Raw genomic sequence first — 116527 nt, 5'->3', positions numbered from 1 at the left:
TCATTGATGGAAGTGTGCTGAAGTAGCTTAGCTGAGTTTTTAGATGCCATCTAAGTGACTTTATACAGTTGTAGAACATAGTAGAAGTTTTTTCTTGTTATTAAATATTGTGCATCTCATAAAATTAGAAAAGACAAAAAATATTTTATTGGCACACCCCGATAAGGGTTTAGTTAAGGGCACTGAAGGGGTCTATCAATTTCATTTACTGTTGATGTTTGCCTGTCATTGATTGGTGATATTGATTGATTGATTGATTGATCGTGGATTTTTTTTATTGTTTCTGGAATTTTGAATAAACCTGCTTTATTGTTCTGTCACCATGTGCATGTCGATTTACTCTAGGTTTCTGAAATAGACCTGATTAATTGAGGATTTTTTTGCATCTGGTTAATTAGTCTGTCGGGGGCCCGAGTGGCTGGTATAAAAGAACCTAACCTGAGACCCAACTATAGGTACTGAGTGCATTGGTAGGAGTTGTAAGGAGGGGTGTCTCTGGGCTAAAGCCAACCCAGAGGAGGGCGACCTGCTCATAGTGTGCTGAAGCGGAGGCTCTGGCCAGGACGATCCTGAGAAGGTGCCGAGTATATAGGTTCAGGGTGAGGGAGCGTAGGCACTCGACTCCGGAGATAGGCAACTTTACTGTAAGGCCCTTACTGTTGAGTATGAAGAACTGTCCCTAGCTGTATGCTAGCTCAGTGGTAAGGCAGAGCGGTATCTATCAGATCTGTAGGTATTAATGAGGATTGATAACTGACCTGCTATTGAGTAGGCAGGGGCGAGTTTAATTGTTCATCCTGCAGAGGTGGTATTTCAGCTTCGACAATACCCATAAAACCTAGCGATCAAACAGGGAAATAATTTTTCTACCATCCACTTTTCACATATTTTTTTTATAGAAACACTTAAAATAAGGGTTGTGTTTCATGTAGGCTTACCCTGGCGTGATGTTTTGATATCAATGTAAATCTCTTGGAAAATGTGATTTATCAACATATTCGGCTATATTTACTTTCAGATTCGAAAATGCTAATTAGCATCAAAGTAGATATCATATCAAAGTAGATATCATGCAAGATTACAAATCCTTGCAAGCTCCTGCACGTTCTCTCCGGCTGACACCTTTGTTAACAGGTATCAATGTCAATTTAAACCTTGCACAAGACATTTCACAGAATTGTCCATTTAAATTTAAATGTAGCTAACTTATTCATTACTAAAATTAGCTAACATTAGATAGTTAATGCAGAGATTCTTACCGTTGCCTCGATTCGTCAATCTTGCCCAGATTATTATGGTATTTGGGGGCTCCCGAGTGGTGCAGCAGTCTAAGGCACTGCATCTCAGTGCTAGAGGCGTCACTACAGACCCTGGTTTGATTCTAGGCTGTATCACAACCGGCTGTGATTGGGAGTCCCATAAGGCGGCGCACAATTGTCCCAGTGTCGTTAGGGTTTGGCCTGGGTAGGCAGTCAATGTAAATAATCATTTGTTTTTAACTGACTTGCCTAGTTAAATAAAGGTTAAATACAAATTGGTAGTTCTTTATGATAGCCACATTAGCAGCTAATTAGCATTTCATTTTTCGGGGGTCAATACAGGTGAATATATTGACCAGGGTAAGCTTACACAAAACACAGCCCTTATTTTAAGTGTTTCTAAAATCCGCTACTGGAAAAATGAATGGTGGAAAACCATTTTCTTGTTTGACTGCTAGGTTTTATGGGTATTATTACTCATAACGTGGTACTTTATAATAGCATTTCCCAAAAAAGAAAAGAGGAATATATGTGGTAAAAACTACAAACGTGTAACTTTTTGCTGCTTACGTCCTAAAGCCACACGCATTATGGGCAATAGTGGTCAGTTGCTATTTAATTTGCCACAAGACAACAAGTCCCACAATGCATTGCTTTTGTGCCTTCATAAATTCAGGTGGCCACCGTGTTTACTAAAAATGAGACTAGAAAAAATACGATACCGCTGTCAAAGTAAATATAGCATGATGTCATGTTGTTGAGATTGTTAGCGTGCCCTTGATCTCCTTTTGCGATTTGTGAGTTGCTGAAATTGTCCGCTAGCAAATATCTGTTTATACTCGTCAGCGGCATTAACGAGATATACAGCTATAAAAGTTAGCATTAGCAAGCTACTGTAGTTAGCCAAGTATTTATGCCTTGATTGGCGCATTAGTTATATTTTACTTTAGTGTTTCTAGCTAGTATCGATTACGAACTAGTAACGTTAGCTAACGTGCTTGCTTCAAACCACAGGTAACGTTAGCTAGCTGAACAGCTAGTCAGGTAACAGTTAGCTAATTCGACTTGCTAACTCTGGCTAGCCTCACAGCTGGATCTTTCCACGATGTGAGTTGGTGCTCGCCTTGCGCATCAGCTAGTGTTTGTTTACAATCCTAAGATGTACACCTTATTATCTGGTCTGTACAAATACGTGTTCCAGAAGGACGAATACTGCATCTTGATCCTAGGACTGGACAATGCAGGAAAAACGGTTCGTCTATTAGTTAGAAGAGCAGGTTGATATTACTGTTTATTGTTTGTCTCTTTGTTGGAGAAAGTGCTGCTGCTTGTTTGATTAGGCATGTCTTTCCTACACACACAGACCTTTCTGGAACAGACTAAGACCAAGTTCAGTAAGAACTACAAGGGAATGAATTTGTCCAAAATCACCACTACAGTTGGGCTTAACAGTAAGTAGCCAACCAGCAAGTCCGACATTGTTGTGTTGCATTCAATTGTAGTACATTGCTTTCCATGAGTTCATGCCATTGTAATATGTTCTGCTACTCTCTCCTCACAAGTTGGCACAATTGATGTGGGCAAGGCTCGTCTAATGTTCTGGGACCTTGGTGGTCAAGAGGAGCTTCAGTCGCTGTGGGACAAAGTGAACACCAATATCAAATTACAACACACTCAAAATAAATTATATCTAGCATGATGTAATATGGCTCATTATCTGTCAACTGATTACATTGATTTGAGGTTGATTGCTGAAACATGGCTTTGAACTTTGAATTCACAGTACTATGCTGAGTCCCATGGGGTGATCTATGTGATAGACTCCACCGATGAGGAGCGCCTATCAGAATCAAAAGAGGCCTTTGGTGAGTTTCTCACTAAGTTGTCCAAGGCATTTGGTGAAGAATGTCAACAAGGCTTATGGACTTATCTTTGTCATGGGCGACAGTCCGATTCACTTGTGTACACTTGTTCACTCCATATCATAGCTGTCAAAGGAATGGACTGGTGTGAGAATATGGTAGAAACTCCTTAGGCACTGCTTACACCAATCAAATGACTTTAAAGGGATAGTTCACTCAAACTGTCTATTAGTATTTTGTTCATTAGTTTACTCTTGTGGTCCTTCTGTAGCTCAGTTGGTAGAGCATGGCGCTTATAACGCCAGGGTAGTGGGTTCGATCCCCGGGACCACCCATACGTAGAATGTATGCACACATGACTGTAAGTCGCTTTGGATAAAAGCGTCTGCTAAATGGCATATATTATTATATTACTCTTAATACAATCCCAATGCAATGACCTTTTCAAGATGGAGCACTTTCAGTACAGAGCAGAAACTGTTGAGAGGCTGTCAGCAGATCCACTCATAAGAGAAGGGTAGAGAATTTAACCTTAGCTGGGACTGACAGTTCTGTTTTCTTTTTCCAGAGAAAATGATCAGCAGTGAGGTTTTGGAAGGTGTGCCTCTCCTGGTGCTCGCCAACAAGCAGGATGTGGAGGTATTAGTCCCGTCTGGTTGTTTTGAATTCACGAGTAGCCCTGTCTAAACTGACCACGTCTTGTATAAACAAAATATGACGAGGCCTGTTAAAGAAATTGTTTTGGCCCTATGATCCATCCCTCATACACACCTTGGTAGATGACAAAAACAGTGTTTAACATACTATATGTTGCCAAGCTCAGCATAATGCATCATTTTTTTAACTCTTTGAAATTCAGCCTGGCAGTTAGACGCAAGCCAGCAAAAGGAGAGTTTACAGTTTGAAACCCGGGTCTGACAGGAAAAATCTGTGGGGAAGTGAGCCGGCAACCAGAGGGTTGCTGGTTTCAAATCCTAGATGCCATTTGCCTGCTGTTGTACCCTAGAGCATGGCACTTAACCCCCCACTACAACAGCTCCCCGGGCGCCCAGTATGGCAGCCCCCTGCACCTCTCCAATAACCTATATGTGTATGTATGCTTGTCTTTCAGAGGGTTTGGATTAGAAGTGGAAGTCATATTTCAGCTGGACTGTGTGTGTCTTTGACCAATAAAGTGATCTTAATCTAAATCCATGTGATTAGGGTACAGATGGGTGAATTCTCTCTTAGAAGATCCTCTAGGATTGTATTCATTTAGGCTTATGTTTTTGTTTCTCCCCTAGAACTGCATGTCTGTGCCAGACATCAAAACTGCTTTTAGTGACTGTGCTCCAAAGATTGGGAAAAGAGATTGCCTGGTGCAGCCTTGCACAGCCCTAACAGGGTAAGAACTGAGTCTGCATTACTCTGTTGTATATTGGGTCTGATTTCAGAACTCCATTAGGTGTGTGTGTGTCCGGCCATAGGAGTGGTTAAGTTACTTTCTGAATGTAATCCGTTAGTTACAAGTTACCTGTCCAAGATTGTAATCAGTAATGTAATTTTGGATAACCCAAACTCCGTATCATTGTATTACTTTGAGTTATTTCTGGATTACTTTCCCCTGAAGACAGAAAGCATCCCCACAAACATCCTTTCAGTTTAAAAGTACTCCAAGAAGTCATCTAGTTTTTCATATCTGTAATCTGATTACAATATTTTAGCTGGTAACGTAACTGATTCATTGGTTAAAAAAAATAATCAGATTACATGTAATCGGTTTCTGTCTCTCTCGGTCTCTGTGCACAAATTAACTGTATATCGTCATTGCTCAAAGAACAGCTGTACTCTTTGCTGATAATGAATTATTTCTCAGACGGGGTTAATGAAGGCATTATTTCTCTCTTAGGCAGGGTGTTAACGAAGGCATTGAGTGGATGGTGAAGTGCGTCATCAGAAACATTCACCGGACACCGAGACAGAAGGACATCACATAGAACAAGCCATGACCTTCCCAACTCCAGAGTTCCCACAACCAGGAGGTATTCATTTGGCCCCAAATGGTAGAAAACAGACTGAAACAGGGAGGGACTATATGGACTTACTGTCTAATATGAACCGTTTGATTGAAATGCAACCTTAATGAATACGAATGACCCAGGTGTCCCTTTTACTACAATGTGACTTCCAGAAACCGTGATGAACTCTACCCAAGCCCCGGCTCCATGTCCTCTTATTTGGGTGCTCTGAACTAATTTATTTTTCAGATGCAGCTTAGCGTCAAGGGGATACAATTTGGGAAACAATTGATTATTGTGTATTATTTGGATATGTACCTTGAGGTGTAAAGCTTTTGAAGGCTTTTTCCTTTTGGCCTCAGCTAATGTGTGTCTTTCTGATCAAACTATTATAGTGTCATCGTGTAGTTAGTTTCTCCCTGGCTCTAAGTACCTCCCTTCGGTAATATAATTCCAGGACCTCTATTCATAAAGCATCTCTGAATAGGAGTACTGATCTAAGATAAGTTTAGCCTTTTAGATTATAAAGAATCAGATTTTATATGGATTATCTTACTCTCAACCCAATTAGGCTTAGTAGTCTCATTTAACGGTCAAGAGGATGAAACATGACGACTTTATGATTCATATTATGCAAAGACACTACATGTAATGGAATTGTACATTGTAGCAGAGGGTCAACGATATATTCATAGACGGGAAATACTAGTTTTCGAGTTTGCAATGCCGTGTGTGGTGTTTGTATGGTTGAGTACCAAATGGCACCCCATAGTGCTCTGGTCAATGGTAGTGCACTGTATAGGGAATAGGATGCCATTTGGGACACGCCCTCTCTTTTTACTCGGTCAGTCTAACCTGGTGACATATGTAAAGTAATGCCGATGATTAGGCGGAAAATGTATTTTAATTACAGTATGAAGAAGATTATGTAATAAACATTTCAGAACAGTTAACTGTAGTTTGATTTGACCTTTGGTTCTTAGATTTCCGTTGGTGTGATGAATCATATATAGAATGTCAGCAGTTTAAAAAAACATTTTTTTAAGGAGATTGGAAATTCCGGTTCCTTTTATTATATTCTTTCTGAGACAGACCACAAGGAAGGTAGAGTGGGATACACATGAAGAGGGGAAAACTGACATGATGGGATTCAAAGCCTAGTCACCAGGGTAATGGTAATACTTTATCAGTTGAAGTTAGTTGATTTTTCATCAGAATGTTCTTAGTCACCTGCATGTAACACCCACTGGAAAATCTATTAAGTTATTACGTTCTGTTCAAGTTCAACATGTTTATTATGCTATCTGGTGATTTATTACATTAAATAAGAAAACGTATTCCATCACGGCAAGTTATGCAGTGTTACTGCGATATCCGTTGTTCCAGGGTGTAAACTTGTTTCAATACATTTGACCACCAATCTCTTATTATAGACCTTACTTATACAAATGCTTGTGGTGGTCTCCCATCGCTTTATTCAAACATATTGCTTCCACTTCACAAGTTCCCTGGATCTATCTATTTGACTTAGTTCCTTCAGAGAATATTCATACCCCTTGATTTATACCACATTTTGTTCAACATGGATTAAATGTGTTTTTTTTCTCATCCATATCTTATAAATTTAACTAAGCAAGTCAGTTAAGAACAAATTCTTATTGACAATGACGGATCACCATGATGACGAAGTGAAAACATGTTTTTAGAAATGTTGGCAAATTTATTGAAAATTACAATACAGAAATATCTCTTAATGTAAACAAATATTCATACCCAAGTCAAAAATTTTAATCACATTTGGCAGGGATTACAGCTGTCAAATTGGTTGTTTATCATGACTAGAAAACCATTTTCTGGCCGTGCCATAGATTTTCAAGCAGGTGTAAGTCAAAACTATCATTTGGCCTCCCCGGAACATTGACAGTCTTCTTGGCAAGCAACTCCAGTGTAGATTTGGCCTTGTGTTTTAGGTTATTGTCCTGCTGAAAGGTGAATTCATCTCCTCTAGGATTTTGCCTGTGTTCAGCTCCATTCTCCATTCTGACGATGGGTTTCCTGGATGAGCTGTTGAGATGCTGCAGTGTCCACCACAGCTGGAGGATGGCTTTGCAAGGAAATCTGGTTTTGTTTATCAGGAAGGGATTCACACACCAAAGTCATTATGCTTACATGCAAAACTGGCACAATAATAAAACCATAAAATATAAGAAATCGTGCCAATTTAACCAGTCTTTGTAATTAATGTATCCTCTGAAAAATGTATCCTCTGAAAAATGTAATTCCTTTTAACCCCCTAGAGTCGATGTCCTCACCCCCCGTGATAATCTAATTATCATCATAATAAAATAAAATCCTTAAATCTGTCAGTTCAAGCCAGAGATATGTTTTGTGCATTGGATGCGTCTCATTCCACCACATCTGTGATGAAAGGTGACAGCTAGAGCAGTGTTTGTCAGACCAAGAGACATTCTGAAAATCGTCTTTAGCGTCTGAATGGTTTGGCCTACAAACTATATATTATGACACCTCTATGGAAAGGTGAGACTCTCTCAAACTTTTGTGTTCTACGTTTTGCCCTGCGAGCCAGTATGTTATTTTACTGGGTTTATACTTTGATGCAGGCTGGACTGAATCAAAACGCAGGTATTTCAGATGTATTTGCAGTATACCTTCATTCACCTTCATATAGGTTAAATAGTCATATTTACTTAAGATTTTACAGCAAGATAATAATCCCAAAATCAACATTTTGAATTGTCATCTCAGTCTCTGAACTTGAATCCAATTGAAAACCTGTGGTTTGAATTGAAGAAGGCAGTCCATAAGTACAGACTAAGGATATCAAGGATCTGGAAAGATTCTGTATGGAGGAATGGTCTAAGAACTCTCCCAATGTGTTCTCCAACCTCGTAAAAGATTTGAGAAAAAGGCTCAGTGGGCCTCCTGAGTGGTGCAGCGGTTTCAGGCACTGCATCACAGTTCTAGCTGCGTCACTACAGACCCTGGTTTGTTCCCAGGCTGTGTCGCAGCTGTCCCGACTGGGAGACCCATGAGGCGGCGCACAATTGACCCAGCGTCGTCTGAGTTAGGGGAGGTTTTGGCCGGCCAGGTTGTCATTGTCCCATAGTGCCCTAGCGACTCCTGTGGCGGGCCGGGCGCAATGCACGCTGACACGGTTGCCAGGTGTATGGTGTTTCCTCCGACACATTGGTGTGGCTGGCTTCGGGGTTAAGCGAGCATTGTAGAAGCAGTGTAGCTTGGCGGGGTTGTGTTTTGGAGGACACACGGCTGTGGACCTTCTCTTCCGACTCCGTACGGGAGTTGCAGCGATGGGACAAGACTGTATACCAATTTGGGAGAAAAAGGATTTTAAGAAATAAGGCTCAGTGACACCTATCCTTTTGAGATTTGGTTTTATTACTTATTAAACAAAATATCTTTCTCTGAGTAATTGTATTAGTTTAAAATAATATAATTTCCCAATTTTTTCTTGCATACAATAAATAGTTTTTATGCTCATCTTTATCAATGGTGCCAATAATTCTGAACCTGACTATGTCAGAGGGGATAGAATGTGTTTTGACAGGAAATGCCATGTCAATTGTGTAGCTGTAAAATCAGATGATCTGACCAAATGACTTCCAGAGAAATTAAACTAGGACAGGAAAGAGTTGAAATGAAAAACCTGAGCAGTGGGCAATATTATTTATCACATATGATTTTATAAATACCTCCCGTGACTCGTAATAATACGAAGCAATTAGCCTACTAAAATGTTTATCTGACTACATAAAGATCATTAAAATATACATGCAAGCATTCGGCAATGAGTTGATGTTGACTAGCAAGAATTGGTCTGATAATTGTCTATATTAAAGACAGATATTGAATTAACATTACAAAGCATACATCTAGGCATATAGATCCTAAGGTTAACTGAGAAGACAAAGCATGAACAAAGACATTTTTAAAAGGCCAGAGGCCTAAAAGCCTAGGAAATGAGAATAGATTGTACAACCTTCCTCCATGGACTGGATAGAGGATAAGAGAGAGAACAAAGGCAATTTAATTCCATTTATACCATCTGAATGTGTACCCTTCCTACCCAAAACCAACCACCATTAACCAATCAAAACAATACCAAGTTTACAGTAACCTAAACACACCCAGGCCTAATCTCCACAGGGTGTCACGGCATTTGAAGGCTTGTGTGGGGGATGAAACCAATGTAAATAAGACAGAATTCCTGAGAGGACCATAAAACCTTTTTGCATATAGTAATTGAGTTCACCCTATACAGATACAAGTAACCACAGAGATCATAAATACATATAGATAGCATCAGAGTTTCAGATAGAAACCCTACATGGATACAATAGTATTATTCTATCACAGTCAATATTCAGTGGTCTGGATACTGTAACAGAGATATACATTTTGGCCCCTCAGAGGGCGAAGTGCTGACTAGTCCTATGTTCCTTGACCATTTGCCATGCAGCTCCAGGTGTCAGAGAGCACATCAATTAGGGCCGAGTATACACCTGTAACAGCCAGCTGTTTTACAATATGCTAAAGCATGTACACACATTAAAGGTTACTTGTTGTATTGGACCTTAAAATAAGTTCAGATGCCAGAAGGAATTTGACCAGAAGAGGCTGGTGGGAGGAGCCATAGGAGAACATGCTCATTGTTATGGCTGGAATGAAATAAATGAAACGGTATCTAACACACCAAACATATGGAAACCACGTTTGACTCCGTTCCACCAATTCCATTCCAGACATTACAATGAGCCTGTCCTCCTATACCTCCTCCCACCAACCTCCTCTGGTATATACGTATTCATGTTATTGTATGCTTATGTTCCGACTGGGTTGATGAAGTTGTACTGAATTGAAGGCACAACCTATTTTAGTTCCCATAGGAATAGTCATCAGAATCCCGCATTTCGGGGCCTCCCGGGTGGTGCAGTTGTTAAGGGTGCTGTACTGCAGCGCCAGCTGTGCCACCAGAGACTCTGAGTTCGCGCCCAGGCTCTGTCGTAACCGGCCGTGACCGGGAGGTCCATGGGGCGACGCACAATTGGCCTAGCATCGTCTGGGTTAGGGAGGGTTTGGCCGGTAGGGATATCCTGGTCTCATCGCGCACCAGTGACTCCCTCTGGTCCAATTGGATTCCATTTCATCCATCCAGTTATGAGTGATGCCAGAACATGATCACCTTGACTCACTGTAGTCATTATTAATCAGTAGTGCTGGCCAAGGTCCAATCAGACTAATACCATGCCCCCTAGTCTACAATGCATACAATCACAATCTTCCCTCTAGCATACTATTTGTATATGACTGGTTAGATTTGCATAAATGTGGGGATTACTCAGATGACTATATATTAGTCTGTCAGTCAGTGATTCTTTGATATGGATATAATAAATGTATATAAGGTTAGTTTTAGACATGGCAAACAATATTCAGGTAAAGTCCTGTGAACAGAAAAAAAACTGCTTTATCACAAAAAGAACAAAGCCATTTTTATGATCAGCTATTACTTTATTAAATGATTTAGATCAAAAAGAATCCAATCTTTACCATACTACATCTAATATAATCTATATCTAGTCTACACACTGGAATACACCTACAGCAGTCAGACTAGGATTAACTAATGCATAGTTCTTTTACTATGAAACCTATTTTATAGCTTAACATTTCATTCAGATTTAAGCTTCATTTGGGAAAATACGATAATTTATAAATGGAATGTGATACCTTGAAAAATTTGACCGAAAAGGTCTGCAGTAAAAAACAGTGTAGAAGAACACAGTTGAAATTAAATTGTAAAATACAAATAGTAAAAGAGAATACAGCCATACGAATGTACAGTTGATTTAAAAATGTACACTATCGAGTACAGTTGATTTTAAAGATCACATTATTTGATTCAACAAAAATATAAAACATTTCTCAAAAAATATAATCTGAACTTCAATGTAAATAATTGCAGAATAACATCTCACAGTTTAAACACCAAAACCAGACATTAAGAGCATAGGTAGTAATTAAAAAAGGAGACCATTGAATGACATTGAAAGGTCACATTTAAAATGACAGTGAGTGCAGTATTTAACTCATTTGACTCAACATTGAAACTCAAGCAACATCATAAATGTATCCTGAAAAAGTGATTTTTACTGTTCATTGTGCACCGAACTGGTGCCGAGACCACGTCGCTCAATGTAGACAGTGCTTACAGGCTATTTTGCTACTTTGCGCACAGAGATCTTTTTAGCTTCTGTGACAAAGTTCCTTGCCGTATAATGTTTGAGGAGTTGTCTCCAAGCGCCACTGCGGCTCAACAACTCCTGGTTACCTTTGAGAAGGGAAGAAAATAAATGAGTACAAAGACACTGTAATGTCAGTGTTTTCCAACCCTGGTCCTCCAGTACCCCCAATAGTACTCATCTTTATTGTAAGCACACCTGATTCAACTTGTCAACTAATCATCAAGCCCTCAATGAGTTGAATGAGGTGTGTTTGTCCAGGGCTACAATGAAAAGGTGTTCTGTTGGGGGTACTGGAGGACCAGGGTTGGGAAACATTGGTTTAGATCATACTCGTTCCAGTGATCTTTAACATTTATCCCTTGAGGAAACATCTCTCTCACCGATAATGCACAGTCCCTCTTTGGCCCTGGTAATGCCCACGTTTATCTGGTTGGGGTCACGAACAAAGCCCACATGTTTGGACAGCCAGGCCCAGTCCGGCTCTGTCTCGATCTCCTTGCTGGGTAAGGAGCGCACAGTGGACAGGATAACATAGCGCCATTCACTTCCTGCATGGGAGACGAAGCAGCGTTGGTTATACCCAGGGCTAACCTAACCAGTTCAAAGTTCAAAAGGACAGCGGGGGACAACCATAGAATCACAATCAAGATGGAACTGAAGGTAAAGTAAGAAAGAGTAAAACGATCACCTTGACTTTTTGTGATGGTGGTGACCGTGATTTCGTCCAGTTTCATTTTTCTCAGTTCTTTCTTAATTTCGGCCACCTGGGCATTGTAGGGAGATAGGATCGCCATACTCTGTTGTTTTACTTTGGATTCTGTCACCAGCTGCTCGGCGAGCCGAACCTGTAATGAACAAAAGGTTAATTTTGGAATCTCGGTGTACCAGTGGCATGGCAAGATTTGAGTGTTGGAGTTGAGAAAACCAAGAGGCTCCTTCCTTACCACTATGTCTCTCTCCTCCATATTCGCTTTGGAGTTTTCATTTCCTTTTTCTGTGCTCACAACCAGGCTGACCTCTTCTCCACTGATGTTGCCGAAAACAATGTGCGTCTGCTTGCCGTCAACCTGAAGGACACTATTTGGGCGATCCACGTCAGTCTTCAGTTTGCCTTCATAATACTCCTCTGATGGGAACTTGCATATATCTTCATGCTACAAAAAGATAGAAGTATTTGTATTTTCTCATTGGATATCAATCCATCGCTATCCGTATCTGTATAGTCAAAGGCACCATAGCATTTTACCCTTGATCAACAATCATGAGATTTTATGATGTGAATTAGGAGTACCATTTTGAATGAATTCATGAAAGACTAAATATGACCCCCCTCTTAAATCAAATCACATTTCATTGGTCACATACACAAATTTAGCAGATGTTATTGCGGGTGTAGTGAAGTGCTTGTGTTCCTAGCTCCAACAGTGCAGTAATATCTAACAATTAACCACAATACACAAATCTAAAAGTAAAAGAATGTAATTTATAAATATGAAGACGATATTACCATTCTGTACTGGGTATCCAGCATCACTGTCTGGGACCGGCGTTCAAAGTAGCGCTCAAACAGAGACTTTGACATCCCCAACTTCCTCACAAGTTCATTCTTGATGATGGGACGTAGTTGTTTGTGGTCACCAAGCAACACAATCTTGGAAGTGGAAAGAGGTTATGTCACCATCAATCCTCATGACTTGCAAAAACGATGACTCACATTGGCCATGGCATGCAGTTGATAAAACAGGGTTGCTGTTAAGCTTAGTTTAAAAGAAGATCTACTTTATTAGTCCATATGAGATGGAATTTTGTCTTCTGCATTTTTTCCAACCGATCTGATATACATATACACTGAGAGTACAAAATATTAAGAACACCTTCCTAATATTGAGTTGCACCCCACCTTTGCCCTTAGAACAGCCTCAATTTGTCAGGGCATGGACTCTACAAGGTATCAAAAGTGTTCCACAGAGATGCTGGCCCATGTTTACTCGAGTGCTTCCCACAGTTGTGTCAAATTGGCTAGATGTCCTTTAGGTGATGAACCATTCTTGATACACACAGAAAACTGTTAAGCTTGAAAAAAAACCACAGCGTTGCAGTTCTTGACTCAAACCGTTGCGACTGGCACCTACTACCATACTCGTTCAAAGGCACGTAAATATTTAGTCTTGCCCAGTCACCCTCTGAATGGCACACATACACCATCCATGTCTCAATTGTCTCGAGGCTTAAAAATCCTTCTTTAACCCGTCTCCTCCACTTCATCTACATCTAAGTGGATTTAACAGGTGACATCAATAAGGGATCATGGCTTTCACCTGGACTCACCTGGTCAGTCTATGTCATGGAAAGAGCAGGTATTCTTAATGTTTTGTCCACTCAGTTTACACACACACACACACACACACACACACACACACACACACACACACACACACACACACACACACACACACACACACACACACACACACACACACACACACACACACACACACACACACACACACACACACACACACACACACACACATTAGGTTTGAGAAGCTGGAGCAGAGAGCAGCTGCAGTGCAGTGCCCAGTGAGCAGATAAGGGGGTTAAATTCCTTGCTCAAGGGAACATAGGGAGTAGGTAGCACCTGAGAAATTGATGCCAGCAACCCTCCAGTTGGGTTTACACTAGAATCTATAGCCACAGTCAAAATGTGCTTTTTGGTCTTTATTTAAGGTTAGGCATAAGGTTAGCAGTGTGATTCTATAACAATGCACTGTTTCCATGTCCAAAATCAAGGGTTAGACAACATGCCAAAAAAAACACAAAAAAAAGTTTTTTTTTTACCGAACATTTTTACACAAATGAAAATCTTACTGAGGAGCCCCACTGGGATGAACATTGTATGGCCCACTGGGATGAACATTGTATGGCCCAGGCCTAAACAGTTGCTGCTGAACACCGATGGAAGACAAAGTCATTCTACTACATAATGAATAAGCAGCATCACAAACATAGGCCTATAACTGTTTTACCTTTATTTTAAACATGTACACACCATTCTATAAGGAAAGGTAACTAAATATTTATGGTATATATTTAAGCAATTGGCCATATAAAAAAAACAGAGGTGTCTTATTGCTATTATAAACAGTTTACCAATGATATTAGAACAGTAAACAAGTAGTTTTGTGTCATACCGTTAGTCCACTATATACAAGAGTATGTGGACACCCCTTCAAATGAGTGGATTAGGCTATTTCAGCCGCACCTGTTGCTTACCGGTGTATAAAATCAAGCACATCGCCATGCAATCTCCATAGACAAACACTGGCAGTAGAATAGCCTTACTGAAGAGCTCAGTGACTTTCAACGTGGCAAAGTCAGAGGATGCCACCTTTCCAACAAGTCAGTTCATAAAATGTATACCATGCTAGAGCTGCCCCGGTCAACTGTAAGTGCTCTTATTGTGAAGTGGAACCGTCTAGAAGCAACAACGGCTCAGATGCGAAGTGGTAGGCCACAAGCTCACAGAACAGGACCATTGAGTGCTGAAGTGAGTAAATGTCGTCGGCCCTTAGTTGCAACATTCACTATCGAGTTCCAAACTGCCTCGGGAAGCACAATAACTGTTAGTCGGGAGCTTTGTGAAATATATTTACATGGCCGAGCAGCCGAACACAAGCCTAAGATCAAATCAAATTCTATTGGTCACATACACATATTTAGCAGATGTTATTGTGGGTGTTGCGCAATTCCAACCATTGGCTGGAGTGGTGTAAAGCTCGCCGTCATTGGACTCTGGAGCAGTGGAAACACGTTCTCTGGAGTGATGAATCACACTTCACCATTTGGCAGTCCGATGGATGAATTTGGGTTTGGCGGATGCCAGGAGAACTATCTGCCCCAATGCATAGTGCCAACTGTAAAGTTTGGTGGATGAGGAATAATGGTCTGGGGTTGTTGTTCATGGTTTGGGCTAGGCCCCTCAGTTCCAGACTGGAGGCTTTTATAGCAGCAAAGGGTGGACCAACTTATTAATGCCCATGATTTGGGAATGAGATGTTTGACAAGCAGGTGTCCACATACTTTTGGTCATGTAGTGTATATTGTCTCTTATAAACTGGGTGGTTCGAGACATGAATGCTGATTGGCTGAAAGCTGTATACCACGGGTAAGACAAAGCATAGATTTTTACTGTTCTAATAACGTTGGTAACCAGTTTATAATAGCAACAAGGTACCTCGGAGGTTTGTGCTATACGGTCATATACCACACCTCCTCGGGCCTTATTGCTGAATTATATTACCTTATATTAACTTACCTTTTCTGGTTTGTTGCTGACCAATGGGATGAGGGCCTGAGGTTCCGTTGCCATAGCACATTCATCAATAAGGATCTGGCGTGCACTGACTGTTTTAATCAGGTTAGGGGTGGAGGCTGCTGTGCAGGTGCACAGAATGACATCGTGTCTCTGCAGCTCATAGACACGAGCTTTATTCAGAAGCTTTTTGTAGCTAGAAGAAAGAAAAAAAAACAATGTATATACAGTGCATTCGTAAAGTATTCAGACTTCTTGACTTTTTTCATACTTTGTTACGTTACAGCATTATTCTAAAATGTATTCAATTGTTTTTTCCCCTCATCAATCTACACACAACACCCCATAATGACGAAGCAAAAACAGTTTTTAGAAATGTTTGCTAATTTATAAAAAACTGATATCACGTTTACATAAGAATTCAGACCCTTTACTTAGTTGAAGGACCTTTGGCAATGATTACAGCCTAGAGTATTCTTGGGTATGACGCTACAAGCTTAGCACACCTGTATCTGTGGAGTTTCTCCCATTCTTCTCTGCAGATCCTCTCAAGCTCTGTCAAGTTGGATGGGGAGCGTTGCTGCACAGCTATTTTCAGGTCTCTCCAGAAATGTTAGATTGGGTTCATGTCCGGGCTCTGGCTGGGCCGCTCAAGGACATTCAGAGACTTGTCCCGCAACCACTCCTGCGTTGTCTTGGCTGTGTGCTTAGGGTCATTGTCATGTTGTTTTCCCCCCCTACTATGTTATTGACTTGTTTATTGTTTACTCCCATGTGTAACTCTGTGTTGTTGTCTGTTCACACTGCTATGCTTTATCTTGGCCAGGTCGCAGTTGCAAATGAGAACTTGTTCTCAACCAGCCTACCTTGTTAAATAAAGGTGAAATAAAAAATGTAATGTTGGAAGGTGAACCTTTGCCCCAGTCTGAGGTGCTGAGCTCTCTAGGGAAGGTTTTCATCAAGGATCTCTTTGTACTTTGCTCCGTTCATCTTTCCCTCGATCTTGACTTGTCTCCCAGTCCGTCACTGAAACACATCCCCGCAGCAGAATGTTCCACCACCGTGCTTTATTGTAGTTATGGTGCCTGGTTTCCTCCAGATGTGACGCTGGGCATTCAGGCTAAAGAGTTCAATCTGGGTTTCATCAAACTTGGTGATTCCAAACTTCTTCCGTTCAAGAATGGAGGCCACTGTGTTCTTGGGGACCTCCAATGCTGCATAAATGTTTTGGTACCCTTCCCCAGATCTGTGCCTCGACACAATCCTGTCTCGGAGCTCTACGGACAATTCCTTCGACCTCATCATTTTGTTTTTGCTCTGACATGCACTGTCAACTGTGGAACCTTATTTAGACTGCTGTGTGCCTTATCAAATCATGCCAAATCAATTGAATTTACTACAGGTGGACTCCAATTAAGTTGTAGAAACATCTCAAGGATGATCAATGGAAACAGGATGCACCTGAGCTCAATTTCAAGTCTCATAACAAAAGGTCTGAATACTTATTTAAATAAGGTATTTCATTTTATATATATATATTTTTTTACAGTTGCTAAAAATAAAAAATAAACGGTTTTCACTTTTTCATTATGGGGTATTTATTGTGTGTAGATTGATGAGGGGAAAAAACAATTAACATTTTTTTTCCGAATAAGGCTGTAACGTAACAAAATGTGGAAAAAGTCATGGGGTCTGAATACTTTCTGAATGCACTGACTAATTTATTAGACTAATTCTATCAGGTTTCAAAGAAATTAGAATGTACTGTATATTACAAGGGAATACTGTAGTACATATTACCAATTCTATCAGATGTAGGTTATAAGAATGTACTGTACATTACAAGAGAATACATTTTACCTACATAATACATATTACCAATTCTATCAGATGTAGGTTTCACAGAAAATTCTATAAGAATGTAGTGTATATTACAAGGGAATACTGTAATACATCTTTACTCACTCCTCAACTTCTTCGTCTGTCAGCTCCTCTCCCTCCTCTCTGGCAAGGTTTATTCTGCGGTCAAACTCTTGTATTTCCCTGGAATGAGGATTTTGTTCTTCCCGTATGCGATGATGCAAGGTAATAGCTCTGAAAATGGTACATAGTGTGAGATCCAAATTCATTAACAATTGCAGGAAACATTTGACAAAAAACATGTTGACACCAGTCAGACAAATGATGAAGCACTACGACCAGGTTATCAAAGACAACTGAGATGGTTTTCCTGAAAAAGTGGCCAAAAAAATATTTAATTTGTTTTAATAAAAAACATGTAAACAATTTCAATTTATTTTCAGTTGAGTCGATATTGGAAAATGACCCGAAACAACTAAAAAGCTGAATGACTTTTTACAGTGCACAACTGCAGATTGATTTCATGTGTTTTATACCTGAGTTTTGGCTTGGACCGCTCTTGGCGAAGTGACCTGGGAGACAGCTGAAGGATACTGCCTGGGTATGGGTACTCCAGCATCTCCATTTGTCGGCTGTACAACCTGAGGGGCTTCAGCTTGTCTCCAAACCTCAACAGGTACTCTACAGAATGTTCACAATTCATAGAATGATAGAATGTTCCCTACAGAACTTTACTCATGTTTAAGCTGTGAATGTATTATACATTATTTTGTAATGACAATTTAAATTTATGGATTAAGAAACTTGCCAGCAACCACATCGACAGACTTGTTGGAAGGACCACAGTAGAGAATAACTTCTTTCTTGTCCTTGTCCTTGGGATCTTCAAATATCCTGGGGTTGTGGGAGTTTAGCACATGGTACCAGTACACAATGTACACTCCTACAACGGTCTTTCCAGTCCCTATGAAACAGGTGTGGTTTTTATTCCAGTAAACATAGCAAAGAGCCATATAACAGCTTCATGTACTCTGGTAGTACAATTTAATAATTTACCAGGTGGTCCTTGTATGAGTGTGAAGTTGTTTTTCAGAGCTTTCTCCACTGCATCATATTGACTCTTATTCAGCTCTGGGAGACCTTCTGGTGCCTTTTCTCTCATGAGTAGGTGTCGTGGTACAACAGATTGCGAAGCTACAATCCCAAAAAAGACAACAAAACAATACTTTCAAACATATAGTTTAACAATGACATTGTGAACTGTAAACCTCCTCAGATGTACAGATTACTTGAGATATTTTTTTTGTTGTCTATTTATGTTATTGTCCAGCACTTACCTCCTTTTGGAATAGGATGTCCTAGGGCTATTTTCTGCACAAGCTCATTTGCATGCACAACATTGTTCACAGCCATTTCTTTACGTCTAGATAGTAGAAAATGTTAAACACCATTAATTATAATATACTGAATTAATATAGGAACATTATGCCCCATCCAATACAAATATGGTATAGTACTTTTACATTAGGACCTTATTTTAAACAGAATGCGACGTTGGTAACAATGTATTTTATGGTGCAGAAATTACCAGGTATTTTCTAAAACATTACATGTTTAAATGGTAATTACATTTTAAGCAACATTTTGTTGACTTAGTTTTAAATAAGTACCGGAACTGTAATATAAAGTGTTACTGAAATGTCTATACATTTGAAATGACGATTGATAAATTCATGGCTCTCTCTTCTTTCTCTTACTAATTCATGTAATACTTACACGTCTGGTAGAAGCTTTGGGATTATCTCAACTGTATATGTTGTCTTTCTCTGGGAGACACACTCTGGAATGGTATACATTGGCAAATGGTTGATGTAGAAGTGCACTTTTCTGGCTTGATTTGGAGAGTTCTTCTTTGGTTCGTCGAACTTGGTTGTAACACCATGGGCTACCCATGTGTAGTTTTGAGGGTCAACTACTTCATCTGATTGGTCAGGGGTTGAGGCCAGTTTCAACCCTCTTTTTCGGATACACAGTAAGCACTTGTTAAGGTTGCATTCAATGGCCCATTCTTTAATGTATTCGAGAGGAAGGTCAAAACTTCCTTCTTGTTTGCTCCATTGCAAGTTCAGCTCCAGGTCCTCAATGATTATGATGTCACTTTCATCCACAGCATTGGCTGCAGACTCCATCTCACAAAGTGGTTTCCAGATCCTCACATACTCTTCAGCGTTTCTATATTCACTCTTGGATGGACGGTCTGCACATTTGGAGAAGCATGTGATAGGGCTGTGGGCATGGTCTACACACACCTCAAATGTTGGTTTGATGCACACCAACTGAAGAGTGGGTGTCCAATAACCTCGCTTTCTTTCAGATGTAATTTGGACCGGAAGTGTGTCTCCTGGCTTCAACTGGAGAGTAAGATCAACATAGTGCTCCATTTCAATTTTTTCATCTTGTCCATGTGCAGTTCTATGAGAGTCATTCCCAGTGTCAAGCAAATCCATTGTGGTATGTTTTGGCACACTCTTCAAATGTTCCATTTGCTTTGTTGTGGCGCTTAGTATGAGAGACCTTGCTATCTTCCATTTTTCCTGGTCAATTGCATCAACAATGTTTCGCCAAGTCTTTTGTGAAAGCTCGGTGCATGCAGAAGAATTTTGCACCCTTTTTAGCTCTTGGTGAGTTTTGGCAGTGTCAACTGAGTACACTCGTCTTCTCCATGTTAGAGTCATGTGATTCTCGTTTGAGTCGTACAGTGGTTGATCCTCCAGTTGCAAATCTCTGTACATAACAGGCAAACTGTCTGGAAATGAGTGACTGTCAAATGGAAATGACAGCTTGAAACTGTCTCCTACCTCAACACCAACAACAAATGCTATCTTCAAAACATTTTGTTTCTTCACGTCTATGGCAAAGGAAATCATCTCAGCCCTCTTTTCATACTCATTGGCCTTCTTGTATCTTTCTTCATTCTTCTGACCCAGAATGTCAATGTCTTGTGGAGAATATTGGACTGGAGTGCCGCTTAGAATTGAATGCAAAAGCCTTTGCAGGATAACATCCATGTAGCGACGTATGGGCGAGGATGCTTGTGTATAGGACTTCAGATGCAAGGAATAGTGCCCAACAGTTGCCTTAGGGGATGAATTGGAACGGATGACATACGCTTTGCCAAGACACTTCCTAAACTTATATATCACTGGAAGGAGCTGGGGATAGATGTCATCTGTAGCTATCAGATCAATCATTCTGTCAGTGTCAACTTCCCCGTTCCCAGCAGCTGATAGGATCTCATTCCACACTGATGTTAGCACGGGGAAGCTTTTGCTCTCCAAGACCTCTTGGTCATGGTCGTGGTCAAGGTTGTGCCTTAGGTGTGAGGACAGTGATATGATGTCTTTGCACTGCGCTTTCAAGTCTTTGACCATTTTAGGGTCAGGTCTTGCTTGACATCGGAGAGGAGTGCAGTGCATGGTTTCTTTTGCGTTGCTCAAAAATTCAGACACAGAATTGTTGAACAGTACACTAAGCTCCTCAATCATCTGATGGGATCTCCTCTTCCCCGGCATCTGGTGATCATCCAGTCGTTTATAGTTCCAATCCTTGCCCAGCCTGGCCTTCCTTTGGACTTTGGCAAAACGATATGCCACAGCAACACAGCCTTCTACAGTATCAAACTTGGCCTCTTCTCTTGACTGCTTACTGATGATGTCCTCCGCCTCTTCATAAGAGAACTTTCTATCAGAATTGATCTGAGAAAGTTTGAAGTTCTTGTCAATTATTTTGTCTGTTGCCTTGTCTACTTGTACCACTAATGAAATCACCATACGATCTTGACCAGGCAGGAGACTCAAGTGGTTGAGGCTAAATGGTTTTGGGAACATGTAAAGTGGTTCTTCAGGACGGTAATATGTAGCACAACGATTTTGTGCACAATCATCCAACGAATCACCAATCTTCACGAAACTTGCCACATCTGCTATGTGGACTCCAACCTCATAGTAGCTGTCCTTGTCAATGACACTAATTGCATCATCCAAGTCTTGGGACTTCTTTGGGTCAACAGTGAAAGTAGTCAACCTTCGGAGGTCCTCTCTGTTACCAATGTGGGTGTCTTCCCAGGAACACACTTCATCTAAAACATGTCTGGGAGGCGATGGTTCGACTTGAAATTCTGCGTCCAAAATCTTTAAGCCCCGTTCCAAAGATAATCCTATGGGAACAATATCTATCACGTTCCCTAACGGAAAGGGATAGATTTCATTGCTTTCTTTTTTCGTTTTCCAGTCAAAGACCTCCACCACAAAGACATGATTGCGTTTGATGTCTTCATCAAGGTGTTGACGTCTGACAATCTCCCATTCTCCGTCATCGTGCTTCCATATTGTAATAAAATTGCGACTCTTCTTATTGACCAAGGTGCAAATTTTGGTAGTGTTCTTATTGAGGGGTACCATTATCTTTCTGAGATGTTGATACTCAGACGTTTTGCGTTTATGGTAATCTTCATCTTCGAGGGTACAAACAAACACACGAGAGGATGCAGCTGCCTTGATGGTGCCTATCACCTTTCCCTGTGAATGGCCCTCACGATGAAATTCTTCTACCACCACTTCGTCACCAGCGAAGGACTTCCCGAGGTTAGCTCTACCTTTGATGATAATGTGCTTAGTTGGGTTGTCAAATGGTATGATATAACCTGCGTTATATTTCTCCATAACCAATTCACCTTGCTTGTACACATTTGGCTGCTCTCTCAACAACCGCAACAACTCAACTCTTTCATCTTTGGTACTATCGTATGGTCTTTTTTGGTCTGCATTTTTCGATTCCGATTTGTCTCCATCAGATGAATTGTAGATTGCCATGTTTTGCTCCTCTTGCAGCTGTTGGAGAATCGCATCCACGTTGTTCCCTGTGCCGAACATAACTGACTGAGCGCTGGTCTCATCCAGGTCTTCTGACCGTTGGAATCTTGACATTTCCTTGATATCACTATCAATTATGTCTTGTGTAAGGTGTTTCGGTTCAGCACTTCCCTTTGTTATACACTGGTCAATGTAGTTCCTCCAGATTCTTGAGCACTTTCCAAAGTAGCACAGAGCGGCAGCATCTCCAACCACAACAACCTGGGATTGAGCCCTAGTCATGGCCGTGTTCAGCACGCGAGCATCGTTGAAAAACTCCACACAATGTGAGTCAGAAGGGTGAATGCTGTCACGGGTTTTAACGGCTGTCAATACTATTGCTCTAAACTGTTTGCCTGTCAAGAAATAATGAAAAAATGGTACGGTTAAGGACACATTATTTTGACAGATAAAAAGGTTTCTATACAAAGATCAAAATTACATACCAGTAGTTAAATCTACAAAATAGTGTTATTTAATGTACATGTCTATGAAACAATAACAAATGATTGGAACCAATGTTTGCAAATTAATCAAATCATATAACATTTTATTGGTTGCATACACATATTTGGCAGACGTTATTGCGGGTGTAGCGAAATGCTTATGTTCCTACAATACAGTAGCTCCAACAGTGTAGTAATATCTAACATCTAATGATAAATACCTTGAACATTGGCAATATTTTCCACAGTCACTCGGCTCAGGGATATTTTCCGAAGCTCTTTCCTGATCATTGGAACCTACGAAAAAAGAACGATGACACAAAAAAGTCACATAAAAAAATGTTGGTGTTCCCCTATTTACTCAAGAAATTGATTAGATTTCCTAAACTAAGTTCAAATGACATATAACCATTTTTACCTGGCATCCTTCAGAGAGAACACAGACTGAGCGTTGATCCTTATTCCCCCATGCGGGTGGCCAATCTCTGAGTAGATTTTGCACTATTTTAACCACGCATGTAACCTCTTCAAGATTAAACCACGACATGGATGTGTTGTCCAAGTGAGATTCTCCTCTGACATGGTGGAACCTCAGGGGGTGGCAGTTCGGATGAGCTGGGACATTACCTACAGCCTTGATGGCATCAGACTTGCCAACATAGAAGTTAATGGACACGAATTCTACTATCTCTTTGGTGGAGCGATAGTTCTCGTTGAAAATGATTCTGCTTTTCAAAGCTGCACTACTCTCTTGGGCTTGATAGTAGTGGAACAGACGGTTCAGCAAGGTGTGATTGGAGCGTTGGTCATCGTCCACTGAAAAGAGCTTTGGTCCCATCTGCATGTGATCTCCAGCTAGAACCACTCGAGTTACTGGCCCAGCCAGACCAAGGGCCATCAGAGCTTCACATTCAAGCATCTGGGACGCTTCGTCAATCAGGATGTGGGTGAAGTAGCTGCCAGGGAGCTTCAGGTCCTGGAAGTGCCTTGCCATTGCAGTAGTTGTGATGACTATTCGATGGCAATCTAAATCACATTTGGCAGGAGGTAGGAAAAACTGTCCGTTTTCTGATAGAAGGCAGTACTTCTGTGTGATCTCATCTGTGGCACTCACTGGAACCCCTAGTTTATTTGCTTTTATCCTCAGTGGCTTCATCTCAGGGTGTCCAGAGTTAATGTATGGGTGGAAGTGGTCTTTGACATACAAATCTGCAGAGCTGACAAGAGAGAGTTTAGTCGTGCTTAATTTTTAACAGTGATTGTCCTTAAGCCCAGAACTGAAAATTGCTTGCCCTACTTTTGTAAATGAAATTGATGCTTTACAAGTAATTAATAAGCAGGTACACTGTAACTACGAGTGGAATTCAAATATGTGTTAACATTGGGATTAATACATGGCATACAGATGTGCCATCTTAATTTGATCATTCTGTTGTCGCAGAAAATGCCAATTTAAGAGTATATAAAGTTTGTAATTTCCACTTCAACATTTCTGACTTGATTTGTCCTAATGAAAAATGTATCAACAAAATGTAAATGTATTATAATCCACATAATTCAAATTTCATGTTGCTGTAGGATTATTAACCACAGTGTATTTTCACAATTTGTTAAATAATACTTAAATGTCAGTGTATACTGTAACTGTCAAACTGATATGAGGCTTACACAATACAAATGATTGATGGACCCACTCATAATAGTGCAACAGCCTCACTGTGTTCTTTTAAGTAATCATTACAAAGATGTCAAATAAACTTCCTTTGTTGCTAATCTAATGTTTACAAAAAGCTCACATAAGTAGGAATACTTGCACAAACAAGTTTTTACCAGTCTTAAGCACTATGTATTATGTAAAAATTAGTATCTGTGCCAGTCAATGAATTGCATTAGGTAAGACTGAAAATACATGAAGGGACTAGAAATTTGAACTCGGTGTAAGTGAATTGGGGTCAATAGAACATTGGGGTCATTACCTGTTTGTAAGAGTGCAGATCAGTACTCTGGTGTGAGGCTGCCGTACCAGCTCTTTGGCTGCTGTAGCGAGCGTGAAGGTTTTCCCAGTTCCAAACGGTCCATAAATGAGGAGGGGGGCCACACTTTCTCTTCCATCGGAGTCCCCTATGATGAAATCAATGGCTGCCTGCTGCTTTGCATTGAGTTTGGGGTATTGTATTTTGTTAACAGGGACACTGCAGTTCCTGAAGTCTGGTAACACTCTCTCTGTGTCTGGAAGGAGATCTATGGCTTTGTGCATCTCACAAAACTTCAGACGATTCAGCTGGAACTGAACTTCCATTTCACATGTTTCATTGTTTTGGAGTTTCAGGTCAGAGGAGCATCTTTTAGACAGCTGCAAGTGTATTTTATACTCACTGGTGGCGTCTCTGAGAATGATGGCTTCGTAGACCTTGTGACTTTGATTATCTGAAGATACTGGTGCTATGAGAGCTGATTGGATGCCTCGTCTCAGCATCAAACCCTCTGGGGTGTCTGGGGTGAGATTATAAGGAACTGAGACGGCACCGAATAGTTCCCCCAGAGGAGCTATCTTCATCCCGAACAGAGGGTTGTCTAGGGTGGCCGACAAGGTGATGGTCCCTCGAACATTGAGTCTAAAACACAAAATAAAATGGAGGGACTTTAAGGTTGTTGTCCTTTTAACCGAAGATAATTTATAATAGGGTCGTTCCCCCAATTCGTTGTCTTTTGAGATGTGTAACTTGGTGAGAAGAAAAACGTTTGATTTCACATAAATGTAACATTCTGTCATAAAGAGCACACATTCAACCTCAATCTCAAGAGGTTAAATAAAAATAATATATACTATAGTATAAGTGCCAAATAAAGTCACAAGGTTGACATAACCGGGTTTACGATTTAATCTTAAATCAGCCATAAATCCCTTGTGAAAGAGGAAATGGAAGCTTGTCTGCAACAGGGAAGGGGCAATTGAATGCAAGCTTCACCAAAACAAATGTATCGTTGAAAAAATGTCTAGCCTACCTATCTATAGGTAACAGGGTTGGAGTGTTATGCGTGATCCACTCAGTTTTCTAACACAAAACACCAGAAAATGGCCAAATAGAGTAGAACCAACTCACCTGCTTTTACACTATGATTTGACTATTACATGTTCAATAAAATAAAAGGTATTTAAAAATAGTCTCACCATATTAAAACGAGAGTTCAGTTCACGTAACAGGGTTGAACTTACATTTTTTTATGAATGACTAGGTGCGGAAGGTAGCCTAGTGATTAAGAGTGTTGTGCCAGTAAACGAAAGGTCTCTGGTTTGAATCCGAGCTGACTAGGTGAAAAATCTGCCAATGTGCCCTTGAGCAAGGCACTTAACCATAATTGATCCATGGTCGCCATTAATAATGGCTGATCCCTGGCCGCGACCCCACTCACTTTTCTATCTCACACTCGTGCAGGTTATCCCCTATTTGACCTTTGACCTTAAACACATCAAATAAATACAAATCTATAAATAAATTACTTTGTCAAAGCAACAAAATAACTAGGTGAAATATTAGGGTGAAGTGGGTTCAAATCTTCCTGGAACTCACAGAAGGACATTTTGGGACTTTAGCATATCTTTATAGATCATCATAAATCTCTACTGGGGCCACAGGGCAGAGCCTACTGGAGTATAGTGTCATGAACAGACTACAATCTGATTCATTGAATTCTCCATGTGGTCTATAATAATGGGCACTTCATTGAATAAAACAGGCTTTTAAGATTTAATATTAGTGAACAATTTCTATTTAAAATGTCAAAGGGATATTAAAATGTGCACTCATTTTGTGGAACGACACAATACTATTAAAGATGATCAGCTAGGAAATAAAATGAAAAAGTTACCTTGAAACCACCTGATCTTCTGCCTGCTCCTCTGTGTACAGGAAGCTGTGCATTCTCTCTTTGTAGTTCTGGTGATTTATGGGCGTGTTGCGGTCGTCAAGTGGTTTATACCGCAAACTAATCTGAGGAGGCTTGTACTCCTTTAGAAGCTCTTCCTGTACTTCTGTCTTTTCCAAGCAGGGGATGAAGACCCTGTTCCCCCGATGCCAGCGTTCCAGATTCTGGGAAGGGGGCCCAACGTCCTCAGGTGGCTCCTCGAGCTTAGGGGATAGCTGCTGTCCGACTTTAACCTTCAGTTTCTGCAGGAGCACTGGCCTCATGTCAAAGTCGAACACCAACCACTGATCGTAAAGACCCGGGTTGTTGGACTTGAAGGACACGGTGATGTCATAGGTCATGTCTGAGTTACAGAACGATTCACCCGTGGAGTAAGTGCAGGGCTCAGGACTGTTTTCATCCAGGGAGAAAGAGGCTCCAGGTTCCTGTTTCAGTAATGCTACATGTGCAAGTAGTCTCTGTGAAGACACAGGCAAAATATACAGGTGACCAATGACACTTAAACACAATACAATATGAATTATGTTTGCAAAATGCTAAATTCGCTAGAGTCACCTCATCCTTGCTAGTTCGTTAACTTGGCTAGCTGAGGGGAGAAAATAATTCATTTATTGTTTTGTACGACAAAATTAATTATTAGTAGCCCAGTTTGTTTCCACCCCAGCCAGTTGATAAACATCACGAATATGAGAATCATTACACTTGAAATTAGAGGTTGGACATAGAAACTTTAGTGGAGAGAATGTACTCTTGTTTCTCAGAGCCCAAAGAGATAGCAATGAAGGACAAAAAAGTGGAAAGTTGTGAGAAAGAGCCCTGGCCTTTAATCTTTTACTGCCAACAGTAAACTTAGATGGAGTAGACACAAAGAAGAAAATGTAAAAGCACAGCGTATTATATTCACAGACACTGAGCAGAGAAATGTTCTCACAGTGTATTGACTGTATTCAAGAGCCCTCCTGTCTCAGCCTCCAGTATTTATGCTGCAGTAGTTTATGTGTCGGGGGGTTAGGGTCAGTTTGTTATATCTGGAGTACTTCTCCTGTCCTTTTCGGTGTCCTGTGTGAATCTAAGTGTGCGTTCTCTAATTCTCTCCTTCTCTCTTTCTTTCTCTCTCGGAGGACCTGAGCCCTAGGACCATGCCCCAGGACTACCTGACATGATGACTCCTTGCTGTCCCCAGTCCACCTGGCCATGCTGCTGCTCCAGTTTCAACTGTTCTGCCTTATTATTATTCGACCATGCTGGTCATTTATGAACATTTGAACATCTTGGCCATGTTCTGTTATAATCTCCACCCGGCACAGCCAGAAGAGGACTGGCCACCCCACATAGCCTGGTTCCTCTCTAGGTTTCTTCCTAGGTTTTGGCCTTTCTAGGGAGTTTTTCCTAGCCACCGTGCTTCTATACCTGCATTGCTTGCTGTTTGGGGTTTTAGGCTGGGTTTCTGTACAGCACTTTGAGATATCAGCTGATGTACGAAGGGCTATATAAATAAATTTGATTTGATTTATATATTGATGTAATGGGTAGTTAGGAATAACCATCAAAACAACAGAATGTCATACTTCTGGCCAACTGTTACCTCTGTTTTGATCTGGAACTTCCATTGGAATTCTGCTTCAGTCTCCACAGACTCCACACACAAATCCTCTTCAAAAGTGACAGTCACATCATCAACTTGCTCTGACATCTGTAACATTTAGTCACACTGTTAGTAAACAAATGTAGATAATATGTAGTAGGTAGAATATCTAAACGTTATATCAGTGTACTGGAGGGCAGTAACAAAACGGTATAACAGTGTACTGGAGGGCAGTAACAAAACGGTATAACAGTGTACTGGAGGGCAGTAACAAAACGGTATAACAGTGTACTGGAGGGCAGTAACAAAACGTTATATCAGTGTACTGGAGGGCAGTAACAAAACGGTATAACAGTGTACTGGAGGGCAGTAACAAAACGGTATAACAGTGTACTGGAGGGCAGTAACAAAACGGTATAACAGTGTACTGGAGGGCAGTAACAAAACGGTATAACAGTGTACTGGAGGGCAGTAACAAACGGTATAACAGTGTACTGGAGGGCAGTAACAAAACGGTATAACAGTGTACTGGAGGGCAGTAACAAAAACGGTATAACAGTGTACTGGAGGGCAGTAACAAAACGGTATAACAGTGTACTGGAGGGCAGTAACAAAACGGTATAACAGTGTACTGGAGGGCAGTAACAAAACGGTATAACAGTGTACTGGAGGGCAGTAACAAAACGGTATAACAGTGTACTGGAGGGCAGTAACAAAACGGTATAACAGTGTACTGGAGGGCAGTAACAAAACGGTATAACAGTGTACTGGAGGGCAGTAACAAAACGGTATAACAGTGTACTGGAGGGCAGTAACAAAACGGTATAACAGTGTACTGGAGGGCAGTAACAAAACGGTATAACAGTGTACTGGAGGGCAGTAACAAAACGGTATAACAGTGTACTGGAGGGCAGTAACAAAACGGTATAACAGTGTACTGGAGGGCAGTAACAAAACGGTATAACAGTGTCATATTAAATGTATTGGAAACCGTTATGACCGGTGTTATTTTGGCATATGTTGACAGATGTAATAGTTCATGTCACTTGCCCACTTGAATAAATCAACCATTTGTTCTTTACATTGAAACATAACTGACACTCATTGTCAGATTCAGTCCAATCCACAATGCAGGAAACCTGTGTTGCTGACTAATCACTCTGTTCCTGGAAAAATGCACCACTTTGTCAACATTTAATATTGATTTGTTCATTTCACATGTGAGGCATCATCTAATTATTTGCCTCAGTGGAAATGTGCAGGAGCATTATTATTATTAAGCCGTACAGGTTTATCAAGTACATGTTTGATTGAATCTCAATTGCATGGAGACATTTGTTCCTGATCTGAACTATGATGACTTACAATGTGCACTTCATTGCTGCTGTGTCTGTACTCCTCCAAAAGACGATCCCTGTAAGACATGAGGCCTTGAGCCTCTATGTTGCGCCTTATCTCCTTGTCTTCTTTGGCTCGCATTACCCACTCTTCAAGCTCCTCCTCAGAGTGAGCTTTCACACAGTTGGTGCCATATTCACAGGTGTCAGGTCTGAGAAGAAATGTCAGTACAAACTATAATAAGACGCTAAAGGCACAATCAGTAAGATTTATTGCTGCTTATTGATCATTTCAACAAATTACATTTCCTGTATATCCCATGATTTGTTAAGAAAATGGCTTATTGATGACAATATAATATAGACAATAAGGGCTATTTACATATGCATCTATCATACAGATTGCACTTTTAGGCTTTGCAGTGTTCGCAGTCACTCAGGTGTATACAAAAACGTTCTGGAATGTGCATTGTGTGTGGAGGTTGTCTCCTTGAGTTTACAAAAACATGTTTACCTCTCGCACAGCCAAAACTCTGCTTTGCGGCCGTGGGGCGGGGGACGATGTTTCCAATCTGTGGTCGTGTCCCCGGAAATCATCTGGGCATGCTCCAATGAGGCACAGTGCTTGAAAAAGCTCTCCCGGGAGGAGAGGGTTACGAGGCATGCCTTGCAGTAGATCGCCACCTGCAGGTTAGGGGCGGGCACTACGTCTTGAGCCGACTGTGGCTTCTGACGTTGCCTCTCCTGGGAGAGCTGCAGGAGTTCCTGGCGACTCCCCCCATGTGCCTCTGCTCGCCAGACAGCCATCTCCACCTCGCTGTGGGCAAACTGGCACTGTCTGGGCCCATGCCAACAGGGCATACCTTGCATGACATGGTTGCAGTACTGGAAAGGGCAGACCGGGGGCAGAGGCCTTATCTGATTGTAGACTTCCTTCCCCTGACTTTCTGCCAGGTGATGAACCAAGACTGGGCTCCAGACATGGGCTGCATCCACTGAGCAAGTGTTGTTCCACCGTTTACCTGTAATTGTTGGTGGAGTGCCGAGGAAGCAGTCTTTACAAAGCTCTTGAAATGTCCCTGAGAACTCAGTGAGGATGTTTTCAGCCATGTTTTGCAGTTGGACGGCACTTCTATCCGACTCGGTTATCAGTCTAATTAACGTGCTGTGATCTATCCTCTGGTGCTTTACAAAGTTCCATACTGTGGCCTCCTCGTGACTCCTTGCGAAGGTGCAGCGGTTCCTGTGCTTCATACACCCAGAGCCCTCCTTGAAGAACCAACAAACTTCATACTGGCTTGGGTTTGGAAATTCAGGGCGACGGGAAACAAGCCTCCATTTGTCAGTACCTTTGCCTTTAGCCAATAGAAGTTCTCTGCTGCATTGGTGGTCGACTGCTTTAAAGGTGTACGAGATTTCGTTTTCTTTTACAGAGCATGCAGAACACACAACTTTAAAGTTATATGTCAACAAGAGATCAGTCAGGTTGGACCTACTTGTCCCTTTGGCTGGCATTGTTGAATCTTCATAGAATCCGATATAAAGACAGTGGGATTTATGTTATGGAGGGAACACAACGATGGTGTTCAAGATTTGCAAATGTCAAGAATGTGGCGATTATTCAAAGACAATGTAATCTATGTCCATGGCCTCCTTTCGTCAGTTGATTCTAGAGGAGATGAAAACACCAGGCAAGTTAGTTAAGAACAAATTCTTATTTACAATGACAGCCTACCCTGGCCATACCCTAACCCTGACGACACTGGGCCAATTGTGCACCGCCCGATGTCGACTCCCAATCACGGCCGGTTATGATACCTCTGATGCCTCTAGCACACAGATGCAGTGCCTTAGACCGCTGCGCCACTTGGGAGCTCCAACACAGTGAAGTCAAAATTGACTACAAAAGGATACTTTTGGTCATAAGGTCAGTCTCATTAAAAACAGAGTTTTGCAAGTGATAACTTCCTTAAGGGTTTGGTGTTGATTTGACAATGCTCACTTGCCCACTAATACAGATACACAGCTGCGGCGATTGCGGTCTATCCAATCGTATGGCAGAACACACGGACAGTGAAACACCTGCCCAGCGCAGCAGATCATTACATTTTTATTTTTTTATTTCACCTTTATTTAACCAGGTAATCTAGTTGAGAACAAGTTCTCATTTGCAACTGTGACCTGGCCAAGATAAAGCATAGCAGTTCGACACATACAACAACACAGATTTACACATGGAATGAACAAAACATACAGTCAATAATACAGTAGAAAACAAAGTCTATATACAGTGAGTGCAAATAAGGGAGTTAAGGCAATAAATAGGCCCTGGTGGCGAAGTAATTACAATATGGCAATTAAACACTGGAATGGTAGATGTGCAAAAGATGGATGTGCAAGTAGATATACTGGGGTGCAAAAGGAGCAAAAATAAATCAATACAGTATGGGGATGAGGTAGATAGATGGGCTGTATACAGGTGGGCTATGAACAGGTGCAGTGATCTGTGAGCTGCTCTGACAGCTGGTTCTTAAAGCTAGTGAGGTAGATGGGAATCTCCAGCTTCAGTGATTTTTGCGGTTCGTTCCAGGAAGTGGTAGCAGAGAACTAGAAGGAAAGGCGACCAAAGGAGGAATTGGCTTTGGGGGTGGCCAGCGAGATATACCTGCTGGAGCGTGTGCTACGAGTGGGTGCTGCTATGGTGACCAGTGAGCTGAGATAGGGCGGGGCTTCGCCAAAGTCAAGGATCGGTAGGATGGTCAGTTTTACAAGGGTATGTTTGGCAGCATGAGTGAAGGAAGCTTTGTTGCGAAATAGGAAGCCGATTCTAGATTTAATTTTTGATTGGAGATGCTTAATGTGAGTCTGGAAGGAGAGTTTACAGTCTAGCCAGACACCTAGGTATTTGTAGTTATCCACTTATTCTAAGTCAGAGCCGTCCAGAGTAGTGATGCTGGTTGGGCGGGCAGGTGCGGGCAATGATCGGTTGAATAGCATGCATTTAGTTTTATTTGCGTTTAAGAGCAGATCGATGCCACGGAAGGAGAGTTGTATGGCATTGAAGCTCGTCTGGAGGTTTGCTAACACAGTGTCCAAAGAAGGGCCAGAAGTAAGTAAGAGAGTCGGCCCAAGAATTGAACCCTGTGGCACTCCCATAGAGACTGCCAGAGGTCCGGACAACAGGCCCTCCGATTTCACACACTGAGCTCTATCAGGAAAGTAGTTGGTGAACCAGGCGAGGCAATCATTTGAGAAACCAAGGCTGTTGAGTCTGCCAATAAGATTGACAGAGTGGTGGTGATTGACAGAGTCGAAAGCCTTGGCCAGGTCGATGAATACAGCTGCACAGTAATGTCTCTTATCGATGGCGGTTATGATATCGTTAAGGACCTTGAGCGTGGTTGAGGTGCACCCATGACCAGCTCGGAAACCAGATTGCATAGCGGAGAAGGTACGATGTGATTCAAAATGGTCAGTAATCTGTTTGTTAACTTGGCGTAAGACAAGACAACATGATGCACATTTTTTTTACCTGAGAAATACTGCACCAAACACCTTAGCTAGATGTAAAATTGAGTAACTAAAACCTCCTCGGCAATAACGTCAAAATTAATTCAAGATTTCTTGAGTTATCTTAGATTCATTCTGGCTGTATTGCATTAGTGGAAACCAAGACTGTTCTCAGGGCAGGTGCCCATCTTCAGAAAACGTCCGAAACCCAACTTCGAAGAGTATCTTTAAAATAAACAGAACTTGTCTTTCCCACTAGCACAAACTTTGCTGATAAATACTTTGTTGAGGGAAAATTTACTTGATGCAATTGTAAGTCGCTCTGGATAAGAGCATCTGCTAACTGACTAAAATGTAAAAATGTAGCTACAACCAGGCCTGCCCTAAGAACAGTCTTGGTTTCCACTAATGCGATGTTGCTTCACTCTGACTATTTTGGGTTATTAAACAATTACTTGAATTCCATTTAGCTTGTTTCTTTGTGAGCCCAACGCGCCGTTTCTCGAATGAGAAATCAAATCCTTCCCTTTTTCATTTTTTAACTGGATGAAGATGGCGCCAACGGAGAAGGGTGACATCTTACGAGTTCAAACCCAACTTTGCTATTTTGTTAGTTTTATCGTATGTATCTTTACTTTTTTAATACAGAATGTTCAGACTATTATCCAGTGGCGGTGCGTGGGTAAAATAGCTGGGGAAGCCAAGCCAGAAAAAAATACCATATTACAACGTATGTGTTGTGATAATTGCATTGTTTGTTCTATAGTTCATATGCCTTGCGACCGTGATATATAGACCTAGGACTGAGACAATGAGAAAACACAGTGGCAGAATTAATTCAACCACACCTTTGTTTCATCACAAAACCAGGTCTATATCCTGTCCTGTGAAGTCCACAAAGTATACTTAGCATGTAACAAACAGTTACATGACCTACAGCATGGTCAAGCAAGTTAATGTTTCCGACATTTTCGGACTACTAAATTCATTTAGAACCACGGAGAGATACCACAAGTCACAAAGAAAACAGGAGCTGCCTCCACTATTCCAGCACAATTTCAACATTGTTAAATCATCTATGCTTAGTCGAATACAGTGACAACTGAAAGATACCAAAAATAGTATATTTTCAATCACTGTAAGCGAAATATGATTTGGCTGTCAATGGTTCTGATTTGTGTGTGCATGCGTGCATTCGTGCAAGTAGAAGAAAAATGTTGACTCACCCTACTTGTAGAGAAACGCAAATGTAATTATTTTAGTTTTTGATGTCCTAGGTTATCACGAGCCTAAATTCCATTTATTGCCAATAATGTTAGCTAGTTAACATTAGCCTTCTACATCTAGCTACATATTAACTTCCATCTAGGGATGCACGATATATCGGTGAACATATCGGAAACGGACGATATTAGCTAAAAATGCCAACATTGGTATCGGCCCAATGTGAAGTTAAACGCCGATGTGCAAAACCGATGTCAAAGCTGACATGCATACCTATATAACGTAGGTACATGACATAATAACGCCACGTAAAATGTTGCACTACAGGTGCAGCACAGCATTCCTAACCTAGCCCACAATGTCTGCTGTGTGGATAGAGCAGTCAACAAGTCAAGCAGTCGTTTGAAAGAGGAAGAACATTTCAGCGAGACAACTCAAAGGCAAAATTAATTAATGCCAAGATAATGGAATTCATTGCCCTTGACAATCAACTGTTCTCTGTCGTGGGTGATGTTGACTTTTGCGACTGGTCGAGCACCGGTACACACTACCAAGTGCGCTATTTTTCAGATGTTGCCCTACCGGAGTTACACAGTAATAGCGTCACTGTTATTAGCTTCATGACATACTATAGAACGCCGTTTGGGTCTTTGCGTGTCAAAAAGATACACGTTAAATAACACTATTTGACAATAACACTATTTGACGCATTAAATAACACAGTTCTAGTGTAGAATGTTGAGTTCTGAATTTGTAGGTGCAAGCCAAGCGCCACCACTACTATCAGTAGTACCGTCAAAACTGTACAAAAATGTCTGCAAACAAGCAAACACCGGCCACGAACGATGTGTTTACGATACCGCGTTGGTAATAAAGCATTATTTGTTCGACCGCAACTTCTGGGGTAGCTAGCTAGCTTTGGCTTGGTATCTAGCTAGCACCAATATAACCAGCCTGAAAACAATGACCAGTAGAAACTGCAGTCATTTTCATTATTCTTAGCAATGATACAGGAATCCTTGTGAGTAAGTATTAACTTCAGTTCATGAAAATAAATAGCTAGCCAGCTACTTAACCCTGTTGCACAAAGCTAATGTTATAAGCAGCCAGCTAGCTTCATCTGGCTAGTGAGGATCAACCGGACCGGGTTATGTGTTGTGAAGCTAGCCACTATAACGACTAGGCTCAATAGTGGATTTGCGGTTTGCCTTCAAAATAAAAGTACCTCTTTGAAAGTTACAATTGGTGGAATCATGCCATAAATACACTAGATAATGTTAAACAAGGTTGGAATGTGAAACAATGAAATGGGGTTTCAGTCTACTCGGTAACACCCACAGAACACAACTCTGAAGAGTTTACACAAATATTAGCGTTGCTCTTATCGCGGGACTGTGATTGTGTGAAATCACCTCTCCAGTCAGCCTATTATGTGTATTGACATTAATATTGCACTGTACAGTTTTACCTAAGGATTGGGGATCCATGAAATGAGGTATCAGTCTTCTCAATACCCAATATATTTTTTTCTAACGTCCTCCTCAGAGTTATCAGACTCCAAAACATCCACGCAGTATTGTTTATCCTAAGGAATAGTGTTCAATACACATAGGTTGACAATAAATGTGGCTCAATTCACAGTTGTTTCAGAGTCCCGCAATAAGAGCTACAAAGCTAATGTTCTCTGGGTGTCACTGAGTAGACTGATAACCCATGTCATTGATCCACAATCCATAAGTAAGGCTGTACAGTGAAATACGTTTGCCCCTAATGCATTTCTAAAGTGTAATACATCCAGTGTGATTTCAAAATATTTTTGTCAAATTAACAAATTATTGTCTTTTGTTGATTTTATATAACAACATTCCAACCTCGTTTAGCATGATCTATTCAATTAAGGCATAATTCTACTATTTGTATTAATTTGCACAAATGTCAATGACATACTTTTATTTTGAAGGCTAACCGCACAATTCACTATTGCGGCTAATCCTTATTGAGGCTAGGTTCACATAGATGGGTCAAACCACCATTAATCAAATAACAACTGTTTTATAAATTAGGGTTATTTTAGATGACACCTAGCTATGTAGTTAGCTAGCTAATGATGGTCCTTCTGTAGCTCAGTTGGTAGAGCATGGCGCTTGTAACGCCAGGGTAGTGGGTTCGATCCCCGGGACCACCCGTACGTAGAATGTATGCACACATGACTGTAAGTCGCTTTGGATAAAAGCGTCTGCTAAATGGCATATTATATTTATATTTATTATTATAATGATAGCTACTGAAACAGATGTTGTTTTGCTCTGTTTTTTAGTGAAGAACATTGTTTGCATCCATGAGCTGGCTAGCTTTTTTTATGACCAGCACTGTAGGTGCGCGAGACAACTTTACGAGCATCATAGCATACATATCGATGAATCGTGGTGACATATTAAATACGAGTGATAGTGTAATCAATGTGTAATAACTACGTACAAAATGTATTAATGCATTAAATTATTATGTGACATGCAGTCATATTTAGGTCCAGATTGGTCAACAAGCTTATTTGACATGTGAAAGTGTTATTTGACACGTGAAATAGTGTTATTTGACTCTAGTATCTTTTTTGACACGCAAAGACCCAAACGGCGTTCCATAGAAATCCTGGTTGAGAATGAAACAACTGAACAAATCAACAACGAAACAACACAGCAAGTAAGTGAAAGAAATAGGTCTAGATTATGTTTTACTAGTAATGGGGACATACAGCTGAAGTTGGAAGTTTACATACACTTAGGTTATTGAAACTCGTTTTTCAACCACTCCACAAATTTCTTGTTAACAAACTATAGTTTTGGCAAGCCGGTTAGGACAACTACTTTGTGCATGACATTAGTAATTTTTCCAACACTTGTTTAGACAGAATATTTCACTCATAATTCACTGTATCACAAATCCAGTGGGTCAGAAGTTTGCATGCACTAAGTTGACTTGTGCCTTTAAACAGTTTGGAAAATTCCAGAAAATGATGTCTTGGCTTTAGAAGTTTCTGATAGGCTAATTGACATCATCATTTGAATCAATTGGAGGTGTACCTGTGGATGTATTTCAAGGCCTACCTTCAAATTCAGTGCCTCTTTGCTTGACATCATGGGAAAATCAAAAGAAATCAGCCAAGACCTCAGAAAAAATGTCGTAGACCTCAAGGTCGGTTAACCTGTTCAGGATACCACGGTTTACTGCCCCTTCTGGAGGATTTGGGTACCCATATAAAACAGGATACATTTTTTTCAAAAGTTGCTAATATTTGCATATTAAAAATATTATCGAATAGAAAACACTCTAACAATTCTAAATCCGTTTAAATTTTGTCTCTATGTAAAACAGAAGTGTCAGGGCATGCATTCTCCCAAAATCTCTCTTGTCATGGAAAAAGTTGCCTCTGCTTTGACGTCATATTTAACGCACTTCCCAAAAGGCTACCGCTCTGGGAACAGTTTCTACGTGTTCAGCGTGAAGGCTGCCTTCTATGGGGCTTGTCAGTGTGTGAATCGCGCGCTCACGAGACGTTGAGCGTGCCGAAAGGTCTCGGTCACGCCAAAAAAACAGTGCCCTGAAAGCGGGCTCTGTAGATTTTCTCTCTTTCCCTCAGGATCGATTAAAAGACGTGTGTGTTTCGCTTAGTCCTCACAATTGCTGTAGACCTTTATAAGATATCGTTTAGGACCTTGAGCGTGGCTGAGGTGCACCCATGATCAGCTCTGAAACCAGATTGCATAGCGGAGAAGGTATGGTGGGATTCAAAATGGTCGGTAGTCTGTTTGTTGACTTGGCTTTCGAAGACCTTAGAAAGGCAGGGTAGGATATATTTAGGTCTGTAGCAGTTTGGGTTAAGAGTGTCCCCCCCTTTGAAGAGGGGGATGACCGCAGCTGTTTCAAAGGCGGTTAACATGCAGACGAATACATCCTAATAGTGCTGGTAAAGTTCGTTGAAACATGTCAAACGATGTTTATAATTAATCCGTAGGTTGTCAGTTGTCTAATTAATCGATAATATTTCAATAGCGTATTCAATAGAAAGGAAAAATAACGAAGGGCTCGCACTCGGTCACGCGCGCAACCCAGCGCTGCATGATTCTCCAGTCCACTGACAGAAAGGTCACATTCTTCTTCATTTTTCAGAAAACAAGCCTGAAACAATGTCTAAAGACTGTTGACATCTAGTGGAAGCCATAGGAACTGCAATCTGGGGCCTAACCCTAGTGGTTAGAGCGTTGGACTAGTAACCGGAAGGTTGCAAGTTCAAACCCCCGAGCTGACAAGGTACAAATCTGTCGTTCTGCCCCTGAACAGGCAGTTAACCCACTGTTCTTAGGCCGTCATTGAAAATAAGAATTTGTTCTTAACTGACTTGCCTAGTTAAATAAAGGTAAAATAAAACAAAAAAGATACTCTATAGGCATTCAATTGAAAACTTCCCACATAAAAAAAAATCCCACTTCCTGGATGGATTTTCCTCACCTGCCATATCAGTTCTGTTATATTCACAGACATTATTTTAACAGTTTTGGAAACTTTAGAGTGTTTTCTAACCTCGGGGGGGTTGTGGCATACAACCAATATACCACGGCTAAGGGCTGTATCCAGGCACAGTGCATTCGAACAGCCCTTATCCATGGTAAATTGGCCATATACCACTCCCAATCGGGCCTTTATTACTTAATTGGATCACAAAAAAATATAACTTTTACATTACCAATAAAATGGCCTGACGGTGATGTGGACATACTCGTGGTACGCACGCCTCTATGAAGAGGGAACGCAACACCCTGCTACAACTAAACTCTCCGTGAAGTGAAAAGGGTATGGACTGTAGGTGCGAGTAAGGATGACAACAGGCAGTGTAATTGGAGACAGCTGCGTCTTGACGAGGGGGCGGGGTCAGCTCTCCAATTAGCCATGGAGTCGACCAATCAGCTGCTTGAGGGATTTCAGGAAGCCATTTCCTGAAATAAACACATGCAAATACACAAACTACAACACATAAACTGGGGAACGTAACAACTCGGTATGTCAAATTTGCTATGAGACTCGAAAATGAGCTCAGGTGCATCCTGTTTGCATTGATCATCCTTGAGATGTTTCTACAATTTGATTAGAGTCCATCTGTGGTTGATTGATGGACTCCTGTCTATATAAGGTCCCACAATTGACAGTGCATGTCAGAGCAAAAACCAAGTCATGAGGTTGAAGGAATTGTCCGTAGAGCTCAGAGACAGGATTGTGTTGAGGCACAGATCTGGGGAAGGGTACCAAAAAATGTCTGCAGCATTGAAGGTCCCCAAGAAGACAGAGGCCTCCATCATTCTTAAATGGGAGAAGTTTGAACCACTAAGACTCTTCCTAGAGCTGGCCGCCCCGGCCAAACTGAGCAATCGGGTGAGAAGGGCCTTGGTCAGGGAGGTGACCAAGAAACTGATGGTCACTCTGAAAGAGCTCTAGAGTTCCTCTGTGGAGATGGGAGAACCTTACAGAAGGACAACCATCTCTGCAGCACTCCACTAATCACGCCTCTATGGTAAAGTGGCCAGACAGAAGCCACTCCTCAGTAAAAGGCGCACGAAAGCCCGCTTGGAGTTTGCCAAAAGGCACCTAAAGACTCTCACACCAAGAGAAACTAGATTCTCTGATCAGATGAAACCAAGATTGAACTCTTTGGCCTGATTGCCAAGTTTCAAGTCTGGAGGAAACTTGGCACCATCCCTAAGGTGAGCATGGTTGTGACAGCATCGTGCTTTGGGGATGTTTTTCAGTGGCAGGGACTGGGAGACTAGGATCGAGGCAAAGATGAACAAAGAAAAGTACAGAGAGGTCCTTGATGAAAACCAGAGCTCCAGAGCACATAGCCAAGACAACGCAGGAGTGGCTTCGGGACAAGTCTCTGAATGTCCTTGAGTGGCCCAGCCAGAACCCGGACTTGAACCCAATCTAACATCTCTGGAGAGACCTGAAAATAGCTGTGCAGCAACGCTCACCATCCAACCTGACAGAGCTTGAGAGGATCTGCAGAGAAGAATGGGAGAAATTCCCCAAATACAGGTGTGCCATGCTTGTAGTGTCATACCCAAGAAGACTCGAGGCTGTAAACGCTGCCAAAGGTGATTCAACTAAGTACTGAGTAAAGGGTCTGAATACTTATATAAATGTGATATTTCAGTTTTTAAAAATGAAAAATGTGAAAAAATGTATAGAAACCTGTTTTTGCTTTGTCATAATGGTGTGTAGATCGATGGGAAAAAAATACTTCATACCCTGGCTTTATGTACATATCTACCTCAAGTACCTAGTACCTAGTACCAATGCACATTGATCTGATACTGGTACTTCCTGCATATAGCTCCATTCTTGTGTATTTTATTTTATTCCTCGTGTTAGTTACTATTTTAACTCTGCAACATTGGGAAAGGTTTGTAAGCAAGCATTTCACTGTAAAGTCCTCTCCAGTTGTATTCGGCACATGTGATAAATACAATTACATTTTATTTTATTTGATGTAGGATGCTGGGCTGGAGGGAGTTGTAGTTTTCATTCAGCAAATATTCAATCTAGTTCAGCTCAGAAATGTAGTAACTACAATGACAATAATCCATTGCGGCAGTTTTTTTCAAGACGGAGATGAATCATAGAGCAAGAGGTGAAGAGAGAGGTTTCACTATCACCAAAAATCTGCCAAAGATAATCCTAATGCATTTCTATTGTTTTTTTTGGACCTAATCTTGTCGCCTTCCCGCCTTTGGGACAACGACCCCATTGTAAGGGCGGAGACATGAGCATCTCGTCATTATATGCAAATCTCTGGACGAATACACTTTTAAGCCTGCTACGTTAAGCCTTGTTCATATTACCCATAAGCACTCTGTTACGTTGCGCTGGATGTCATGCATTTCAACGGGGACATCCACAATAGAGAGGAAACGCAATTTGCGGTTGAAGGACACCGCATACTTTGACATTTTTCTAACTACATTGTCTTCAGTCTAGCCGGAGTTCGTCGATGAACAAGAAGTTACTAAACCACAGAAAAATATGAAAATATATGTATATTTTTTTATTTCACCTTTATTTAACCAGGTAGGCCAGTTGAGAACAAGTTCTCATTTACAACTGCGACCTGGCCAAGATAAAGCAAAGAGTTACACATGGGATAAACAAACGTACAGTTAATAACACAATAGAAAAATCTATATAGTGTGTGCAAATGTAGTAAGATTAGGGATTTAAGGCAATAAATAGGCCATAGTGGCCAAATAATTACAATTTAGCAATTAAACACTGGAGTGATAGATGATGAGAAGATGAATGTGCAAGTACAAATACTGGGGTGCAAAGAAGCAAACAAAAGAATGATATGGGGATGAGGTAGTTGGGTGGGCTATTTACAGATGGGCTGTGTACAGGTGCAATGATCGGTAAGCTGCTCTGACAGCTGATGCTTAAAGGAGATATAAGACTCCAGCTTCAGTTATTTTTGCAATTCATTCTAGTCATTGGCAGCAGAGAACTGGAAGGAAAGGTGGCCAAAAGAGGACTTGGCTTTGGGGATGACCAGTGAAATACACCTGCTGGAGCGCTTGCTACGGTGACCAGTGAGCTGAGATAACGTGGGGCTTTACCTAGCAAAGACTTATAGATGACCTGGAGCCAATGGGTTTGGTGACAAATATGAAGCGAGGACCAGCCAACGAGAGCATTCAGGTCGCAGTGGTGGGTAGTATATGGGGCTTTGGTGACAAAACGGATGGCACTGTGATAGACTGCATCCAATTTGCTGAGTAGAGTGTTGGAGGCTATTTTGTAAATGACAACGCCGAGGTCAAGGATCAGTAGGATAGTCAGTTTTACGAGGTATGCTTGGCACCATGAGTGAGGGAGGCTTTGTTGCGAATATATGACTCGTTTCAGAAAACTAGGCATATGTCGCGGGCCACTACTTCACAGGAGAGCCATTTGAACATAAACTTTTTGGGGGGAAGAATGTGAGCTTTCATGTGCCTTAATAACAGACTTGTATGCCATCTGTAAATATGAATACAATTGTTAAATTACGAACCTAGGTGGTTTAGCCACAGAAAAAGCCGACAACCTTCCCCCTATCCATGATTGGCTGAGATAATAAGTGTACTGGATATGCCGAGAGATGAGTTCGGATTGGTCTGCCATATAGCAACGTTTCTGTCTATTTGAGCTGGTCTGTATGTGTAGGTAATCTTCTATAACGCAACTTTTCTTTTAATGTATCGCGTAGTACAACTGCATAAGTGTTGCTCTCCACTTTCTGGAAGATAGAGTTTTTTAAATCATTGGAATTAGAGTATGATAGCTAAGGAGATGGAGAAAACACCTGTGTCAGGATTACATCTTCAAACTAAGGGCAACCATGGCATCTGTGATAGGGAGAGGCATCCATCTATGATGTATAAGGACGGGTAAGATAGTCTAGCTAGCTACATTTTTTGATCTTACACTTTTTTCTAAATTTTAATTTCAGGTTAAAGTGTACTGTTAGCTAGTTAGCTAACATTAGCTGGCTGGCTCACTAGCCATTTGCTTTGCTAGTTATAGCCTTATGTTAGCTAGCTAATATTGAACCTGGTTGGTTAGCTACCTGCAGATTCATGCATGGTAGCAACGTCATGAGTTGGGATAATGGTTCATTGTTTACCTAGCTAGCTAGCTAGATGTCTTAACAAAATACTCCACTATGCAAGTAACCATTTCAATGGTCACTGCGACAACTGTTGATAGACTTAGCTGGTAAATTTGCTCTGGATATCTACTCCAATTTCAGAGTGTGCCAGAGCGCAGGATAACTGACGAATTTACGAACACTCAACACCCGTTGAATGGCCGGTGTCAGTAAACGTTGGCAAAAAAGTGTACATTTATGCCAGCAGCACATAAAATCAGCCTAACCAACTCTGCTAGGGCGAGTGAACAGTTCTCTCACGTTAGCCAGTTAGCTTGATTGTTGTTGTTAGGGAAAGGGGGATACCGAGTCAGTTGTACAACTGAATGCATTCAAATAAAATGTGTCTTCCTCAGATCCAAGATGGCGTAGCAGTAAGACGTCCTGTCGTGTCGGGTCCCTTGTATATATCGGTTTTTTTCTTTGTTTTTACATATTTTTCTTCGCATATCTTTTAAAACATTTTACTAAACCTCAACTTCTAAATACTCTCCTGCAATCCGCCTCACCCAATGTAGCTATTTTTCCTAAAGTATTTATATTTACTTCGGACCCGGAACCCCTCAACTGAAGCTAGCCAGCTAACTACCAGCTATGCTAGCGGTCTTCAGCTAACCGGTCATCAGCTAACCTTTAGCTCGGAAAGCTCTCGCCAGTTTGAACAACGCGACTCTAACCAGAGCATAACGGACCTATTTATTTTTTTATCCCCGGATTCCCACCGCAAACGGAACATTTTTCAGCTGGATCTTCACAACAAGCTATCTAGCTAAATGCATGTCAACATCAGAAGCCTCCTCCCTAAGTTTGTTTTACTCACTGCTTTAGCACACTCTGCTAACCCTGATGTCCTTGCCGTGTCTGAATCCTGGGTCAGGAAGGCTACCAAAAATTCTGAGATTTCCATACCCAACTATAACATCTTCCGTCAAGATTGAACTGCCAAAGGGGGAGGAGTTGCAGTCTACTGCAGAGATAGCCTGCAAAGTAATGTCATACTTTCCAGGTCCATACCCAAACAGTTCGAACTACTAATTTTGAAAATGACTCTCTCCAGAAATAAGTCTCTCACTGTTGCCGCCTGCTACCGACCCCCCTCAGCTCCCAGCTGTGCCCTGGACACCATTTGTGAATTGATCGCCCCCCCATCTAGCTTCAGAGTTTGTTCTGTTAGGTGACCTAAACTGGGATATGCTTAACACCCCGGCAGTCCTACAATCTAAGCTAGATGCCCTCAATCTCACACAAATCATCAAGGAACCCACCAGGTACAACCCTAACTCTGTAAACAAGGGCACCCTCATAGACGTCATCCTGACCAACTGGCCCTCCAAATACACCTCCGCTGTCTTCAACCAGGATCTCAGCGATCACTGCCTCATTGCCTGTATCCGCTACGGAGCCGCAGTCAAACGACCACCCCTCATCACTGTCAAACGCTCCCTAAAACACTTCTGTGAGCAGGCCTTTCTAATCGACCTGGCCCGGGTATCCTGGAAGGACATTGACCTCATCCCGTCAGTTGAGGATGCCTGGTCATTCTTTAAAAGTAACTTCCTCGCCATTTTAGATAAGCATGCTCCGTTCAAAAAATGCAGAACTAAGAACAGATACAGCCCTTGGTTCACTCCAGACCTGACTGCCCTCGACCAGCACAAAAACATCCTGTGGCGGACTGCAATAGCATTGAATAGTCCCCGCGATATGCAACTGTTCAGGGAAGTCAGGAACCAATACACGCAGTCAGTCAGGAAAGCTAAGGCCAGCTTCTTCAGGCAGAAGTTTGCATCCTGTAGCCTCAACTCCAAAAAGTTCTGGGACACTGTGAAGTCCATGGGGAACAAGAGCACCTCCTCCCAGCTGCCCACTGCACTGAGGCTAGGTAACACGGTCACCACCGATAAATCCATGATAATCGAAAACTTCAACAAGCATTTCTCAACGGCTGGCCATCGCTTCCGCCAGGCTACTCCAACCTCGGCCAACAGCCCCCCCCCGCAGCTACTCGCCCAAGCCTCTCCAGGTTCTCCTTTACCCAAATCCAGATAGCAGATGTTCTGAAAGAGCTGCAAAACCTGGACCCGTACAAATCAGCTGGGCGTGACAATCTGGACCCTCTATTTCTGAAACTATCCGCCGCCATTGTCGCAACCCCTATTACCAGCCTGTTCAACCTCTCTTTCATATCGTCTGAGATCCCCAAGGATTGTAAAGCTGCCGCAGTCATCCCCCTCTTCAAAGGGGGAGACACCCTGGACCCAAACTGTTACAGTCCTATATCCATCCTGCCCTGCCTATCTAAGGTCTTCGAAAGCCAAGTCAACAAACAGGTCACTGACCATCTCGAATCCCACCGTACCTTCTCCGCTGTGCAATCTGGTTTCCGAGCCGGTCACGGGTGCACCTCAGCCACACTCAAGGTACTAAACGATATCATAACCGCCATCGATAAAAGACAGTACTGTGCAGCTGTCTTCATCGACCTTGCCAAGGCTTTCCACTCTGTCAATCACCATATTCTTATCGGCAGACTCAGTAGCCTCGGTTTTTCGGATGACTGCCTTGCCTGGTTCACCAATTCCTTTGCAGACAGAGTTCAGTGTGTCAAATCGGAGGGTATGCTGTCCGGTCCTCTGGCAGTCTCTATGGGGGTGCCACAGGGTTCAATTCTCGGGCCGACTCTTTTCTCTGTATATATCAATGATGTTGCTCTTGCTGCGGGCGATTCCCTGATCCACCTCTACGCAGACGACACCATTCTATATACTTCCGGCCCGTCCTTGGACACTGTGCTATCTAACCTCCAAACAAGCTTCAATGCCATACAACACTCCTTCCGTGGCCTCCAACTGCTCTTAAACGCTAGTAAAACCAAATGCATGCTTTTCAACCGATCGCTGCCTGCACCCGCATGCCCAACTAGCATCACCACCCTGGATGGTTCCGACCTTGAATATGTGGACATCTATAAGTACCTAGGTGTCTGGCTAGACTGTAAACTCTCCTTCCAGACTCATATCAAACATCTCCAATCGAAAATCAAATCAAGAGTCGGCTTTCTATTCCGCAACAAAGCCCCCTTCACTCACGCCGCCAAACTTACCCTAGTAAAACTTACTATCCTACCGATCCTCGACTTCGGCGATGTCATCTACAAAATGGCTTCCAACACTCTACTCAGCAAACTGGATGCAGTCTATCACAGTGCCATCCGTTTTGTCACTAAAGCACCTTATACCACCCACCACTGCGACTTGTATGCTCTAGTCGGCTGGCCCTCGCTACATATTCGTCGCCAGACCCACTGGCTCCAGGTCATCTACAAGTCCATGCTAGGTAAAGCTCCGCCTTATCTCAGCTCACTGGTCACGATGGCAACACCCATCCGTAGCACGCGCTCCATCTCACTGATCATCCCTAAAGCCAACACCTCATTTGGCCGCCTTTCATTCCAGTACTCTGCTGCCTGTGACTGGAACGAATTGCAAAAATCGCTGAAGTTGGAGACTTTTATCTCCCTCACCAACTTCAAACATCAGCTATCTGAGCAGCTAACCGATCGCTGCTGCTGTACATAGTCTATTGGTAAATAGCCCACCCATTTTCACCTACCTCATTCCCATACTGTTTTTATACTGTTTTTATTTATTTACTTTTCTGCTCTTTTGCACACCAATATCTCTACCTGTACATGACCATCTGATCATTTATCACTCCAGTGCTAATCTGCAAAATTGTAATTATTTGCCTACCTCATGCCTTTTGCACACATTGTATATAGACTCCCCTTTTTTTCTACTGTGTTATTGACTTGTTAATTGTTTACTCCATGTGTAACTCTGTGTTGTCTGTTCACACTGCTATGCTTTATCTTGGCCAGGTCGCAGTTGCAAATGAGAACATGTTCTCAACTAGCCTACCTGGTTAAATAAAGGTGAAATAAAAAAAATAAAAAATTTAACCCAACCCTTCTGAATCAGAAAGGCTGCCATAAACGACATCCACGTCTTCGTGGGTTAGCTGCCTTGCTCAGGGGAAGAATGATGGATTTTTACCTTGTCAGCTCAGGGATTCAAGCCAGCAACCTTTCGGTTACTGGCCCAACGCTCTAACCACTAGTTAGGACAGAACACCCGGATCAACCCCATAAAGAGATGCTGAATGGGTCTAGACAAAGAAGAGCCATTTTCTCAAAAGTGAATATACAAGTTGTTCAACTTTTCTAGTGGTTAGAGCATTGGTCTAGTAACCGGAAGGTTGCAAGTTCAAACCCCCGAGCTGACAAGGTACAAAATCTGTCGTTCTGCCCTTGAACAGGCAGTTAACCCACTGTTTCTAGGCTGTCATTGAAAATAAGAATTTGTTCTTAACTGACTTGCCTAGTTAAATAAATCAAATTTTTTAAAAAATAAAGCAGAATTACTTTCCCATTGTTCCTCAAATGTGTCTCTGCTTTTATCCAATGTAAAAAACACCATTTCAAATGTTGCTTCCTAAGAGTGAAAAAAGGAGGTCAGTCACATATAAGATAGCTGGCAACTTGTAAACAACTACGATTCCTATAAAGTACGTACTATTTTAATAGTTAATGTTAAATAATACACATTGGCTGTTAAGCCAATTATATTATATGACTGTTGCCTCCCGTTTAAAGCTGCGATACTTAACTTTTTGGGCGACCCAACCAAATGACCATAGAAATTTGTGTTATAGATCTGTCATTCTCATTGAAAGCATGTCTAAGAAGCTGTAGAACTGTTCTATGTGCGACATTTCTATGCTTCCTGTTTGTCTTGAACTTTAGGTTTTGTACACCAGCTCCAGACAGATGAATCTACAATATTTTGGTTTATGGAAAATATATTTCACAGTGGTTAAGGTGGTACAATGATTCTCTACACCAGTGGTCACCAACCTAGTCGATTACCAAACATTTCTGTAAAAAAATATATATGATAATGCCTTGCGTTCCAATTTTTTTATTTGTTTTGCGCTGTTGGCGGTAGATGCACTTCCTTCAGCAGCCTTATCAACGGGAAGGCAAAATGTTCCCATTTTGACCAATTTCATGTGTCTGTAGGTAGAACTCCACCTATCTGGCAGGCCCAGAGAGCAAATCAACTGCACCTATAAACTGGCCCATCAGATAGCTCAGATCACTGTGCATGCAAAGTTTCCTCGAGACATAGACTGTAAAAAGTTGATACTGTGAGATTTCAAAACTTTTAAAACCATGACTAGAGAGACACAGCAAATTAAAAATGTTCTCAAAATGGTCTGAAAAGAAAAACATTGGCAGGGCAATTCAAGCATAGCCAATGTGCAGTGATAATGTATTGGGCCTATAGCCTACTGCGCAAATCGTATTGTTACAGAATTGTTTTCAATTGGTCAAAGTTGAATAGGCTTATGTTTTTTAAAGTGTTTTTTTTTTACCTGAGCGTTACCTGAGCGTTAGAGATTTTTGACTCAGAAAGTGATCTTGACTCAGAAAAGGTTGACAACCACTGCTCTACACTATACTTGCTTGTTTTGTCACATAAACTGCAATTTTAGCAATGGCAGAGCTATTTCTGCATAGTGCATCTAAGTTTATTGTGATTGTAATGACATTTGCTTTTTGATGATAATTATTAGGTATTATCGGTATTTTCGCTAGCTACAATGGTATCTTCAACCTAGCCTTGCTTTTAATTAGCTAGTTGTTCTGCAGTGCAAGTTTGCTTGACTTGCTATAAATTTAGAGAAACAAGTTGTGGATAAAGTAGTTAAACAAAACATGTTTAATCTTTTATCACCTGAAATAATAGATGTATCCTGTCTTGATTTTTTTTTTAAAGTCTCTCCTCCATTTTGCACAAACACTAAACTTGTTTGTTCAGTAGCGGGGCAAGACTGAGGAAGACTTACTGCATAATGAAATACTTTAAGATGTAAACGTGTCATTAGTTTAGATACACACAGACCATATAGACCGCATGAGAGAAGGAATCTACACAATGACGAGAGGGACAGAGACAGTTCGTGAAAGTATGCCTTTGAAGAAGTAGTAAAATAATTTTGTCAGACAGCTCTTTGGCATAGGCTACTTAGGCAAGGTAGCTAAATAGGATGACTAAAGACATACAATACAGTATGGGGAGTACATAGATAACGTTAGGTCTGGCTGGCAGAATGCTACTGCCTGGGCAGAGATCAGATGAAGACTTTATAAAATGAAAAATAATAAAGTCATCAAATAAATACTAAATAACATACACACCTTAAATATTGTATTATTTCATATTAATTTCCTATTTCCCTACTGATGTCTACCCAATGTGGACTTGACAGAGACAATGGAATATTTACAATGTTTTGGCAGTTGAATGCTAACTCTTTTGGGCCTTGTAATTTCCATCAAAAAGCTCTATTTCATAATGCATTTAATGTCTTAAAAAATTATCAAAATTGAAATCGAAAACCATTATACATTTTTTATAATCGAACCGAAATGACCTCAAAACACAATCGCTCAGCACTACTATTTTGAGGAAGTAATACTGGCTTTGTTACTAGGGTGTCTCATGGGAGACAAACATCAGTAACTGCCACATGAACCACACCCCCAAGACTGAAATCTCATTTTTCTTAACACATCTGTGCATTCAGTCGCTCTTTAAAGAAAAAAGACAGTGTATACTTTCCCATCACATTTCACTTCAAGTCCCAACAGTCCAGCAATGTGCTTCCAGTAACAGTAAAATATCTGAAGTTGCTGTCATGTAGGCTACTTCAGAGGAAACCTTTGTCTTTGACTGTTCAATCTTAAGCGTTAATGAGGAAGCGATAGTCCGGCCCCCACCATCCACGGGAGTCGCACAGCCTGAATGCGCACCTCCCCACAATACCCAAGCAACGTGTCTCTTGGTTCCTGTCCTCTATTCATTTGAATGTGTTGACAGTTGGAGAAATTGCTGGAGCTGCGCTGAGAATTAGAAAAGTATGAAAGCCTAACGGTCCAATATTCTGTAACTCTGCTGTGCTTATGTGTACAGTTTGGTACTCTGACAGCACAGGAGGCTGTTGGGGGGGAGAACGGCTCATAAAAATGGCCGGAACTGAGCAAATGGAATGGCATCAAACACCTGGAAAACATGTGTTTGATGGATTTGATACCATTCCACTCATTTCAATCCTGTCATTACCACGATCCTGTTCTGCCCAATGAAGGTGCCACCAACATGCTGTGTCTGAGAGACAGTCTATCAGGGTAGCAAACGTGTACGCGTCTCGGAACATGCAGAGAAGGAACTGTCAGAAGCGTGAAAACACCCCCGGAACTAGCTGCACTGGGAGCCAAATTTGAAATACAGTGAATACATGGAGCAGGGTGGGAAAAATCGCATTACAACACGATTCAGAGGTATTTTGAAGGGCTGTGGTCACCATTCATGTATTAAATTAAATATATTCATCAGACGGTATTGGGGAGCTACAGTGCATTCGAAAAGTATTCAGACCCCTTGACTTTTTCCACATGTTGTTACATTACAGCCTTATTCTAAAATTGATTAAATAATTTTTTCCCCCTCAGAAATCTACACACAATACCCCATAATGAAAAAGCAAAAACAGTTTTTTAGAAACTTTAAAGCAAATTTATTAAAATAAAAAACAGATACCTTATTTACATAAGTATTCAGACCCTTTGCTATGTATGACAGGCTGACCACACCGGTCGCGTACGTATTGCAAAATAAATGTAGAAATCTATGTTATTAAATTATTGCGCGCTCCAACAAGCGTCTGCGTTAACAAGGGCTAAAATATAAATCAGTTCTATTTCTGACGCAGATCACGCTGCAAGTCCTGCCTCTCCCATCTCCTCGTTGGTTTATAGAAGCAGGTATCAACGTGCCATCTCATTGGTTTTAAACCCACGTGGGTGACTGAAAGACGAACGAGGTCAGTGGTGGTAATGCATCTAATTTATGAAAGTTGCCAATCGCAATATAAGGTCAAGAGAAGAAAAAGCCTGGAAGGAAGAGAGATGACGAGAAACGATTCGGTTGACCGTTTTATGTGTGGATTAATTGGCGCAGTAGAGGACATTGTGCATTTCAGGTAAAATAACAACTAAATGTTTATATCCCAGGACAAATTATCTAGCAACAGCAAGCTAGCTAAATAGGACAAATTAGCTATCAAGTGCAAGCTAACTAGCTAAATTGCCATAAATGTTTAATGGTTTTCGACCTGTCCCCAAATTAATATAATTGGTTGAGAGTTTGTTTTTATATTTTTAACCTGCTTGTTGTGATCACATTTGGTGTGGGGGGACAAAAAATATATATTTATGCACGATGGCGCACGTGCGCAGTCGGTTTGGGTTCCGTGTGAGACTCGAAATTGAGCTCAGATGCATCCTGTCTGCATTGATCATCCTTGAGATGTTTCTACAACTTGATTGGAGTCCACCTGTGGTGAATTCAATTGATTGGACATGAATTGTAAAAGGCACACACCTGTCTATACAAGGTCCCACAGTTGACAGTGCATGTCAGAGCAAAAGCCAAGCCATGAGGTCGAAGGAATTGTCCATAGTTCTCCGAGACAGCATTGTGTCGAGGCACAGATCTGGGGAAGGATACAAAAAAATGTATGCAGCATTGAAGGTCCCAAGAAGTTTGAACCACCAAGGCTCTTCCTAGAGCTGGCCACCCTGTCAAACTGAGCAATCAGGGGAGAATGGCATTGATCGGGGAGGTGACCAAGAACCTGATGGTCACTCTGACAGAGCTCTAGAGTTCCTCTGTGGAGAAGGGAGAACCTTCCATAAGGACAACCATCTCTGCAGCACTCCACCAATCAGGCCTTTAATGGTAGTGGCCTGACGGAAGCCACTCCTCCTAAAAAGCATATGACAGCCCATTTGGAGTTTGCCAAAAGGCACCTAAAGACTCTCACACCATGAGAAACAAGATTCTCTGGTCTGATGAAACCAAGATTGAACTCTTTGGCCTAAGTGCAAAGTGTCACGTCTGGAGGAAACCTGGCACCATCCCTACGGTGAAGCATGGCGGTGGCAGCATCATGCTGGGGAAGGCTAGTCAGGATCGAGGCCAAGATAAACAGAGCAAAGTACAGAGATCCTTGATGAAAACCTGCTCCAGAGTGCTCAGGTGTGCCAAGCTTGAAGCGCTATTGATGAGGAAAGATTTTATCTACCTACTCTATTAAAAGATATTCATCGTACAGCATTTCTCCAATGCCAAACCTGTGTGTCTTCTTTGCAAATAAACTATCGCTGTTTTGTAAAGATTTAAATCTAAGATGTCATTATGAATCTAAGCATTGTACTTTCAGGAGTTAATTTTCCACCCCAGACATGAGGCCTGAGTCCGATGCAGAAAGGAGGTAGGCCTATTTAAAGACAGTGTACAAAACATTAGGAACACCTGCTCTTTCCATAACAGACTGTCCAGGTGAAAGCTATGATCCCTTAGTGATATCACTTGTTATATCCAATTCAATCAGTGTAGATGAAGGGGAGTAGACAGGTTAAAGAAGAATGTTTAAACCTTGAGACAATTGAGACATCGATTGTGTATGTGTGTGCCATTCCGAGGGTGAATAGGCAAGACAAAAGATGTGTGTATCAAGAATGGTCCACAATCCAAAGGACACCCAGACAACTTGACACAACTGTTGGAAGCAATGGAGTCAACTAAGACTGATCCCATTTAGTCAACTGGTCGATTGTTTGGTCGATAGGCTGTTGGCCAACAGAGATTTCTTTAGTAAAGCAGTCTGTGGACTATTGTTTACACTTAATTAATAGTCCACAGACGTCTGATTGCGATAGCCGAGATCCTTTTAACGCGTAAATTCAGATAGTCAAGATTTCTTCACCCTCATGTTGGTTATAGCAAGCTAGCAACCAGGCTAGATAGTGCTAAGTATCAACAGCCAATCCACTAGGGGTTGGAAACTATAGTGAGAGTTGATTGGTCAATAGCAAGTACAAAGTTTTCCCAACTTTGGTCCAGCCCTGTTCAAGCTCCCTCGCCCATTCCAAAGATTATGGATATACTGACAAGATACATTTCTCTCCGCCCTAAACAATGGGAGTCTTTGTCCACAAAGCGCCACTGCTGGCTGTCTTGCTCCCACCTATCCTTTCTTTGGATTGGTGAATACATCTCATTATTTTAATGTTTTAAATATTAGATTAGGTTGTTGACGTCAAACACCAGTATTCAATGGAAAGATATGCTAAGCTACTAGCCTCATGTCATGAATATGCAAAGCCATATTGAGACAACTCTGATATTAAGTTTTTTTTTCTCAGTGACCGGGATGTCACGTGTCCTATTTATATCAGTACATTCTTACAAAACGTCTATTCCATCAAATAATCCTCGTGTAGCAAATAAGCCATAAATGTTTCTGTTGACCAAACTACTTGCTTGGTGGGCGAAAAAACGCCACCTGCTAGAGGGAGACAGATTTTCTGCCGAGCTGGGCCTCTCTCTTCCTCTTCCTCTCTGGCCATTCTAGCATCGCCCGACGGTCCTCCCGCGCACTTCGCTTCATTCATTGAAAATTAATGTGCTTCTGTTGTTTCATCGCCCCCAACTTGCTATATGGATCTATTGACCACGGTCCACGATGGACGCACAGCTCAAATTCCCAACCAACGCGGCTCCGTACCCGTCCTCTATTCATTTGAATGTGTTTACAGTTTACAGAAATTGTTAGAGCCGAGCTAAGAATGCGAAAAGTATGAAAGACACATATGGTCCAATATTTGTGCGTACACGTTTTGTACGGATCTTATAGGCCGCTTTACCTTGCATACCTTTCACCAGGAAACAATTAGATCATTTGTTTTCATAAATAAAATAAAATGCAACATCAAGTAATTCCTGGTTTGATCTAGAAGGAAGTCGCAGGTTCGTCACATTTACAATTATTTACAGAACGTTCGCTTATAACCCACACATGGTTAATTAACTCATTTTAAAATGCTGAACTCACCTCAATAGTTTCAGGAGTTTTAACAGTCAGACATTTCACATTAAATTGAAACTCCAGTTTCTTCCGTTGTATCTGTTATAGTGGATATGGGGACAATAAATCCCTCCCATCGCTGGAATATAATTTAGTAATGGGTTGTTCGCGAACGAACAGCTCTTTTGAACGGATCTTTTTGGTGAACGTCGGCAACCGAATCGCATCGGTGAAAGAGCCGATCATTTGGCTCCCTGATTTGCATACTGCTAGTACTGCTTTTTCCCTCCTGCTACTGCCTTTTGAGCACAAAATAACTTTTTTTCTGCAGAGAAGTTACAAAATAATTATCTAAGGAGGGTGAATATTCAGGGCAGAAACAACCCATAGGGGGGAGAATGCGTCAATCTAGTCCAGATTTTTTTGCAGGCCATCTAATTTGGCCAGGTAAACGTTTATTTGAATGCAATTTGGCTATTTTTTGTGGTTGTAGGTCGATTCTTAAGCATTTTCAACGAAGAACCGTTTGGCCTACACCGAAAAGACTCGGAATGCCCATCGCTAGTATTGTATGCACAGTTAAATTTCGTTTCTGTCATTCTGGGCGTCAGCATGAGGGCATAATCATATTATACTGTGCAGAATGACTCTAGTATAAACATACAGTTGATAAATAATACGAATAAGACTAGAGAATTCTTCCATAATCTCTGCTATATATCCGTTATCACATAACACATTTTACTGGTCAAACGTTATGACAGACAAATCATGCAAACGTTGATTAATAGTCTGGGAAATAGCAGATAACTATCACATGATGATTCATCATCCATTTCGTTACCTGTGGGTGATTTGGCACCAGTCCCCTGCTCTTCGGATGACCCAGATCATCAAAAAATTTTGAACGTGCCATGAAGGGTTTATTGATCCAGTGAAATTCATTCTGAAGCATCATTTTTTACCAGGCTAGATTTTTCAAAGACGTGTGAAAGATATGATATCAGATCTCATGTGACATATTTTACTACCATTGTAAACAATACATATGTAAATTATTAAATGTCACAAATGTAAATAAAAAAATAAGGTATCACCAACTTTATTATAGTTTATCAGACTTTATATGCAAGCCACAACGGCTGACCTTGTATCAAAGGTGAGCTATTGTTGAGTTATTCACATAGAGTCGTATGTGCAGAGACTGTGTGTATGTAAGCATAATGGACTGGTGGACCCATCTTAGACAAAGATAATTAAAACAGTAGTTGGCACGATGTCAAGGTTACTTAAGGCAAGGCGACAACCAACCAAGTCAAGCACCAGCATAACGGGATTGTGTCCTAGCATAACTCCACTGTGTGTCCTAGCGCAACCCCACTGAAGCTTAGCAGCATTATCCCAGCATTATCCCTGTATAGTACTGTATAGGGAAACCTGGCACGAGTAACCTAGGCCTGCCTATATGCTGCTAGAAGGGCAAGTGTGTCTGGTAAAACATTCAGGCTATGTCAGCATTTGATACCTGTACATCGCATGCCAAGCTTCACATCATAAACCTTCTTATTTGCATATGATTTGCATAAAACTAGTTCTGTCACATTGACTCTAACTCACTGCAAACCAACTACGGCATTCTGTCGTGGAGTCATCTTTTTACTCAATGTAGTCCCCTACAGTGGCACTTACTCAACAGTCACAAGTGAGTGACTCTCAGAAATAAACAGACTGTGTGGGAGATTTCAATAGCTCGGAAATGAAACTGAAGCGAGAACGAAAGCCACTCTTCAAGCAAATTAAACATATGTGTCGTAACCTAATTCATTTCCTGACAGCAACGTGAATACTGAACTTTATTGAACTGAGGCCTAAATGTGACTATGCTCCATTTTATACACTCAATTGATTAACTTTACAAGTTTGATTGAAGACAGCTGCACAAACTGACAATGGGTGTCAGTATACATGATGAATGGCCAGGTTAGTGTGTTTGCCTGTAGATTGTGCTGAATATGGTATATTATCCCGTTTCACGAGGTCTGAGCAAGCCTCTAGCACAGGGGTAACTCTTGAGTCCATTTAGCGTGGCTCTGCTCCCATGTCATAAAGTACCTTATGCAATATAATTAGGGATTGTGTTATGACCTCAAGCTCATTTTTCAAGATAATGACAGTTTGGAAATATGTGGAACAAATTCACTCACAGTACAGATGCAGTGCAGACATTGACTTCCTATGAGAATTGAACATTACCTATTGAACTACTATGTTTTGAATCGACTCACAGCCTTTCTCTCTGACGTAGGCGCACACACACCCTTCTGAAAAGGTGTGCATGAACACGCATAAAACTAGCATCTGTACAAAATCCCCAACATCCCCAACACAGAAACAAACAGTAAAGATGTACACACACACACCAGCTCTTCTCGCCTGCCCCATGCACCAAAACAATCAAATATTTCACACTTTTACATACGCCACACTTTTACAGTAGCTTTTTAGGTCTGACACACAGACAGATTTTCCAAGCATTTACACTAGTGCAAAAATTAACTGGTCATTTTTCTGGACAGAACCAAACATAATTATTTTAAACAAAAGGTTAAAAAAATAAATAAGAAAAAGGTCAGATAAATAACTTTTCAATTGTTTTCATGTTGTTCCTTTGTATGAACTCACAGGTGCAGTCTTAACACAGGTACAAAGTTTTAGTAAATCTGACCTTTGACCTACTGTGAATCGCATTTCAAAATGTTTGTCGTTTTCAACAAAAATACACACAGAGATGAGAAACAATCTGTGTAAATTATTAGCTTGTGAAACGAGTGTATACTGAACAATGCAAGAGCCTTTGAGACATTGAGATTTTAAAAAGTAGCATTTCCTCCAACCAAAACCCATCAGATGAGAATCTCTTGACAAAACTGTAGAAAATGTTTTCAACCACAGAGGTCAGCTTGGAGCTCTTTGTTTCTACGGACCTCAGCGGCATGGATTTCCTGTGATGAAACAAAGTGAAAATTAGAGAAGATGTGCTATAAAATACTGCAATAGAAGGTCATTTACATAGTCACCACCATTGTTCTCTATTCTCTTTTTATTTCCATATTTTAAACAGAAATTTAGTCGCAGGAAGTAGGGGTGTTGAGGGTACTGCAGTAAAAAATATATATATTTTAAAAATCCACAAAATTAGTGAACTAGGCCTTTATTACTCCTGTATGAGTGGAGAGAAATACTCCTCAGCGCCCTTCTTTCTTTTATTCTTCTATTAACACTGGTTAGAGTTTCAACATCAACTGCCATCAAACAAAAGTGAAGAATGGAGGGATCTGATTGTTTCTGCATTCAGCAATGCTAAATTGTTTCCTTGCCAATTTAAGTTACAGACTAGTCATCCATTTACAGACTGGCGTTCAGGCTAATAATTTCATACTAATGCATATCCTCCTGTTGCCAGAAAGGCGGCTAGGTCATCACACTCCTCCAGTAAGTATTCAAATGCCCATGACTATGGCCTTAGTCCTCCTTGTTTTTTCATTACAGTGAGACCCCTAAACAAAAGATCACCTCCAATCCTGTTTTGGATACTCTACTCTCTACCCACAAAACACTTTTTCTAAGTTAGGCCATAGCTTTGATTGACAGTCAGTGGGTGTCTTACCTTCTCCCGGAGCCGCTGCTTCAGCGCATTCAGCTGGGCCTCGCGGTTCTCTTTGTTGACCTCCATCTTGTAGTTAAGCTTCTCTTCGGCCATCTTGCTGAAGTTGTTGTTCTCCTCCACAGCCTTGTGGAGCACCTGTCGCTCGTGCTCCCGCTTCTCAGCTAGCTGCTTCAGCACCAGGGCCTCCTGAGACTGCAGAGAGAGACGAGGGAGAGAAGGAGACAATGATAGCGAAGAGGGAGAAAGAGAGAAGGGCGAGAGGAAACCGGATAGATGATGAGAGATTGTGAAGAGTGAGAAGAATCGAAGGGTGAGAAGAGATGCTGACCCATTCTCTGTCATGCTCTCCATTTACCTTCCTCCTCTCCTCCGCAGCTTCCAGCCTCTTCTGGAGCTCGTCCGGGGAGAGGTCCTTCTTGGGAGCAGAAAGCAGGGGCTGGGGCCTGTCCGGAGAGAGGTCAGCGGGGGCCTTCAGGATGATCTCGAAGGCCTGGCCGGATGCCCGCTTGTTCAGGGACTTCACCTCCATGTCTGTGGAGAACAGCAGATATTAGGGCAGTAAGGCTGTGGCGGCCAGGACTCAGAATTACTGGCCTGTTTGTACACCATGCTATGGTACTAACACACAGCAGCTTGAAGAGAGACAGAGAGAGAGAGACAGAGAGAGACAGGGAGAGCGGGACGGATGGACGGGCGGGCGGGCGGGCAGACATAGAAGGGCAGACAGACAGAGAAGGGGAGGGAGACAGACTGGCAGACATAGAAGGGGAGACAGAGACAGACAGACAGACAGACAGACAGACAGACAGACAGACAGACAGACAGACAGACAGACAGACAGACAGACAGACAGACAGACAGACAGACAGACAAGTGGAGAGATCATATACAGCATTTATATAATCTCTATGGGACACGGACAAACACAGAGCTCTTCACTACTAACCTCCATATTGGTAGAGGCTGTTGGGGTGTGGTTGTGAGTAGAAGCAGGAGCAGATCAGAGACAGCATGGACATCTCTTTGATCTTGTCGGAGTAGGCTGAAAAACAGGGAGACGAGAAAACACATCCACGGTTATCCTTACATGTAAAATGGCATATGTCATTTATTGTGAATGCCACAGTAATTTAGCATTTGCTAAACTGGCTGATATCGTCATATGACTAGATAATGTATGCGTGAACAGTCTAATGGTAAAATGGTGAATCAAGGCTGTACTGTACACAATACTCCATAATGACAAAGCAAAACCCCCAAAACCCACATTATTTACATAAGTATTCAGACCCTTTGCTATGAGACTCGAAATTGAGCTCAGGTGCATCCTGTTTCCATTGATCATCCTTGAGATGTTTCTAGACCTTGGAGTCCACCTGTGGTAAATTAAATTGATTTGACATGATTTGGAAAGGCACCTGCCTACATAAGGTCCCACAGCATGTCAGAGCAAAAACCAAGCCATGAGGTTGAAGGAATTGTCCGTAGAGCTCCGTCACAGGATTGTGCCGAGGCACAGACCTGGGGAAGGGTACAAAAAAATGTCTGCAGCATTGAAGGTCCTTAAAAACACAGTGGCCTCCATCATTCTTAAATGGAAGAAGTTTGGAACCATCAAGACTTTGCCTTGAGCTGGCCGCCGGGCCAAACTGAGCAATCGGGGTGAAGGGCCTTGGTCAGGGAGGTGATCAAGAAAACAATGGTCACTCTGACAGAGCTCCAGAGTCCCTCTGTGGAGATGGTAGAACCTTCCAGAAGGAGAAACAAGATTGAACTCTTTGGCCTGAATGCCAAGCATCACGTCTGGAGGAAACCTGGCACCATCCCTACTGTGAAGCATGGTGGTGGCAGCATCATGCTGTGGTGATGTTTTTCAGCGGCAGGGATTGGGAGACTAATCAGGATCGACTGGGAGACTAATCAGGATCGAGTGGGAGAATGGGAGAAACTCCTCAAATACAGGTGTGCCAAGCTTGCAGCGTCATACTCAAAAAGACTTGAGGCTGTAATCGCTGCCAAAGGTGCTTCAACCAAGTAAAGGGCCTGAATACTTATGTAAATGTGATATTTCCTTTTGTTATTCGTCATAAATAAAAACCTGTTTTTGCTCTGTTATTTTGGGGTATTGTGTGTAGATTGATGAGGAATTGTTTTTAAATAAAGTTTAGAATAAGGCTTTAACGTAACAAAATGTGGAAAAAGTTAATGGGTCTGAATACTTGCTGTATATGCCAGGAGGTATTTCATAAATTAAAAAAAAAACATTTTTTTACCCGACTTCCAGTAACGTGAAATATTCTCAATTATTCATACATATACTTTTATCTCTGGTCTTAACTCCACCCACTGGGACTGTGATGTGTGTGTGTGTGTGTGTGTGTGTGTGTGTGTGTGTGTGTGTGTGTGTGTGTGTGTGTGTGTGTGTGTGTGTGTGTGTGTGTGTGTGTGTGTGTGTGTGTGTGTGTGTGTGTGTGTGTGTGTGCAGGCGGGTTAGGTTCCCTCCACTCTAAATGGATATGGATGAAGCTTGCCAGAAAAAATGTTCAGCCAAATTACTAGGGAGGCCGTGCAGACAAGTTACTAAGGAGGCCGTTCAGTCAACTTACTAAGGAGGCCGTTCAGTCAACTTACTAAGGAGGCCGTTCAGTCAACTTACTAAGGAGGCCGTTCAGTCAACTTACTAAGGAGGCCGTTCAGTCAACTTACTAAGGAGGCCGTTCAGTCAACTTACTAAGGAGGCCGTTCAGTCAACTTACTAAGGAGGCCGTTCAGTCAACTTACTAAGGAGGCCGTTCAGTCAACTTACTAAGGAGGCCGTTCAGTCAACTTACTAAGGAGGCCGTTCAGTCAACTTACTAAGGAGGCCGTTCAGTCAACTTACTAAGGAGGCCGTTCAGTCAACTTACTAAGGAGGCCGTTCAGTCAACTTACTAAGGAGGCCGTTCAGTCAACTTACTAAGGAGGCCGTTCAGTCAACTTACTAAGGAGGCCGTTCAGTCAACTTACTAAGGAGGTTGTTCAGTCAACTTACTAAGGAGGCCGTCAGTCAACTTACTAAGGAGGCCCTCAGTCAACTTACTAAGGAGGCCGTTCAGTCAACTTACTAAGGAGGCCGTTCAGTCAACTTACTAAGGAGGCCGTTCAGTCAACTTACTAAGGAGGCCGTTTAGTCAACTTACTAAGGAGGCTGTTCAGTCAACTTACTAAGGAGGTTGTTCAGTCAACTTACTAAGGAGGCCGTCAGTCAACTTACTAAGGAGGCCGTTCAGTCAACTTACTAAGGAGGTTGTTCAGTCAACTTACTAAGGAGGCCGTTCAGTCAACTTACTAAGGAGGCCGTTCAGTCAACTTACTAAGGAGGCCGTTCAGTCAACTTACTAAGGAGGCCCTCAGTCAACTTACTAAGGAGGCCGTGCAGACAAGTTACTGGGAGCACTGCCACAAAAACAGCCCGAGCTGCCAGTAGCATCTCCACTGAACCCTGTGCCTCGTGTAAATAATATATAATTATAACAAGTGTTTATTCACAACCGCAGAGAATTATATTTTGTTTCACCTCTTGACACCTCTTGCATACACACACACACACACACACACACACACACACACACACACACACACACACACACACACACACACACACACACACACACACACACACACACACACATGGATTTAGTACTGTAGATACAGTATGTGGTAGTGGTGGAGTAGGGGCTGGAGGGTACACAGTGTGTTGTGAAATCTGTGAATGTAATGATTTTAAAATTGTATAAAACTGCCTTAATGTTTCTGGACCGGAGGAAGGGTAGCTGATGCCGTGGCAACATCTAATGGGGGTCCACAATAAATAGAAACATACATCTTGATGTTCAAGTAAACATATTGACTCAGGTTTGGGAATGACGCTAACCATGTTGACATTTGGAGTCAGCGGTTGGTTCTGCTCCATTGTCGTCGAAAGTAAGTGACAATAGAACTGGTTCATGCTGAAAAAATACTTCCAACCAACTCAACAATGAACATAAAGTAAGTTGTTCAGGCTTTAGTCAACTCCCTTGTCATTTTCATGCCAAATCATGTTTGGGCAGCGATGAAAGAGTTGACTGAGGCAGAAACAAACTGGCACACAGGCTACAAGTTGAATGACTTTAAAGTAATACTTGTATGCCGCAAACCTCCTCCTCCCTCTCGGCTCACATGTAATAGTTACATAGTGTAGATGAGCAGCAGGGCCCTCACGCAGGGCCCTCATGTTAGCAAGGATAGCCTCATCACAACTGAACTTGGCTAGGTTCATCAAGTTCATTTGACTTTGTAGCAGCGACTATTAGTATCACAAGCTCTTTCAAAAGGGGTTTAAGTTACTTCATAGAAATGACACCCGTATCTGTATAAAATCATAAGAGATCTTCACTGATCTATTACTGACCAGTACAACAAAATAAGGTTAGAGGAGTGTCTAAATGTTCAATATGCCACACACAAAAATATTAGGGTTCCTCAATGGTTCTGGGAAGGGTGATGGTTCTATGTGGAACCATAAGGACTCAAGAACCCTTTGAGCTCTTCAACGGTTCTTTACAGTTCACTAAAGTTTTCTTTGCTCTTTTAAAATGTATGGTAGCTGAAGGATGGGACTAAAAACAAACAAAAGATAACTATTGTAAAATATACTGTGTCCGTAGAATGCATATACAGTAGTATGTATAAGCTGGAAGTAGAAGCCTAAGTGCTGTTGTCCATTAGGTGTGGTGGAGTTAGAGGAAAATAATTAAGGAAAATATACACTACCTTTCAAAAGTTTGGGGTCACTTAGAAATGTCCTTGTTTTTTAGAAGAAAATCATTTTTTTTTGTTCATTAAAATAACATCAAATTGATTAGAAACACAGTGTAGACATTGTTAATGTTGTAAATGACTATTGCAGCTGGAAACGGCAGATTTTTTATGGAATATCTACATAGGCGTACAGAGGCCCTTTATCAGCAACCATCACTCCTATAATTTTAAAAGGCTAATTGATCGTTAGAAAACCCTTTTGCAATTATGTTTAAACAGCTGAAAACTGTTGTTCTGATTAAAGAGGCAATACAACTGGCCTTCTTTAGGCTAGTTGAGTATCTGGAGCATCAGCATTTGTGGGTTCGATTACAGGCTCATAATGGCCAGAAACAAGGAACTGAAACTCGTCAGTCTATTCTTGTTCTGAAAAATGAAGGCTATTCCATGCGAGAAATTGCCAAGAAACTGAAAATCTCGTACAATGCTGTGTACAGTCGTGGCCAAAAGTTTTGAGAATGACACAAATATTAATTTTCACAAAGTCTGAAGCCTCAGTTTGTATGATGACAATTTGCATATACTCCAGAATGTTATGAAGAGTGATCAGATGAATTGCAATTAATTGCAAAGTCCCTCTTTGCCATGAAAATGAACTGAATCCCCCCCCCCCAAAAAAAAATCCACTGCATTTCAGCCCTGCCACAAAAGGACCAGCTGACATCATATCAGTGATTCTCTCATTAACACAGGTGTGAGTGTTGACGAGGATAAGGCTGGAGATCACTCTGTCATGCTGATTGAGTTCGAATAAAAGACTGGAAGCTTCAAAAACAGTTTGGTGCTTGGAATCATTGTTATTCCTCTGTCAAGCATGGTTACCTGCAAGGAAACACGAGCCGTCATCATTGCTTTGCACAAAAAGAGCTTCACAGGCAAGGATATTGCTGCCAGTAAGATTGCACCTAAATCAACCATTTATCAGATCATCAAGAACTTCAAGGAGAGCGGTTCAATTGTTGTGAAGAAGGCGAGAAGTGCCCAAGAAAGTCCAGCAAGCGCCAGGACTGTCTCCTAAAGTTGATTAAGCTGTGGGATCGGGGCACCAGCAGTACAGAGCTTGCTCAGGAATGGCAGCAGGCAGGTGTGAGTGCATCTGCACGGACAGTGAGGCGAAGACTTTTGGAGGATGGCCTGGTGTCAAGAAGGAAAGGAAAGAAGCCACTTCTCTCCAGGAAAAACATCAGGGACAGACTGATATTCTGCAAAAGGTACAGGGATTGGACTGCTGAGGACTGGGGTAAAGTCATTTCCTCTGATGAATCCCCTTTCCGATTGTTTGGGGCATCCGGAAAAAAGCTTGTCCGGAGAAGACAAGGTGAGCGCTACCATCAGTCCTGTGTCATGTCAACAGTAAAGCATCCTGAGACCATTCATGTGTGGGGTTGCTTCTCAGCCAAGGGAGTGGGCTCACTCACAATTTTGCCTAAGAACACAGCCATGAATAAAGAATGGTACCAACACATCCTCCGAGAGAAACGTCTCCCAACCACCCAGGAACAGTTTGGTGACGAACAATGCCTTTTCCAGCATGATGGAGCACCTTTCCATAAGGCAAAAGTGATAACTAAGTGGCTCGGGGAACAAAACATCAATATTTTGGGTCCATCCTCAGACCTTTAATCCCATTGAGAACTTATCAATCTTCAAGAGGCGGGTGGACAAACAAAACCCACATATTGATTGATTGATTGACAAACTCCAAGCATTGATTGATCGACAAACTCCAAGCATTGATTATGCAAGAATGGGCTGCCATCAGTCAGGATGTAGCCCAGAAGTTAATTGACAGCATGTCAGGACTGATTGCAGAGGTCTTGAAAAAGAAGGGTCAACACTGCAAATATTGACTCTTTGTATCAACTTCATGTAATTGTCAATAAAAGCTTTTGACACTTATGAATTGCTTGTAATTATACTTCAGTATTCCATAGTACTATCTGACAAAAATATCTAAAGACACATTCTCAAAACTTTTGGCCACGACTGTACTACTCCCTTCACAGAACAACGCAACTTGTGAATTAACACAATAATAACACCAATGGAATTTTAACAATATAAAATGGCTGACTAGAATAAAAAAAATAACTGTATGATTCTTCAAAAGGATCCACAAAGAACCCATCAGATTGAAAAAGGTCTGTTATATAACCTGGGGTGGCAGCGTAGCCTAGTGGTTAGAGCGTTGGACTAGTAACCAAAAGGTTGCAAGTTTGAATCCCCGAGCTGAATCTGTTGTTCTGCCCCTGAACAAGGCAGTTAACCCAGTGTTCCTAGGCCGTGATTGAAAATAAAAAATGTGTTCTTAAGTGACTTGCCTAGTTAAGTAAAGATATAAAAAAACATTCTCTATAAAGGTTCTATAAAGAACCCCAAAAAGTGTTCTATATAGCCCCAATCAGGGTTGTAACCATAGTATAACCCCTTTTTGGTGCTTTATATAATCTTATTTAATGGTTCATTATAGAACCTTAGGAAAGTTTTACATTTTTTATAGCACCATACAGGTTCCATTTAGAACCTTATGAGCATGGTTCTTTTTAGAGCTTTTTAAAAAGGGTTCTATATAGCACCAAAAAAAGGTTAAACAATATTTGTAAGCCAAAGAACCCCTATCTGGTACAGTTTAGAACCATTATTTTTGTGTATACAACACAGTGTTAGATCTGGACATACTGGTAGGCCCACAACTGACACAAACATTAACTTTTCTCTGACATGAGTCATGATGCTGTATGAACATAAATCACCCCAGTAGAGTATGAACAGCACATCTTATCTGAATGTACAACAAACACTATGCTAATGAAACCAGCTTCTAGCGTTTATATCACCTTTATAGAAGTAATTGTTATGCATGTGTATTACTCATTTCCTCTCCCCAAAATATCCCTTTATCCAAATGAATCATATCTAAACAATATCTAAACAATCTAAAATACCGCAAAGATCCAGTCATTGTGTTGGTATGTAGCCTGCCTTGGGAGGGGGAAGCCACAGAGATTTCCTCATATCAAAATAATGTTGTGAAAATATGCAGAGTGCATCCTCATTGTTTGACTTTTTTGTTGTTGTTAGGTGTTGGACACAGTCAGGCAGCAGTCATAGAGAAATGTTAGGATCACACAATGAACCTTATAATCAAATCCAGGCAGGTGTTATCTAGCAGGAGTCCAAAGGAATAGTCTTCCTGCTTTAAGAAACCGTATACTTAGATGAATGTACTTTTTTATCATTGAATGCATGTTCGTACATTCTCACAGACACCCCAGGTAATTGAATAGAGGCGGGTGTAATCAGACAATGGCACACACAGGTACCGTTTCCCGGGCGACACAGTATGTGGGTCAGTGGGTTCGTGCTGTGCCGAGTTGAAAGCATTGTCACTGCGGTAGATGTCTGATGGGCGTGGGCGGCAGCAAGGCACTCTGGAAATCGCAGTCTTAGCTAGGCAGAGTGCAAACCCAACCCAACCCTCCCTTTCTCTCCACTCACTGCAGCAGTACTACTCAAATCAGCAGCTCAGAGACGGAGGGTGTGTGTGTGTGCATTCGAGTGAGTGAGAGAGCTAGAGCGAGAGAGAGAGAGGGAGAGCGAGAGCGAGAGAGAGAGAGGGAGAGCGAGAGAGAGCGCTAGATAGAGAGAGAGTGGAGGGGTAGCTTGTGTGTCTGTGAGTTCAGTGCTCCTAAAAATTTCTACAATCACAGTGTGCTGCCAAGATGGCATCTCTGGCTGCTAGGCAGGGAACAGGTTCTCTCTATCAGCTAGAGGAGGCCATGTCTGAAGCAGCAGGCATAGACAGAACACCCTGACGCTGTGGTCTACCTCTAGTACTGTGCCCCAACAATAACAACTGGCTATCGGGCTATTCAAGGGCCTCTTTTCACTGACAAATCAGTTTCTTCATTCTGATTCGTCATTCATTATTCAAATCATACCACATACAAGTGAAATCAAATGTTATTTGTCACATGCGCCGAATACAACAGGTATCACCTTACAGTGAAATGCAAGAAAAAAATAACAATAGGGAGGCTTTATACAGGGGGTGCCGGTACAGAGTCAATGTGCTGGGCCACCGGTTAGTTGAGGTAATATGTACATGTAGGTAGAGTTAAAGTGACTATGCATAGATAATAAACAGAGAATAGCAGTAGTGTGTCAAGTATTGTCATTAAATGGTTCATTTAATCCCAAGTACTACTTGAATTAAGCACTATATATATATATATATATATATATATATATATATATATATATATATATATATATATATATCTGTAAAATGCAGATTCAACTTGATTTCACTTGTTGCATACACATATTATGTTCAATATGAGATTGGTATAATTCTGTCCCAAAAGGACCTTGGACAACAATCGTTCAACTCAAGGTGGGATCAACCCTAGACACAACATTCAATCATCATCAATACATACATAAAGCTATTTAGATATACAAATCAAATCACATTTTATGTCACATACACATGGTTAACAGATGTTAATGCGAGTGTAGCGAAATGCTTGTACTTCTAGTTCCGACCATGCAGTAATATCTAACAAGTTAACAACAACTACCTTATACACACAAGTGTAAAGGAATGAATAAGAATATGGACATAAAAATATATGAATGAGTGATGGCCGAACAGCATAGGCAAGATGCAGTAGATGGTATAGAGTACAGTATATACATATGAGATGAGTAATGTAGGGTATGTAAACGTTATATAAAGTGGCATTGTTTGAAATGGCTAGTGATACATGTATTACGTCAAGATGGCAAGATGCATTACAGCTAATGGCCTAGTGATGTAATAACAGTGGAGCAGATTGCTAGTTTTATGTTCCTTGCTTACATCACAGATAAAGGGCATCCTCACAGGCACCATCATCAATTATTGACACGCTCGGCTGAGTACGATGCACATTAGACCCACTCAGGAAAATATGTGTTTGTGTTTGCTTGTGCGTGTGTGTGTGTGTTGGGGTTAATTTTAGGGTTAGAAGCTAGGGTTAGGAGCTAGGATTAATTTTAGGGTCAGGAGCTAGGGTTAGGTTTAGGGTCAGGAGCTAGGGTTAGGAGCTAGGATTCATTTTAAGGTCAGGAGCTAGGGTTAGGAGCTAGGATTAATTTTAAGGTCAGGAGCTAGGGTTAGGAGCTTGGATTAATTTTAGGGTTAGGGTGTTCTTGCATGTGTGCTGCATATGTGTGGAGAGGGGGTAGTATGCACAAAAATTCTAGAATTGTACCCTAGAATACCAGAGGGCAGCTTCTGACAGGACCAAATGTTCAGTACCTCCACAGAGATGGATCATGGTTTTATCTTCTGTCACGATCGTCGTAAGAAGAGGACCAAATCGCGTCGTGGTGTGAATGCATCATTTTAATGGATGACGAAAACACAAAGTAAACTGAACAAAACAATAAATGTACAACGACCGTGAAGCTATATACCAAATGTGCTGACACAGGCAACTAACATAGACAATCACCCAGAACGACAAAACTACCTAAATATGGTTCCCAATCAGAGACAATGACTAACACCTGCCTCTGATTGAAAACCATATCAGCCAAACACAGAAACAGACAAACTAGACATACAACATAGAATGCCCACTCAGATCACACCCTGACCAAACAAAACATATAAACATAGAAAGCAAACTATAGTCAGGGCGTGACAGTACCCCCCCCCCAGGGTCTGGATGGGCATCTGTTTGCGGTGGCGGCTCTGGCGCTGGACGTGGACCCCACTCCACCATAGTCTTAGTCTGCTTCTGTGGCCTCCTAGGCCTCTTTAAAGCAGCGACCCTCGCTTACCGACATTGGACTGGGGACCCTAGACATGGGTCCCGAATGGACGGGGCATTCCGGCAGCTCCGGAGTGAAGGGCGATTCTGGCATCGCCTGGCTGACTGACGGCTCTGGCAGCTCCTGGCTGGCTGGCGGCTCTGGCAGCTCCTGGCTGGCTGGCGGCTCAGGACAAACTGGCGGCTCTAGCAGCGCTGGACAGACGGGAGACTCTAGCAGCGCTGGACAGACGGGAGACTCTAGCAGCGCTGGGCAGACGGGAGCACCTGTAGGCAGAAGACGGAGAGACAGCCTGGTGCGGGGCCTGCCACCGGAGGGCTGGTGCGTGGAGGTGGCACTGGATAGACCGGACCATGCAGGCGCACTGGAGCTCTTGAGCACCGAGCCTGCCCAACCTTACCTGGTTGCATGCTCCTGGTAGCCAGGCCAGTGCGGCGAGGTGGAATAGCCAGCACTGGGCTGTGCTGGCGAACCCGGGGACACCATGCGTAAGGCTGGTGCCATGTATGCCGGCCCAAGGAGACGCACTGGAGACCAGATGCGTAGAGCCGGCTTCATGGCACCTGGCTCGATGCCCACTCTAGCCCGGCGGATACGAGGAGCTGGAATGTACCGCACCGGGCTATGCACCCGCACCGGGGACACCAAGCTTACCGCTCTCCGGTAAGCACGGGGAGTTGGAGCAGGTCTCCTACCTGGCTCGCCACACTCCCCATGTGTCATCCCCCCCAAGACATTTTTGGGGCTGCCTCTTGGGCTTCATACCAAGCCGCCGTGCTCCAGAGAATCCCGGACGGGCTCCGGCACTCTCCCTGGGTCGACCGCCCACCTGTCTATCTCCTCCCAAGTAGTGACACAGTCCAGATCTCGCTCCCATGTCCAGAAATCCTGACATCGCTGCTGCTGCCCATTACCACGCCGCTTGGTCCTTTTGTGGTGGGTGATTCTGTCACGATCTTCATAAGAAGCGGACCAAATCGCAGCGTGGTGTGAATGCATTATTTTAATGGATGACGAAAACACAAAGTAAACTGAACAAAACAATAAATGAACTATGACCGTGAAGCTATATACCAAATGTGCTGACACACGCAAATAACATAGACAATCACCCACAACGACGACAGGCTACCCAAATATGGTTCCCAATCAGAGACAATGACTAACACCTGCCTCTGATTGAAAACCATATCATCCAAACACAGAAACAGACAAACTAGACATACAACATAGAATGCCCACTCAGATCACACCCTGACCAAACAAAACATATAAACATAGAAAGCAAACTATAGTCAGGGCGTGACAGTACCCCCCAGGGTCTGGATGGGCATCTGTTTGCGGTGGCGGCTCTGGCGCTGGACGTGGGCCCCACTCCACCATAGTCTTAGTCTGCTTCTGTGGCCTCCTAGGCCTCTTTAAAGCAGCGACCCTCGCCACCGACATTGGACTGGGGACCCTAGACATGGGTCCCGAATGGACGGGGCATTCCGGCAGCTCCGGAGTGAAGGGCGATTCTGGCATCGCCTGGCTGACTGACGGCTCTGGCAGCTCCTGGCTGGCTGGCGGCTCTGGCAGCTCCTGGCTGGCTGGCGGCTCAGGACAAACTGGCGGCTCTAGCAGCGCTGGACAGACGGGAGACTCTAGCAGCGCTGGACAGACGGGAGACTCTAGCAGCGCTGGGCAGACGGGAGCACCTGTAGGCAGAAGACGGAGAGACAGCCTGGTGCGGGGCCTGCCACCGGAGGGCTGGTGCGTGGAGGTGGCACTGGATAGACCGGACCATGCAGGCGCACTGGAGCTCTTGAGCACCGAGCCTGCCCAACCTTACCTGGTTGCATGCTCCTGGTAGCCAGGCCAGTGCGGCGAGGTGGAATAGCCAGCACTGGGCTGTGCTGGCGAACCCGGGGACACCATGCGTAAGGCTGGTGTCATGTATGCCGGCCCAAGGAGACGCACTGGAGACCAGATGCGTAGAGCCGGCTTCATGGCACCTGGCTCGATGCCCACTCTAGCCCGGCGGATACGAGGAGCTGGAATGTACCGCACCGGGCTATGCACCCGCACCGGGGACACCAAGCTTACCGCTCTCCGGTAAGCACGGGGAGTTGGAGCAGGTCTCCTACCTGGCTCGCCACACTCCGCATGTGCCATCCCCCCCAAGACATTTTTGGGGCTGCCTCTCGGGCTTCATACCAAGCCGCCGTGCTCCAGAGAATCCCGGACGGGCTCCGGCACTCTCCCTGGGTCGACCGCCCACCTGTCTATCTCCTCCCAAGTAGTGACACAGTCCAGATCTCGCTCCCATGTCCAGAAATCCTGACATCGCTGCTGCTGCCCATTACCACGCCGCTTGGTCCTTTTGTGGTGGGTGATTCTGTCACGATCTTCATAAGAAGCGGACCAAATCGCAGCGTGGTGTGAATGCATTATTTTAATGGATGACGAAAACACAAAGTAAACTGAACAAAACAATAAATGAACTATGACCGTGAAGCTATATACCAAATGTGCTGACACACGCAAATAACATAGACAATCACCCACAACGACGACAGGCTACCTAAATATGGTTCCCAATCAGAGACAATGACTAACACCTGCCTCTGATTGAGAACCATATCAGGCCAAACACGGAAACAGACCAACTAGACATACAACATAGAATGCCCACTCAGATCACACCCTGACCAAACAAAACATATACACATACAAAGAAAACTATGGTCAGGGCGTGACATCTTCATACATCAGTCCCTGTGGTCAGCTATCTATGAAACAGCCTGGAGAAACAGCATGACTCTATGGCTGAAAAATGACCCCTCTCTAGACAGACAAATCCCTAAGGTAATAGCCTTGGACTGATACAGACATATTATTACCTCTGAGCTGTATATTGTATATAAGCTGTATATTGTTACCTCTGTGAGCTCTATTAAAACAGAACTAAGCTGTATATTGTTACCTCTGTGAGCTCTATTAAAACAGAACTAAGCTGTCTATTGTTACCTCTGTGAGCTCTATTAAAACAGAACTAAGCTGTATATTGTTACCTCTGTGAGCTCTATTAAAACAGAACTAAGCTGTATATTGTTACCTCTGTGAGCTCTATTAAAACAGAACTACGCTGTATATTGTTACCTCTGTGAGCTCTATTAAAACAGATCTGAGCTGCAGAGGACATAGTGGTGAATCATATCCAGCCGCTCAGCCCCAGGCCGAAAACATGTCATTTCACTGCAGATAGCCCATCTGCAGCCTTCACTGTATATTACAAAAAGTGAGGGGCGGCAGGGTAGCCTAATGGTTAGAGAGTTGGACTGTTGTAATCGGAAGGTTGCAAGTTCAAGGTACAAATCTGTCGTTCTGCCCCTGAACAGGCAGTTAACCCGCTGTTCCTAGGCCGTCATTGAAAATAAGAATTTGTTCTTAACTGACTTGCCTAGTTAAATAAAGGTAAAATAAATAAAAGAGAGAGAGAGAGAGATGAAACAGACTACACCTGTCTCTCTCTCTCTCTCTCAAAATGATGAGCTGAGAAGCCTATGGATCTATGACATACTGTATATTGTTATGTACCTAATGTGAAAAAGGAGGACTTGAAAACTAAACCTCTTTGGAAAAAACTGAACGCCTAACGAGACACCTACTGTGTGAGCTGTAAGTCATTATTCCCCCAAAATACTTCAAAATGGCCGCCTTGTATACCAGGTCATTTTCAGGGTGCTGACTAGGTTGACCAAAATGTACTTTTTAGGAGGTTAAGAGAACGTACGCAGCAGGATAGGAGAATTAACGTAGCAGGTTAGGAGACTGGGGTTAAGGTTAGGAAAAGGGTTAGTGTGTTACACGGAGTGGAACAGGGAAACCCAAGAGCAGACTCCGACGAGGAGACTGGGATGAAGTAACCATGGTATTTATTGAAACACGGGGGGAAGATGGAGTGCAGGCCAGGGGAAGCTCAGGTGGGTTGCAGGAAACCAAGTGCGGAGGCTGAGGCTGGAGCGGGAGGGGTTGGGACAGGGTAAGCAGGTCCGGAGAGGAATCCAAGGATGCAGTGGAGTGGGGGGTCCAGGACAGAGTAGCAGGATGAGGAGATGTGGGCAGAATTGTAGCGTAGTGGAAAACCATGTCAGGCAAGAAAAACAGGCACAACAGGATAACAGGATCTAAAAACTGAGCAGAGATTACGATCTGGCAGTGTGGAAGTGGCAGGACTAAGTATTTGTAGAGGAACAGGTTGCAACTGGTGGGGATCTGCTCTGACTCCAGCACACCTGTCTCCGACCACACAATCACACACACACAGAGAGAGGGGGAGAGGGAGAGAGTACTGGGGGAGTGGTGGCAGGTCAAGGAGACACAGGATGAGCAGTAGAGGGCATGGCAGGAGCAGATGTAACATAGGGTTTGTATTTGAATTTATTATGGATCTCCATTAGTTCCTGCCAAGGCAGTAACTGCTCTTCCTGGGGTCCAGTGAAATTAAGGCAGTCATACAATTTTAATTGCATTAGCTAAACTGCTCTCCTAACCTGCCACAAAAAGTCCCTTCCGGCTGTTGCTGCACTCTATCTAATCACAACCCATTTTCAGGTTGAAAATATAACTGACATATTTCAAGACCTGTTTAGGAGATTAAGTAAATGTTTCAGTGATTCATTTTCAGAATGTCGACTCTTGTCTTGCTCGACAATCTGGGCATAAATTAGACGCAAATTCACATGCATCTCTTTTCTCCTATAGTCTTTCCTTTTGACTCCCTACTGTGTGATAGAGGTGTGTTTAACCAGTAGCATATAACAATCTGTGTGTTTGAGAACAGGTTCAAACCACAAAAAAGAGTATCACTAGAATGATCAGCTAGGCTATGAGCAAATACATAATTCACTGGGTTTCTGCAAATAAATGTTTTAGCGATTCCCTGAGGTTTTGGGGTTTACGTTGATCAAACGCTTCAATTTCATAAACGGATACTATGAACGTCCTATTAACATGATTTAAAATGTATATTTACCATGGTTTTAGCTAAAAGATCACTAATGTGAACATACAGTATTACTAGCCTCATACAACCACCCTGAAGCTTTGAGAGCACAGCGGTTAGGATGACACCATACTCCCACAAAATACATTATTGACTGACAGAATATTGTTATGTAAACGGTTACTTGAGACATTCTTTTGACACTGTAACAACAGTAATGACAAGAAAGGATGATAATCCACATTGCCATAAGATCTTTACTACTTTTTCCCGTGCTGTATATATACTTCATCCGTAATACCTGTGCAGAGAACTGTTATTCTTTGATGAAAAAGTGGTGAAATTAGTATTGTTGTTAATCTGCCTGACTTTTAGCTGGATGCATGGGGAATGATGCTTCCAGATCCTATAGCTGTTGTCAATGAGGTGCCAATTCTCTTTTTCCTCAATCAAGCGTGGAGCTATTATACTGTAGGTCAATGTTCAGACAGAGATGAGACTAATCTGTGTGAACAGATGAATGGAAGGACAAGACCTAAAGAAGCTGCACAGAACATGGAACACTGAGTTAGCGCTGGTTAATATCCCTTGTGTTAATGCGGTGGCCCATGGGGGTTGCAATAGGCCATCAATAAAGATATCCCTCTAGTGGAGTGGGGGCTGTGCTTTGGCAAAGTGGGTGGGGTTATATCCTTCCTGTTTGGCCCTGTCCGGGGGTGTCCTCAGATGGGGCCACAGTGTCTACTGACCCCTCCTGTCTCAGCCTCCAGTATTTATGCTGCAGTAGTTTATGTGTCGGGGGCTAGGGTCAGTTTGTTATATCTGGAGTACTTCTCCTGTCCTATTCGGTGTCCTGTGTGAATTTAAGTGTGCGTTCTCTAATTCTCTCTTTCTCTCTTTCTTTCTCTCTCTCTGAGGACCTGAGCCCTAGGACCATGCCTCAGGACTACCTGACATGATGACTCCTTGCTGTCCCCAGTCCACCTGGCCGTGCTGCTGCTCCAGTTTCAAATGTTCTGCCTTATTATTATTGGACCATGCTGGTCATTTATGAACATTTGAACATCTTGGCCATGTTCTGTTATAATCTCCACCCGGCACAGCCAGAAGAGGACTGGCCACCCCACATAGCCTGGTTCCTCTCTAGGTTTCTTCCTAGGTTTTGGCCTTTCTAGGGAGTTTTTCCTAGCCACCGTGCTTCTACACCTGCATTGCTTGCTGTTTGGGGTTTTAGGTTGGGTTTCTGTACAGCACTTTGAGATATCAGCTGATGTACGAAGGGCTATATAAATACATTTGATTTGATTTGATCAATAGTTAAGGAACATTTTTGTATTTTAAATATAAGGTTGCAAATTACAATTCATAATAACAGAAATGTTGGATTTAACTTTTCGGGCTGAAAATGTATATTGACATCCAACTGAACTGACATCCTATGTACATGTATAATTGGATGGGGTAATCATGTCAGAGATCACTGCAAATTACCCACATGCCAACTTAAACCATTAGGCCTTTCAAAGACAATTAATTCACTATCATATTCAACACACTTTAAAATGTCCCCCACCCCACACACACACACACACACACACACACACACACACACACACACACACACACACACACACACACACACACACACACACACACACACAAGCACAAAAGTGAAATGTCATGATCATGAACGCCATCAAAAGAGGGATTAGCAAATAAAGGTCAGTATCAAACTATATCAAATCAGATGAATTCAATATAATATTTTGTATCCGATACTGTACCATAGTTTTGTCAGAGGTTTATACCCTGGTGATTCCTATATAATGAACTGTATAGGACTTAGAATTTGAACTGTATAATCTGCTGCGTGCAAGATGCAATGTGAGATTCCTTTTTTACTGCTTCAGATCTGCGTCATCAAGCCGGCAGTTTACCAGCAGGCACACCTTGGCTGTGTCACAAATGGCCCCTCAATTCCCCCTGGGGCCCTAGACAAAGGTAGTGCATTACATAAGGAATAAGGTACCAATTGAGACGCAGCCCTTGGTATGACTGGAGGTAAATCCCTGAGATCTCTAATCACAAATGGAAACCATCTGATCCCCTGAAATAATCCACACAAAGTCATTTTAGAGAAACATACTCAGTTTCAACATACGACCTTTAGAAGCACTCAAATGAAACACATGCAAAACCTAGATCTCATCCATTCATGAATGGTGGAATTTGATGTGGCCAGACATTAGATCAAACAAAACATGCTCTGAAGATCTATTTTACATGTAAAATGAAGAACCTATTTGAGTAATACATGTCAAAATACCCATCAGCGCATCTCCAATAACATCTAGATATTCCATCTAAAACATACAACAGAAGGATTTTATCTGATAAATACATATCCCCCCTTTTATAAACGATAGGTTGTAACATATGCCTTACCTGATACAGTGCTGGACATGGTTGCTGGAGATGGAGGCGAGAGCAGGATGTTGCCTGATGGAGGAGAAGAGAGAATGTGAGCGAGGAGGAGGAGAAGGAGAGACAGAGGGCTGAGTGTATATATCTGCCCACGAGTGGCGCAGTGCACAAGCTTTTCTGCGTGGCTGCATTAACATTGTGCAGCCGGTTCACTAGGGGCTGCTGCAACCTGCCGGGGAGGGGGGCACATACAGTAAATATTTTGTCTTGCCCATTCCCCCACTGAATGGAACACATACACAATCCACGTCTCCTCCGCTTCATCTACAGTGATTTAAGTGGATTTATCTCTGACATGGGGCGACGCACAATTGGCCCAGCGTCGTCCGGGTTAGGCCGGATTTGACCGGCTGACCAGGCTGACCAGGTCGCCAGGTGTACGGTGTTTCCTCCGACACATTGGTGTGGCTGGCGTCCGGGTTGGATGTACATTGTGTCAAGAAGCAGTGTGGCTTGGTTGGGTTGTGTTTCGGAGGACGCGTGGCTCTCGACCTTCGCCCTCTCCCGAGTCCGTACGGGAGTTGCAGCGATGAGACAAGACTGTAACTACCAATTGGAAACCATGAAATTGGGGAGAAAAAAACAGGTAATAAAAAATAAGATGGGTGACACCTGGAGGGGGGTGGAGACAGTCACGAGGACAGGTGTGACACTTACTGTGAAAAGGTTACTTAGAAAGCCCTTAACCAATGCCGTTTTTAGAAAAATACCTAAAAGAACAAGAAATAAAAGTAACAAATAATTAAAGAGCTGCAGTAAAATAACAATAGTGAGGCTATATACAGGGGCTACTAGTACAGAGTCAATGTGCGGGGGCACCGGTTAATCGAGGTACATGTAGGTAGAGTTATTAGAGTGACAATGCATAGATAATAACATAGAGCAGCAGCAGTGTGAAAGAGGGGGGGGGGGTGCAAATAGTCTGGGTAGCCATTTGATTAGAGTGTCATGGCTTAGGGGAAGAAGCTGTTTAGAAGCCTCTTGGACCTAGATGTGCTCCAATACCGCTTGCGTGCTGTCTGAAACAAAAGTGTATGTTGGCGCTAGAGCATTTGTATGATTGATGCCAGCAAACATTTAGCCTCCCTGGATAAAAATATATCAGAGTTAGCCAAAACAGGAGAGGCCAGTTTGGATTTGGCTTCACACCAATGAAATCACATTATAAGCAAAACATCATCACTGTCAGAAAAACGTGTCGGACACTCGTCGGATGTGGCAGGGTTTGCAAACTATTACAAACTACAAAGGGAGGCACAGCCGTGAGCTGACCAGTAACGCAAGCCTACCAGACTATTTGAATTACTTCTACGCTCGCTTCGAGGCAAGCAACACTGAAGCATGCATGAGAGCATCAGCTGTTCCAGAAGACTGTGATCACACTCTCCGTAGCCAATGTGAGTAAGATCTTTAAACAGGTCAACATTCACAAGGCCGCACGGCCAGACGGATTACCAGGATGTGTACTCGAGCATGCACTGACAAACTGGAAAGTGTCTTCACTGACATTTTCAACCTGTCCCTGACTGAGTCTGTTTCAAGCAGACCACCATAGTCCCTGTGCCCAAGAACACTAAGGTAACCGGCCTAAATGACTACAGACCCGTAGCACTCACGTCCGTAGCCATGAAGGGCTTTGAAAGGCTGGTCATGGCTCACATCAACACCATTATGCCAGAAACCCTAGACCCACTCCAATTTGCATACCGCCCCAACAGATCCACAGATGATGCAGTCTCTATTGCACTCCACACTGCCTTTTCCCACCTGGACAAAAGGAACATCTATGTGAGAATGCTATTCATTGACTACAGCTCAGCATTCAACACCATATAGTGTCCTCACAGCTTATAACTAAGTAAAGACCCTGGGACTAAACACCTCCCTCTGCAACTGGATCCTGAACTTCCTGACGGCCCGCCCCCAGGTGGTAAGGGTAGGTAGCAACACATCCGCGACGCTGATCCTCAACACGGGGGTCCCTCAGGGGTGATTGCTCAGTCACCTCCTGTACTCCCTGTAAACTCAGGACTGCATGGCCAGGCACGACACCATCATTAAGTTTGCCGACGACACAACAGTGGTAAGCCTGATCACCGACAACGATGAGACAGCCAATAGGGAGGAAGTCAGAGACCTGGTCATGTGATGCCAGGATAACAACCTCTCCCTCAACGTGATCAAGACTAAGGAGATGATTGTGGACAACAGGAAAAGGAGGACCGAGCACTCCCCCATTCTCATTAACAGGGCTGTAGTGGAGCAGGTTGAGAGCTTCAAGTTCCTTGGTGTCCACATCACTAACAAACTAACATGGTCCAAACAAATCAAGACAGTTGTGTAGAGGGCACGACAAAGCCTATTCCCCCTCAGGAGACTGAAAAGATTTGCTATGAGACCTCAGATCCTCAAAAACGTATACAGCTGCACCATCAAGAGCATTCTGACTTGCATCACTGCCTGGTATGGCAACTGTTCGGCCTACGACCGCAAGGCACTACAGAGGGTACTGCTTACGGCCCAGTATATCACTGGAGCCAAGCATCCTGCCATCCAGGATCTCTATACCAGGCAGTCAGAGGAAGGCGCTAAAAATGGTCAAAGACTCCAGCCACCCTAGTCATAGACTGTTCTCTCTGCTACCGGCAAGCGGTACTGGAGCGCCAAGTCTAGGTCCAAGAGGCATCTTAACAGCTTCTACCCCCAAGCCATGAGACTCCTGAACAGCCAATCAAATGGCCACCCAGACTATTTGCATTGTCCCCCCCTTTTACTCGGCTGCTACTCTCTGTTTGTTATCTATGCATAGTCACTTTAACTCTACCTACAGTACATGTACATATTACCGAAATTATCTCGACTAACCTGTACCCCCGCACATTGACTCTGCACCGGTAGCCCCTGTATATAGCCTCACTACTGTTACTTTACTGCTGTCTTTATCTATTTATTTTTTATTTTTTACTTATCTATTTTTTATTAACACTTATTTTTTCTAAAAACTGCATTGTTGTTTAAGGGCTTTTCACTGTAAGGTCTACAACTGTTGTATTTGGCACATGTGCAATTTGATTTGATTTGATTAGACATTTACAAATTGCAAGTGTAGAGGAGTACTACTTCAAGCAGTTATTTAACCATGTTATGCTGTGCTATTGGTTTACCAGTTGAGGTGAGGAAACCACAATGTTGCCACAGGGTTCCAAATATGCTACAGACACCAAAAGCGTACTGAGAGTCAGCATACACTGTGAGGGATTTTCCCTTTTCCCAACACACATGCGCTTGTAAGAGCAAAAAGCTCTGCTGCCTGTTCAGAGAAGTGGGAGGACAGTCTAGCTGCCTCCTCAATACTGCGGGGTGTACACACAATATAAGATGCAACTGGGTCACCTGAAGAAGAACGTTAAGCACAACCATCCACAAAATAGATTGAATCACTGCTAGGAATTGGCCCATCTTGGAGATCAGGATGTGGTTTACAAAAGAGGTCAACCACCTCACTGCAGTCATGTGCATCACCGTCAGACTGTGTGGGGAGTAAGATTGCAGGGTTTAAGACAGTGCAGAGTTTCAGAGTAACTTGGGGCTTTGTTAATAACACGTTCTTCCAATGTAACAGCCTTGCGGGGGTGAGTTGTTCTGTCCTTGCCTGTGAGATAAGGAAGAATACAGAATGAAGCACATGAACAGTCAATGGCCGCATAGCTACAATGTCAGCACAGGCCAACACTGCCTCCGTTGCTGCCGCCACAGAGCGTAGGCAGGGGAGCAGTGCACGCACAACCGTATGGAAACGTTTCCAGTAGAAACCAACAGGTCTCATCTTACCACAGTTTGTGTCAGTACCGATTACATAAACCCATTCTTTTCTGAAACGAACAAATGGAAAGGTTTGGAGTGATCGGATAACCCCAAACAAGGTGTGCCCGTTTAAGCCGAATTAGCGCTTTTTCACCATCTTTAGTGCACTCAAACTGATCCCCATGGCCAAGGGTTTCAAATGAATGAGATCAGAGAGATTTTTGACAATCTCAGAGTAATCAATTAACCACACTCTACAATAGCCTGTCATTCCCAGCAGTGACAACATCTGTTATTTTGTACTTGGTTTAGGAACCCTGTCCGTAGCCAGACTCCTGCCCCCTGGTGTAATCACATGGCCTAAATACTTAACAGTTTGTTGGACACATTGACATTCGTTGTTTTTTTTCAGGCCTTGTGGCCATTATTAGCTAGGAAATTTTAGCAGTGCAACAGTATCAATTTAACATGATAATTTCTTAGGAGAGCAAAGGAGGAGTTTGTCAATGCACTGAACAAGAGTGCTCCCTTTAGGGGGCACAAATTGCAGCAAGTTGGCGCTCATTGTGGAGGGGCTTGCAACGTAACCTTGGGGCAGAACCGCCCACTGATAGCGCTGTCTTTGAAAAGAAAACACAAACTAGTACTTTGAATCTGGGTGCACAGGAATGCCAAAAAAGGTATTAGCCAAATCAACAACTGAAAACCAATTTGAACCTGGCGGGACAGAAGAAAGGATAGTGGCTGGACTGGGCCCTGTCATACACTGCATCGTTAACAGCTCTAAGATCTTCTACCATTCTCCATTCACCAGAGGCTTTTCTAACAAGTCAAATTGGCGTGTTGCAAGGTGATGACGTACAGGTGACAACAGCCCTCCTGCTCAGAAGAGAGGTCAGGATTTTGCCAATGCCTGCCTCTGCCTACTTATGCAAGGGGTACTACGCTGTGTGGGGTCAATATGTGCCTTTAGGAGAGACGGTCACAGGCGTTGCTCCTCTCATCTTCCCTATGTCATATTCATCCTTTGCCCATAAACAGTCCGGAACCTGAGACAACAGTGCGCTGTCAGGGGCGGGCTGGTTAGGTGCAAGGGGAACAGGAACTTTATTGTCCCATCTGTGCACTGCGTGCGTACCCCAACCACAGAGGAGAATTCTCTCCCATCTGGCTGAGCCTCCCAATGCATTGCCAACCTCAAGCCCCTCACCCATGTACCGGTATCCTTTATTTTGGAGATAGAGATACAGGGAACTGATTTGGGGCACAGAGAAAAACTGTTGCAGTTCAATTTACGTTCAATGGTTACATCAGCTACCACACCCAAAGTTCCTTCATATAAATAACATATTTTTTCAACTCTTCCTGGTCTTTCTCATAATGGCAAAGCGATTCAAACAAATGGCCCTTCGACCATGACTACATTTGGCAGTGCAGTGTAAGTGTTCCCACTTAGTTTGGCCTGGTCGAGCAAATGCATTCAGTAGGTCAAAGGGGTCAGGAAAGTCCCATGAATAATACCAATGGTGGCCTGGTACTTCCAGCGTGGTATAGACACCGATGCTTGTTACAACCAGGTCCGCCTCACTGCAAGAAATGCTAACTCCTAATATACACAATAGGTCTCTTCCCATTAGATTTACAGGGCAGGTAGGACAATAAACAAAAGTTTTATCACAAAGTTTGACCAAGAGAGGTTTAGTAAGGTTCTCTACCATTGGATTGCCAGATGCCCCAATGGTCTTTATTACATATTTTGACAACAGAACTTTGAAATTGTTACATTTAGATCAAATAGAAATGGTTGGCCCTGAATCGACCAGGAAGGAAATATTCACACCGCCCACACACACATTCCTAATAGGTGAATCTGCACTGTTAGAAGATAAAATGGGATACTCCCCAAAGTGGCATTGTTGGCTGTCTTTTCCTTCTACTTCCTCCTCATCCTACCTTGAGTTTCCCCCTCTACCCTGCGGGTTAGATGCTGTCACATGTGGTGGTGATGGATAGCAGGTATCATTGTCCCCAGTTTCATCATAACCACCCATAGCACCCCTGTTCTGGGGGCAATTTCTTGAAATGTGGCCAGGCTGTTGACAGTTATAACACCTCCATGGCCCTCTTCCTCCTCCACGGCCCCTTCCTTTTCTTGCTCTTCCAGCCCCCCTTCCTCTTCCTTTGTCTCCCAAGTTCCCTATGTTCCCTTCCTCATAAAACATCAGCTGGGCACTTGCCAGTTTCTTCTGTTGTTCCTCCCTTCCTGCAGCTTGTGTACAGCATGAGGCCAGACTGTAGTCTGGGGATGAGATTATAGTGGAAAACTGGGTCCACCATTGTGCCCCTCTATGAGGGGGAGGGGGAAGATCCTTCATGATGTCCATCCTTTCTCCAATTTCCCAATTGCCCTGGACTAGGATGGTTGGCGCGACGTACGCGTCATGACCCGCCAATGGATGTGGTATTGAGGGGAAACAGAGGTAGAGGTTGGTGTGAAAACCGGAGGGGGAGGGGTTGTAAATCTGGATAGAGTTCACAAGTCATTTCGGTGACTAGTCGCTCGGGGGGCTTAGGGTCTTGGCGGGGGCGGTCCTGAGGTGTCGGAATTCTACTCTGGAACTCAAGTGTGTATGGTGGTCAGAGGCGTGTATTTTTCTTCTTGGTCTTCCTCATATTCTCCTCCGTCCGCCCCCACAGCCCCCACTCCTGCTGCTGGGGGTCCATGTCGTGGAGGTGGTAGCTGTTGTTGAGGTGGGGGAGCGTAGGGTGTTGGACGATGTTGATACAGTTCTTCTTTACGTATGTTCCTACTTGCTTTGCCTTTCTTCAGCTTTCATCATTACCTCTGCACCTTTCTATGCATGTTTCCTCTCTCTCTATCCTTGTCTCTGCTTCAACTTCCCACTTTCTAAAATTATCCCATCGTATATTATTTTTCTTGCCTTTCCCTAGTTTTTCCAACTGTTCTCTGACTAATTTCAACTTAACGACACTGAGGGTGCCTTCTTCTGGAAAGTTTCCATCCGTTAAGCAGGGCCATTGCGACACATCCTCGGCAACACTCAAACCCCACTCAAACCCTGTTGAACCACTGGAGAGCTAGTCCAAATTGGTATCGTGCCTACGTAAAAAGTAAACACAGTTTTTCTATGATACTTAATTTCAACTGTCCCTAATCTGATATTCTGTTCTAACATTTTCAGTGTATTAAACCGTATAGCCGTATAGATATGATGATGTTTAAATGTTTAAGTTAAAATGGTGCAGGAATAGAGGAGGCAGTGCTCCTGATGTCTTTGTGCTGACTTGCGGTAACTCTGTGGTTCTAAATCAGTAGTTTAGTAAACTGTCAAACATTAACCATGATGCAGGTCTGTTACATGCAATATTTGCTTTGTGGACTTCACCAGACAAATGTTCTTCTCCGGTTTTGTGATGAAACAAACATATGTGCAGTTGAATTTATTCCACCACTGTGTATCTGTTGTCTTTTTGTTTCACAGCCTTCTTGTCTATCACGTGGGCGTGTGAACGAATGGGTTATTGAGCAACAACGCAAATACCACAATATGGCTATTCTACAGGCTTGCCTTCCCCAGTGATTTTACCCAAACACCACTACTACATACATGACCAAAGACATCACAAGGGTCTTAATACGGTACGCAAGATGAGATATTCATTTGACAGACATAAATTATGAATATTCCTATGGGAATTCAAATAGGTTGTGCATTCAATTCAATACAACTGTATCAAACCAGTCATGGCAATTATAGTGGCACTGTCAGAGCATCTTATACTGTACACAATGACATTAATATATTCAACTCAAACCTACTCATACAACTCAAGCTGTGTCTACACTTGACACTCACATGCGACTTCTGCTATCAGAATACAAAGACCGCATTGAAAAGACAGGTCTAGACGCACAAGGTTGCATTGTGGCTGGATTGTGCTCAGATTTGTCTGACCACATCAGAAGGTGATCAGGGATGTATTGTGTGCAGATTCATCCTCAATCTGGAAGCAATCAGGCTACCGAAAGCTCATACAGTGGGAAACCTGGTCTCAGAGCATTTTGTATGATTCTGTATGTAAATCTGGAGACACTCCATTTAGTATGATACACAAAAAAAGGTGCTATCTAGAACCTAAATGTTTGTCCGCCACTGTCGTCGTACCTGGAGGAGAGCCCGGTCGGCACTCATCAAGACCACCTCCAGGTATCAAAGACAAGCGGGTCGCCATTGGACGCCGGCTGCCCGGTGTCGTCTCGAGTAGAAGGAATGGCTATCCCTATAGAGGGACCTACCCCTCCGGGTGGAAACCCGCAAACTCTCCTCCCGGTTTATCAGCTTCTTCCCCATCGCCAAGATCATTACACCTCTGCTGTTCGTCTTCTGTTGCCCCGTATCCATCGTATACATCCCACCTTCCATGTGTCCAGAGTCAAACCCATGTCTCACAGCTCTTTGTCTCCCATTTCCAGCTCCTGCTTTTTCCAGTCTCTCTTTCCTCGCCCTCCTGGTTGTGACCCTTGCCCTTCCTGATTCCGAGCCCGCATACCTGACCACTCTGCCTGCCCCTGTTGGTATAGTAAACTATTGTTTATTCCATGTGATCTGCATCTGGGTCTTACTGTAACGGATCTCGTCCTCCTCTTCTGAGGAGGAGTAGCGAGAAGGATCGGAGGACCAATGCGCAGCGTGGTAAGTGTCCATAATGTTTAATCAAACACAACAGAACACTGGAACAAAACAACAAACGTGAATAAATGAAACAGTCCCGTGTGGTAACAAATACTGACACGGAAGACAAACACCCACAACTCAAAAGTGAAACCAGGCTAACTAAGTATGATTCTCAATCAGGGACAACGATTGACAGCTGCCTCTGATTGAGAACACAGAAATCCCAAATTATAGAAAAACGAACATAGACAATCCACCCAACTCACGCCCTGACCATACTAAAACAAAGACATAACAAAGGAACTAAGGTCAGAACCTGACACTTACCTTCATACCTGATAAATACAACTTATTATGTGACTTGTTAAGCACATTTTTACTCTTGAAGTTAGTTAGGCTCGCCATAACAAAGTGGTTGAATTGAATTGAATTGACTCAAGACATTTCATATTTACATTTTTTATTAATTTTGTATTAATTTGTAAAACATAATCCCACTTTGGCCTCCCGAGTGGTGCTGCGGTCTAGGGCACTGCATCACTAGAGACCCGGGTTCGATCCCAAGCTGTGACCGTGAGACCCATGAGGCGGCGCACAATGGGCCAGTGTCGTCTGGTTTAGGGGAGTGTTTGGCTGGCCAGGATTTCCTTGTCCCATCGCGCTCTAGCGACTCCTTGTGGTGGGCCGGGGGCCTGCAAGCTGACTTCGGTCGCCAGCTGGACGGTGTTTACTCCGACACATTGGTGCGGCTGGCTTCCGGGTTGAGCGAGCAGTGTGTCAAGAAGCAGTGCGGCTTGGCATAGTCGTATTTCGGAGGACGCAAGGCTCTAGACCTCCTGAGTCCGTAAGGGAGTTGCAGCAATGAGACAAGACTAACTATCAATTAAATATCACGAAATTGTGGAAGAAAAAAAAATCCACTTTGGCATTATGGGGGTATTGTGTTTAGGCTAGTGACAAATGTATTTATTTTTTTAATCAAAATGCTTTTTTTGGAGAGATGAGTTTGGATTGGTCTGCCATATAGCACGCTTCTGTCTATTTGGGCTGGTAATCCTGTCTAGCACAGCTTTATATATATTGATAAGTGTTGCTTTCCACTTTCTGGAGGACCGAGTTTTGAAATCAGTGAAATTAGAGTATGATAGCTAAGGAGATTGAGAAAAAATACCTGTCTCCAGATTATATCTTCAAACTAAGGGCAACCATGGAATCCTTGACAGGGAGAAGCATCCATCCATGATGTATATGGGTAAGATAGTCCAGCTTGCAACATTTTCAGATATTACACGTTTCTAATTTTGACAATGTCGTTTTCATTTCAAGTTAAAAGTTAAAAGCTAGCTAATGTTAGCTGGCTGGCTTGCTAGCTAACGTTACGTGTATGAACTTATGTTTCATATCTCAGAGCCATTTGCTCTGCCAGTTATAGCCTAATGTCAGTTAGCTAACATTGAACCTGGTTGGTTAGCGACCTACAGATAGATACATGCAGGGTAGTAAGGTCATGAGTTGGGATTATGGTTCATTGTTTAGCTAGCTAGCTAACTACATGTCTTAACAAAAGACTCCAATATGCAAGTAACCATTTCTGTAGAATGTCTCTGCGACAACTGTTGATAGACTTAGCTGGTAAATTCGCTCTGGCTATCTACTCTGATTTCAGAGTACTCTCACTGGTATTGCCAGAGCTCAGAAAATCTGACGAAATTATGAACGCTCACGAATATGGCCGGTGTCAGTAAGCGTAAATTGTTGCCAGCAGCATAGTTGCAGTCACCAACAGCCTAAACAGCTCTGCTAGGGTGAGTAAAGTGGTCAGTGAGCTGTTCTCTCATTTGTGTCTGGAAGTAGCTAGCAAGCTAGCCAACTTAAGCCAGTTAGCTTGGGTGCTTGAATGTTTTGGTACCTACTGGAGAGCTCTGTCAAGGCTGTGGGTAACTGGTGAAAGGAGTCAGGCGCAGGAGAGCTGAGATGTATGGACAAGGTATTTAATACAAGATAACACCAATATAAACACAACATTACGATGCGGGAAAAATACCGGTACCACAAAATAAACAGGAATAATAACAAAACCCGGCAACAAAATACCAGCCGTCAGTAACAGCCTGAACAATAGAACAAACATGCACACAAACATGGGGGAAACCAGAGGGTTAAATAATGAACATGTAATGGGGGGAATTGAAACCAGGTGAGTAGAAAACAAAGACTAAACAAATGGAAAATGAAAAGTGGATCTGCAATGGCTAGAAGGCCGGTGATGTCGACCGCCGAACGCTGCTCGAACAAGGAGATGGACCGACTCTGGCGGAAGTCGTGACAAGCTCTTCTTTGTCTAAAACCATACAGTATTGTTCACACCCTCTTAAGCTTTAGCCTGTTGTGGCAGAATCAGAATTCTTTAGGTAACATTGGTAAATAAGATGTTTTATTAATTTTCATAAGTATGCTTATGTGGGAAAAGTTACTTGAGGCCCAGAGAGGTGATAGGTCAGGTTTGTCTTATCTGTGAATGTGTCTGTAACTATTCCTAAACCATGTGAAGGGATGGTGTGATTAATGGGGAACCAGTTAGATGGCTCCACAATGTCTGTGTGCCAGTCACTCCTCTCCGTAAGCTTGTCCAGGAGGGGTTGTATTTTTTATGTGTCTCGAATTGACAATTGATGCCATTGGATGAGGTAATGTTTTGGTCCTAAGTGGTACCAAGAACGAGATAAGAACTTAGTCTAAGAGGGCAAACTGAACGATAATGTATAGCCAATGCTGTCTGGCTATGGGATACTCACTCCTCTCTGAAGTAAAATCTTTCTTTGTGTAATGTTCCTAAGATCTGTTATTTGTCATGTGAGTTTAGATGGGTGTGTCTTTGCTATAAAGGACCTCAGTTGCCATTATGTTGACACTCTCAGAGAATTAATTTATAGACACTGAATTGATCTGAGAGTCACAGGGCTATGGTGAAGCTCATATAATTAAATATGGACTTTTTGATAACTCAGACGTGTGTGTAGTTGCTCTCTCATGATTTGGTAATACAGGAAATTTCCACAACAAGCCCCGCCCATCTCTTTAAGGATTGATCCGAGCAATCTGCCCCAACAAAAGGAGTCAAGGCCGTTTTCTCAAAAGTTTATCAGCTTCCAAAGCAGAATTACTTCCCCATTGTTCCTCAAATGCGGTGTATGATATACCATTGTGTAGCTCTGTGTCACTGCTTTTATCCAACGTAAAAAACACAATTTCAAATGTTGCTACATAAGACCGAATCAAGGCGGTCAGTCACATATGTGGAAAAAGTCAAGGGGTGTGAATACTTTCTGAAGGCACCTGATACCACAATGTTATCATGCTGACTTTATGGTTTAATAACAGTGCCTATTTTGCATGTCAGCAAAGTATGACCTCACAATACGTCACTGTTAGACCTTGGTGTGTGCATTCCTTCCTGATAAATGAAACCTGATTTCCCTGCAAAGCCATCCTCCAGCTGTGGTGGTCAGTTATCTCAACAGTTCATCTATGTTCTACGCCCACTTCATATTGAAACCTACAGTAATGTTTTAGGTTTCATTTCAGCATAAAAACGAAACTGACAGAGTAGTGTTGTAATGTTGTTGTTGTTACTAGGGAGGGATCTAGTGGTTGTTGACATACACCATAAATACTGCAGCACTTCCTGAAGGGTTTCTAATCCAATATAAGACATTATGATATTCAGCCTAGAAGTGTGTTGGAACTGTAGTGTAACATGAGCTTATGAATAACTTCACAGACTTTATTTCAAGAGGACAACACATCATAGCCATGGTACATTTCACATTTTCCTAAGAGGCAAGTATATTTTTATATTCCTGTTGTTGTTCATTATGTTGATAGTGGAAAGGTAAATGGTTCATACACATGAAGTAATATAGACAGATGGCCTAATGATGTCTATAACATGTTTTTTAATACTTCATTTAGATTGCTCTGCATTCATGTGTCATACCACATCCAGCTGTAGATGTTGTCAGACAGTGTACAAATTAATCAATTGTGGCAGTTAATGTTACTATTTTCTTGCTCGCTTAGTGTGACTTACAGTATACCTACAGAGATTTGAATTGAATATCTCAGGAGTCACAGAATGTTTTTTAATGAGATAGAGGGATACCTAGTCAGTTGTACAACTGAATGGATTCAACTGAAATGTGTCTTCTGCATTTAACCCAACCCTTCTGAATCAGAGAGGTGCAGATGGCTGCCTTAATCAACATCAACAGTGCCAGAACGACAGATTTTACCTTGTCAGCTCTGGGATTCGATCCAGCAACCGCCCAATGCACTAACCACACACCTGCAGTTCATAGCTATATCTGCATTACTTAATGTTAATGTCGTCTGCAATTGGTTAATTGAGACCAGTTAGCCTGTTGAATTGAGAATAGCTTTATAGCTATATTAATTAACAAAAAGTGTATATATATATATATACACATACATACATACATACATACATACATACATACATACATACATACATACATACATACATACATACACCTGTATATATATTTCTTAATCATATATTTTGCTATTTAGAGGATATTGTTTTGAAGAAACTTTTATTGAGATCATTTGATCATTTTGGTGACAGGTGCAAAGCAAGGTCCAAGTCAAGCAGAGTAAACTTATATATATTTCTGGTTACAGCCAGTCGTATTTTACAGATACTATAACAATTAAAGGTGCAATATGCAGAAATCGCTCCGCCATTTCCTGGTTGCTAAAATTCCATTAGTTTGCCTAATTTCAGTTTATGTGACAAAACAAGCAATGTATAGTGTAGAGAATCATTCTACCATCTAAACCGCTGTGAAAAGTATTTTCAATAACCAAAAATATTGTATTTTCAGCTGTTTAAAGCTGGTGTACAAAACCGAAAGTAAAAGATCCAAAACTAAACTAAAGAAAGGGAAGCATAGAAATAGTGCACAATAGAACAGATATACCACTTCTTAGACTTGCACTTTTCGTTCGTTGTAAATGTTTTTGTTTTTTTGCTGGTTCACATTTTAAATAAATATGATGAACCCAAATCACGCTGCGCCTTGGTCTCCTTCCAACAACGGACGTTACAAATATTGATATATGTGCAAAAACCTGTCATGCTTTGTCTTTTAATTTCAGAGAAAACCTGGGATCACGCAATGACTACGAAAGAGAGAATTCAGCGCCAGTTCCCTGGCACGTTCATGGAACTCTGCGAAACTTGCTTGCATCACAGACCACGGCAGTTCTCCCGTAAGGGCATCAACTTGAGGTGCAAGTCAGGACACAGGCATGTTTGGAAGGCAACTCTAGTTCTTTATGATAAGAAAAATACACGGTTGTATGAGGAAGTCAGGCCGCTGCCCATCCTGCCCCACTTGAACATCAGCTCATGGCTGTACTGTAAGTATGTTGTGAATGGTAAGCCATGCTTGCATGGCGCCCATCGATGCTGGTTTGCACACAGTGAGGTAGAGATGACCGTGTGGACAGCTGAGAGCCAGGAGGGGTTTGTTCGGGCTGAGCTGCTTCAGGCTGTACAGAAACATCAGCCGGTGGTGGCAGCAGCTTCTCGGTCTCTGCCCCAGCACCATTGCAAAGCCTGCGATCTATTGTTTCCATCATGGGGAGATTTCCAGAACCACCTCAACACGTTCAATCACATCAAAAGGACCAACGAGTATAACAATGAGACAACGACTGAGTGGAAGTATCGAGACCCACCTCAAACCAACCAAGCCTACAAATTGTGTGAAAGGTACATTACACCCAGTCAGTATCACACAACACATACACTGAGTATACCAAACATTAGGAACACCTCCCCACCTGCCCCCCTTTTGTCCTCAGAACAGCCTCAATTCGTCAGGGCATGGACTCTACAAGGTGTTAAAAGCATTCCACAGGGATGCTGGCCCATGTTGACTCCAGTGCTTCCCACAGTACTATAACCCTTATTTCTTGTTGTAGGTATTTAACACTATCTCCATCGGAGGACTTGTGGGTTCAGCAGAACTTTTTTTTAACATGGGTTATAACAGAAAAATATTGCTTGTGGTTTAATTTCTCCTGGACCAAGAGATATAGCCAAGCAGTCTCCTTCCCCCTCTCTCAAAATTCACAGGTGCTCCTATGAATACTATTGCTTTCACAATAAAAGTCTCCAGGGTACAAAGTAACAGTGCCTCAATACATTTAGGCAAAATAAAAGTCATAACAAAAGTAAGGCTGGAGTTGTCAACATAGCTGGATGTCCTTTGGGTGGTGGACCATTCTTGAAACAGACAGGAAACTGTTAAGCGTGAGAAACCCAGCAGGGATTCAGTTCTTGACACAAACCGGTGCACCTGGCACCTACTACCATACCCCGTTCAAAGGCACTTAAATATTTATCTTGCCCATTTACCGTCTGAATGGCACACATACACAATCTCTCTCTCAATTGTTTTAAGGCTTAAACATCCTTCTTTACCCTGTCTCCTCCCCTTCATCTACACTGTTTGAAGCTGATTTAACCTCTCTGGTACAAGTGGGATCCAACCACAGTGTCTGATTTCAAAAAGGCGTTACTGCGAAAGCACACCATGCGATTATGTTAGGTCAGCACCTAGTCACAGAAAACCATACAGCCATTTTCCAGCCAAGGAGAGGGCTCACAAAAGTCAGAATTAATTACTAACCTTTGATGATCTTCATCAGATGGCACTCATAGGACTTCATGTTACACAATACATGTATGTTTTGTTCGATAAAGTTCATATTTATGTCCAAATACCTCCTTTTTGTTCACGTGTTTAGTCCAGTAATCAAAATGCACAAGGCGCAAGCACAAAGTCTAGACGAAAAGTCCAAAAAGTTATATTACAGTTTGTAGAAACATGTCAAACGATGTATAGAATCAATCTTTAGGATGTTTTTTATCATAAAACTTCAATAATATTCCAACCAGACAATTCCTTTGTATTTAGAAATGAAAAGGAATGGAGCTTGCGCTCAAGGCCGCGCGCGACTAAACTAATGGCTTTCAGCCAGACGCCTGATTCAAACAGCTCTTATTTGCTCCCCCTTTATAGTAGACGCCTGAAACAAAGTTCTAAAGACTGTTGACATCTAGTGGAAGCTTTAGGAAGTGCAATATGAACCCATGGACACTATATATTGGATAGAAAATCACATGAAAAAGATTTCCCACTTCCTTGTTGGATTTTTCTCAGGTTTTTGCCTGCCAAATGAGTTCTGTTATACTCACAGACATCATTCAAACAGTTTGAGAAATTTCAGAGTGTTTTCTATTCAAATTTACTAATAATATGCATATCCTAGCCTCTGGGCCTGAGTAGCAGGCAGTTTACTCTGGGCACGCTTTTCATCTGGACGTGAAAATACTGCCCCCTACATCAAAGAAATATTTAACAAGGGACATCAATAAGGGATCATGACTTTGACCTGGATTCACCTGGTCAGTCTATGTCATGGAAAGAGCAGGTATTCCTAATGTTTTGTATACTAAGTGTATATTCCACAGTAGGCATATATTGCAAACAAATTAGTAAGTAGACAGCACACTGAAAATAAGACAATGTCGTTTTTCAACAAAATATACACTAAGTCTCCTCTGACTAGATCACAGCCCAGCATAACCGTGCCAGTGATAAAATGAGTCTGATCCTATTCTTCAGACACTTATAGTTGGACATCTAATGTGATTCATATTTCTAAAACATTAAATGTAATGTAATTTATCCATAGGAGGGCCTCTACATGTGAGCTTGGGAGCAACTGTGTTGATGCTCACTCAGCGGAAGAACTACAGGAGTGGCGCACAAGAGACAAGACTGATCGGAAAGCAGTTATTGCTGCTGAAGAGCAGGGTTTACTTTCATACCAGGGCAATCTACTGAGAGAGTACAAGGATATAATTAAAAAGGCTGATATTGTAAGGCCATTTCTATTAAATATATATATTTACACTACCGTTCAAAAAATGTCCTTGTTTTTCAAAGAAAAATAAATAATAAATCCATTAAAAAAAACTATAAAATTGATGAGAAATACAGTGTAGACATTGTTAATGTTGTAAATGACTATTGTAGCTGGACTATTGTAGCTGATTTTTAATGGAATATCTACATAGGCATACATAGGCCCATTATCAGCAACCATCACTCCTGTGTTCCAATGGCACGTTGTGTTAGCTAATCCAAGTTTATAATTTTAAAAATCTAATTGATCGTTAGAAAACCCTTTTGCAATTATGTTAGCACAGCTGAAAACGTTTGTGCTGATTAAAGAGGCAATACAACTGGCCTTCTTTAGACTAGTTGAGTATCTGGAGCATCAGCATTTGTGAGTTCGATTACAGGCTCGAAACTCGTTAGTATTCACGTTCTGAGAAATGAAGACTATTCCATGCGATAAATTACCAAGAAATTGAAGATCTCGTACAACGCTATGTACTACTCCCTTCACAGAACAGCGCAAACCGCCTCTAACCAGAATAGAAAGGAGTGGGAGGCCCCGGTGCACAACTGAGCAAGATGACAAATACATTAGAGTGTCTAGTTTGAGAAACAGATGCCTCACAAGTCGTCAACTGGCAGCTTTATTAAATTGTACCCGCAAAACACCAATCTCAACGTCAACAGTGAAGAGGCGACTCATGACATGCCATTGGAACACAGGAGTGATAATGGACCTATGTACGCCTATGTAGATATTCCATTATAAATCAGCTGTTTCCAGCTACAATAGTAATTTATAACATTAACAATGTCTACACTGTATTTCTGATCAATTTTATGTTATTTTAATGGAGAAAAAAGGTGCTTTTCTTTGAAAAACAAGGACATTTCAAATTGACTCAACTTTTGAACGGTAGTGTACATTGTTCTGGTTATGATTTATGTGTATTTTATTTCTTTGTTTATTCGTTTTTTGTTCATCTGACACTGTGATTGGTTTATACAAAGGGGTGACAATGCATTGAAGTGGGGAAGGACACAACTTAAGTGAAGTCATGATTTTTTCCTTGCACAACTGAACAGCTGTAACACAAATCATAGGAAAGTTATTAGAATCTTATCAACCTACCACATTCAATAAATTATCTAGCTAATGTTGTCAATAGCTAACACAAAGATAGGCCTACTATTGGTTAGCCAGTTTTTTATATTAGTAAAATAATCATTAGCTATCTCAACAAGTTAGCCTACTAGTTGTCAAATCCGATCTAGCCTACTCACCAGCCAGCTAGCTAGATTCAGTTGATGAGAGATGTGCATTTGCAAGCACTAATTAGTGTTAGCTACATTAGGTAATTTTTCGTGTGAAACATAGCTACTATGAACTAACTTTCTAGACTAGGTATAAAAATGGGCCAACCAAGAACAACACATTGTCTCTGTCGGAAGAAAAACTTGTATCTCCAAAATTGAAATTGTTTTGGAAATTAGATAAAAAATGAGCATACAAATTCGAAACTTCAAACACTTTTTAAAATACATTTTCTTTGTCCTAGAATCATGAAATGCGCAGGGTACATTGAGGGGAGGTACTGGGAATTAAGAGATTTTCTTCCGACAGTAACCTTAACATTAGCTAGATTGACTTAGCTAGATAGGTAGGCTGCTTAGTCCAAGAAAGCATGGCTTATTTTCTCTGTACTGCTTTGTATCAACTAATCACAGTATAGTCAAATAAAATAAATTGAAAACCAGCTAACTGCTATTTAATCACCTGTTTAATGTTAATATTAAGTGGTTGGCCATATAAAACATATCTATCTTCATGAGAGGGCCATGAACAGTACCTAGTAATGCCTTATACTCCTAGAAATCTTTACATTTTTAATTTGTTAAATATATTATTTATCAATGATTTCTATGGACTTCCAGCTAGCACATTTGGTTCCTTGGAAGTTCTGTGAACGTATATTTGTGGTGTCCCATTGGTTCTGGGAACAAAGCCATACGTTTCCTGACCGTAAAAGCTTCTTTTTTTTTACCCCATTTTTCTCCCAAATTTCATGATATTCAATTGCTAGTTACGATCTTGTCCTCAGAAACATGACCCGTCAAGCCACACTGCTTCTTAACACACTGCTCGGTTAAACCGAAAGCCAGCCGCACCAATGTGTCAGAGGAAATACTGTTCGACTGATGACCAAAGTCAGCTTGCAGGCACCTGGCCCGCCACAAAGAGCCGCTAGAGCGCGATGAGCCAAGGAAACCCTCCCCTAACCCAGATGGCGCTGGGCTAATTGTGTGCCACCCTATGGGGCTCCCAGTCATGGCCAGCTATGACACAGTCTTGAATCGAACCCAAGGCTGTAGTGGCGCCTCAGCACTGGACCGCTAGACTGCTTCGCCTGGAATGACCCCGGAGTCATTCCAGGTCAACTGATTTGAAGCATGGAAGGGATTTGGTCCAACAGAAGTTGATTTTTAAACAAATTACCTTGATACAATAATTACATCAACACTGTATAAAATATTGCAAGCTTTTTAACACAAACTGAAACATTCTGTGCCATTGTGATTATACCTTCCATTTTCAGATGTCTGAGGCAGTGTCTGGTGTCAATATCAGCTGTGACAAGGACATGATGATTTCAGGTCAAAGAGAAAATGTGCCGCTGACATGGAAGTTCAGAATACAGTCGGAGGTAAGGCTAACATACCATTATTAACTTGTTGTACTTCAAAGAGTACTCCATGCAAAGTCGCCACTCAGTGCTACAGTACAACTACAGTACAACTACAGTTATTCTGCAATTACTGCGTCCAAAATACCACAGTTGACTGCATTTACTGCACTTTTACTGCATCTAGGTTGCTCAGTGTTGTCATCGTCGTAGTTGCATTGCATCGCAAGAGATAGAAATCCATCCTATTTCACAGAAATGACTGTATGCAATGTCCAGTCAGCAGGAAAAGGTTTACATGACTCGTCATATCGTTCTGATCGGAACTCTGACCCAGTTGTCATGTCAACACAACTGTCAGTGCTGCTGTAAACCCTGACCAAAGATACATGGCAAAAAAATTATAGACACCATGGCTAGTCATGGTTCATGTACATAGTCTGGCAGTCAATACATTTAATTTGAAAAGTGAACCCAGACCTTTCTCTGTCCAGTTTTAACTGACATTGTTCAACATCAACTGCACTAGCTAGCAAGCTTAGCTCGTCGGTCGCTTGATTAACTAGCTAGCTTGTGAAAACATGATTGGCAATTAGGCAACATTTTGGCTATCTAACTAAATTGTACAGCCAGCATTTTGTCTATATTGATGGTGTTACAATTATCAAATGTTTGGATAAACAAATCATTTACGATACCATGATGTGATGTTGCATGCAATTTCCATTGCATTTGAATTGCTTCGTGTAGCTGCAAAGTTGCTTGAGATGATGTCACTTGCAACTTCCATTTGCAACAGGAATTGTGTCCAAATTGCTTAACTCACAATATTGTAGTAGTGGCACCTAATGAATTGTGTCCAATGCTTTTTTACAGAAACTACTTGCACATGTATCACTACTGAAACAGGAACCTGGAGCCTCTTTTTCCCTGGATGAAAACAGTCCTGAGCCCTGCACTTACTCCACGGGTGAATCGTTCTGTAACTCAGACATGACCTATGACATCACCGTGTCCTTCAAGTCCAACAACCCGGGTCTTTACGAACAGTGGTTGGTGTTCGACTTTGACACAAGGCCAGTGCTCTTGCAGAAACTCAAAGTTAATGTTGGAAAAGAGCCTTCCATTCAGCTTGTGGTGCCACCAGAGGATGACATCCATCCATCTTTAAATCAAGAACGCTGGCATCAGGGGAACAGGGACATCATCCCATATATGGAGAAGACAAAGGCACAGGAAAAGCTGCTTACGGAATACGAGCCTAAGATTTGTACGCCATATAAACCACTTGATGACCGCAACATGCCCATAAATCACCAGAACTACAAAGAGAGGATGCACAGCTTCCTGTACACAGAGGAGCAGGCAGAAGATCAGGTGGTTTCAAGGTAATGAAAGCAATTATAGTATTTATTGAGTACTATATAGTGAAACATTTACAATGGTAAATATACATGAGTTAAAATGGCAATCTACCTACCTACAGTAAATCTCTCCACATTCTAATACCTTTTTAGACTCAACGTTCAAACAACCATCACTTTGTCAGTCACCCTAGAGGCCACTGTAGACGACCCTCAGTTCGGGATGAAGATAGCTCCTCTGGGGGAACTATTCTGTGCTGTCTCAGTTCCTTATAATCTCACCCCAGACACCCCAGAGGGTTTGATGCTGAGACGAAGCATCCAATCAGCTCTCATAGCACCAGTATCTTCAGATAATCAAAGTCACAAGGTCTATGAAGCCATCATCCTCAAAGACGCCACAAGTAAGAACAAAATGCACTTGAAGCTGTCTGAAAGATGCTGCTCTGACCTGAAACTCCAAAACAATGAAACATGTGAAGTGGAAGTTCAGTTCCAGCTGAATCGTCTGAGGTTTTGTGAGATGCACAAAGCCATAGATCTCCTTCCAGACACAGAGAGAGTGTTACCAGTCTTCAGGAACTGCATTGTCCCTGTGAGCAAAGCACAGCAAAATTACAACCTCAATGCAAAGCAGCAAGCAGCTATGGAATTTATCATTGGAGACACTGATGGAGCAGGAAGTGTGTCACCACTCCTCATTTATGGACCGTTTGGAACTGGGAAAACCCTTACTCTAGCTACGGCAGCTAAAGAGCTGGTACGGCAGCCTCACAATAGAGTACTGATCTGCACCCTTACAAACAGGTAGGAGATGATTTGATGTAAGTCACTCTTGATAAGACCTTGTGCTAAATTACTCAAATATAAATGTAATGTAAGTATAATATTGGTTATGCAATGGGTTGAATATACACTATGTGGCCTCCAAATCTTCAATATGTTTATAATCATTTGTAATTAGAGCCTGTAATAGTACAGTAGAAGTTATGAAAAGTAATAGTCTTTTGTATAGTTGGAACATACTATCCTTATTAAAACCTGGTGAATTATTATTGTTGGTACAAAAGTACATAGCAGGTGAAACCATAGAAGAGATTACACTCATTATTTTCTTCAGTTCTGCAGATTTGTATGTGAAAGGTCATTTCCATGAGTCTGTCAACTCTGGAGATCTTGAAATCAAACCTCTTAGAATAAAGGCAGAGGAATCATCGGTACAATCTACTGATGTGATCACCTTACAGTACTGTCATCGTTCCAAAAACGGACAATTATTCTCCCTACCTGATAAAGATACAGTTGACTCCTGTAGGGTGGTCATAACAACCACTGCAATGGCAATGCACTTACATGACCTGAAGCTCCCTGGCGGCTACTTCACCCACATCCTGATTGACGAAGCGTCCCAGATGCTTGAATGTGAAGCTCTGATGGCCCTTGGTCTGGCTGGGCCAGTAACTCGAGTGGTTCTAGCTGGAGATCACATGCAGATGGGACCAAAGCTCTTTTCAGTGGACGATGACCAACGCTCCAATCACACCTTGCTGAACCGTCTGTTCCACTACTATCAAGCCCAAGAGAGTAGTGCAGCTTTGAAAAGCAGAATCATTTTCAACGAGAACTATCGCTCCACCAAAGAGATAGTAGAATTCGTGTCCATTAACTTCTATGTTGGCAAGTCTGATGCCATCAAGGCTGTAGGTAATGTCCCAGCTCATCCGAACTGCCACCCCCTGAGGTTCCACCATGTCAGAGGAGAATCTCACTTGGACAACACATCCATGTCGTGGTTTAATCGTGAAGAGGTTGCATCCGTGGTTGAAGTAGTGCAAAATCTGCTCAGAGATTGGCCACCTGCATGGGGAAATCAGGATCAAAGCTCAATTTGTGTCCTGTCTGAAGGATGCCAGGTAAATTGTCCTTTGAACATACCACCATTTTTATAATGTATATCTTGAGCTAATGATAAACTATCAACAATATTGTATTTGAAGCCTTACATGTCGTAATTTTATTGGTTGATAGGTTTCACTGATCAGGAAAGAGCTTAGGAAAAAAGGACATGGCCAAGTGACTGTGGAAAATATAGCCAATGTTCAAGGTATATTTTTGACTGTAATTTTGACTTTCATATAATCTTTTCCTTGAACATAATAATGGGTTGTATACTTTAAAAACATTGACATATTTTCATATCTTAACAGGCAAACAGTTCAGGGCAATAGTATTGACAGCCGTTCAAACCCGTGACAGCCTTCTTTCCTCTGACTCACTTTGTCACGAGTTTTTCAACGATGCTCGCGTATTGAACACGGTCATGACTCGGGCTCAATCCCAGGTTGTTGTGGTTGGAGATGCTGCTGCTCTCTGCTACTTTGGGAAAAGCTCAAGGATATGGAAAGCCTACATAGACCACTGCATCAGCAAAAACAGTGCAGATCCACAAACCCTTACTGAAGATTACTTGAAACAAGAATTAAGAGAGATTTCAAGATTTGTCAAAGGGGACGAGGAGGACAACAGTGATAGTGAGTCATCCATATCTGAGATACCCGACATAGATGACCCAATACTGAGGGAGCTTCTTGACGAGGGTAACGATGTACGAGTCACTGTAACAGCTGACGGCCTGTTGGGTATCACCCAGGGGGAGCCAATTGTCAACCCATTAAATGGACTTGAGATGAACACAAGCCAAGACAGCTCCCCTTTGTACCTTCAGGCATTGATAAAGAGAGACCCGAGTATCTACAAACACTGTCACTTGAGTTTGGAGAGGTTTGACTCAGGCTACGCCATACCTCTTGAAGAGCCCTCCCTCCGCATTTCTATCAAAGGCAGAAAGAATATTGGTCGTTCTTTTCCTGGAGATCAGGTTGTTGTGGAGATCTTGGACAATGAGTGTCATCCCCCAAATGGGAAAGTGCTAGATGTGGTGGAGGTTGAAAATGCATCCATGGTGTTTGTCTGTACCATTGATAACTATGACAACCAGGTGATGACACCCATCAACAAATGCATCTCCAAAATTTACACCCCAGTTTGGAGGGACAAGCCAAACTACATTGCCGTGCGAAAACTGGAGGATCTGAGATTTGAAAAATTTGTGAAGATAAATGAGGAATCCAAAAGAAACAATCTCTTTGTTGTCAAAGTCTTGAAGTGGCGAGAGACATTTCGATACCCTTTAGGAGTTGTCGTAAAAGTCCTTCCCAAAGTGGCCTCTTTAGATAGTGGACTAGAAGTATTGGACATAGAGTATCAACTGACAAGGGCCACTTCTGTTGAGAATGACCATGAAATTCTCAAGGAACTGAACACAGATACGCAAAAACGAAGGTGTTATCAAGAATTCATAACATTTACAATTGACCCAGCACATTCCAAGGATCTTGATGATGCCATCAGTGTAAGAGATTTAGGTCAACACTACGAGATTGGAGTTCACATTGCTGATGTTGCAAGCCGTGTGACCAAGGGCAGCCTATTAGACAAAGATGCACAACAGAATGGAAGTGCTTTTTATCCCCCTGGAAAGGAGCCTGTTTATATGTTCCCACTTTGTCTGAGCACCGAGCATTTCAGTCTACTCCCTGGATGTGAACGAAATGCCATATCACTGATGGTGCAAATTGACAAGAAAACAGACCGCATCAAGACAAGTAAGTTTAGCCTATCTAAAATAAAGTCTGATAGAAAGTTGTCATATGAGGAAGCTGAAAACATCATCCAAAACTCTGATGATAATGGCCAAAGATATGACACTTTAGAGGGCTGCCTCGCCAAAGCATGTCACTTTTCTGAGGTTCACAGAAAGGACAGGAAACAGGAAGACTGGCACTATAAATCCCCTGATGATGATGTAATTGTTGGTAGAAGACGGTCTCATAAGATGGTGGAAGAGCTCATGGTTATGTTTAACCACGCTGTCACTGAACTGTTGCTCAAAGATGCAAAGACAGTCAGCTGCACCCCAGTCAGATGCCAAGACAAGCCAAACACAGAGAAGCTTTGTCAACTAAAAGATAAATACAGTTCTCTGATTCCCCTGTCCATTCATTTCTGTCACTGCATTGATCAGATTGGTAATGTTGATGATAACCAGAGGGATGCGGTTTCTAAACCTTACCCAGGTGTGTCCAATCAGATGCTTGCAACGAGAACAGAGAATAAAGACCATCATGGTCAAGTTGTCCAGCCATCTGAGACATTCTCTCTATTAACATCCATTGTGAGGAGTCTTGAGTCAGCATTTCAAGACAAGGATATCCCTAGAATTGTGGACCTGATAGCAACTGATGACATTCATCCCCAGCTACTCCCTTTGATCATTGAACTCAAGAAGACGATCCATAGAGCATATGTTCTACGCTCTAACTCAACATACCTATCTAGAGTTGGCCACTATGACCTTCAGCTTGAAAGCTACACTTGGGCTTCCTCGCCCATTCGTCGGTACGTGGACGTTATTGTTCAGAGGCTCCTGCACTCAGTTCTTGAAAATAAAGCAGTCAGGTACACTTCTCTGGAAATTGACCAGTCCTGTCTGAGTTTTTCGAGAAAATCTGAAAAGCAAAAAATGTATGAGAGGAAAGCACGTTGCTTGAGTTTTGCATCGCAGCTGAACAATCAAAGTGCACAGAAGATAGCCTTTGTCATTGATGCCTCCCCAGCTGGAAACAGTTTAAGAGTGTATTTTCCATTTAATCGATCCTCAATGCCAGAAAATATCCTTATCATGTATAGGGATCTGCAGTTGACAGACCAACCAGAGTTCAATGAACATGACAACCATGTGGTTCTGAAATGGAAGAGAAGAGTATACTCCTTCACAAATGAGAACATCCACGCTGAACTGCAACAACAGTCACCTCATCCATTTGTGACATCAGTGCCAACAGACTTGTGGAAAGGGATGCTGTCAGCTCTGAAGGAGGAGAACTTGGACATTGTGTTCCAATCCCTACAGACCATCAGCTCAAGTGTCAAGGATAACCAACAGGTCTGCTCAGGTCTGCTCCAATATACACCAACGGCCAGAACCAATCCAAATCCAGGTCATTACATTGAATTGCCATTGAGGGTAAAGTCTGGTGAAACACTGGAGGTGCAACTGGGCACTGACACACAACGGGGATTATTAGTACCTGTGGTTCAGATGCTGGTTGTACGTAACAAGTTTGAGATTTGCTTGGAGCACTCAAAAGACCCAACTCTGTGTTTCTCCAAGTATGCATTCCATTCATCGAAGAAAACATACACCACTTACCAGGAGTATCAGAAGATATGGAAACCATTGTGTGAGATGGAGTCAGCCTCCAACGCTGTAACAGAAAATGACAGCATTGTCCTTGAAGATGTGCCTTTGACATGGAAACAGATACAGAAGGAGAGTCAACTCGGTGGATTCTTCCAGTTGTCACTTGAGAAGATGAAACAGTGGGCCATTGAGTATGGCCTCAAACACAGCTTTCTGTGTATCCGCATGAGGTACCAAAATCGAGTGGATTTGCCAAACAATGGTGCTGATGATGATCAGCATGTGGACCTCAGCAATATCCCATCTCTCATTTGGGTTGCTCATGGAATAACCACTGGGGTCACTGATGAGGATGAGGCTAAAAACCTCTCCTATGTCCAGATAGACTTCCGGATTAATCACATGTCCATGGCCAAGATTCCAGACAGGGTCTTCGGGAAAGATACAAGATTCACAGTAGAATTAATTCCAAAGCTGTTACCTGATGTGTAAGTATTTGGACTATTTAATATTCAAATACAAATGTGTTTTTTAGAGTCGAAAGAAGATAAAATGTGAAATTAAATTAATTAATGATTGTGTTATTTTCAGGCGTAAAGAGGCTGCTGTCGACAACCTCACTCAGGCTAATGAACTTGTGAAGAACATTGCTCTTGGCAAGAGGACAAACTCTGGTAAATACACCTACAGTGCCTTGCAAAAGTATTCACCCCCCTTGGCGTTTTTCCTATTTTGTTGTATTACAACCTGTATTTGAAATATATTTTTATTTGTATTTCATGTAATGGACATAGACAAAATAGTCCAAATTGGTGAAGTGAAATTAAAAATATAACTCGTTTTAAAAAATTCTAAAAAATGAAAAACAGAAAAGTGGTGTGTGCATATGTAGTCACCCCCTTTGCTATACATGTCTTGGAATGGCCTAGTCAAAGCACAGACCTCAATCCAATTTATGAATCTGTGGTATGACTTAAAGATTGCTGTACAACAGCGGAACCCATCCAACTTGAAAGAGCTGGAGCAGTTTTGTCTTGAAGAATGGGCAAAAATCCCAGTGGCTAGATGTGCCAAGCTTATAGAGACATACCCCAAGAGACTTGCAGCTGTAATTGCTGCAAAAGATGGCTCTACAAAGTATTGCCTTGGGGGGGGGGTTGAATAGTTATGTACGCTCAAGTTTTCCGTATTTTTGGGGGTCTTATTTCTTGTTGTGGTATATAGGTATATATATATAGGTATGTAGTGGTATATGTTGTGTAAATCAAAAACTTTCTCAAGCCACTGTAACACATTTTATTTCAGAACACAACACTAGACAAGCCACCATCTACAGTATACCAGCAAATTAGATTTAAGCGCAAATTCACTTTCCGTTGAATTTTTACACATTTTAGTTTTAACTTTGACAAATAGATTCATGGTAAATTCATGTCTCATGTCTGTTGGTAATAAGTGAGGTTGTGAGGACGTTAATGTGGTAATATTTTACACAGCACCTGTAACTAAAGAGCTGAGACCTGCCAGGTTTGAGATCAAACTTCATTCCTCCAAGTTTCCTGATCTGAATATTAGTCAAACCAAAGCTATTAAAGAGGCCCTCGACAACCGATTCACTCTCATTCAGGGGCCACCAGGTAAGCACTTTGATGTTTTACAAAGCCTATATTACCTTTCTCCTCATGCAGTTCAGTTAGAATCTTAATACATTCTAATCCTTTTCTTAGGCACTGGGAAGACGGTGGTTGGAGTCCACCTTGTTTATTGGTTCTTTCTGCAAAACCAAAAAGACCCAAACCCCCTAAGGCCTAAAGCTGCTGGGGGGTCTTCAAAGAGGAGGTGCATTCTATATTGCGGACCCTCTAATAAATCGGTGGACGTTGTAGCTGGTAAGAATTTACCCCCCTTCTCCTTAGATGATGTTAGGTATGCATGCATCTGCTATTTCAATGTGGGCCTGTGTCACTGTCTCTTTTTATGAGGTCTCATTGAGTCAGATACATCTGCAGTCAGATTGCCATACCACTGTCACAGCACCAGTACTAAGCTTTGGCAGGTGCTTACCGGAACTGACTACCGGCACCTCAAATATTTTTGAGTTCCTGCACCTCTTATAGAATATTAGCTCAGAAGTATTGAGGAGTTCCTGCATCTAAATATAAACAGTACTAAAATGAGTAACGGCATCCATTTCAGTATAGGTCAAGCAATGCATAGCACTAAAACTTTTCTCATCATATTTGTCAAAGGTCAACTTCTGAAACTCCGGAAGGTGTTGAAGCCACTTCGTGTTTACAGTGAGCAGATGGAGATGTTGGAGTTTCCCTACCCTGGCAGCAACCTGAAGCTGTCACGCAGGTCAATCAGGGAGGAGAGACCCAAGAGAGAGCTCAGGTCAGCTAACTTTTATCAAAGTGCAGAGAAAGAACTGTCAGTGTTTATTTTGGTTGTGCCAAGGAAGTTGGACTATAATGAAATTTGAGGCTTTATATTTGCATCGCACAACTATTTGTTTTATTACTGATCATTACTTGGAATAAACAGTTATGACATGATGTCTGCATATGCATGTGTAAAGTATGGTTTGCTTTAAAGAAAATGTTTTCAGTTCCATCACATTGCATCATCTTATGCGGATGGCTGAGAACCCATTCTCCACTGAAATTAGACATTTTGATGCAAGAATTAAAAGGGGAGAGGATCTCACAGACATGGAGATTGAGAGGTAACTTACTTTCATGTAAATAAATAACCACATAGGATTTTATTTGAAGAGAAAACATTTACCTAATTCATGTATAATTATGAAATACATTTAATGATTTTTCTATCAATTTGGTGTTTTATTTTCCCATATACCTTTTAACTTTAAGCTACAAAGTCCTCCTAAGACAAGCTCGGAATCATGAGTTGATGAGGCATGATGTCATTCTCTGCACTTGTACTGCGGCGTCAAATCCCAACTTCTACAAACTGGACTTGAAACAGATTATCATTGATGAGTGTGCCATGGCAACTGAGCCTGAAGCCTTCATCCCCCTTGTGACACATAAACCTGAACAGGTAATTGATAATCAATTGCTAATTTGGTTCTCAATTTGCAAGCAGGGAAAGGTTATATATAACCTATTTTATGATTATGTATTCTCCTTTCAGATTGTTTTACTCGGCGATCACAAGCAATTGCAGCCCATCACGCACAGTGGTCTTTCAGCAAGGTTGGGCATGAGGAAATCTCTGTTTGAGCGTTACATGGAAAAGGCGTTGATGCTTGATACGCAGTACAGAATGGTATGAAGCATGGATTGGTTCGGGAAATATTTCCATGTTCTATTGTAGAAGTTGTGTGGTTTGATTCTTCTCTAACATTCCACATCTGATTAGAAACTTGCACAAACATTCTCTATTGTCTTTGTTATCATTTGCATTTTGTTCGTATAGAACTAGGGAAGCACTCACTGCAATTTTGTCTTTTCAGCAAGAGCGCATTTGTGAGTTTCCTTCAAAGGAGTTCTACAACGGTATTCTCAAGACTGGAGCAACTCGGAAAGACAGTGTCCTGCTCACTCAGTCTCAACATCTGACGCCCATCCTTTTTGGACACGTTTACGGAAAAGAGATCAGTCTTGTGGTCTCCACCGAACGGGGGAATGAAAACTCAAAGGCCAACTCAGCAGAGGCTGAGGAATCGGTGAGCAACCACCACCAAGCAATGTTTGGAAACACTGTCAATGCATAATTCCGTGGTACCAGTGAAACATAAACATTTTGCTTTTTGTCAGGTTCGCATCGCCTCTCTGTTGATCAAGCGTGCTGGGGTGGCGGCTAGCGACATAGCTATTCTGACACCATACAATGCCCAGGTAGCCAAGGTGAACGAAACCCTGGAAATTAACCATATCCAGAACGTCAACGTGAATACCATCACAAAGAGTCAAGGTACAGTTATTTTGTCCATGAGGCACAAAGTTAAAGTATAAAAAAAATACAATACATGGAAAGGGAAGGAAAGGAAAACTGAACTCCAGCTGAGTGTTTATCATTTTTTTTCTACAGGAAGTGAATGGCGTTATGTCATCTTGTCTACTGTGCGCTCTTGTCCCAAGTCGGAAATTGACACAGAGCCAACCAAAGCATGGCTCACCAAGAAGCTTGGTTTTGTCATGGACCCAAACCAAGTTAATGTGGGCATCACTCGGGCTCAGGAGGGACTGTGCATTATTGGTAAGAAACTGTTCCAGGTGGTATTATATGGCCAATGTCTCTCTGCTCACCTTGTTGACTCATATCAGGCACCTCTGTAGCACACAAAGAGACAATATCACAGGCAGATTTAGCCTAGTCGTGTACTAAAAAGCATTTTAATGAATAAACTCTATTGAACATGCTATTCGGGACTAGCTTTGATCTGTTGCCAGGAAACCGGCCCTTAGAGTCTAAATTAAGGAAATAGTGTGCACTGAAAATGTTAAATGTGCAACCAGAGCATGTTAAATGTGCAACCAGAGGGAAAAAACCTCTAGACCACCTTTACTCCACACACAGACGCATACAAAGCTCTCCCTCGCCCTCCATTTGGCAAATCTGACCATAATTCGATGCTCCTGATTCCTGCTTACAAGGAAACATTTAAGCAGGACGCACCTGTGACTCGGTCTATAAAAACTGGTCAGATGAAGCAGATGTTACTAAACTACAGCACTGTTTTGCTATCACAGACTGGAATATGTTACGGGATTCTTCCGATGGCATTGAGGAGGGAGTACACCACATCAGTCACTGGCTTTACCAATAAGTGCATCGATGACGTTGTCCCTACAGTGACTGTACGTACATACCCCAACCAGAAGCCATGGATTACTGGCAGCATCCGCACTGAGCTAAAGGCTAGAACTGCAGCTTTCAAGGAGCGGGACTCTAACCCAGAAGCTTATAAGAAATCCCTATATGCCCTCCGATGGGCCATCAAACAGGCAAAGCGTAAATACAGGACTAAGATCGAGTCGTACTACACCGGCTCTAACGCTCGTCGGATGTGGCAGGGCCTGCAAACCATTACAGACAACAAAGGGAAGCACAGCCGAGAGCTGCCCAGTGACCTGAGCCTACCAGACAAGTTAAACAACTTCTATGCTCACTTCGAGGCAAATAACACTGAAACATGCATGAGAGCACCAGCTCTACCGGAAGACTGTGTGATCACGCTCTCCGATTTTCAACCTCTCCCAGAGTCTGTAATATCAACATGTTTTAAGTAGACCACCATAGTGCCTGTGCCCAAGAACACTAAGGTAACCTGCCTAAATGACAACCGACCCGTAGCACTCACGTCTGTAGCAATGAAGTGCTTTGAAAGGCTGGCCATTGCTCACATCAACACCATCATCCCAGAAACCCTAGACCCACTCCAATTTGCATACCACCACAACAGATTCAGAGATGATGCAGTCTCTATTGCACTCCACACTGCCCTTTCCCACATGGACAAAAGGAACACCTATGTAAGAATGCTATTCATTGACTACAGCTCAGCGTTCAACACCATAGTGCCCTCAAAGCTCATCAATGTGCTAAGATCCCTGGGACTAAACAACTCCCTCTGCAACTGGATCCTGGACTTCCTGACGGGCCGCCCCCAGTTGGTAAGGGTAGGTAACAAAACATCCGCCACGCTGATCATCAACACAGGGGCTGCTCAGGGGTGTGTGCTCAGTCCCCTCCTGTACACCCTGTTCACTCATGACTGCACGACACCAACACCATCATTAAATTTGCTGATGACACAACAGTGGTAGGCCTGATCACCGACAACAATGAGACAGCCTATAGGGAGGAGGTCATGTGCCGTGTGGTGCCAGGACCGCAACCTCTCCCCAATGTGATCAAGACAAAGGACATGATTGTGGACTACAGGAAAAAGAGGACCGAGCACACACCCATTCTCATCGACGGGGCTGTAGTGGAGCAGGTTGAGCACTTCAAGTTCCTTGGTGTCCACATCACCAACAAGCTAACATGGTCCAAGCACACCAAGACAGTCGGGAAGTGGGCACGACAAAACCTCCCCCTCAGGACACTGAAAAGATTTGTCATGGGTCCTCAGATCCTTAAGTTTCTACAGCTGCACCATCGAGAGCATCCTAACTGGTTGCATCACTGCCTGGTATGGCAACTGCTCGACCACAAGGCAATACAGAGGGTAGTGCGAACGGCCCAGTACATCACCTGGGCCAAGCTCTCTGCCATCCAGGACCTCTATACTCTAAATGGTTACCCAGACCATTTGCATTGCCCCCATTCTATTTTTGTCTTTGCATTGTCACTTTAATAACTCTATCTACAAGTACATATTACCTCAATTACCTCGACACGGTGCCCCCGCACATTGACTCTGTACCGGTACCCCCTGTATATAGCCTCGCTATTGTTATTTTATTGCTGCTCTTTAATTATTTGTTACCTTTATCTCTTTTTGGGGGGTATTTTCTTAAAACTGAATTGTTGGTTAAGTGCTTGTAAATAAACATTTCACGGCGCATGTGACAAATTAAATTGGATTTGAAGTGAATTAACAATCCTCCCATGTCTATTGTTAGATTCTCATTCTGTTACATTGTTTTGTACACTTGAATTGAGAAGATTGTAGAACGGGACAAATGTGTTTTATTTTCTAATTCCTCATTCCTTACTGGCAGTGCTTTAACATGCAAATTGGCGGTTTAAATTTGCTCTTTGTTTCCTTTTAGGAAACCAAGAGTTGCTGAGGTGCAGCTCACTGTGGAATAGGCTGCTGGTTCATTACCAGCAATGTGGCTGTGTGGTGGATCCTGCTAAGGACATTCAAGTTCAAAACCCACACGTCAAAACCAAATCAAAGGACAAAAGAGCCTCAAAGTTTCGAAACAGAAAATGAAAATGCTCGAGATTCTGCAGTACCCATAATTGACTGCTGGGGATCATTTAGAAAATGGAGATATGCATTGCTATGGTGCCGCTTGAACTCTTGATCTTTAACGCTTCTGAGAAACTGAAGACTTTTGCACTACTGACGAGAGCTAATGACTTTTTTTTACAAATTAACATAATATGGACTGTTACACATACCATGTTATTGTAATGATATTTCAGAACTATGTATAAAAGAAAAGCAACAATCATTGCACTGGTAATACAAGACATTTAATATATATTTCTACATGTTTGTTGCTAACCTTGGCATTTTACACATTTTTTATTTGCTTTTTAAGTGTCAGACGTGCTTTATACTCAGTCAGATGTTTTGTATGTTTTAGAATGGTTGTGAAATGTTTTAATCATTGTATATTAAACTAGCCATACTATGTATTTAGTGTATATGTCACTTCATTATTTACTACTAGAGGGAGATAAGACCTCAATTTGTGTTTTGACCATCAGCACACTATATTTTCACCATATCACCCTGACCCATTATTCATAAGTATACTGCATGTGTGGATGGCAGTGAATGGGAGTTAAACTGTAACCTCACTCACACTCAATTTGATAGAGGCAATGATTCAACTACAGTGATGTAGATCTTGTAGGGATAGTTGAAGATTTATATTTTATATAAATATATATATATATATATATATATAAAAACATTCCTCTATCACACATTTGATTTGTAGTAGTTAAAGTCATGCCATGATTAATTTAATAATACACAAAGTTATACATTTTATTGCAATACTAATTACCAACACCATGTACTGTCTGGGTCAACCAACAAGAGCCAAGGCAAGTAGAAAATCATGTACAATTTATTATCTGTTAACTATCCCTTTAAGACTGTAGCCTACTTGTATGTGAAGGTATAAGTGTTCTGTTAAGAGGTCTGAAGCTTTATGGCACAGGTGGTAGTGCACTCCCCTTGGCTGTTTCCAGCCCCACTCTGGCTGTTCCCGGCCCCACTCTGGCTGTTTCCAGCCCCACTCTGGCTGTTTCCAGCCCCACTCTGGCTGTTTCCAACCCCACTCTGGCTGTTTCCAACCCCACTCTGGCTGTTCCCAGCCCCACTCTGGCTGTTTCCAGCTCCACTCTGGCTGTTCCCAGCCCCACTCTGGCTGTTCCCAGCCCCACTCTGGCTGTTCCCAGCCCCACTCTGGCTGTTCCCCTCTCTACACTCTGGCTGTTCCCCTCTCTACACTCTGGCTGTACCCAGCCCCACTCTGGCTGTTCCCAGCCCCACTCTGGCTGTTCCCCTCTCTACACTCTGGCTGTTCCCCCACACTCTGGCTGTTCCCCCTTCTACACTCTGGCTGTTCCCCCTCTACACTCTGGCTGTTCCCCTTCTACACTCTGGCTGTTCCCCCTCTACACTCTGGCTGTTCCCCTCTCTACACTCTGGCTGTTCCCCTCTCTACACTCTGGCTGTTCCCCTCTCTACACTCTGGCTGTTCCCAGCCCCACTCTGGCTGTTCCCCCTCTACACTCTGGCTGTACCCAGCCCCCTCTGGCTGTTCCCAGCCCCACTCTGGCTGTTTCCCCTGGCTCTACACTCTGGCTGTTACACTCTGGCTGTTCCCTTCTACACTCTGGCTGTTCCCCTCTCTACACTCTGGCTGTACCCAGCCCCACTCTGGCTGTTCCCCTCTCTACACTCTGGCTGTACCCAGCCCCACTCTGGCTGTTCCCAGCCCCACTCTGGCTGTTCCCCTCTCTACACTCTGGCTGTTCCCCTCTCTACACTCTGGCTGTTCCTCTCTACACTCTGGCTGTTCCCCTCTCTACACTCTGGCTGTTCCCCTCTCTACACTCTGGCTGTTCCCCTCTCTACACTCTGGCTGTTCCCCTCTCTACACTCTGGCTGTTCCCCTCTCTACACTCTGGCTGTACCCAGCCCCACTCTGGCTGTTCCCAGCCCCACTCTGGCTGTTCCCCTCTCTACACTCTGGCTGTTTCTCTACACTCTGGCTGTTCTACACTCTGGCTGTTCCCTCTCTACACTCTGGCTGTTCCCCTCTCTACACTCTCTAGCCCCACTCTGGCTGTTCCCCTCTCTACACTCTGGCTGTTTCTACACCTGGCTGTTCTCTACACTCTGGCTGTTCCTCTCTACACTCTGGCTGTTCCCCTCTCTACACTCTGGCTGTTCCCCTCTCTACACTCTGGCTGTTCCTCTCTCTACACTCTGGCTGTTCCCCTCTCTACACTCTGGCTGTTCCCCTCTCTACACTCTGGCTGTACCCAGCCCCACTCTGGCTGTTCCCCTCTCTACACTCTGGCTGTACCCCTCCCCACTCTGGCTGTTCCCAGCTCCACTCTGGCTGTTCCCCTCTCTACACTCTGGCTGTTCCCCTCTCTACACTCTGGCTGTTCCTCTCTCTACACTCTGGCTGTTCCCCTCTCTACACTCTGGCTGTTCCCTCTCTACACTCTGGCTGTTCCCCTCTCTACACTCTGGCTGTTCCCCTCTCTACACTCTGGCTGTTCCCCTCTCTACACTCTGGCTGTTCCCCTCTCTACACTCTGGCTGTTCCCTCTCTACACTCTGGCTGTTCCCCTCTCTACACTCTGGCTGTTCCCCCTCTACCTCTGGCTGTTCCCCTCTCTACACTCTGGCTGTTCCCTCTCTACACTCTGGCTGTTCCCTCTCTACACTCTGGCTGTTCCCCTCTCTACCTCTGGCTGTTCCCCTCTCTACACTCTGGCTGTTCCCCCTCTACACTCTGGCTGTTCCCCTCTCTACACTCTGGCTGTTCCCCTCTCTACACTCTGGCTGTTCCCCTCTCTACACTCTGGCTGTTCCCCTCTCTACACTCTGGCTGTTCCCCTCTCTACACTCTGGCTGTTACACTCTGGCCTGTTCCCCTCTCTACACTCTGGCTGTTCCCCTCTCTACACTCTGGCTGTTCCCCTCTCTACACTCTGGCTGTCTACACTCTGGCTGTTCCCTCTCTACACTCTGGCTGTTCCCCTCTCTACACTCTGGCTGTTCCCCTCTCTACACTCTGGCTGTTCCCCTCTCTACACTCTGGCTGTTCCCCTCTCTACACTCTGGCTGTTCCCCTCTCTACACTCTGGCTGTTCCCCTCTCTACACTCTGGCTGTTCCCCTCTCTACACTCTGGCTGTTCCCCTCTCTACACTCTGGCTGTTCCCCTCTCTACACTCTGGCTGTTCCCCTCTCTACACTCTGGCTGTTCCCCTCTCTACACTCTGGCTGTTCCTCTCTCTACACTCTGGCTGTTCCCCTCTCTACACTCTGGCTGTTCCCCTCTCTACACTCTGGCTGTTCCCCTCTCTACACTCTGGCTGTTCCTCTCTCTACACTCTGGCTGTTCCCCTCTCTACACTCTGGCTGTTCCCCTCTCTACACTCTGGCTGTTCCCCTCTCTACACTCTTGCTGTTCCCCTCTCTACACTCTTAGAAAAAAAGGTGCTATCGAGAACCTTAAAGAGTTCTCCGGCTGTCCCCATTAGGAGAACCCTTTTAAGAAGCCTTTTTGGTTGCAGGTAGAACCTTTTCTAGAGAGGGTTCTCCATGGAGTCCAAAAGGGTTCTACCTGGAACCAAAAAGGGTTATTCTATGGGAATAGCCCTTTTTGAACCCTTTTTTCTAAGAGTGTATCGCTGCTACTACACTCGCTTTTCTAAGAACATAGGACAGTATATAGCATTTAGTTGAGGAGAATAATACCGGCATTTTTACAAGATACAGACACAATTCACAGAAAGAATAATGTTACTGAATAAGATTCAACAAATTATACAAAAGATTAGTCCTGACCACTGTTGACATTTGTTGTAATGCATATTTTAAAACAGAAACAATGGAGCTCAGAGTAACCGATGTCTAGATATAATTTTGTCTCAACACTAAGTCGCTCTGGATAAGAGCGTCTGCTAAATGACTTAAATGTAAATGTAAATGTGTTCCCCTCACATAGGGAAGAACAGGAAACCACTGAATAAACAGCCATTATCGCTATCGCCATAGAGACTGAAGCTTGAGGGGAGGCGTGTGTAGACCAAGTCTCCCTCTATCTCTAGAATCACTCCATTGGAAACACCCACAACATTTCTGTTACTGTTCCACGGATGAGGCCACATTATACTCTGGTCAATCTTGTACAAGCATACTCTCAGGTATTGCGATTTGCGCTTATCTATGGCACTGACCCTGAAGTGGTATACTCCTCTCACTGGTGCTGTGAAGACACCTGCATCAGAGGAAAGGCAGGGTGAGATCAACACTGTTCATCTCTCATAGATGCTGGAGCAGCCTCTTATAGTGATGGTGGACTCTATAGTTGGCCCCTGTGGACACTTGTGTTGTACTATATCGATTGGTGTGTGATCAGTACCTGTAATTGGACTGTAGGCTTGGCTTATATGGGTGAGGACTTTGGGGTCAAACAGAGCGGTGTCAGTATTGAAGGGTCCAACATTAATACCTTAACCAGCAGAGAATGCCACCTTTGGCCTCTCTGTGAACACATTTCTGTTATCGAACACACTGTACTGCATGCATGCCATCCCCTAGTGCTAAACATTTCAGAACGACACTATATATACAAAAGTATGTGGACACCCCTTGTAATTAGTGGATGTGGCTATTTCAGCCACACCTGTTGCTGACAGGTGTGTAAAATTGAGCACACAGTCATGAAATCTGAAGAGCTCAGTGACTTTCAACGTGGCACCGTCATAGGATGCTACCTTTCCAACAAGTCAGTTCATCAAATTTCTGTCCTGCTACAGCTGCCCCGGGCAACTGTAAGTGTTGTTATTATGAAGTGGAAACGTCTAGGAGCAAGTGGTAGGCCACAAAAGCTCACAGAACGGGACCGCCGAGTGCAGAAGCGCATAAAAATTGTCTGTCCTTGGTTGCAACACTCACTACCGAGTTCCAACCTGCCTCTGGAAGCAACATCAGCACAAGAACTGTTCGCAGTGCCAATGCGCAATGCCAAGCGTCGGCTGGAGTGGTTTAAAGCTCGCTGCCATTGGACTCTGAAGCAGTGGAAACACGTTTTCTGGAGTGATGAATCACACTTCACCATCTGCCAGTCAGACGGGTGAATCTGGGTTCGGTGGAAGCCAGGAAAACAGTACTTGCCCCAATGCATAGTGCCAACTGTAAAGTTTGGCGGAGGAGGAATAATGGTCTGGGGCTGTTTTTCATGGTTCAGGCTCGGCCATTTAGTTCCAGTGAAGGGAAATCTTAACACTACAGCATACAATGACATTCTAGACATTTCTGTGCTTCCAGCTTTGTGGCAACAGTTTGGGGAAGGCCCTCTCTTTTTTCAACATTCATTTATTTATATTTTTATAGGTAGTTACAGTCTTGTCTCATCGCTGCAACTCCTGTACGGACTCAGGAGAGGCGAAGGTCGTGAGCCGTGCGTCCTCCGAAACACAACCCAACCAAGCCGCACTGCTTCTTGATACAATGCCCACTTAACCCGGAAGCCAATCGCAACAATGTGTTTGAGGAAACACCGTACACCTGGCGACCATGTCAGTGTGCACTGCGTCCGGCCCACCACAGGAGTCGCTAGTGCACGATGGGACAAGGACATCCCTGCTGGCCAAACCCTCCCCTAACCTGGACGACGCTGGGCCAATTGTGCGCCGCCCCATGTTTTTCCCAGTTGCGGCCGGCTGCGTCAGAGTCTGGACTTTAACCCAGAATCTCTAGTGGCCCTAGTGCCTTAGACCACTGCACCACTCGGGAGGCCCTGGAATGAGATGTTTGACGAGCAGGTGTCCACATACTTTGGTAGTGTAGTGTATATTGATCATTGTCTAATATGCTACATCGGAAGAAATAAAATCATAAAATTATTCAATTTCTCTATGTACAAATGTTTGACAACACGTTACATAGTAACAAAATTGACTATTATAATAACAATATATTATGTAATTAATGTATAGTTAAGAAAAAATAGTAAATGGTATTCTCTCTTGTCAGCTCCTCCACCTCTCTTCACTGGCTGTCACTCTGACCCCCATGGCTGACAGTTCTGCTAATTCTGCTGGAAAATACATAGAAGAAAAAATGTCTAGAGCACTCAGCCTGATCAAATTATCAATAAAACCCTATTTTATACTTTCATATCCATACCATTCCTGCATTCTCTCTCTTCAGCTCTTCCACCTGGCTCTCACTGGCTGTCATGACGTGCCCAAATGTCTATCCTCTGCTTTACTCCATGTTCACCCACGACTGCGTGGCTTTGCACAGCACCAACTCCATCATCAAGTTTGCTGGCCTGATAATCAACAACAACGAGTCAGCCTATAGGGAGGAGCTGAGTGAACTGGCATTGTGGTGACATGACAACAACCTCTCACTCAACGTCAGCAAAACAGCGGAGTTGATTGTTGACTTCAGGAAGAAGAGGAGGGAACACGTCCGATCCACATCAACGGGACTGCAGTAGAGAGTCATGAGTTTTAAGTTCCTCAGCGTCCACATCACAGAGACTTGTCATGGACCAACACCACCACCACTCTTGTCAACAGGGCACAACAGAGTCTCTACTTCCTAAGGCGGCTGAAGGAATTTGGCATGCTGCCCCGGGTCCTCTCCAAATATTACCGCTGTACCATCGAGAGCATCCTGACCGGTTGCATCACAGCCTGGTACCGGAATTGCTCCAGCGAGCAGTGAAGACGGCCCAGTATTTCACTGGGACCATGTAACCCACCCATCCAGGACAACCACTCTAAACAGTGCCTGAGGAAGGCATGGATCATCATCAAGGACCTTAAACACCCCAGCCACGGGCTGTTCTCTCCCTTAACGTCAGGCAGATGGTATCGGAGCATGAGGTCTGACACCAACAGTTTCTATCTACAAGCCATCAGACTGTTGAACACTGTTGAACTGGACAGATCCCCTGCTCTGATTCTCCACACCTTAGCATACATGCACTCACTCATGCACTCATCCACACACACACATATACATTCATGCTACACACACATATCACAACTGCTGCTACCAGACTCTTATTATACGGCTCAATTTATACACTTACCCCCCATCCCCAAAACACATATATTGGACCAAATATTGGACAATAAATTGTACCTTGCTGTATTATGCTTATGCTAAAATGTTTAATCTGTCCTACTAAGGCATTTACTTTATGTTCGTATTCTTACCTTTTATTATTTCTCATTGTTGTTGCATTGTCGAGAAGGAACCTGCAAGAAGGCATTTCGTCGGGCAATGTATCCCATACATACCACTAATAAGACTTAATGAAAACCACTAATAAAACTGTCCCTCGGGCCTCCATGGCTGACAGTTCGGCTGCTTGGGCTGAGAAAACATGTATGTCACCTTTGTAAGGTTTGTATACATGCAGGTGTCTTCTCATTTTTGACCTCTTATCTTATTTTAAGAATGTCATAAAAAGCTAGCTGCTGCTATTTATTTTGTGTTCAGCAAGACCAGCTACAGTAGTATTAGGCCTTTCAATTTACAATGAACTGACTGGGGTGACTATGGTGACTATGGTGACTGGCGACAGGGGTTACTATGGATGCAGTTCTTTTGAAGTACACAGGGGGGCATCAAGACCCAATAAGTAGGCTACCATCTCAGTTGGTGAGTGGAACAACAAAGCAAAATCTTATTGTTTCAATACCAACGTCGAAGAGGAGATCTGTATGATGTACAACAAAATAATGA

The 116527-nt window shown here is 42.7% G+C and overlaps 4 protein-coding genes across 9 annotated transcripts; 2 read left to right on the top strand and 2 right to left on the bottom strand.

The window, feature by feature from the left end:
• The first annotated feature begins 1899 nt into the window (after window positions 1–1899).
• LOC118400600 (ADP-ribosylation factor-related protein 1) lies at window positions 1900–7484 on the top strand. Of its 3 annotated transcripts, none has more exons than XM_035797599.1 (8): window positions 1900–2511; window positions 2623–2710; window positions 2822–2904; window positions 3043–3124; window positions 3690–3760; window positions 4405–4505; window positions 5010–5142; window positions 7127–7484. In XM_035797599.1, the coding sequence occupies exons 1-7, from the start codon at window positions 2419–2421 to the stop codon at window positions 5095–5097; spliced, it is 606 nt and encodes a 201-aa protein (XP_035653492.1). In that variant the 5' UTR covers window positions 1900–2418; the 3' UTR covers window positions 5098–5142; window positions 7127–7484. The 3 variants fall into 3 exon arrangements, with proteins under 3 accessions (XP_035653492.1, XP_035653493.1, XP_052329932.1); XM_035797600.1 differs by having other exon boundaries at window positions 7089–7484; XM_052473972.1 differs by lacking the exon at window positions 7127–7484 and having other exon boundaries at window positions 5010–6071.
• Window positions 7485–10647: 3163 nt separating this feature from the next.
• Window positions 10648–54474, bottom strand: LOC118400597 (helicase with zinc finger domain 2). 2 transcript variants are annotated; one of them, XM_035797597.2, is made up of 20 exons: window positions 54267–54458; window positions 30294–31448; window positions 29808–29991; window positions 28443–28550; window positions 26801–27315; window positions 24907–25545; window positions 23349–24147; window positions 23152–23227; window positions 19351–22840; window positions 18912–18997; window positions 18631–18768; window positions 18383–18538; window positions 18111–18255; window positions 17680–17808; window positions 15718–15910; window positions 12910–13053; window positions 12347–12556; window positions 12091–12247; window positions 11783–11950; window positions 10648–11488 (listed from the first exon to the last, which is right to left on the bottom strand). In XM_035797597.2, exons 2-20 carry the CDS (start codon window positions 31292–31294, stop codon window positions 11373–11375), a joined length of 8454 nt encoding a protein of 2817 aa, XP_035653490.2. In that variant the 5' UTR covers window positions 31295–31448; window positions 54267–54458; the 3' UTR covers window positions 10648–11372. The 2 variants fall into 2 exon arrangements, 1 of the variants encoding a protein (XP_035653490.2); XR_004829049.2 differs by lacking the exons at window positions 10648–11488; window positions 11783–11950; window positions 12091–12247 and adding an exon at window positions 14271–14347 and having other exon boundaries at window positions 12408–12556; window positions 54267–54474.
• An 839-nt stretch (window positions 54475–55313) lies between these two features.
• Window positions 55314–84285, bottom strand: LOC118400599 (stathmin-3-like). Of its 2 annotated transcripts, none has more exons than XM_035797598.2 (6): window positions 84165–84285; window positions 76004–76057; window positions 58853–58948; window positions 58262–58437; window positions 57907–58098; window positions 55314–57241 (listed from the first exon to the last, which is right to left on the bottom strand). In XM_035797598.2, the coding sequence occupies exons 1-6, from the start codon at window positions 84277–84279 to the stop codon at window positions 57182–57184; spliced, it is 693 nt and encodes a 230-aa protein (XP_035653491.2). In that variant the 5' UTR covers window positions 84280–84285; the 3' UTR covers window positions 55314–57181. The 2 variants fall into 2 exon arrangements, with proteins under 2 accessions (XP_035653491.2, XP_052329931.1); XM_052473971.1 differs by lacking the exon at window positions 84165–84285 and adding an exon at window positions 84034–84115.
• A 3886-nt stretch (window positions 84286–88171) lies between these two features.
• helz2a (helicase with zinc finger 2a) lies at window positions 88172–109195 on the top strand. 2 transcript variants are annotated; one of them, XM_035797596.2, is made up of 20 exons: window positions 88172–88383; window positions 89722–90340; window positions 92332–92518; window positions 95138–95245; window positions 96101–96612; window positions 96742–97395; window positions 97709–98501; window positions 98617–98692; window positions 98796–102339; window positions 102443–102525; window positions 103348–103488; window positions 103579–103740; window positions 104101–104245; window positions 104460–104576; window positions 104725–104914; window positions 105008–105142; window positions 105330–105542; window positions 105634–105790; window positions 105908–106075; window positions 108598–109195. In XM_035797596.2, exons 2-20 carry the CDS (start codon window positions 89742–89744, stop codon window positions 108762–108764), a joined length of 8151 nt encoding a protein of 2716 aa, XP_035653489.1. In that variant the 5' UTR covers window positions 88172–88383; window positions 89722–89741; the 3' UTR covers window positions 108765–109195. The 2 variants fall into 2 exon arrangements, with proteins under 2 accessions (XP_035653489.1, XP_052329929.1); XM_052473969.1 differs by lacking the exons at window positions 88172–88383; window positions 92332–92518 and having other exon boundaries at window positions 90198–90340.
• The last annotated feature ends 7332 nt before the right edge of the window (window positions 109196–116527 follow it).

The sequence above is a fragment of the Oncorhynchus keta genome, chromosome 21 (assembly GCF_023373465.1).
Source record: "Oncorhynchus keta strain PuntledgeMale-10-30-2019 chromosome 21, Oket_V2, whole genome shotgun sequence".
Lineage (NCBI taxonomy): Eukaryota > Metazoa > Chordata > Actinopteri > Salmoniformes > Salmonidae > Oncorhynchus > Oncorhynchus keta.
This window is presented reverse-complemented; position numbering and strand designations above follow the sequence as displayed.

What these genes read in the sequence shown, in the direction of transcription:
- LOC118400600 (XM_035797599.1), top strand. Translation starts at nt 2,419, where the DNA reads ATGTACACCTTATTATCTGGTCTGTACAAATACGTGTTCCAGAAGGAC. An exon ending in TGGACAATGCAGGAAAAACG is followed by an intron (nt 2,512 to 2,622) that starts GTTCGTCTATTA and finishes CTACACACACAG; the next exon opens with ACCTTTCTGGAACAGACTAA. An exon ending in CCAACAAGCAGGATGTGGAG is followed by an intron (nt 3,761 to 4,404) that starts GTATTAGTCCCG and finishes TTTCTCCCCTAG; the next exon opens with AACTGCATGTCTGTGCCAGA.
- LOC118400599 (XM_035797598.2), bottom strand. Translation starts at nt 84,279, where the DNA reads ATGTATACGATGGATACGGGGCAACAGAAGACGAACAGCAGAGGTGTA. An exon ending in CTGCGGAGGAGAGGAGGAAG is followed by an intron (nt 58,099 to 58,261) that starts GTAAATGGAGAG and finishes CTCTCTCTGCAG; the next exon opens with TCTCAGGAGGCCCTGGTGCT. An exon ending in AGCAGCGGCTCCGGGAGAAG is followed by an intron (nt 57,242 to 57,906) that starts GTAAGACACCCA and finishes GTTTCATCACAG; the next exon opens with GAAATCCATGCCGCTGAGGT.
- helz2a (XM_035797596.2), top strand. Translation starts at nt 89,742, where the DNA reads ATGACTACGAAAGAGAGAATTCAGCGCCAGTTCCCTGGCACGTTCATG. An exon ending in GCCTACAAATTGTGTGAAAG is followed by an intron (nt 90,341 to 92,331) that starts GTACATTACACC and finishes ATTTATCCATAG; the next exon opens with GAGGGCCTCTACATGTGAGC. An exon ending in TAATTAAAAAGGCTGATATT is followed by an intron (nt 92,519 to 95,137) that starts GTAAGGCCATTT and finishes TTCCATTTTCAG; the next exon opens with ATGTCTGAGGCAGTGTCTGG.
- LOC118400597 (XM_035797597.2), bottom strand. Translation starts at nt 31,294, where the DNA reads ATGCCAGCCAAAGGGACAAGTAGGTCCAACCTGACTGATCTCTTGTTG. An exon ending in GCAGCAATGAAGTGCACATT is followed by an intron (nt 28,551 to 29,807) that starts GTAAGTCATCAT and finishes TAAATGTTACAG; the next exon opens with ATGTCAGAGCAAGTTGATGA. An exon ending in GAAGATCAGGTGGTTTCAAG is followed by an intron (nt 25,546 to 26,800) that starts GTAACTTTTTCA and finishes TTTGTGTTTTAG; the next exon opens with ACTCAATGTTCGAGGGACCA.